Genomic DNA, 143,049 nt, shown 5'->3' on the forward strand with positions numbered 1-143,049 from the left:
CCACTTGATGCACTTCACATACATGCTTGCTTCTGGCGACCCTGAAGTGGCCCCCAAATGGAGCTGGGGGCGGAATGGGACGGGGTGGTCTTATGCATGCTCTGCTGGTGCATGCAGGGGTCAGGAACAGAACCCCTGTGCAAAATGGTTGCTGCCTGAATCCTTCTTAAATTGTGGTGCCCAGAACTGGACACAGTATTCCAGGTGTGGTCTCACCAAGGCAGAAGGGAGTGGCGCCACTTCTTCCTTTGACCTGGACACTCGACATCCATTGATGCAGCCTAGAATGGTGTTTTTTGCTGTTGCATCACACTGTTGACTCATGTTGGGCCTGGGAGTAAAGAGGCAGGGCCCAGGGGTTAAAAACCAGAGCTAGAAATCTGATGCCCCCCCCTAATGTTTGCTGGGTGATGGGAGTTGTAGTTCAGCAGCAACTAGAAGGACAAAAGTTCTCCATATCTGAGCAAAAACAAGGAAACTGGAGGAGGAAACTGTGACTCTCTACAGGTTGGATTGATTGATTGATTTCATAAAATTTATACAACACTTTACAAAGAAAAAATATCACAAATTTGAAACATTCGAAAGTTTAAATACTAAAATAGATTAATGTTACCTCAACTTTCTAAGCACCTGGCTAGGCTTGTCTAAACAGGAAAATAGAATAGTGAAGGCACCTGATCTCAACAGGCCAGGATGTCCAAAGTGTAGGTGCTTCAACACTGGTCCTCCTCTCCTGCTCCTCTCTCTCTCTCTGATTTCTGGCCATTGGCAGAAATCAAGGTTAGGAGGCAAACACAGTTGAAATCAATAGTCCTTGTTAGTTTAGGCTGCAATAAGTGTAAATATTATTACACTTTCTAATCAGGGAACAGATCACTGTTACACACACACACACACACACACACACACACACACACACACGTACCTCAGTTTATGAACTTAATCCCTTCTGGAAGTCCATTCTTAAACCGAAACCGTTCTTAAACCGAGGCGTGGTTTCCCTAATGAGGCCTCCCACTGCCGGTGCCCTTTCACCATTCAGATTCCGTTCTTAGACCGAGGTAAAGTTCACAAACTGGGACACTACTTCCGGTTTTGTGCAGTTCATTTCATAAACCAAATCGTTCTTAAACAGGACTGTTCTTAAGCCAAGGGGTGTGTGTGTGTGTGTGTGTGTGTGTGTGTGAGAGAGAGAGAGAGAGAGAGAGAGAGAGAGAGAGAGAAGATGTTTAGCTTTCCACTGATTGCATTTTTTGGTCAGTAAGTCCACTCTGAAAAGTTCATAGAAAGGGGTGGTGTAATAAATACTGAAAATATTCACGTAATAAATGAAAGGTGCCATCCTATACTTGCGAAACCCTGGTATGCCAGAGGAACTCAGGATACACGGCAGCAGAGTGACAAGGATTGCCAGAAAAAGCCCAGTGAGATGGGGGAGGATCACCCCCAGACTGCACTGGTGTGTGAGGCAGTCAGTTGCAGGTGGAAGTCAAGGAGGGAGAGGACAGATGACGGCCAATGGCTCCTTCTGGGATCTACCCAGCAGGGCAAGCCTCTCTGGCCAAATTGCAGGGAGGGGGATGCTCTGCATGCTGATTTTTGTCCTGGCTCTATTCTTTGGTGACTTGACAAAATGAGTCGCCTCTGACCTTGTGCTCTCCACATGTTATGAGTCTTGAGGCATCACCAAGCTCAGGAGTGGCATGGCAGCTGGATGACATAAGGGGGTGGGGGGAGGCTGAGACTGGAGACCAGAGACTGGAGGAGATGGGCACTTTGCCCCAGGCTGGGGAAGCAGGATGCCCATCTCTCTTCTTTCCTCCTTGGGGATGGGGATGCCACAGAGTCAGAAGGGGAGGGCACAGCCTGGTCACCCAGCACCCGATGGCACTCCCACTGGGGGGAACAGTTGCATCCTCCCCAACTCATGCTCAGGGATCTTGCAAGGCACACGAGTTGTGAGTAGGTCTGCCTTGCTCTATAGCCCTGCTGCTCCTATAGATTTGGAACGGGTGCCGAAGCAGCAAGCAGTCGTCATGACTTGTCTGTGAGGTGCTCATATGATAAACATTACTTATGCACATAGCAAGCTACATAAACTGGCGCCCACAGCCCAGTTAACTCACCCCTGACTTAGAGGCCCTTTCCCAACTCTCATCCATCTCTCAGATAAGGAAGCAGCTGACAGGCAGGCAGCGTGAAAAGACTCTCTTTTCCCAGCTAGCTATTTCCCAGCTAGCTATGAGCTAGTGGAGGTCCCACTGCTGACCTCCGGCCTTATGCCAGCAGAGCAGTGGCATTTCTCCCTTCCAACCAGTGTCCTATGAGCATATGTCTCCTCTGTTGGGAGACATAGTTTCCTGGATGATATGTATTCCTACCTATCGGCTCAAGGGCCAGGCATCCTTTGAAAGTCCTGCCTCAGGCTCAGAGAGCTCCTGACCATCAGCCTCAGGTTCTGCAGGTTCCTGGCCACCAACCCCAGGGCTTAGTGTCAGGAACATGGAAGACCAGTTCCCCAGCTGGTGGTACAGCAGGCCTAGAGCTCAAGGCTAGGGCTAAGCCATACACAGAGTTCAAGACTGTTAGCTGTGGTTTTTTTTAAAGACTTAGGTGTGAGAAGGTCAAGCAGTAATGGGCAGCATCTAATGAAGTTCCAGAGTCCAGAGACAGGCTGAGCTAAATCCCAGTGGTCAAGACAACACTTCCACCCTACCCTAAAGGTTGGTACCATATGGTCAGGGACTGGTCAGATGAGGAGGAGGGGTGGACACCAACCACCACCCCAGGAGGCTTCTGGGCAGGAGGCAGGTGCAGTTAGCATGGACCCAGATGCGTGGTGGTGGCACGCTAGGAAATAATAGAGGAACAGGAGCAAGCTAGCAGGTGCTCCAGTCCTACACAGAGACAGGAGTCTGAAGTGGGAGAAACAGCACAGCAGGCAGTGGACACAATATCAGTTGAAAGCCTGGTAGAACCTCCTCCTCCTCCTCCTCCTTGAACCAGGCATTCTTAGGGCGGAAAGTCAAAGAGAGACAGAAAGAGTCCTTTGCTGGCAGCAGGAGGGGTTGGGAAGCTAGGAAGTACCGCAAGGGGGGGTGGAGCAGGCATTCTGAGCAAAGTCTCAAGATTGGGGGAGCATAATTCATGGCCTCTCTGTGTATTTCTGTTGATTTAAATAAAAGAACTGAAAGAAGCTCTCTGTGTCTCTGATTTCACTAGGCTCCCGGCACATACCTGCTGTGCAAATACGTATCAATATTGGGGGGTATCTTTTATATGAAATTTCATGTGGGTGTTTTCAAAAGGGTCAGTCACTAAAATAACAAAACAACACATGTGGCAGCTGCATTTATATAATACTTTATAGTGTTGAAAGTGCTTTTCTTACATCACCTCAGGAACCCTGTAAGGAAGGACAGAATTATTTCCCACAGTTTGGAAGAAACAATTGCTTAAGAATTTCTATGTCAGCAGTAAATCTGACATTTTCCCCAAATAATTGGGTTTTTAAATGAAATCTTGAAAGTTTGTTTGATATTTTAAAAATAATAATGATAATAATGTTTTCCTGACATTGCTTTTTTTGGAGCTGTCACCAGGTTAGGGTTTGCAGTGGCTCATATTAAGCATGAAGATCAAGGCAGGTGTTCAGGTTCTCTTGGATGCAGGTGTCGGCTTCACTGGTAAGGCTTTCTCACAGACATAGAAGGATTCAGAACTGCAGGTGTAGTCATTCCATTCCCCGCTGATCCAAAGTTGGCCACAGTCCTCATCCTGGTTTTGATAACTGTTGGGTTCTCCTTGCTTCCAGTTCCTGTGATGGAAGCAAGATGTCTGTCTCTCTCTGAGCATCATCAGCATTATCATCACCACCAAAAATTCACTAAACCTATTTATGTTCACCCACTAGGAATTCTAGGCCACTGTTTCCCAAACCTCTAACAGATTAATACTTTCCTCCCTAAATTAAAATTGAAAGCCTATTTACTTTTACAACTAAAAGTATTTATTCCCTGTACACGTCTACTCAGAGATGAGCTTCACACTGTGTCTGTTGGGGCTCAAGTGGGCATAGGATTGCAGCCTATAATATATTATTATTTTTTAATAATATTATTATAGGGTTATTATATTATTGTTCCATAGGGTTGCAGCCTTCCAAACACAGGACCGGTGTGACCAAGTTGCTTCCCATATGAAAAACTGGCAGTGACACTGTCACCCCTTGTGACCTCCAGTCACTGAGAAACAGCCGTGAGGGGGCCGTGGCCTCGGGAGTGGGGGGTGCAGGACTAGGTGGGCCTTTGGCCTAGTCCCACAATGACCCCAGAGGAGTTGCCCAGTGCTTACTTGAAGCCTGTCCTGTAATTGCTGCCGTCCAGCCATTTCCACTCGCCTTCTGAGTGTTGGTCATGGAGTCCAATCCAATAGCGCTCATTCCTGGTCCGTGTCTGTATGAAATTCTGCAAGAGGCAAATCCAAAATACAGAAATATGGGGCTGTGTCAAGCCAAGGCATCCCGTTAACGCAAGCACTTCCATCTTCCTCTCCTTTTCCTCACCCTCCCTCCCAATTTTTTCCTGGGGTTCTCCAATGTCCAGAGCAGACTTGGGGTGTGTGTGTGGGGGGTACAGGGACAGGAATTCCACTGTGTAGGCGGAAGTGCCTGTGTCGATGGGGCCAGTTCTCTTCTTGCAACCATTGCTTCTGTGTTTGCATGAAGATGAAGTTTCTGGGCTGCCTACTTTGCAGAGAAGGAGAAGAGTTGCTCCGCTGCAACCAATGGGCAAGAGCACTTTGCCTGCCTTAGGCAAGTGAGTGAGTGATCAAGGAAAATATGTTTCACATCTTGTTACCTGTTTGGCCAAATTGTTAATGATGACCAGCTGAGAGTGCTGCTGTTCACACTGCGCTTTGGCTATGTGCCAGGACACGGCCTTCAGGGAGAAGTAGTAGCATTTCCCACTGAAATATTCCCATTGTCTGGTGTCGGCACCACACGGAAACACTGAGCAAAGGAAAAAGACGAGAGAGAGAGAGAGAACTTGGCACTAGCCTAGCTAGTGACGCAGCGTTGTGTGTTCAGTGCTGCAGACGTAGTGTTGAACTGTAACCGTAACAAACTACAGCTCCCAGGATTCTTGGGGAGGGGGCAAACCATGTACTTTGAATGTGCTGTGTTCAATGTGCTCTAGATGGTGCATAGGCAGCATAAATTAAATACATCTATCCTTTTTAAACTGACTTATTTATTATTACATTTTTATTCCACCTTTCTTCCAAGGATCTCAAGGTAGCATAGGTGGTTCCCCACTCCCCTGCTTTATCCTCACAACAGTCCTGTGAGGTAGGTTAGGCTGAGAGGCATTGCAGGGCTCAGTGCTTCATGCCTGGTTTCTCAGGTTCAAGTCCAACACTGCAGACACCTCTCCACATGGCTTCCCATCTATAAATTTTAATTTGCACAGTTTATTCTGCAATGTATTTACATGACTAATGTGACTCCAGGTATGGACACGTAACACTAATCTCAAAAAAGAAAACTTTTTAATTTTAAGTCATTAAGTAAATAAGTTACAGGATGCATAGGTCAGAAGTACTGTCTTGCCGATTATGATCACTTCACAAGGAGAGGCTGAAATCAGTTCATTTATAAAAAACAGAAACGGGTAGTTTTTAGAAACAACTCTCTTACTTTGAGCTTCTTGTGGGATCACCTAAAAGGACTTGGAGCAGAATTTGGGTGGAGGCTGGGAAGGCAGCCCCTCCCTGCAAAGGGGAATACAGTGTTATAAGCTTGGGGTTGGTTTGGATGGTGTTTTGGGGTCCCCTCCAAGCCTGTGGTTTTCCATCTGTAAGATGAGATTCTGTAGCAGAAGGAACCATTTTCTTTGTTAATGGCCAAGCTTGTTAAGGGTCAAGAACACTAGCTAACCAAAGAGAGGAGCGGTGGAATCACCTGACCAAGATCTCCCCCAGAAATCCCAGAAGAGGATTTGGATCCTAGATCCTGGTGGTGGACAACCAGGCACACCCCAGAGGAAGGGAAGAGCTTTAATAGAGAGACTGGCGTTTCCCTGTAGTCCTCTGATCTGTGATGGAGCTGTTCTCTTGGTCAGCTCCCTTGACCCAGAGGTGGGGGGAGGTCTGGAAGCCTAATGGGGGAGCAAATCTGTTAATGCTGTGAGTCTTTCCATCTTATGCTCGGGATGTATATATGTGTAAATAGAACCCTATATCAAAACACACCAGTCTCTCCTGTGACCTTCATTTCAGGGAAACTGAACCTGAGGTAAATGCCGACACCCCTGAAGTCTCTCAACACTTGGAGACTGAGGTCTTTGTAGCAACAGAAACTTACAGTGAAAATCATGTCCGTAGGGATCCTTCGCAAGGGCTGTGTGGAGCTTGCTGATTTCTGAGGATGCTAATGCAACTGGCGTGATAAAGAGGGGGAGAAAAATATATGTCAGAATCTTCCTTCATCCTGCTACCCATTTCCAGTTACATAAGAGTAGGAATGCCAAGCCAGCATGAAAAGGTCATCCTTGTTATGGGTGTTTTTTTAACCTTTGAACCTTTTGGCAGCTTTTTTTGTATAACAGGCAAAGGGCAGAATCGACCTTGTGCTCACAGAATGGCTTTGGATCCACCTCTGGTGGCTGAAAAGGAGGGAAGAGGACTTTCCCTCTCACCCATCACACCATCTCCCTCCTAATTCTGAAGGAGCCCCAAATCTGGAGCCCATTGCGAGGAAGGCATTGTAGGGCAGAGTGGGGCTCCAGGGACACCATTTCTCCTCTTCTGGCATGACTGGAGAGGCATCCACAGAATGTGAAATCAAATCATGCGGCTTCCTGCAGAGAATCCTGGAAACTGCAGCTCACCTCTCACAGAGCTACAATTCCCAGCACAGTTAACAAACAACAGTTCCCAGGATTCTTTGGGGGAAAGAAATGTGCTTGAAATTTATGGTATGGATAAGTCACCTCCTGCCATCTCCGACCATGCTGGTTGTGCCCAACAGGAAATCCTGTAGGCAGGGGCAGCAGAGGCACCAGCAGAAGTGCCAGAGAGATCTTGCAAGACTGCTCTGCTGGCTGAGATGGCAGCCTGAGGTGTCCATGGGGATGCTGCTTGTTTGGCTTCTGCCGCCTGAGGCGGCTCTTTCACCCTGCCTCATGGGTGGGCCAGTGCTGTCTGGAGGGCACCAGGCTGAGGAAGGCTGTGCTGGAAAAAAGCGCCTTTGGGAGGTGCAAGGGGACCAATTGGAGTCCACCCAAAATGCTGGACTGGCTGTCAGAATTTGGGGATGTACTGATATATTTAAAAAGTTAAAATCATCAGTATCATTTTCAGTGAGTGTGTATGTTTGAACCTGTAGCCCACACATAAACACTCAAGTGCCATCTTTTTTACCTCTACCGGAGCACGCAAGGCTGTTCTGTATGTTTCCTTGATCGCTGCATCTTCTGCACTCTCAGGGTTGGGAACATAGGAATCTGCCTTATAATGGACCTTCTTGCTTAGTGTGGACTGCACTGGCTGGCAGCAGCTCTCCAAGGTTTCTGACCACGGACATTCTCAGCCATATCTGGAGGTGCTGGGGACTGAACCTGGGACTTTCTGGACACCAAGGAGATGCTCTGACATTGAGCTGCAGAGCTTTCCCAAAGGCATCCTCACTGTAGCAGTTTGGCTGGGTCAGCTTTTATGCCCCAGATTCTGTACAGCTCTTTCCTGCCTCAGAACCAAATCACAGCCTCTGAATCTGCCAGCCAAAGGAGGGTAGGGAGAGTTGTCACAGGAGCCTGCCAGTCAGTATCACACAGCTCAAAGTTGGAGTTAAATCTTAGCAAAACCACAATCTCCACAGACTTAGCTAAATGTCAGGCCTAATGAGCACAGGCCCCTTCATGGATCACTGCCTTGACGTGGCGAAGGGGCTTGAATAACTCAGAGAAGCTATGAGCTATGCCGTGCAGGGCCACCCAAGATGAACAGGTCATAGTGGAGAGTTTTGACCAAACGTGATCCACCTGGAGCAGGAACCGGCAAGCCACTCCAGTATCCCTGCCAAGAAAACTCCATGGACAAAGACAACAGGCATATAAAAGTTATGACGCTGGAAGATGAGCCCCTCAGGTCAGAAGGTGTCCAACATGCTACTGGGGAAGAGCGGAGGAGAAGTACAAGTAGATCCAGAGCTGATGAAGCGGCTGGGCCAAAGCCAAAAGAAGGCTCAGTTGTGGATATGCCTGGAAGCGAAAGGAAAGTCCAATGCTGTAAAGAAAAATATTGCATAGGAACCTGGAATGTAAGAACCATGAACCTGGGTAAGTTGGAGGTGGTCAAAAATGAGATGGCAAGAATAAATATTGACATCCTGGACATCAGTGAACTAAAATGGATGGGAATGGGCGAATTCAGTTCGGATGACCATCATATCTACTACTGTGGGCAAGAATCCCGTAAAAGAAATGGAGTGGCCCTCATAGTCAACAAAAGAGTGGCGAAAGCTGTACTGGGATGCAATCTCAAAAATGATAGAATGATCTCGAGACGAATCCAAGGCAGACCTTTTAACATTACAGTAATCCAAGTTTATGCACCAACCACTGGTGCTTTAGAAACTGAAATTGACCAGTTCTGTGAAGACTTACAACACCTTATAGAAATGACACCAAAGAAGGATGTTCTTCTCATTATAGGGGATTGGAATGCTAAAGTAGGGAGGCAAGAGATAAAAGGAACAACTGGCAAGTTTGGCCTTGGAGATCAAAACGAAGCAGGGCAAAGGCTAATAGAGTTCTGTCAAGAGAACAAGCTGGTCATCACAAACACGCTTTTCCAACAACACAAGAGACGACTCTACACATGGACATCACCAGATGGGCAGCATCGAAATCAGATTGATTATATTCTCTGCAGCCAAAGATGGAGAAGCTCTATACAGTCAGCAAAAACAAGACCTGGAGCTGACTGTGGCTCAGATCGTCAGCTTCTTATAGCAAAATTCAAGTTTAAACTGAAGAAAGTAGGAAAAACCACTGGGCTGGTAAGATACAATCTAAATCAAATCCCTTATGAATACACGGTGGAAATGAGGAACAGGTTTAAGGATTTAGATTTGGTGGACAGAGTGCCTGAAGGACTATGGATGGAGGCTCGTAACATTGTACAGGAGGCAGCAACGAAAACCATCCCAATGAAAAGGAAATGCAAGAAAGCAAAGTGGCTGTCCAACGAGGCCTTACAAATAGCGGGGGAGGGAAGGCAAGCAAAATGCGAGAGAGATAGTGAAAGATACAGGAAAATGAATGCAGATTTCCAAAAAATAGCAAGGAGAGACAAGAAGGCCTTCTTAAATGAGCAATGCAAAAAAATAGAGGAAAACAATAGAATGGGGAAAACCAGAGATCTGTTCAAGAAAATTGGAGATATGAAAGGAACATTTCGTACAAAGATTACCATAATAAAGGACAAAAGTGGTAAGGACCTAACAGAAGCAGAAGACATCAAGAAGAGGTGGCAAGAATACACAGAGGAATTATACCAGAAAGATATGGATGTCTCGTACACCACAGGAAGTGTGGTTGCTGACCTTGAGCCAAACATCCTGGAGAGTGAAGTCAAATGGGCCTTAGGAAGCACTGCTACTAAAAGGCCCATGGAAGTGATGATATTTCAGCTGAACTATTTAAAATTTTAAAAGATGAGATAGGATTCCAGGTGGAAAAATCGAAACTAGAAACAGAACTGTTAGAACCTAAGACTAAGGTGCTTTCAAGAATGTATAACTTGCTGTTGAAATGGAATACACAGGATGAAACAGTCAAATCAGCTATGATAAAATGGGCACAGGACATTGGATATAATATCATGTTTGCTGACTGGGAAAGGTTATGGACCACCGGTGTGAAGTTTACGGCATGTAATGCTTTGAAAGAAAATATTATGAAAATGATATACAGGTGGTACATGACCCCAGTCAAGCTTGCAAAAATATATCATTTGCATGACAATAAATGTTGGAAGTGTAAGGAGACTGAAGGAACATTCTTTCACCTATGGTGGACCTGCCCGAGAGTGAAGGCCTTCTGGGAAATGATCTATAATGAACTAAAAAAGGTATTTAAGTATACCTTTCCTAAGAAACCAGAGGCCTTCCTTCTGGGTATTGTCGACCAGAAGGTGTTAAAGAAGGATAGAACCTTTTTTATGTATGCAACAACAGCAGCAAGAATACTCATCGCAAAGCACTGGAAGACACAAGACTTGCCCACACTGGAAGAATGGCAAACGCAACTGATAGACTATATGGAGCTGGCCGAGATGACTGGCAGAATTCGAGACCTGGGAAAAGAGGAGGTGGAAGAGGACTGGAAGAAGTTTAAAGATTACCTACAAAGACTTTATAAATTGTTTGAATGTTAAGAAAGTGCATGAAAGGAAGGAACTTGGCATCAGTAGCCTAGATGAGAAATGTATGAGAATAAGTTGAACCATAAAGATGAGATTCGAAGTAAGGTTATGTAGTCAAATACTTGATGGAAATATTTAATGCTAGAGGCATAACACATTAGATTTAGAACACAAGATCTGAAATAAGGTAATAAATTGCGGAACATAACTTTTGTTCGGAGAACGCAGGAAAGGGAGACGTGAGGAAGTCCAGAGGATTTTGAAAAAATGTATGAAAGGTTGTGATTTGTTATCTTTCTTCTTCTTTATACTTTCTGTGTTTGTTATATGCTTGGTGATTTTCTTTTCTTAAAAAATGCAATAAAAATATTAAATAAATAAATAAATAAAATTTTAAAAGATGATGCTCATAAGGTGCTACACTCAATATGCCAGCAAATTTGGAAAACTCAGCAGCGGCCAGAGGATTGGAGAAGATCAGTCTACATCCCAATCCCAAAGAAGGGCAGTGCCAAAGAATGCTCCAACTACCGCACAATTGCACTCATTTCACACGCTAGCAAGGTTATGCTTAAAATTCTACAAGACAGGCTTAAGCAGTATGTGGACCGAGAATTCCCAGAAGTACAAGCTGGATTTCAAAGGGGCAGAGGAACCAGAGACCAAATTGCAAACGTGCGCTGGATTATGGAGAAAGCTAGAGAGTTCCAGAAAGACATCTACTTCTCCTTCATTGACTACACAAAAGCCTTTGAAATGGGAGTGCCTGATCACCTCATCTGTCTCCTGAGAAATCTCTGTCTGGGACAAGAAGCTACAGTTAGAACTGGATATGGAACAACTGATTGGTTCAAAATTGGGAAAGGAGTACGACAAGGCTGTATATTGTCTCCCTGCTTATTTAACTTATATGCAGAATTCATCATGCAAAAGGCTGGGCTGGATGAATCCCAAGCCGGAATTAAGATTGCCGGAAGAAATATCAACAATCTCAGATATGCAGATGACACAACCTTGATGGCAGAAAGTGAGGAGGAATTAAAGAACCTTTTAATGAGGGTGAAAGAGGAGAGCGCAACATATGGTCTGAAGCTCAACATCAAAAAAACAAAGATCATGGCCACTGGTCCCATCACCTCCAGGCAAATCGAAGGGGAAGAAATGGAGGCAGTGAGAGATTTTATTTTCTTGGGCTCCATTATCACTGCAGATGGTGACAGCAGTCACAAAATCAAAAGACGCCTGCTTCTTGGGAGAAAAGCGATGACAAACCTAGACAGCATCTTAAAAAGCAGAGACATCACCTTGCCAACAAAGGTCCGTAAAATTAAAGCCACGGATTTCCCAGTAGTGATGTATGGAAGTGAGAGCTGGACCATAAAGAAGGCTGATCGCCGAAGAATTTATGCTTTTGAATTATGGTGCTGGAGGAGACTCTTGAGAGTCCCATGGACTGCAAGAAGATCAAACGTATCCATTCTGAAGGAAATCAGCCCTGAGTGCTCACTGGAAGGACAGATCGTGAAGCTGAGGCTCCAATAATTTGGCCACCTCATGAGAAGAGAAGACTCCCTGGAAAAGACCCTCATGTTGGGAAAGATGGAGGGCAGAAGGAGAAGGGGACGACAGAGGACGAGATGGTTGGACAGTGTTCTCGAAGCTACCAGCATGAGTTTGACCAAACTGCGGGAGGCAGTGAAAGACAGGAGTGCATGGCGTGCTCTGGTCCATGGGGTCACGAAGAGTCGGACACGACTAAACAACAACAACAACGAGCACAGGAGCTCATTCCTGGTGGTCTTACTCCATGAAAACCAGTTGCTGAGACCCTACCCCCTCACAGCCATCTAAAATTCCCTCCTCTCTAGGGCTTTTCCCAAGCAGTCAGAGACTGCACCCACATGCAGCCAACCTCTCCTCTGCCCTTTTCATGCCTTTCTTGCTTCTGGGAGACAGGAGGGAGGGGAGCTTGTCACAACAGGAGGGGGAGATACCTGTGACTCTTCCCCAGTTGGACTCATCTCTACCTTTTGACTTCCCTCCTCTCACTCACCTGCTTCAGCTTCTGATCTTCTCTCTGCCACAGGCTCTCCAGTTCACTATGCCCTATAGCCCCTTCGGTTCCTGACACCTCCTCTACCCAGTCTTCCCCAACTTCTCCCTGCAACCACACATTGTCCCACTGCCACTTCCTAGGCTCTGAGCCTTCTTTCTATGGTGGTTTCCCAGCTGGTTCTTCCCACCGTTCCTCTATGTCCAACCAGTCCGTGACAAGAGTGTTTGCTGCAGGCTCTGCTGCTACCTGAGCCCATAAACTCCACCCAAAACAGTTCTCTGATTTACAGATGACATGATGTAGGCAGTAAAGGAGAAAACGTACCTTTGGAGAGGGCCACCACAAAGCCAATGACAATCAGCAGGTAGGAGACACCCAACAGTGCATAGATCAGGAGAAATGGCCTCTGAATAAGATTTCTCCCTTCATAAGAGGAAAATGAGATGATGGGAACTTGACCCTATGCAGACTTCTCTTTGGTAAAAAGTAAGGTAAAAAGTATTGGCCTTCAAGAAAGGATTATGGCTGGTGCATTTTCCCTTCATAGGAGCTTCTAATCACTTTTACATGCATACAGAGATGGAGGAGAATTTTGTTAGGTCTGCATGTTAAAGCTAACCAACCTAATCTGCACCTATGGGACAAATACCTGGATCCAAACCAGAGATGGATAAATCCACTAAGCTCAGTTTCTCCTGGTTTCTCATTTTTCCATTCTTAAATTCAATTTTCCACATTTCACACTGCATCAGTGTGCAATTTTTTAAAAAGTCCTCACAAAAATTTGTGTGAACTGAACATAATTTCTCCACCATTCCTAATCAGAACATAATTCTTCCCTACACTGAATTTTGAGATAACAGTTCTTGACAATATATATATATATATATATATATATATGCGCGCAAAAGGGAGGTGCCGTGGGTTAAACCACAGAGCCTAGGTACCGCTCTGGCGGGAAGGTAAACGGTGTTTCCGTGCGCTGCTCTGGGTCCCCAGAAGCGGCTTTGTCATGCTGGCCACATGACCTGGAAGCTGTACGCTGGCTCCCTCGGCCAGTAAAACGAGATGAGCGCGGCAACCCCAGAGTCGGTCATGACTGGACCTAACGGTCAGGGGTCCCTTTATGTTTAGAAATGTGTACACTGAGATATGTGTATTTAAATACTATCCTGTGACAAAGTATCTAAATACAATTCTTATTTGATTGATGCACGCATTGTATTTATACCCCATCTTTTTCTTCCAACCAGCTTAAGGTGACATACATGGTTCCCCTCCTCCTTATTCCATTGACACAACAACCGTGTGAGGCAGGTTTGTCTGAGAGGCAGTGATTGGCCCAAGGTCACCCGTCCAATTTTTTGTATGGATTAAAAAAAAAGATGAAAGTGGAAGCTGGATAGAAGGGACTTATGAATGCAGAATTGACAGAGCCTGGAAGTAGACTAATCCATCCCTCGCTCTGTGCATCTGGAGATATACTCCCCCCGCCTCATTTGGACTGAGGTCGGCTCTTCTAATTTATTTTATTGAGAGGGTAAATAGAGAGACTAACCATTTGTGGTTAATGATTTAGAAATGTGGCATTCAACCTTTTTAGGCCATCAAAAAAATTTGCTTCATTAACCACAAATGGCTAGTCACTAATTTTGATGGGCAAAAAATGTAGCAAGCAAATATGTTCTGCGTGTGGCACAGAAGTCGCAGCTCAGTGAGTGGGGACGGAATGAAGTTCTTTTGTGCTCATTGAGGCTGCTTGCCAAAGCAGCGGGCCTAAGACGACCACTTCACCCAGACGTGCAAATCTGCAAAGCCTTGTGGTTTCAGCGTCTGCTCCTTGGCTCTTCAGGCTGGGGTGAGGATTTCCACACACACTCACTGGGGCTGCCAAAATGAATGTATTCTTTAGGGCAAGGAATAATTAGCAAGCCTAACTGCAAGGGTCCACTTAAGTGTTGTAAGGCAACTGACTGCCACCAACACTTCAAATGAAAAAAGAAATAGCAAATCAATATAGTAGTATTCAGTTCAAAATACAAAATCCAAGAAACATTAAAAGCACCCGAAAAAAGCAGCAAACTCAGCAGCATTCCAAGTTAAAAGTGACTTTAAAAACAGGTTAAATTCAAAGATCTTTGCTTGGGGCTGAACAAAGCTCCAAACAAGCATAACTTGGGAGAATGTTCCAGAGATCGTGGGCTCCACCACCATCCCTAGACTTGCTGCACTTCAAGCGGATTTAGTCACCTGGAGAGGATCCTTCCCAAGAGCTGATGGATCTCACTGATTGGCCGATCCTTCAGGAAAAAGCTACAAAACCTTTGGCAAATGCCAAACAAGGGGAACAGGGAGATCATCTTTACCTTTAGAAGTTCGAAAGTTATCTGCATACTTTTCTTCATCCATCTCAGGAAGCTGTGTGAGGGAAAGGTGTTGTTTGCCTTTGGTGTTGTTTTGAAACACTTTTGAAAATAGGGACTTTTGTCATTTTACTGGGGTTGCTCTGCATAGATGGTTAATGATTAATTTAGGAGAAACCCCTGTTCTCCTATCCTCAGACTACCTCTTTCCAGAACATACCTCCCCCTTGAAAGCATGCCCATTGCACACAAATCCAGCAAGGTTCATGGGCAACTACTCGTCTTTTGATGAATCTGTAGCAGAATTTTGCAATTGTACCAGATTAGCAGAAGCCGGGTCATTGTTCCCTGTTCTCAGCTATGTAATTTCGGGAAATGGGATCACCCTAAGGCGGACGCCTGAAGGTGATTTTACTAGCTGCACGGGTTGATATGGGAGAACACAATCCTATCATTTTCCTGGGCTCAAGCTGTGAAGACTCGAATGTTAAAAGCAGTACTTTGAACTGTGTCTGGGAATAAAACTACAACTGGCGTAGTCATGAAAAGATACTCTAATTATTTTGGGGTGTTAATCAGGATGCCAGACCTGGATGCCAATCCCTGGATCTGGCAAGTGCTAGAATTTAATCAAGGCTTCCATTCTTGGAACAGCCAGGCTAGTTTTCTGGGGAGTTGACAGCCTGGGTGATGAGCCATTAAGGGGGATTCAGGGGCAAATGGGTGGGGGCCCCTCTCTCAACAGATAAAAGTCAGAGTTTGGAGCAGTGATGTGACCTAGAAGCAAAGCAGTGAGCTGGAATCAGAGCAATGCAGAAAGCAATGAGTGATTTATGTCTGAATCTAAGGCTGTGGCTGTGGGGGAAGCAAGGCACTTTTGGGGTGCTGTGAACCCCTCCAGCATAGGCTCAGGTTGTATATATGTGTAAATAAACCACACATCATTAATACAGTGGTACCTCAGGTTAAGAACTTAATTCGTTCTGGAGGTCCATTCTTAACCTGAAACTGTTCTTAACCTGAGGTACCACTTTAGCTAATGGGGCCTCCCGCTGCCGGAGCCCGATTTCTGTTCTCATCCTGAAGCAAAGTTCTTAACCTGAGGTTCTATTTCTGCATTAGCGGAGTCTGTAACCTGAAGTGTCTGTAACCCGAGGTACCACTGTGCAACACAGTCTCCACTGTGCCTCAAAAGTAAACACAAACTGGGTGATGTGGCACCCTGAGGACAAAATTTGGCACCCCCTAAATGTTTATTATTTTTTATGGATCTTCTCAGTAGGTATTATTATTATTATTATTATTTTGCACCCCCTCAGCTTGAGGTTCTTTGTGGGGGAACCACCTGTACCTCCCCCAACAAACTGAGGTTGATGTTCAATAGCTTGGGGGAGAAGATGCTTTTCTTGCCTTTATTTCCTTTATTTTGTACACGAGTAATAAGTGCAGGTGGCTAAGACTTTAAGATCAGAAGGACCCTAAATCTCTCTTGTGGCATTCCAGCAGTTAGCAGACAGCAACAGCAGTCTAAATCAATAGCTACTGTTGGTTTAGGCTACTTGTCAATATTATAATGCTTTCTAACCCAGGGAACAGTTAAGGAAGCTGTTTCCTGGATGATACATTATGTGTGCACATAGGATTTTTCAGAGGTGTAGAATCTTATCTATGGCATGGAATTTAGGTTAAAATGCATGTTACACAAGAGCACAGTCTGGAGAAATTATTCGAAGTTGAGCTAATGGGGGGGTGTGTGTGTGTGCTTGGATACAGCACTTCCTTGCTTCTCTGCTAATTTCCCTAATACTTCTTCTTGTGCATAAAAATGTTTTTTGTTTTTTAAGAACCTCTTTCAGTCTTGAATGTTTCCTCTATCTATTCCATCCAGACATTTAGAAGCTTCTGTTACCATCTTTCATTAACACAGCTTGTTGTGTTGGCTGAACTCAGTCTCAACAATCGCCTGTTTAATACAAACCAATGTAAAACCATGGGTTGTGAAGCTGGCTTGTTTCAACAAAGCACAGTTAAGATTAACCAGAGGTGTGGATGTAACCCTAAACTGCAGTTAATAAAAAAATGGAAGCAAATGCTTTCAGTCACCTCATTCACACCATAGGAGAGGAATCCATGAGAGGCTTAATTCTCATAATGGCAAACCACCATTTATGTCTATTATGCCTTCCAGTTGATGAATACCAGATTCCTGCCCTAACCAGGAAGTGAGGGCATCTTCTGAGTGGATTACCACTGGCTTTTCCCTAAAACAACATGAGATCTTTCTTGTGAACTTTCTTGATGTATAAGGCAAATAGGAAGTTAGACTACATTTTACTAAAAGCAGGCCCACTGCAATGAATGGACTCAAGTCTGCTACGCTTTGCTCTGAGTGGGACTTACATTGAAAAGGATGATCAACTGTAAAGCCAATGGACTTCAGTTCAGTATGCTGTGCAATGGATGTTTATTTTTTTAGGTAAATAAACTGATATGATAACACTCTTGAAGTTTAGGCATGTTTCCTTTCAGAGGTGCAATCATCTTGCCAGTTGGATCTACTCTGAGTATAATTAGCACTGGATACAACCCTCAGCTTTTCTGCTGTGACGATGTTCCAGAGCACATGAAGCCACACTTTGAAAGTCATGTTGTCAATGAGTGTGCAGCTCCTTGCCATTTCTCTCTGGGTTGCCATCAACTTAAATGAGATCAAGACTATGCATGTGATGGTTTCATTGCCTCTTGCTCCCCAGAGCTTCTCCACAATGTGCACAGGCTCACGGTGTAGACACCGCACTGGAATCTCCAAGGGAGACAGCACTTGTCACAACACAGCCTGGCAAATCCGCCTGGATTTTGTGGATGACCTGGTCTTGGAACTCTAACCCCCTTATATCAAGATGTCTGAGCCGGGGCAATTTCTGGCAAACGGCCACAATGGCTTCTGAGGAAAGCTTGCAACAGGCCTCCAGGCAGAGGTCCTCCAAGTCTAGCAAGCTGCTTAAACAAGGAAGACCTCTGTTTTCCAGAGAAGGATTGTCCCCGAGGTCCAAACTTTGCAGGTGCCTCATGTGGAACGCAATGACATGTGTGAGTAAATTGCCAATGCTACAGCGACGCAGGGTGAGGTGTTCTAGGCCTCCCAGGTGTGGTGCTGCTGCCTGGAAACCTGCAACAGTTATCCGGTACGCCTCGGACAGGACCAGAGTCTTGAGATTGCCCTGGATGGAGATGTTCAGCAGGTGCTGGCTGGAGAAGGCAGGGACATTCTGGATTACAAGGTGCTGAATCTGTGGAAAGGCAGGGCAGGTCTTCGAGGCTTCAGACACTTTGAACCACAGAGAAGGGATCTCACAGGAGCTCAGTTCCAGGGTCGTGACAGAGGAAGGGATGCAATCATAGGAGAGTGAGCGAAGGTCCGTCTCTGTCAGGCACAGGCGGTGGAGATTGGGGCATTGCCTGCCCAAGGCCTGCATTAGTGCTGGGGTAAAAACTTCTTGCTTGCGAATGGAGTGGAGGCATCCCCGTGCCTTCAGCGCCCGCAGGCTGCCTCGAAGATTGTTCCGCAGCAAGTGCCATAGGGCCTTGGAGGACATCTAAGTACAGGGAAGTGAAGTTTGCATGCATATCAAAAGCCACATGGGCACACGAGGAAGAGAGCACTACAACTGCCAAATCACTGCCAGACCAACTAACGCAAGGCTGCAAGGCTGTCCTCATTTAGCTGGAGACAGGCCCATGCAACTCTGTGGGACTCGCACCTTGGGGGAACATAAAGGGCAACAGATGGCGGAACATGCACAGTTTGCAGCCAATTTCCTAATGTCACATCCACACTGCATATTTAAAGTTTCCCCTACCCCCGAAATCCCAGGAACTAGAGTTTGTTAACGGTGCTTGGAATTATGGTTCTGTGAAGGGTAAACTACAGCTTCCATTGTTCTTTAGGAGGAAGCCATGTGCTTTATAATGTGGATGTCAAATGTACTGGCAAAATGTTGAAGTTTCCAAAATGTTGTTTCATTTGCTGTTTGGGAACTCAGGAAAGGGATGGAAATGTTTCATTTTAATTTAGATGCATGCAGGGAGAAGGGGGTGGGACCTCAGAAGCAAATCTCACTGTGCTCAATGAGGCTGACTTCTTAGAAATTTTAGGATTATAGCCTAAGATTCCAGTGACTAAGGACAAAGCCTGCCCTCATCCTCCCCTGACTAATAAATCTAAAATAAATTGTACAAAATAGTGTATTAAATTTACAGAATTTTGTACATTAAGTACATTACTTTAATTTGCATAATTTATACAGGTTGGCAGAAAGTCTCATGCCTGCTGTCCGCTAGATCATTTTGCTCCAGGATACTGGATATCTGGCTAAAGTCATCCTCTAGCGTTTTCGCACTGACTCTGATCTGGCATAGCCTGCTCCTCACATGGGGGAAGGGCCAGAGGTCAGTGGCAGAACACTTGCTTTGCCTGCAGAAGGTCCCAGTTTCCATTCCTGGCATCTCCAGGTGGAAACCCTGGAAAGCTGCAGCCAATCATTGTACAGTGGTACCTCTGGTTGCGAACAGGATCCGTTCTGGAGGCCCGTTTGCAACATGAAAAGAAGGCAACCCGCGTCTGCGCATGCGCGGGTTGAGATTCACCGCTTCTGCGCATGCACGTGACATCATTTTGCACGTCTGTGCATGTGCGAGCGGCGAAACCCAGAAGTAACCCTTTCCGGTACTTCTGGGTCGCCGTGGGACGTATCCTGAAAGAACATAACATGAAGCGGATGTAACTTGAGGTATGACTGTACATAGTACTTGGCTAGATGGGCCTCTTCTCTAACTTGGTGTAGGGCAGCTCCCTATGCGCCTACCTACCCAGGTCTGTTGCCACAACTACCCAGCAACTAGTTTAAGATGGAGGGCAGGCATTTTTACCTTGTAAGGCGTTAGGTCCAAGTATCTCCACAGCAATTTGTCCCGCACCAAGCGACGCCATCGTCTGCAGACTCTGCAGAAAGACGAGAATAGCTGAGTCATTGTCATGGGCCTGAGATGAAACAGCCAGGTTGATCATCTGGCATCCTGCCATACCTGGGGTTGCTATATTTCAAAAAGTGAAAATTGGGACAGAAAAGTTGTTGGGCTTTTTTGGTTTTGCCCAAATCTCGAACAATTGAACAAACTGTAAGTTTTTGAACTAATTTTAAGGGAAATCACCAAAAACAACACTGCCAACATGGGCTGCCATACACCCATATTGTCCCAGATGTTTCAATGATTTCCACCTGAATGCTGTTTCCAGCTGTTTTTGATTGCCAGCTATATCCAGGAAATTCCGGACATATGGTAAGCCTAGCCAAACGGCACAGAACCAAGGGGGGCAACCATACTGCTTGAATAATTACATTGCCTGAAATTAACTTTCCTGGAATCTGTACAGCAGATGACTGCTGCTTAGACTCCTCTTTGATCTGATGTGGCCGTGAGAGGAGAACAGCTGTGTGATAAGGGAGAAAGGCTGAAGGAGGTTGAGGAGGAGGCTTGGAGCTGAGCAGGCAGAAGGTAAAAAGTGTGTATTAAACTGAAGTTAACAGAGTAATTCCCAGTTGTGATGGATGGAAGTGACAGCTGGACCATAAAGAAGGCTGATCGCCGAAGAATTGATGCTTTTGAATTATGATGCTGGAGGAGACTCTTGAGAGTCCCATGGACTGCAAGAAGATCAAACCTCTCCATTCTGAAGGAAATCAGCCCTGAGTGCTCACTGGAAGGACAGATTCTGAAGCTGAGGCTCCAGTACTTTGGCCACCTCATGAGAAGAGAAGACTCCCTGGAAAAGACCCTGATGTTGGGAAAGATGGAGGGCACAAGGAGAAGGGGACCACAGAGGACGAGATGGTTGGATAGTGTTTTCGAGGTTACCAGCATGAGTTTGACCAAACTGCGGGAGGTAGTGGAGGACAGAGGTGCCTGGCGTGCTCTGGCCCATGGGGTCACGAAGAGTCGGACACGACTAAACGACTAAACAACAACAACAGAGTAATTTAGTTTATAGAGATTTTTTGCACTGATATTTTGGATATGGCTGGGGCTAGAAATGGGATTGATCTTAACGTTGTGTGGTTTTTAGAACCGTTAGCCATTTTGAGTTTCTTTTGCAAAATATGAAGTATATAAACTTTTAAAATAATATGGGGGGGAATAAACACATGAATAACCGCCTCCGATAATTTCACATTCGATAATGATGGCATAATGTGAACAGCTCAGTGGGCAGAGCACGAGGCTTAATCTGCGGGCCGTGGGTTCGATTCCTGCCTTGCAGGGCGTTGGACTAGTCACTAGAGGGCCCTCGCGGCCCCGCCCCGTCCTAGTTCCAGCGTGCCAACCACAACGCCCCTGCAGGCGAGCCTGGGCATTGCAGCCCCGCCCTGGCCAGGAAGCGGCTCGAGAGGACGGAGAGCGGCAGCCGCAGGATGGACCGAACCACTCTGTGGAAGTGGGGGGGGGGAGGAAACCATGAAGCCGGGAGAAGGGAAGGAAACACCCACCGGGCCCCGCCCAGCCGGTCGCGCGGCGGCAGGCACTCCAGAATCCGGAGCAGGAGCGAGTCCGGGAGGGCGCAGAGGCCTGGCCGCTCCATTCCGCCGCCGTTGGTTCCTTCCGCGGGCTGCTCCGGCCTCGCTTCCGCTTCCTCTGGGAGAGAGTCCCCCGGAAGTAGCTCTCGTGGTTCCTCTTCCGGGGCGTCGCTTCCGTTTGCGCCTGGTCTCCGGCTGTCAAGAGTCCGCTGAATTCAGGTAGGTCCGGGGCGGCAAGCGGGGATCCTCCGGGGCCGGAGACGGGGCGGGCCTCCCGTCGCCCCACCCCAGGCCTCTGGCCCTGCTGGCGGGGTCGGGTGGGGGCTGGAGGGCAACCCGCGCGGCCTCTCCCGGGGCCGCCCAGGCGCTGCGCTGAGTTGCTCTGCCCGCGAGTCTCTTGCGTTGAGAGGCAGCCTTTATTTTGTATGCTTCCGGTGCGGTTCATTTCGAGCTCTTTGCTATGTCGCTTTAAATGTGCTTGTGCCTGGTGGGGTTATTGGTTCGTTTCGTTAGTGTGCTTGTTTTTATTGTGTTCTCTGTGGTTTTATTGTGTTCTCTGTGGTGTTCTCAGCCAGTGTGGTGTAGTGGTTAAGAGCGGTAGACTCGTAATCTGGGGAACCGGGTTCGCGTCTCCGCTCCTCCACCTGCAGCTGCTGGGTGACCTTGGGCCAGTCTCCCTTCTCTGAAGTCTCTCAGCCCCACTCACCTCACAGAGTGTTTGTTGTGGGGGAGGAAGGGGAAAGGAGAATGTTAGCCGCTTTGAGACTCCTGAAGGGGAGTGAAAGGCGGGATATCAAATCCAAACTCTTCTTCTTCTTCTTTTATTCTGCATTTTTATGCTGTGAACCACCCTGAGATCTTCAGATGAAGGGCGGTATGCAAATTTAATAAATGATAGTAATAATAATAATAATTGTTTGGAATTTATCTGAGGATAAATGTACAGAATGTGAATCCATCCCTTTGCAGTTGGATTGTTGAAAGAGTGGTTATTGTGTAACTGTAAAATATTGGGGGACAACTAGAAGTGGATTCCTGTGTTTTATCCTAGTTATGTGCCTTTGAGAGTTGTGAATAAAGACAACATTTCCCATGATGTTAACGTTCTGGAGGGAGAAGTTGTACTGGTAACACTTCTCTATCTTAATTTTCTTTAATCATCAGTATTCCCTGTCAGTTGAGAAAGCATCCCCCCATTTTCTTTCGATTCTGCTTTTAAAAACTGTATACCCCAAGTATACAGGACCAAGTGGCATAAGACATACACTTTTAAACAAATGAATCATCCTGTCTTTTCTTCCCAACAGAGCCTCAGAAGGCAGGAGGCCAAAGGTCTCCTTGCTCAGCAGTTTCTTGGGGTTGTTCTGGTACCTGATCGGGATGATTGAAGTGGTTTGCAACGATCGGCTGGGCAAGAAAGTGAGAGTGAAGTGCAAGTATCCAAAGCTCAAAAGAAGTAGCTTCTGCTGGAGGCTCGAATGGCATCTTCCTGCCCTATATGCAGCAATCGTGTTTTATTTGAGGCTCTGGTGTATGAAAAAAGAGGAGGCAAGGTAGTGATCACTTGGGACGTGAACATGGTTTGAATGGAGGTTCCATTTTTTAATTGTGTAGCTGTTGTTTAGTCGTTTAGTCATGTCCGACTCTTCATGACCCCATGGACCAGAGCACGCCAGGCACTCCTGTCTTTCACTGCCTCCTGCAGTTTGGTCAAACTCATGCTGGTAGCTTCGAGAACACTGTCCCACCATCTTGTCCTCTGTCGTCCCCTTCTCCTTTCCCAACATGAGGGTCTTTTCCAGGGAGTCTTCTCTTCTCATGAGGTGGCCAAAGTATTGGAGCCTCAGCTTCAGGATCAGTCCTTCCAGTGAGCGCTCAGGGCTGATTTCCTTCAGAATGCATAGGTTTGATCTTCTTGCAGTCCATGGGACTCTCAAGAGTCTCCTCCAGCACCAAAATTCAAAAGTATCAATTCTTCGGCGATCAGCCTTCTTTATGGTCCAGCTCTCACTTCCATACATCACTCCTGGGAAAACCATAGCTTTAACTATACAGACCTTTGTTGGCAATGTGATGTCTCTGCTTTTTAAGATGTTATCTAGGTTTGTCATCACTTTTCTCCCAAGAAGCAGGCGTCTTTTAATTTGGTGACTGCTGTCACCATCTGCAGTGATCATGGAGCCCAAGAAAGTAATATCTCTCACTGACTCCATTTCTTCCCCTTCGATTTGCCTGGAAGTGATGGGACCAGTGGCCATGATCTTTGTTTTTTTGATGTTGAGCTTCAGACCATATTTTGTGCTATCCTCTTTCACCCTCATTAAAAGGTTCTTTAATTCCTCCTCACTTTCTGCCATCAAGGTTGTGTCATCTGCATATCTGAGGTTGTTGATATTTCTTCCAACGATCTTAATTCTGACTAGGGATTCATCCAGTCCAGCCTTTCGCATGATGAATTCTGCATATAAGTTAAATAAGCAGGGAGACAATATACAGCCTTGTCGTACTCCTTTCCCAATTTTGAACCAATCTGTTGTTCCATATCCAGTTCTAACTGTAGCTTCTTGTCCCACATAGAGATTTCTCAGGAGACAGATGAGGCACTCCCATTTCTTTAAGAACTTGCCATAGTTTGCTGTGGTCGACACAGTCAAAGGCTTTTGCATAGTCAATGAAGGAGAAGTAGATGTTTTTCTGGAACTCTCTAGCTTTCTCCATAATCCAGTGCACGTTTGCAATTTGGTCTCTGGTTCCTCTGCCCCTTTGAAATCCAGCTTGCACTTCTGGGAGTTCTCGGTCCACATACTGCTTAAGCCTGCCTTGTAGAATTTTAAGCATAACCTTGCTAGCATGCGAAATGATTGCAATTGTGCGGTAGTTGGAGCATTCTTTGGCACTGCCCTTCTTTGGGATTGGGATGTAGGATCTTCTCCAATCCTCTGGCCACTGCTGAGTTTTCCAAATTTGCTGGCATATTGAGTGTAGCACCTTAACAGCATCATCTTTTAAAATTTTAAATAGTTCAGCTGGAATGTCATCACTTCCACTGACCTTGTTATTAGCGATGCTTTCTAAGGCCCATTTGACTTCACTCTCCAGGATGTCTGGCTCAAGGTCAGCAACCACACTACCTGGGGTGTACGAGACATCCATATCTTTCTGGTATAATTCCTCTGTGTATTCTTGCCACCTCTTCTTGATGTCTTCTGCTTCTGTTAGGTCCTTACCACTTTTATCCTTCATTATGGTAATTTTTGCATGAAATGTTCCTTTCATATCTCCAATTTTCTTGAATAGATCTCTGGTTTTTCCCATTCTATTGTTTTCCTCTCTTTCTTTGCATTGCTCCTTTAAGAGGGCCCTCTTGTTTCTCCTTGCTATTTTTTGGAAATCTGCATTCAATTTCCTGTATCTTTCACTATCTCCCTCACATTTTGCTTGCCTTCTCTCCCCCGCTATAGCTACAGTCAGCTCCAGATCTTGTTTTTGCTTCTCCATGTTTGGCTGCAGAATTGTGTAGCTAGCAAGAAGATATAATAAGATATCTCTTACTGTGAGTGCAGGGTTTATGGGAGGGGTGGTACCTTTGGTTGGGGAACACGTTGTGCTCCTTCTGGGGTAGTTTATTCACCTTTGGTCCCCACACTGCACTCGGCTCTCGCCTGTGGCTCCTAGAAGCTGTCAGCATGTGGAATCAGCCACACCCCAGGAAACAGCTTAGACTGGCTGGGGAAACCTGGTTAGGGTAGCCAACAGGAGAGGCAATGGGTATGTGAAAATGGAGGTGAAAAAGTGCCCAGGCTTAAGTACCCAGGCTTCAGCTCAGTTGGGATTGAGTATTTAAGATCTCACAGAAGAGCTGGGGAGTAAAGAGAAAGGGAGAACTGGCACTGTTTAGGGAGAAGATTTCAGGTTTAAGGCAGGCATCCCCAAACGTAGCCCTCCAGATGTTTTGGGACACATTTCCCATCATCCTTGACCACTGGTCCTGTTAGCTAGGGATGATGGAAGTTGTAGTCCCAACGCATCTGGAGGGCCAAGTTTGGGGGTGCCTGGTCTAAGGGAATGGGTGGTTTGTGGGTGCAGGAAACCTTTGGGTGACTGAAGCAGCACAATCATGCCTTTTCATAAATTGTGACACACATTTTATGGTTGGAGATGAGGAAAGGGTTCTGTCATAAGTGTATGGATTGTGCATATGTGTATGTTTGGATCGTACATGTCTAACTCAGGAGTGGGAAAGCTGTGGCCCTCCAGGCGGTGCTGGACTGAAATCTTCCTCCTCTCTATTTATTGGCAATTCTGCCTGGGGCTGATGGGAGCTGGAGTCCAAAAACATTTGAAGGGTCAGAGGTTAGTCACCCTTTGTTTATGTGGTATCCACCCTGAGCTTGTAACATCCAAATATGTTTCTTCTCCCATGTATTTGCAAGCATAACTCGAGGCCACTGTGTGTGATATACATGTGTACACAGCCCCAATTGTGTTGGGCATCCAGGTACTAAATTGCTTGGGACTGGTAGATGGTGCACAATCTACACATAGTCTGCTTACTGCTTTTGATTTAAGACATCCTTTCCTTAACTCGTACCACCACTCAGCTCTGACGACACCATTAGGGACTTGAAAAAGCTCATTGCTGCGCAGACTGGCACACGGTGGGACAAGATTGTGTTGAAGAAATGGTGAGTAGAAATGAGCAAAGCATCAGGGCCCCTCAGGCAGTTCCCTCAGCTTGTTCTTAGCACTAACAATGCAATAGCACAGTGCATGCTTTCAGTACAAGAAGCCCAGATCTCCAGGTTTCCACACATGATTACAGACCTGCATGGATGTTATACTGCTTAGTATTGATCTTCGTAAACCACTTACAGTATTTGTATAGTTCCTTTCAACCGTAGTGGTTCTTCAAAGCAATTATCATCAAAAACAGCAATTGATAATATCAATTAAAAGCAATTAATTTTAAAGTATAATGAGCAATACCAAAACAAGGAAAATATGAAAGTGGCACAAAGTTCCAAAATTGCCAGGTAAAAATCAAACAGAAGAGCCGTGATAAAATAAATAAGTCTTTCTTGCCCTCTGAGAGGAATAGAAAGAATGTGCCAACCATACTTGGAGGAAAAGAGAATCTCATAGCTTAGGGGCAGGCCGTTGAAAAGGCCTTACTCTTCATTGATGATAGGCTAAACTCCATAGTTGCAATGTGGAGTGGGCCTGATGGATAGTTTTTAATGTCTAGGGTGGGTGTGCCTCATATAGAAAGAGGCTGGGGAAACCCAGCCACATGAAATTGTTGTTGTTGTTGTTAAGGACCAATTCCATTTAGGACTTTCAAGGCCAAATCCTTCAACCTGAGTTGCAGTAAGAAACAAATCTCTTAAAAATCCATCATGTTAGTTGTCAAAATTTTAACAATGTCATAATTGCTGTATTTTATTGAGCTGTGTAACAAATTACGGTTGACTAACTGCCTTTCTTGTTAATGTTTTAGGTATACAATTTTCAAGGACCATGTTTCATTGGCAGACTGTATCCTTAAAAAATCTTGGTGATTTGCGGTAAATTAATAGGCTGGCCAGGTGGGTCCAGAGGGGGTAGGGGCAGGGAAAGGAAAGAAGGGGGTAATACTCTTCAGCTTGAATTGAGCAGATTTCGATCATGGTTAATTTATTTCTTTTTTACTCCAGTTGAGTGGGGTATAAATAATAACAATAAAAAATAATAAATAATTTACATAAATAAATTTATGTAAACTATTTCTCTACTACTTTATATCTATAAAATAATAATAATCACTTTCCCACCATGCACATAGACAGAAACTTGCTAGATGATCTCTGGAATCATTGTGCTTAATAATTTTCATACGTATCCAAGTGTGTAATGAACAGATGAACAACTTTTAAAGATGTGTAGATTGGTTTCTACTTATGAATGCTTTCCATAAAATATTGAAGTGAATTCACAGTAAAGACAACAATAAAACAATTAAAAACAGTACCATAAGTTTTAAAATATGACTACTCTGTGCAGTTGGGCAGCATTTAGAGCGAATCTGTTGGGATGTATATGTGCTTGGATAATTCATAAATTAAGTATGAATTTCAGCACCTAGGATAAATTTGAAAAGTATCATTATTCTGGCATTGTGGTAGATTTTTCCCATCATATACATCAAGCCCAATTTATAAAAATACAGAAATATTTTTCAGTGGAATTTCACCTTAACTCCTCACTTCCAGATGAAATTCATGATGGCATGAACCTAGAACTATATTATCAGTAGTTTCGTTGTGGCAAGTGCTGCCTTTTCTCTGTCTGTTTTTTTTCATTCTTCGTTTCTCATTTGACAAACTCTTGAGTATTTGGTTGCATGAGGTTTAGTTAAGAGTATTTTATCCCTGAGCGCAATATACCACGAATGAATACCAGGAAACTTGTATTCAGACTGTCTTTTATTGTTTTGGTTTTTAAAAAATCTTTATAATAAACGTGACCCGATATGTGTGACCTGACTCTGTGTGCAGTGTATCTTTAAAACACAGAAACCTTAAGTGAAAACGATATCTATAATACGTGGTGCATGGGTGGGCAGGCCTGAGTGGAGAGAGAGTTGGAAGGGGCCCATAGGGCCATCTAGTCCACCCCTGCAATGCAGGAATCTTTTTGTCCAATGTGGGGCTCGAACCTGCGACCCTGAGATGAAGAGTCTGGACTATCCAGACTCTCATGAGTTATTTAGAAATTAACCCGGGATAGTGGAAGATGGGGGAATCGAGAGTGGGTGTGCAGGCAGCGGGCGCCTGGCAAAAGGAACCAAATATTCTCCACCTTTTTGGTCTCTAGGTATAGCTGCCAACGTTTTCCTTTTTTTAAGGGAAATTCCCTTATTCCTAATAGGATTCCTCGCAAGAAAAGGGAAAAGTTGACAGCTATGTCTCTAGGCCTCAACCTTCTCAACCTCCGCCCTCCAGATGCTTTTGGCCTACAACTCCCATGATCCCTAGCTAGCAGACCCAGTGGTCAGGGATGCTGGGCATTGTAGTCTCAAACCATGTGGCGGGCCGAGGTTGAGGAAGCGTCTAGGCCACCATCCCGACGGGCCGCGGGCGGATTGGGCGCCTCTTTCTCTGGTAGGCGGGGCTTTCTCTCCTCCCTCCCAACTCACTGCGACCAATAGCGGGCGCGGAGCTCTGTGGCCTAGAGGGCGAGCGCGCGTGCGCCGCCGCCGTTGCTAGGCGAAGGTGGGCGTGGCCGGCTCTGCGCTTGTGCTCTGTGAGGCGAGGCAAGATGGCGGAGGAGGAGAAGCTCCCCGCGGGCTGGGAGAAGCGCATGAGCCGCAGCTCCGGTACCGCCGCGGAAGAGGGAAAGGGGCGGCGGGCGGGCGGAGGGCGAGGGCCCGGCAGGAGGGTGGATGGGCCTCGGGGGAGAAGGAGGGCGGAGAGGCGCCCTTCGCGGTCGGGGCCGGTCGCCTCGGAGGCCCTTTCGCGCCCCGGAGGGGAGGCGGGAGAGGGGCTGCGGGGAGGTGTCTCTTTCAGGGGGCGGTGGCGGGGATAACGGGGCCGATGGGGATTGCGGGGGGGGGAGGAGCTTGTGGGACACAAGAATAAGAATAGCAACAGCGACGCAGTCGTAGAACCATAGAAGTATAGCGGTGGAAGTGACCCCCAGGGTCATCTAGTCCAGCCCCCTACAATGCAAGAATCTTCCCCAACGTGGGGCTTGAACCCATGACCCCGGCATTAAAGGTCTCGTGCTCTGCTGACTGAGCTGGCTCAGAGAGAACAATCGTGGTTTCTCACTGCTTTTCATAGAATCGTAGAGTTGGAAGGGATCCCAGGATCATCTAGTCCACCCCCCCCCCCCCCCCGCAATGCAGGAATCTCATCCGAAGCATCCATGACAGATGGCCAGCCAACCTCTGATTAAAAACCTCTAAGGAAGGAGAGTCCACCACCCTCCATCCTGAAGTAAAACAGCTCTTGTCTTCAGAAACTTTTTTCTGATGTTTTGTTGGAATCTCCTTTCTTATAACTTGAAGCCATGGGTTCAAGTCTTACCCTCCAGAGCCGGAGAAAACAAGCTTGCTCCATGTTCCACATGGTAGCCCTTCAGATATTGGAACATGGCTTCTTCCTTCCTACTCCTATTCCCTCCCCCCATTTATTTCTCCCCCTGCCCCTTTTTCATCCACCAAAAAAATATCCTGAGGGCTCAGGACCACTTACACTGTTCTGATAATAATAATAAATAACACAGCCCCATGGAAAAATACAGTGGTGCCCTGCAAGACGAACGCCTCGCAAGACGGAAAACCCGCTAGACGAAAGGGTTTTCCGTTTTGGAGGCGCTTCGCAAAACGAATTTCCCTATGGGCTTCCTTCGCAAGACGAAAGCCCATAGGGAAATCTCCGGGACAGCGGGGAAGCACAGCGCGTCTTCCCCACTGTCCTCGGACCTCCTCCGAAGGCTGGCGGCGGGGCGGAGAGACCTCCTCCCGCCGCCAGCCTTCGTTTCTCCGCTATCCCGGACGGCTTTTGAAGGCAGGCGGGGGGGAGCAAAGACTTTCGCCCCCCGCCGACCTTCAGAAGAGGTCCAGGACCTCTTCTGAAGGCCGGCGGGGGGGGGGGCGAAAGTCTTTGCTCCCCCCTGCCTGCCTTCCCGGGGGCTTTTAAATCGCCCCGGACAGCGGAGAAGTCTCCGCTGTCCCGGGGTTTTTTAAAATGCTGGGGGTGGGAAGAAAACCCCTTGTCCCCCCCCAGCCTTCAGAAGAGGTCGGGGGACAGACTGTCCCCGGACCTGGTCTGAAGTCGGTTTCCATAGGAACACATTGATTGATTTTCAATGCATTCCTATGGGAAACCGTGCTTCGCAAGACGAAAAACTCGCAAGAAGAAAAAACTTGCGGAACGAATTAATTTCGTCTTGCAACGCACCACTGTATGGTGGTTTCTTCCTCCCTACTCCCACATCCCCCCCAATTATTTTTCTTCTCTTTCCCCACCCCACAAAAAAACCATACCCTGAAGGCCAAGGACTGTAATACAGTGCCCCCAGTTCCTGTTCCCTGGAGCCAGTCCAGGAGAGTACCATGGTCAATGGTATCAAATGCCAGTGAGAGATCAAGAATCAGGAGCAAGATCACACTCCCCCTGTACCGCTCTCTGCAAAGGTGACCATCAGGGGGACCAAGGCTGACTCAGTTCTATAGCCAGGCCTGAACCCATATTGGAATGGATCTGAATAATTATGTCATCCAAGAATGCTGCCTCACTACCACCTCTCTCTCCCCCCGCCCCCGTGGGTATGGGCATCTGGGTTGTATTTAAGCATTGGTTTTATCAGCAGCTATCTTTCATGAGTTTATCCAATGCCTTTGGAAAGCCATTCTGAGTCAGTGACCATCAACATCCCATAAGTGAAGCATTGTGCAAAATACTTGCTTCTGTGGTCTTGAATTTCCAGCTAGTCAGTATAACTGGGTCACTGTACATTCTATTCTTATGAGAAACACAATATCTTTTTAAGTTTTCTTAATATTAGCCCTGTTATCACTCCAGTAATTTGTTTTTAAAAGTAAAATAATAATAATACTGTAATAATAATTTTTATTTATACCCCACCCTCTCCAACCGAGACCGGGCTCAGGGTGGCTAACACCAAATAAATAAAGTACATTAAAAACAAAATTAAACACTCAGGTGTAGCCTTTACATATAGAGAAAGTAGTCCAATCACTTCAATGTCTTTCCTACACCTTTTCCAACTACAATATATTTTTTGAGATGTGGGGGATTAGAACTTCATTAGGTGAATATATAGCAGCATTCTCCCAATCTGATGCCCTACAGATGTGCAGAGCGACGAATTTTATAAGCTCCAGCCAATAGTGAGGACATGTGCTGGCTGGGGCTGATTTGAGTTGAAGTCCAAAGTATTTGGAGGGCACCAGGTTTGTGGAAATGTGTACCAAATTGCACATGTCCTCAGTATTGGGGTATATGAAGGGACATAAGAAGAGCCCCCGTTAGACAAGTCCAAAGGCCCACCTAGTCCAACATCTTACTCGTTCAGTGGCCAACTAGATGCATATGAGAAGCCTGCAAGTTTGATGCCAGCTTTCTATGTTCACTTCCTTTCCTAATCCCAACATGAAAGCCACCCTTTTCCCACTGCTGCTGCACATAGAGTTCATTATTTTTTAACCATGTACCATGATGCAACGACATCTTTCCTGGATAGTCACATTGCTGTATGTATGAAAATGGCTTTGTTGTTACTATTGCTCCAGTTTGTTTCATTTTAAAATGACATTAAACCTCATTTGCCGTTTTCTTGCCATTCACCCATTTGTAAAGACTTCCAAAAGGATTGCTCCATTTCGCTCAAGCCTTTGCCATCCTAAATAGTCTGTCTGCAAACTTGGCAAAGTTTGCTCACCTCTGTTTCTGTGTCATGCAGATCCTCCAAGAAGCATCTGTTCCAATACAGATCCTCACTGCTTATTTCCTTCCATTGTGAATATTGGCGTGTTCCTGTCCTCTGTTTCCCATTGTTTTACCAGTTTTTGTTCTGTAAGGGCATTTGCCCTTTCACTCAGTGACTACTAAGGGTTTCTTCACTGGTGTTTTTGTTAAGAGACTTTTTGAAAAGCATTTTGGAACTCTAGGTATGATTATCCCTGGCTGCACATGATTACCAACACTCAGAGAATTCTAAAAGGTTGTTGAGGCAGGACTGCACTGCAGAAGCCATGCTGATTCTTCTTAGTGATGCTTGTTCTATGTTAAATTGTACTTTGAATTGTGTTTTCTACCAGTTTATATAGGACAGAAGCTAGGCCAATAGGGTTGTTAGTTATGGACTCCCCTCTGCTTCTCCTTTCTTCCTTTATTTATTTATTTTCTTGCATGACCTTCACCATAAGGTCTCAGGCAGTTTAGAATATAATAAAACAGTATTAAAATCAATTAAGCAATTTGCAACAGAAGAATAGGGTGGATCCTAAAAATGGATGTTGTATTGGCTACCTCAGAAAGGTGTGCTGATGGTTGTGACAACTTTCCTATTAATCAGTGTGTGTTAACTGACCAGGTAACATCTTAATTTGTCAGATCTAGAACATCATCTCCTGCCACTTCTATTTGACTTAGTTCTTCAGGTGCCTACTCAGGGAAAAAGTGGTGAAGGCACAGTTATCTGCAGCAGGGTCCACAGTGAGAACGAATACAAATAATACATTCAGCTTCTCTCCTCCTCCTTTAGGAATCCTTTTACTCTTCTGTTGTCTAGCTGTTCAGCCATCTCCCTGCTTGTCTTTTCTGCTTCTGATAAATGATATTGGATTGTTATAGGTCATAGAATAATAGAATTGTAGAGTTGGAAGGGCCCCTAAGCATAATCTAGTCCAACCCCCTGCAATGCAGGAATATGCAGCTGTTCCATATGGGGATTGAACCTGCAACCTTGGCATCATCAGCACTATATTTACAGGACCTTTTTACAGTAGGTCCATTGAAATTAATATGCCTAAGTTAGTCATGTTTGCTAATTTCAATGGATGGTATTATTGTGGAAGTGGAATATTTTCTGCTTGTGCAACGGGACTTCTCCCTTCTGGCCCTATGCATGCCTTGAGACCCCCAGAGCAGATTTAGGGGCATGCAAGGGAAGAATGTTTCATTGTGCAAGGGTAAATTCCACCCAGTGGGTCTGCGCTGAGTATTACTAACATTGTTGACTATATTTTTACCAATTTCATTCCATAGTTGAGGGTGCATGCCATGGATTTTTTAGTCAAAGTGAACCAGCCAAGAAGAAGAGGGAAGTATTAGTATGTTTGAGAGATCCCCAAGGTTTGCAGAAATAGAAGAAAAAAAAACCTCCAGGAAATGATACAAAAGAAAACCTGAAGCAAAAAAAAAAAAAAAAAAAATGACAAGACTGCGCATGCATGTAGTCACATTGAGGAAACGAGAGGGAAGAAAAAGCAGAGCTTGGATCCAGAAGTGTGACACTACTAAGCCACACTTACGAGCCGGATTCAAACTGTACAGGGACGTTGATTGTGTTGGCTGATGGCAGAGGAGGAAGGAAAAGGTAGGAGATGGAAGATGGAGGGAGAAAGCTACCCCCACAAAAAAAAAACCACCACCCAGATGGTGGAGAGGGAATGATGAATGGAAACCATGGATGAAGTGAGGGGGTTGTAGGCTGCACAATATCTTAAGAGAGAAATTTAAAAGGTGGCACCCCAGAGAAAAAGCCACGTGAAGACTTGGCATGCTCAAAATGTCAGTTGGAAAAGATAAACAGAAAACTTTGGGGTGAGTTGGGAATGTAGTGTCCTGGAGGAGCACTGGGTGAGTTTGCAAGGAGCTGGCTAGAACCCTGAGCCAGGGATTTTTACAGATAAACATTTTGTTTCAGGTCTGACTTGTGCTCTAAATTCTTCATCATTTTTCTTATTGCCGGTTCATATTTATTTTGTTAGGGTTTATGCTTCTTTTTGTTCTCCTAATTCAGGTTAGACTTCCACTTTTTAAAGGAAACCTTGCATTTGCTTCTGCGACTGCTTGTCAACCGCAGACATCCGCTTGAACTTGTTTGTCCCTTTCGTAATCTGAGTATATTTTATCTGATACTGTATTTAGTAAGTGACCATGTTGCACTTTCAGAGCAACTTCTATCATCTATCTATCTACCTATCTATCTATCCTGCCATCACATGAGAGCCCAGGACAGTTAACAAATACAGTGGTACCTCTGTTTTCTAGCGTCTTGGAAGCTGAATGTTTCAGAACCTGAACGCCAAAAACCCGGAAGTAATTGCTTCTGTTTTCAAACACGTCTTGGAAGTGGCACAGCTTCTGCTGCATTTTTTTCCTTTTTTCTCCATTGACTTTGCCATCTACCCTTTGTGCCTTGGTTGTCGAACATTGAGGAAGTCTAACGTTCTTCCGGAACAGATCACATTCGACAACCGAGGTACATATATATAATTAAAATGAGAGAGACAGAGTTTTCAGCAGGAAAACTCACTAAATACGAAGCTCACAGTTAAAATTATTAACCCCACATTGATAAATGCAACAACACAAGTGATAACAGTTGAGAACATAATTATGTTAAACAGAAACAGTTTGTTTAATCCAAAGATCCTGATTAAAACAGGTGTTTCTTCAAACCTTGCCTTTAAAACTCAGTAGATGGGGTGGAACAACTGCATTTCTGGGGAGAAGGAATTCCACAAACAACCTGCCATGATCAGGAAGGCCCTTCCCCGCATCACTCCCCAATGAGTAATGCTTGTGGGGATCCCAAGAAGGGGATTCCAGCAGATCAGAAAACACCAACATGGAGCATTTTATAGTGGCAACCTCTGTATTCTGCAACCGCGATCTAGGAGTGCAGCTAATAACTGAGTTAAACGTCAGCAGCTTCCATTGTGTCCTTTGCTGGTCTAAGGCACAGTTCCCCTAACATAGCTAGAAATATCTCTTTGCTGTAATCTGAATGTATATGTGCCCAGATAATGGGAGGTTAATTGAAGCCACCCAGCACTTTCTCATTTGGGCTGCCTTCCTGAGTTTTTGCCAGCTTTGAGTTTCATCCCAACCTTCAGTTTGGGTTGTGGACAGTTACAGTACAGGGAACATGAACCTGATATTTCCGCACTCTGTGATTCTGGGGACCTCATCCACACATTGAGACCCTGCAATCCTTCCTGCCTAGCTAGCTCTATGTGAAACAATATCATTTATGAAATTGCCCCCTCAGAGTGCTTGACTTAAGCTTCCTACACAACAACCTACCTCATAACTATTTTTTAATGTTGGTGCTGTTGCCTGTGTGCCTAACAACTTCTCCAGATCTTTCACTTTTACCTCAAGGGAATAGATTTCCAAAGAGCCCCAAACTTGCTGCATGGAGCATGCACTCATAGCTTCTGTGAGCAGGCGGATAAGCAAAGTATTGTGTTATGAGGTTTGTGGGTCAGGTGTGAGGCCTTTTCTTGGCCTTTATTTCATTATTCACTCTCACCTTATTCTTGATAGCTTTTTTGCACTTGCAGAGCTGGGTGTCCTCAGACTTCCCTAAATAAATAAACTCTTCCTGTTTGTTTGTTTGTTTGTTTGTTTGGTGTTTTTTTTTTTTTTTTGGGTGGTGGTTATCTTAAATACGTTGGTGTAGGAATGGGTGAGGTAGTATGGATCTGTTGTCTATACACTCCGTATAGCAAGTGTTTCAGTTTGAGCACCACTTTTCCTATCCCCTTATCTTCTCTTTTACATTTGTGGAGGGACTTTGTGGAAAGTAACCTAATGACCCAATGAACACAAGGAACCCTGTACTCAAAATTTTAAAATAGAATTAACTGCCTTCAACATTTGGATTCATTTTTCCAGTTGCTGCAGGTGGCAGCGAGAGTAGTATGCTTTGTCTGCAGTTCTCAAGTGACTTCCTATGAAGTTGTTGCATGTGTGTAGGTTGTTTGAGGACTGCATACATTCAGGGTGGTCTTTTGCTTCTTGTTTATTTGCTTCTTGGTATGAATGGAGCATGCAATTAAATGTTAGTGGTTGGTATTGCAGGACTCAAACACAGGAAAACGAAGGCTATGTCTCCATTTCCTAGCAAGTGGAATAAGACAGTGGCTGATAATAAAAATCATTATAATACCATCATTAAATCATGCAAGGAGTACATGCTTTTCTGCCTTACGTTAGTGGGCTGTGTCACAGTATGACTGACTGGCTTTTGATTTCATCTCAACATTACAGGATGCAATTAAGTCACAGCGTGGTTCTCATGGTTTATAAGCTTTCCCCAGCCTAATGTACTCCAGATGTTGTTAGGCTAAAGCTCCCATCAGCCCCCACCAGCTTGGCCAAAGGTCACGGGGTGGTGGCAGTTATGGGCAAAACATCTGGAGGGCACCATGTTAGAGAAGGCAGGAATTGGGTGGCCTTCGCTATAATTCTCCCCTATTCTTCTTGCCATGCTCAAATTTTACTTTCTGCAAAAGGGGGCGTCTGTCTGGTTGATGAGAAATGTGAAGCCATCAAGAGAGGTCACTGGGAAGATCTGTGGGTCTTGCATGTTATTGTTAACAGTGGATACCTGGTTGTGACACTTCCACTCTACTTAGCAATCAAACCTAGTTCAGATACTCCAGGCTTCTGGCACCTTTTCTCCTTCAGGTGGCTCATGGCCACTGCATCACTGAAAAGGTTGAAAGGCTCCAGCTGGGGAAGACTTGGTCAGGTCACAGTCTTGAGCAGTGTTAGAAACTCAGATATATAAGCTAATTGCCAAATAGCATCTTAAACCTAGGTTACAGTCGCCACAGTGGAATGGCTAGGTGCCATTTCCCCCCAAATGTGCTTTATTTTTTTCCCCATTTCATTCTATAGCACTTTATATTTTAAAGAAAAAAATCTCAAATTGGTTTACAACCATCAAATAAATTCAAGCTTCAAGAAAAACATTTGGCTTTCCCCATTTCCCCCCTACTTAATTTATAGAGCTGCCCCATAACAGAAGTGCTCTAGGAAGCCAGGATGGTGTAGTGGTGACATTATTGGACTAGGACCTGGGAGATCAGGGTTCAAATCCCCACTCCGCCATGAAGCTCACCGGGTGACCTTGGGCCAGCCACAGGCTCTTCAGCTACCTCACAGGGTCATTGTGGGGATTAACTGAGGGGAGGGAGGTGAACAATGTACTCCTTAGAGAAAAAGATGGGAGATAAAGGCAATAAGTAAGCTCTTCTGCTGACCTGCTTAAGAAGGCTGGAGAGACCACCCGGATGGAGATGTCCGTCACCAACCTGGTGCCCAGAGATTTCCACAGGGTCGCAACTGGATCTGCACCAGTCACAAAATGCTCTGGCACAGGTCCAATTAAAGTGGTATTGAAATGAAATGAAAAGAATAATAATAATAACAAATTCCATTGCAAAAACGGGAAAAAATGGCTCCTAGACATTCTGTTGTGGCAACTGCAACCTAGGTTTAAGGTGCCGTTTGGTGACTAGTTTATGTATCTGGGCTCCAAACGCTGGTGACTATCCCTAAATGAGAGGAGAGAAAGTGTGTCAGGTTGCCATTCTGTGGTTGGTCTTCTCTCCAGTTGTCAGTTGCAGATTACATGACTACCCTACCAGAGGAAGTAGCTTTGCATTTAAGAGGAAACTAGTATTTTGAGATCTTCTGATTCGGTTGAAACTTATTTTTCCCCAACAAAAGCCCTATGAATTTCACAAAAGTTACTCGCTCACAAATTATTAATAGCCGTCTGCCCCCAAACAGTCATTTATAGTACAGTGGTACCTCGGGTTACATACGCTTCATGTTACATACGCTTCAGGTTACAGACTTCTCTAACCCAGAAATAGTACCTCAGGTTAATAACTTTGCCGCAGGATGAGAACAGAAATCGGGCTCCGGCGGCGCGGCAGCATCAGGAGGCCCCATTAGCTAAAGTGGTGCTTCAGGTTATGAACAGTTTCAGGTTAAGAATGGGCCTCCGGAACGAATTAAGTACTTAACCCGAGGCACCACTGTACACTGACATCCCATTAAGGAAATGAACGAGCAAACACTTCAGACTCCGGTTTACAAATCCTTCATTGCCTGAGGACAATTTCTACGGGTCACAAGCAGCCAGGCAAGTTACTGTTTTACAAGCCCAGTTTAATATCTGTCTGGCTTAGACTAAGCAGGTGTGTGGGGTTCTTGCACTTGAGGCAGCAAAGTGTTCAAAACAGCATTTTTCTCCTGCTTCAGGAACAGGAAGTGCTGTAGGAAAGAGATACTATAGGATAGCTGCTACAGACTTGGCAAAGAATTGCAAGTACAGAGCAAGCAAGTTGTTCTGTGGGTTCTGGACTAGGAATGAAGTATAAGTGTCTAAGCAGCCTTTTCACTGGGTGTTGACAGGGCAGCTGTAAATATAAGGGGAAGGAACCCATCTTGGAGCTTTACAAGTTTAGACGGAAGAGAGTGCAAGTGGGGGACTGCACTGTGTGTCTGTGTGATTTTAATAATACACTTAAATCAGATTTCAGCAGGAAATCTTCTGCTAGTAGTGGAAAATTACTTCAAATTCCTCACGAATGGGCTTTAAAGGCTATGGGGCCCAGATACTTAGGACTTCCCTAGCTTCTATCAGGCAACCCAGTCTATTTCTTTTAAGATCTGCAGATGACTGCAATGCGTTTAAAACAGCAGCACCAGACCCTGCAATATCCACGCTTTCCATCCTCCCTTCATGTGGATTTCTTTGTGACTGATTTCTTTGGGCAAAGGGAAATGTAATCTCCCACAGCTCTGTGCCAAGAAGACCCAGCATCATTTTCAGTATAGGCCTAAAACAGTCTTTTCTGAAAAAATGCACACACACTTGTTTTTTCTTGCTGGTCGAGTAGGGACAGGGCTGTTGAATTCAGAAGCTAAAGTGGAGCTAAAGGCTGCTTTTTCCAGCCATCTCTTCTAATAATTCATTAGGACCTTCAAGTACAGCATACCTGCTACAGGACAACATTATGGTTTCTTCTAACAACCAGGTTTGAGTAGCTCATGCTTTGCATGAAGCTGATAATATGTGTGTTAATTTTGTAGCAGCTGACCAGCAATTGGTACTTTGGGCTAAATTAGTGGATTTTAGGCTTTGTTTTGGAGCAAGAAGTAGTTGTGCCCGGGCAGAGGGGTGAAGTATCCTGAGTGCACACATCTGTGTATTTTCTTGTACAGTGAGGGAAAAAAGTATTTGATCCCCTGCTAAATTTGCCCATTTGCCCTCTGACGAAGAAATGACCAGTCCATAATTTTAATGGTAGTTTTATTGTAGCTGTGAGAGACAGAATAACAACAGGAAAATCCCCAGAAACCCAGAAGACAAAAGTCAGAGATTGATGTGCATTATAATGAGTGAAATAAGTATTTGATCCCCTATCAATCAGCCAGATGTCAGGCTACCTGGTATCTTCACTTTGTGTAAAGAGCTGAGATTAGAAGCACCTGCTGTAAGAGAGAGGTCTTGCCTGTAATCCCAGCTCGTTACAGTACCTGTACAAAAGACACTGTCGACAGAAGCAATCAATCCAGCAGATTCCAAAGTAGCCACCATGACCAAGACCAAAGAGCTGTCCAAGGATGTCAGGGACAAGATTGTGGACCTGCACGAGGCTGGACTGGGCTACAAGACTATTGCCAAGCAGCTTGGTGAGAAGGTGACAACAGTTGGTGCAGTAATTTGCAAATGGAAGAAACACAAAATAACTCTCAACCTCCCTCGGTCTGGGGCTCCATTGCAAGATCTCATCTCATGGCGTTGCAGTGATCAGGAGAACTGTGATGAAGCAGCCTAGAACTACAGGGGGGAACTTGTCAATGATCTCAGGGCAGCTGGGACCATAGTCACCATGAAAACACACTACGCAGTGAAGGACTGAGATCTTGCAGTGTCTGCAAGGTCCCCTTGCTCAAGACAGCACATGTACAGGCCCGTCTGTAGTTTGCCAATGCACATCTGAATGACCAGAGGAGAAGTGGGTGGAAGTGTTGTGGTCAGATGAGACCAAAATCAAGCTCTTTGGCATCAACTCAACTCGCCATGTTTGGAGGAGGAGGAATGCTGCCTACGACCCCAAGAATGCCATCCCCACCGTCAAACATGGAGGGGGACATATTATGCTTTGGGGGTGTTTTTCTGCTAAGGGGACAGGACACCTTCACTGCATCGAAGGGATGATGGACGGGACCATGTATCGTCAAATCTTGGGTGAGCACCTCTTTCCCTCAGCCAGGGCATTGAAAATGGGTCGAGGATGGGTATTCCAGCATGACAATGACCCAAAACACATGGCCAAGGCAACAAAGGAGTGGCTCAAAAAGAAGCACATTAAGGTCCTGGAGTGGCCTAGCCAGTCTCCAGACCTTAATCCCATCGAAAATCTGGAGGGAGCTAAAGGTTCAAGTAGCTACACATCAGCCTTGAAATCTTACTGACTTGGAGAGGATCTGCAAAGAGGAGTGGGACAAAATACCTCCTGAGATGAGTGCAAACCTGGTGGCCACCCTTTGACTCATGTATGCATATTTGTGCAGGAAATATAAGCTGATGCAAGCATTAAACATACGTTTGCAGCTAAAACTTTATTGGTCATTTTGACACTTCGATGATTTTGCCATTTTGCATTCTAGAATTGTATCTTATTTTGTAATATGTGGGAACATTGTGAAACTGTTGAGTTACTCTTTGGCCTCCTCTATCCCTATGCAACGATAATCTGCAAGATCACTTTCCTGAAAGAAAGTTACCCAGAACCTTTCAGAGATGAGGGTCTGTATTTTTTGGCAGAACAGTGTGTTTCTATGAGATGTAAAGTTAATGCATGTAGTTTGCTTGGCAGAGTCCTGAATATTTGAGAATGGAACATGCTGCACAGCTTGGGCAGTTAAGAGAAAGTGATAAATTACTGTCATGTGGGGTTGCTTTAAATACAATTTCGAAACATCAGTTGTTCCAGAATATGGCAGCAGTGCTAGCTGTGCAGAGCATATCACCTAATACTGCAAGAACTTTGTTGGATAAATGCAAGGTGTTGAGGGAATTTGAGGGAACACTTTCTCCTTTACATACCTCCATACATGGAGGACTAGTGATGAGATCTCCTTGTAGGTATTTTGAGAGAATAAAATTGGATTTCTTGTTTTAGTGTTGTGTTCTCTCTCCCCATTTTTATCTGGTGAATTTAAAAATTTCTGTATTTTTATATTTCTGATGCAGTGGAAGGTCACACGCCCCACCAGTTTTCCACACCAATTATTTGAGAAATTTCAAATCAAGTGATTTATTCATTTGGCCATGACAATAGTTGAAATAAGTTTAGTGCCTTTCCCACCCAGTCACTACAAAGTTGACTGATTGGTACTGGACGTTCAAATTGCAGAGAGTGGATAGGATCTCATCTTGGAGACCATGTACCGGTATTTTTATGAATTGTGTTGTTACCTGATGCTTGAAGAGCTGTAGCAATTGAAAAGCAGGTGATACATTTGCATTTGAAACAGAAAATAAAAACCCTTGCCCAGTCCTAAATGTGTTTACTTTGAAGTAAGTCCTACACAGTTCAGTTGGGCTTAAGTCCTGGGAAAGTATGCTTAGCAGTTGCAATTTGGCTTATATCTATGCTTCGTCACAATCAGTTTCATCCTTTGGTGGCTCTTTTGCATATGAAAATTAGGCTTTTAACTGTGCCTTACAAACATGAGTTTACTTTTAGGAGATTGCAAATGTAAGCTTAATAGGTTTCACATTTTCTTTTTAAACCAGGCTTTTTTTAAACAGTCATGTTAAATTAAAAGTTGGTTTAATGTCTGTGTCTCTCTGTGTAATGCCTATTTGATTATAGTAATTCAAAGGTAAGGGAGAAAATCAAAGCAATTATCTTTTTTAAAATGGACTTTTATGCACCCTGATGGTTTATATTGTTGTTGGGGTGTATTTTTAAGTGTGTTAAGGTGGGGGGACGGAGGCTGAATCTTCCTGATTTACTGGCAGTCACTCTAAAGCTGCCAGAGATTACATTTAGCATTGCTTATAATCATGGCTGAGCTTACCAAAGCCAAAAAATACTCTGAGCTTTTTTACCCGTGTAGTGTTTCATAACACGTGTGTTTTGGCTCTTTCCAAAGAGTGACCATGCAGTTGGGCTTTCCCCCGAGAAACTGGTATCAATTTGGCAGGGCTCTTCTGATTCTTGCTTGGAGTTCCTGTCGCTGCGACCCTGCAGTGAAATGTACACAGGAAGGTTTGCCATCAGATCTATATTGTTCTTTCATAGTCATTTTCATCTTGTGCATGTTACTGACATCACAAAGGAGCTATAATAGTGCTTTGCCTGAGTTGGTATCACATAGTCCTGCCCTTAGCTTGGTTGCCGCAGTTGGGGATTGAGCAGAAACACTACAAACTGGTAATTTTGAAGGAGGTAAGTGAGAGGGAATGGGCTGAATTTCAGGTAGGTAGGCTGTAAGCTAAAATAATTGGGTGGGATGGGTCATAGGAGAATGCTTCTTAGAAAGAAGCTGATATGTTGTGCCCTACAACTAAAGTCTTTTTCTCCTGTTTTATCTCACAGGGCGTGTGTATTATTTCAACCATATTACAAATGCCAGCCAATGGGAACGCCCCACTGGAAACAGCAAGAATGGACAGGGAGAGCCGACTAAAGTGCGATGCTCACATCTCTTGGTGAAACATAACCAGTCTAGGAGACCTTCATCATGGAGGGAGGATAAGATCACCCGGAGCAAGGAGGAGGCCCTGGAGCTAATTAATGGCAAGTAAAAGTAAAGGAAAGTGAGAGCTCAATGTACTGAAGCCCTGCTTTCCACACCAGACAGTCCAGCCCCCAATGCAGTGCTTTCCTTTCAAAATTGTGATGAAGCCAGCAGCCTCTGGACAATAGGAACCTGTTGACTCACTTCACTCCTCTTGATTGGGGCATTTCAGTTGCCTGTTAGGGCCATTTTTTCTACAAATTGTCTGTGCACCATATAAATTAAATTTATATGCCTCCCTTCATCTGTGTATCACAGGGCAGTTTACAGTATAAAAACACAAAAGTACGTAACATAGTAACAAACAAAAACAATACTCCCCGCTCTCCCAGTTTAAAAGGCCAGAGATTGCTTCAGTAGCCAAAGGTCTAGGTAGAAGAGCCAAGTTTTTACCTGGCGCCTAAAGATATGTAATGATGGTGCCAGGTGAGCTTCCTTGGGGAGAAGATTGCACAAGCACAGGGCCGCCACAGAAAAGGCCCTCTGTCATGTGCAAATGAGGCACACAAAGAAGGGCCTTAGATGGTGATTGCATGGTCTGGGTCAGTTCATATGGTTCACATATAAAGTCTCCAGCTCTTAAGATTGTAGAGAAACATGTGGAAGTGGGAACTGCCTCTGAAAGGCTGCCCTTTTCAAACCCTGCATGGCTAAGTGTCCTTCCTTCATTGCCATCTGTAGCAGCCTAGTCCATAGAAGCTGGCTGCCTCATCCATCCCACCTTGCCAAGAATTTCCAGTGCTGCAAAACATTCCTCAGTTATCATGTTCAGTATAAAGTAGGCGGACGGAGTGCGATAATGCAAAATTAATTTGCATAAGGTGGGGTTGGTGGCATGCGGTGTAGATAGCTTTTTGTCTGATGTATGAACAGCATAATCAGAAGAGGGTTCAGTTGGGCTTTATATCTAGAGCCTTAGGACCTATTTCATACAAACAGCTGATGAGGTGACAAAATTTGCTCCTGGACTTTCATCCTGCGATGGAGAAGTTTATAATAGTTTTATTCTGTCCTGTAATATGTGAGTATATATATCTATGTCTGTCTAAATATATAGAATCATAGAATTGTAGTGTTGGACCTTCTACCATTATTAATGAAATGTATCTACTACTTGCCAGGGCTGAAATCACTGCCAAGACTCAAATTTGACTCAGCCACTCCTGTTTTCTTCTGCATGTGGAACAGAGTTTTGCAGGGCTGCAATAGAATCTTAGAATTCGAAGGGACCCCAAGGGTCATCTAGTCCAACCTCCTGCTACGCAGGAATCTTAGCTAAATCATCCCTGACAGATGGCTATCCAACCTCTGCTTAAAAACTTCCAAAGAAGGAGAGTCTACCACCTCCCAAGGGAGTCCCTTCCACTGTCTAGCAGCCCCTACTGTCAGAAAGTTCTTCATGAAGTTTAATCGGAATCTCCTTTCTTGTAACATGCCCCCCCGCCCCGCAGAGAATGAGCAAACAAGTTTGCTCCATCCATCATGTGACAGCCCTTAAGATGGCTATCATATCTCCTCTGTCTCCTCTTTTCTAGGCTAAACATACCCAGCTCTTTCAACTGCTCCTCATAAGGCTTAGTTTCCAGACTCTTGATCATCTTGGTCACCCTATTCTGCACACCTTCCAGCTTGTCAACATCCCTCTTAAATTGTGGTGCCCAGAATTGGACACAGTATTCCAGGTGTGGTCTGACCATGGCAGAAGAGAGTGGGACTATGACTTCCCTTGATCTGGACACTAGATGTCTGTTGATGCAGCCTAGAACTTCATTGGCTTTTTTCTGCTTCTGCTTCACACTGTTGACTCATGCTAAGCTTGTGGTCCACCAAGTCCCCTAGATCCCTTTCAAATGTACTGCTAGCAAGTCAGGTGTCCCCCATCCTATATTTGTGCATCTGGATCTTTTTGCCTAAGTGCAGAACCTTACATTTGTCCCGACTGAAATGCATTTTGTTAGCTTAGGTCCAGTTCTCTAATCTGTTAAGGTAATTTTAAACTCTGATTCTGTCTTCTGTGACATTAGCTACCCCTCCCAGTTTGGTGTTGTCTGCAAATTTGCATCCCCTCAGTTCCTTCATCCAAATCGTTTATAAAGACATTGAACAACAGTGGGCCCAGGACAGAACCCTGTGGCACCCAACTTGTCACTTCTCCCCAGGATGACAAGGAACCATTTGGGTTTGGTCAGTCAACCAGCTGCAAATCCACTTAGCAGTTACTTTGTTCAGCCCACATTTTACCAGTTTCCTCGCGAGAATATCATGGAGGACTTCGTCAAAAGCCTTTCTGAAATCAAGATACACTATGTCCACAGCATTCCCCTGATTCACCAAGTGTGTGTGTGTATATATATCTATATAATCTTTGCATGTACAAATGTGTGTAAAGCCTTGGTGACAAGCTCTTTTTAAAATGTGCAACAAGGTATATGGAGGAGTGTTCAGTCCTGTCAACATTCCCCTTCCCAGTCTGCAGTCTGAAATTCTACTGTCTACAAACCCGTGACCATCTCATCTGGTGTATGTGCGATATATGCCCCAAAGGGCAAAATAGAGTTGGAGGTGCTGCCCAGCACACCCTGTTCTGAGAACACAGTGCCAGATTGTGGTCATAGTAATGCATTGCGGGTGGAATGAGCAGAAAATAGGTGGAGCTGTATCAAACTTTGGCAAACCTCTGGACAAGGTAAGATGCTTGGTAGGAGAAGGAAGAATGTCTGCCAGTTTGCATCGTTTGTCCTTGTTCTAGAGTCTGTAGAGCTCCAGGAAAGGACCAGCATTCTCAAAGTTGCCAGACTTCTTTTTAGCTCAGTTCATCAAACCAGAACCGGGGCAACCCTGACTTGCTAGTATTTTGAATCATTTTGGAGCTGAGGGTTTCAAATGCATTTCTCATGTAGCACACACACTTGGGGGAAAGGTCTAAAATCGCTCTTGTATGATTTGGTGCCTCAAATACCAGTTGCCACAATTTTGAGCTTGTTCCTTATCTATTTTCCCATTTAGCACTTTCTTTTGTAAAGCCACCTGAGAGGTTTGCTTGTATTTTCTTTGTAAAAATGTGTATTTTTATATTGAAAATAAAATTTGTATTTTAAGCCAAAACCAATGTTCTTTAACACATTTTCATGTATGTTGAATGTTCATTTCACTGGTGGGAGGGAGGCAAGAGGGCAGCATAACTGTGGGTGGGAGAATAAGATACCACCTGCATATCTCCCACATGAAATCTGGTGCAGTGCTTGTTCGTTGGCCACCCTTGGCTTCAGCTGAATTGGATTAAGCTAATTTAAAAATACTAACATGTTCTTCTGGAAACACCAGACTCCTGATTTTTTTTGTCCTTGACAGTAATAAAAGTTCAGCTCCTAGCAGGGTGGGAAGAACCTTAGGTGCCAGTATGGGTAAGTAGAAATAAAAAATTAAAAAAATCCTTCCAGTAGCTCCTTAGAGACCAACTAATTTGTTATTGGTATCTGAAGAAGTGTGCATGCACATGAAAGCTCATACCAATAACAAACTTAGTTGGTCTCTAAGGTGCTACTGGAAGGAATTTTTTATTTTGTTTCGACTGCGGCAGACCAACACGGCTACCTACCTGTAACGAGAAAGAAAAATGTTAGGGTCTAGGAATCCTTTGGCATCTGAGCTCCATGTTTCTGGCATCCATGAAGCCATCTGTTGTGGCAGGCACAGAACAGTGATTCCTACTTAGACATTCTTCAGTGTTTGCTATTGTAAGCAATGAGTAGAGCGTGAAGAGTGGGTTCCTTCGATTGCTCCGTGGCTCCTCTCTTTTTGAGCCGCAGGGGTGGCAACAACAGAACCTTTCTCTGCGAGGGTTTGAGTTATTTGTTTCCAGGCATGGCCTCCTCACGCAGCAGCATTTTGTATTTGTGATCTGGAGACCCATTCTGTGGTTTGCATGCACGTTGCTAGGAAATGAACCCTTCCACATGCTTTCCTACCCAAATTGTGCAGCAGGAGAACTGGCCTGCCTGGGTTTAGAAGAGGGATGGGGAGAACTATGCTTTCATGGAATCTCATCTTTTTTAGTGCCTTTGGGGAGTTCTCTCTTTTTGGAATTGTAGCTTCTGGTTCAGTCAAGGAATGAGGCTATGCAGTATTGGCAGCCATGGCCTCTGGTATTTCTAGCAGAATTTCCCTCCAGGTTTCAGGTTGTTAGAGAAGCGCAAGAGGAACTTGATGCTGGAACTGTGGATTAGCAACATAGGTGGTACAACCGGTGTAGTTTCCATGCTAACAGCAGTTGAGTCGCCCTCCCCACACTAGCCCACAAGTGTCAGGTGGGATTTGGACATAACCCAGCAGAAGAAAATCTGATCGCAGTTGGGGAAAGTTTGAATGGGTGCTTAATTCCCCCATTGAAATCAAGACACAAACTTCAGATAGACCGTACCTTTATTCCTCTCCTCCCTTGCTTTTAAGGACGGGTTCTCTTATGAGACCTTGAATTCATTCAATCTGGGATTAAAGCAATGTACTGTATACACTTCTTGTTTTGAGTAGAATCTTTTTTTAAACACTTTCCCATCCTAGAAAACATAACCTTAAAATAAAATAAAATAAGAAAAGAAAAGAAGGATGCATATTTCTTGCCACTTAAAAGAATTCTTATGTCTACCCAGGGGTCCACAAAATGTATTTGCCAGATCACTGGAGGGAGTCATATATTTTTGCCCAGCAAACATATCTTGTTCTTGATTCTGTGCTGGACTTCAGAAATCCAACATGATGCCCAAAATGAGATCCTATCCGTTCTTCCAATACCAGTCAGTATTTGTAGAGCCTGTGGTAGAAAAGGCACTAGACTTATTTCAGCTGTTGTCAGTGACCAAATAAATAAATCACTTGGTTTGGAATTGCCCAGATAATTGGAGGGAATATTTATTGGACTGTATGACTTTCCATCCTTAGGACTGAATTAGAAATATAAGATGGGTTGAAAAACTGCAGTGAACCTGTATTTAGTCAAAGCCATTTGCACTCTTTTAATAAGTGCAGAACATGGCTCTCCTCAGCTGGATGCATTGTGCATTGCTATTCTTAGATTGGAGGGAAAAACCCTTCAAGTGTGTAGTTATGAGAGTGGGAAAAGAAATTAACTTCTAAAAAAATGGCTTTTTGTTTTTGGCATTGACTGCACACAGACACAGACACAGACACACAGACACAGTTTCAGCTGAGCAGTTTTTCACTTCATCTTGTGGGATGGTGCTCTGTGGGTTAGATATACTTGCATGTGAAAAGTCTGCATGTTAAGGAGAAAGGCAGACTTGACACCTGCCTGGTGCTTTCTGTGTGTGGTTTGGGGACAGCCATCCTACATGCAATTGCCCCTCCTGCAGTCTGACTTGGTGTCCTCGCTGCCTATTTGGAGCAGTCTTACAATTGTTAAAAGGGAGAACATCATACCTGTAATTAACTGAGGATGTTACCAACATTTTACAAGACATGTTCCGTCAGGTGGCAAAGCTGCTAATAAGGGGAGTAGAAAAATTGATGACAAAATATAGCTTAAAAATAAATAAATTGAACCTAGATATTTTTAAAAAACTGGGAGCATGTATGTTAATCATAAAGTGCTTAAAATCTGATTTTAATGCAAATGTATTAAAAGTCCATCTCTAGTTGAATCCATTTGCCTATAAAATGCAGCACTGAAGAAGGCTTTTAAAATAGCAAATAGGGGTGAGGAAATTTTCTTTTGAGGTTAGCATTGTAGATCAGATGTTACAGGCTTTGAGGGGGTTAGAATCCATGAGATGTCATCCATGCCAGGTTCATCTACTGAACCCACCTGGATAACTTTGTAATTCTTATGCCTTCTAAATTTGTTGTAGTAGCATACATGGGGTAGATAGAAATTGGTATTGTGAAGGTATTGTTTTGTAAATATACGACAAAATACCTCCTACTGATACATCCCACTTCTATCTTCAAATAACACCCTCCATGGGTACAAAAATCAGGACTGTTCTTTATTTAAGGTTCACAGCATGCAGTGGAGTCAGGCCCCCATGCAATCAGGTTTTGGGATCTACTAGTTCTCAGTCCAAGAGAATCGGAGGTAAATACAGTGGTACCTCAGGTTACAGACGCTTCAGGTTACAGACCCCGCTAACCCAGAAATAGAAGCTTAGGTTAAGAACTATGCTTCAGGATGAGAACAGATTGTGCAGTGGCAGTGGGAGGCCCCATTAGCTTAAGTGGTGCTTCAGGTTAAGAACAGTTTCAGGTTAAGAACGGACCTCCGGAACGAATTAAGTTCTTATCCCGAGTTACCAACGTAGTGTGGTTGAGGACAGTTTTGGGTCTAAATTCCAGAAGCAGCAGCTAATGTTCAGAGCATTTTCTGGCAACTAATGTAGTCTAGGACAGGCAATGAAGACAGTCCCACAGGCAGCAGCAAAAGCCAAGAGGTAGGTAGCATAACCCGAGAGGCAGAGGCAAGGGATCAGGTTCTGGAAAAGGAGTTGGATCTTAGCCAGGCAAAGTCTTCTCGGGTGAGCTTTCTCTGACAAGTGAGCAGATCCCAGGGTTAGGACTTTCTGGGCTGGGATGGTTGGTTGATGGCACACTAAACTGATTGCTGGGGCCAGTGCAGCAGCCGGGATGGTGCTTTTAACCCTCTTCAAGGTTTGTGTTCAGCACACAGCATGGGTGGCAAAGGTGAGCTCTGGTTTGATACCTCTTTCTACGCCCACCCCTCCAGGGAAAAATATTTCAGATTGTTTGTCTTATTCCCTTCTCTTCCTCATTGGTCACGTAAATGCTGGCCTGTTAAGTTGGTTCTAGGTGAAGTACTAGAATTGCAGAGTTGGAAGAGACCATGAGGGTCATCTGGGCCAACCTCCTGCAGTGCAGGAATCTTCCCCTCAACTTGGGACTGTAACCCATGACCCAACATGATCAAGTGTCTCATGTTCTATCAACTGAGCTATTCCAGACATCCCTTGTGCCCCTAGACACGCCTTCCCAGGTACAATTAAAAATTATTTAAGTAAATAATATTTCCCATTCTAGAACCCTCCATCACTCTAATATGCAACATTCCCTCCGCTCCCTGTTCTAGGTGATAATAACTCACCTTAATTGCTTCTAGGAAACTCGTTAGCCTTCTGTGAAACAAAATACTGCCAATTGATAGTATGTGAGCAAAATCAACATTTAATAGGAATTGGGCCATTTCATTAGAAAATAAAACCAAGAAATTATTTCTCAATGTTTTTCTTATGCCCTGTATACAAGCCATACTTCCATTATGTGTTTCTGAAGAGACCAGATTTATTTCCAAATTTGGGTCCAAGGAGATGGCTGTCTTCATTGTCCCCATGAACATCACCATCAGAGAAGCATGTGAAACAGGAAAACTGGAATCTTATTTTCACTTAAAAAATCTTCCACACCTCAGTAGGTTGAGAAAAAGACTGCCACCCACCCTTTATGGCATGGGGCCAAGAATGCCTTATAAGTCATATTAGCTGCAAGAAGCAGAGCTCATGAAAAACCTGTTTGGAAAGCGAGTTTTAGGATGAATTCTTCCACGCTAATGATTCACTATCCTGATGATCCAAACAGCCCTTAAAATAGTTCTAAAGGGTAAGTGTTAGCAGTTGGCTGTTTGATGTAACCAGGATGGTTAAGGCAGAAATCTGTTTTGCTTTCCAAGTGAGAGTTGTAATTCTCTCCTCATCCCCTCTTAAACAAAGGAAAGGAAACTGAACTTTTAAAGTTACACCAAGCAACCATGCCCAACAGATTGTATCCAACAAAGTTGTTCTGTTGGTGCAAGGACTTCCCACAACTTTCCCTGCCTCTCCAACAGTCTGGAGCAGATTTGTGGGGGAGCCTGGGGTGTGCGCAAGGAGAGGAGAGGGAGCACAAGAGCCCTCCTGTTGTGCAAGCAGCGCAATTGTGTGAAATGCAACCCGGTGTGTGTGAAGATTCACCACAGCTCCCAAAAGCTGGGGCAACCTTCCTTCTAGTCGGGCTGCTACTCAGCTTGGCTTTTCTTGAACTCCTAGAGCATACAAGATGGTATGCTGTTGTAGAGGAGGAACACATTGCCGTTGTTTCCTTTACCTTGAGCAAACTGTGGCATCTTGGGATTGTTGAGAAGTTCCGTTTGGATGCAGACCATGAGAGGCTTATCGGCCAAGCGCTGTCCCAGAACCACATCTTTCATTAGAGGTTCCGATAACCAGCTTTTTCTGTGCATGTTATCTTTCTTGGATAAAAGGCTAAGCTAATGAAAATTTGTTGCTGGGTGCAGCAGCAGAAGGCTTCCATCATCTGATAACATTATGGAGAGAGACATTTTAATCTTGTTTTGTATGGGATTCTGATGTAATTCTTATATTCAAGTGATGTTTAAAATATATTAAAGTACCGGTTTGATAGCCCCAGAGACGGGAGTCCTTTTCCTATCAGATAATTTTTGTGTTAGAGCAATCTTCTGTGTCACCTTAAGGACAGAGGGAAAGGCGTGATTAAAACTTATTTCATCTAGCTCTCCTGCTGTGAGGTTGATAAAACCCATTAGGAATTCATTCATTTGTCTCTTTTATTATCATTGTTTCTTTTTTTATATGAAATGCCATGATCAGGAGAGCTGGGCATGGGGAGAATCTATTTTCTGTCAACAGCTGCATCTGTCCTTGATAAACACCATTTGTGGTAAAGGTCATAGGAGCTTGCATATAATTGTTTAAAAATGGCGGTGTGCATTTTGGCTTGATAACGGTATAAAGGGAGATTGATACTGTTGACTTGGCAAGAGCAGTCTGTTATTATCTTCCTAAAAATGAGCAGGTGAAATTATGAACAACAACAAATATCTCACTAAAGAATTTATTGCATGAATGCCCACCTTAGCCGCAATCAAACAGCTGAGCCTCATTGAATTTCTCTGAACAAGCTTACCATACCTGATGAACATAATTATAGCCTAGAATTGTTAAAATAGATCCCCTGGGAAGCATCAGTTTGACAGGCATATCATCGTCGCCTTTGATGTTATTGTTTAGAGAATTTTAACTCTGATATTGCCATGTTTTTCTTAAACACTGTGGAGGTTGAGAGTTGTCAAAGGGCTTGTGAGTGTGTGTTAGATTTTTGTTGTGTTTAAATCTGGGCTTGTAAATAGCCTCTTACCTGATCTCCTACGGCGAGTAAAAATCTGGTGGAGGTGACCACACACAGGTGTGTGTCCCCCCCCCCCCATATATGTGAGCAGGAGGCTGGTGCAGAAAATGTTTGTGGGCTACTGATTTTTCTTTGGTGGACTTCTTTCCAAAACTGTATCACTGGGCAGATTAGTCTTAATGTGTTGTTCCCCGGGGGTCCTGTTGAAAAAATTTGACTGCTTTCCTGCATACTCCTTCAGAACTCCAGCAAGAGTGACCTGCTCTGCCTTAGCAGCTGGGGCAGGGGGCAGGGAGAGAGCGATGGGGAAGAAAGCCTGGGTCCTTCTCACCACCAGCATGCAGACTTCAACCACTGATGCCGAGGGAAGTTGGACCTCAACAGAAGAATGAGGTCTTCAGCACCTCTGTTTATAGGCGGCATCTCATAGAAGGACTTCTGTGGGTGGTTTTGTTTGGTTTTGTTTTAGTATATAGAATTAAACAAATAATGAGAGAATACTAGATAACACACTGAAATAATGTAGCATCTATTGGATGCATAGTATTGGATGTACAATTAGAAAAAATGCCTCAGAGATATTGAAGAGTTGCTGATAGCTGTGCTAGATCTACAAACACCCTGGCTTGGTAGTAGCTTCCTCTTCTGCTCATGTTTCAGAAGGGATATTTTGGACTGTTAGCAGTGTTTGCTTTGGCCCAAACATCCCATTGGGTGGGAATTCTGTGTGCCAGAAAAACCAGAATTGTCCACAGGAAGGCAGTCAGGTGAGAGTTGAACTGCTCCTCCTTAGATAGCAGGGTTGGCAAACACGACTCCTTTCTCAAAGATGACCTGCGCTTCCAGATGGCAGCAGGGTTCTAGAGTGGTTCCTGCTGAACGGTGCTGCACGGCAACCAGCTTGGCTGCCTCGAGACAAACCAAGAAGTCATTAGCCCCGGTAACAGCTGCCCTTTTCCTGAGTTTGCTGCATTGCTTGCTCTTGCAAGTGTTTCCTCCTCTCCTCTTACTCTCCTGCTATGTTAAGTGGGAGGCAAATCAAACCACATGGCTCAGCTGTGAACTAGGGACTCAACATTATCTCTTCTGCCTTCTTCCCTGCCCAAGTATAGAGGGGTGATGCTTCTGAGAGGCCGCAACCCTGCGTTCCTCATTTGCTGTGCTACATAAAATCAGCATCCTGTGTCCAGGCCCATGAAGTCACCGGGCTGGAAGGCAACAGGGCAGATTGCCTGTGAAGCAAAGTGCTTGGCATCTAGGTTGTTGCAGCTGACATCTTAGTGCTGGGCACGGCCTTCCCCAAACCATGGTGGGAGGTGGCCCTGCTGGAACTGTATAATGGAACAAGTGAAAACTGGCAAGAGGGAATGAGCATGAGCAAAGGAGCCTTCTGACTTCCTGTTACTGAATGGGACAGGGAGCAGGGGAAGAGAATTCATCCAGTATCTTGGTCAAGGCAGGGCTAGGTGAGGCAAGGCGAGGCAACTGCCTCAGGTGGCAGGATCCACAGGGGCAGCAGATTCGGCCTCCAAGGAATACATTGCCCACTGCTGCTACTGTTTCTGAGGTGGCAGCCATGGCTGTGGCACATCCTTGGAGGCTTGGTCTGCTGCCTCCTTGGGAGCCCCCCCCCCCCAGCCCTGGGGGTGGGTGGAGACCAGCAGTGCGTCCGATTTGCCCAGAGGCTGCTGTGCAGTGTCTTCTCCACAGCTGTCTCTAGCTGAGTAAGAGGCTCTGGTCTCCTTCCACCCCTAGGGAGGAAATGGCCGGGGCTGCCCTGGGAGGTCTCCAGGGCCCTGCAGTTGCCTGGCATGATTCTCAGTGGGCCTCTTTTCTCCCCATGGCTGCCTTTGATTTCTACTTTGACCAATGGGTAATGTTGATTTGACACCCCTGCTCCCCCATTTCCGATGTAGATCTTCTTCCTTGCTTGTTTCTGATAAGATCTTCATTCACCCCTTTTTCCCTGGCAGGAAGAGGGTGCCATTTGGTGGTTCAACTCAGGTGTCCAAATGTCTTGGGCTGACGCTGGGTAAAGGCTAATGGGAGAACAGGGAGGCAAGGGAGGAAGACTGATCATTCTGATCATTCCCCAGGGACTCTTGCTTCTTCTGCCCTTCCCTTCCCATTCTGCCTTCTGCTTTAAGGCAGCTGCGGGCGAGGCCAGCGCTGGAGCTGAAGATGTCCAGAATCCTAGAATTGTAGAAGAGTAGAGATGGGACCCCGAGAGTCCACCCCCCTTCAATGCAGGAACCAAGGACAGGTCACAAGTTAGAACTGAAGGTCATCTCAGGAGAGCTTGGGACATGGATGGCTCTGGGTGAAACACTCATAATTTCTGCAACCCATGGCAGGCTGCACCACAGTAGCCTGCCAGCCCCAGGCCCTCTGCAGCTTGGTGCAAGGGGGAATCAAACCCAGGGACCTGGCTCTGCCCTGGCTGGGTTAATCTGGTTCTCTCTTAAGCTTCTCTTGTGTGAAAAATCTATCCAACATGTAATTCAAATTTGCTGCAGTGAAGAAGCAGGTGGCTCCTCAGTCCTTGCTCACGTGAGCTGCCTGAATTGGCATATAGCTACTAAGTGTCTCCCCTCTCCCGCCTTCAAAATAACTGTTTTTAGTCAACCCAAAATATCACAGAGGCATTTGGCTTCTACGCAGGTGCTGCTGATCTGCATAAACAGTTTTCACTGTAGGAAAGCAAACAGGGAGTGATTCCAGACTCCACTTCTAGAATAGATGGTTGTAAAATCCAACTCAGAAACCTCCGTTCATCTTTTGGGACAGTAGCATGTTTTGTATTTTCAGTCTTCTGCATATTATTCCACTTCTACAGCTTATGCTCTAGTAACATCATCTCAACTCCCTTGCAGGTCACAAGCAGCAGGGTGAAATTTTTAGATGGCCCGGGAGGAGAAATTGGAGGCCCCGTGGTGTTCTGATCCTCCTGTGCTGTGATTCCCCTTTTGAGGATTGCATACAATGTTGGGCAGATGATAAAACACAGTTCTGTCCACTTTTGTAGCTAGCCCTGTCTGTGGTTTATAAAAGGCTGGCAAGAGTGAGCAGGGCTACAGCTGTTTGCTGTAGTGATTTCCCTGTTTCTGAAAGGAATCTTCTACAGCACAATCCTGGGCATCTCTACACGAAAGCCAGTCCCCTTAAATTCAGTGGGGCTTCCTGCCAGCTAACTGTATAGCAGACTTTGCCAACTGAGTGTCCTGCACTAGAAGTTTCATCAGCCCCAGTGAGCGCTACCCTCACCCCAGGAGCTCCTCACGTGGAGGTGGCTTGGATCTGTTCCTCTCAGTCCCGCAGCTGGGTGGTTCTATCCAGGCACAGAGCCCCTGCGGAATCTGCTCATGGCTCCTCTTAGCCACACATTGCATAGATGTGCAGTGGCAGAGCACATCCTGTGCATGGCAGAGGTCCCAGATTCAACCTTTGGAGAGCAACTGCCAATCAGTGTGGTCTTCCCTAGCTTGGTGCCCTCCAGATGTTGGAGTACAGCTGCTCTGGTGGGTGAAGTTAGGAGCAGAAGTCCAGAACACCAACCAGGTCGAAGAAGGCTGGTGTATAGGATTGCAGTCCTAAGTCTATGTAGAGGCAGTGTAGTGCACTGGTTGGAGTGTTGGGCTCGAAGCTGGGAAATCTGTGTTCAAATCCCCAGGGCTGGGCCACCCATGAGGCAAGGTGAGGCTACTGCCTCAGGCAGCAGGATCCACCAGGGCAGCAGATCTGAATGTTGTTCTTCCTTCCCTCTGGTTCCTGATGTAGATCTTCCCTCATCCCTTCTTCCCTGGCACCATTTTGGGGTCTGCCTCAAAATCCCTACAAAAGCCCTTCAAATCCCTACTCTTTGGGTGACCATGGGCCAGTTACCCTCTCTCAGGCTATAATCCAACTCCACAGGCTTGCTGTGAGAATAACCTTCTGCACTGTCCTGAGCTCCTTGAAGGAGCAGAAGGATACAAATGTGAACCAGGTTTCTACAGCTAACACAGTGACAGTGTAGTAATTTTAATGTGGTTTAAAAAACTGACTTATGGTCTAATGTTTTACAATTTTTTATGTGCTGTAAGCAGCCCAGAGTGGCTGGGGAAGCCCAGCCAGATGGGCGGGGTATAAATATCATCATCATCATCAAGGTATACTTAGAAAAATGCAGAAGCCAGTATCCAAACCCCCCTGCACCATTGCTTTTGTGCTCCCAAGAAAAGTAGAGTTTCTTGAGAAGTTTTGCCATTTGCACAGTGGATTGCTTTTGAAACATACAGTGAAACAGGTATGTGTCTCTGCTGTTCAAAAGGAGGGAGCATCTCCAAGGGTGGAATGAAGCCTTTGGGCATGCCTGAAGTAGCTCTTTCAGTCTCGCTTTTGTATCTTCGTCATATCTGCTAACAAAGGTTGAACACCATTGGGTGGAAAGACAAAAGCAAATCAACACAAACTAGGGATGTCATCAGGACAAGACGATTTGTGCTTACGTGTAAACTATGTGCAAACTTTAAAAACACAAAAAATTGTCAGAACTCAGCAACTTCGGCAGAACTTGATCAGTTGCTGTCCTTTTGGATATACATTAAATGATGATGATGATATAGTTAAATTGTACCGTTATTAACTGGACACAGGAACCTTGTACACTAACACTGTTGTAATACACACTGAGATGGTAAACCACTTCTCTGGGCTTTACCCCTTTTGGACAGCAGGTGGGAGCTTTCATGACTCTCTGTTGCCTTGCCTTAGTCTCAAATTGCTCTCTTGTCCACAGGCTACATCCAGAAGATTAAATCTGGGGAAGACTTTGAATCCTTAGCATCACAATTCAGTGACTGCAGCTCAGCCAAGGCAGGAGGAGACCTGGGTGCTTTTGGAAGGGGTGAGTAGAGCAAGAGTTTCACATGGTGCATTGTGTGAACTGCCCTGAGATGCCTTGGAATACAGTGAATCATGAAGTCAGTGATGGTGCTTCAAATCACTCACGTTGTACGCAAGCACTGGGTTATTGGCTCTCCGGTTTGAAGAGGCACACTGATTGAAAATAGCTCTGTGCTGAGCCTCAGCCGCCTTGGCTAATAACAGTGCAGACCTTGCTGGACAGATGGTGCATTAGGAAGCAGGTTCCCCAGCACAATTGATGTGGCCTTGATAATAGCACTGTAGAGAGAAAGGCCTGCTTCCCCCCCCCCCCCCTGTATGAAATGTGAGGGCCCCTCTCCATTCTCTTGTCGTCAGCCACCGTGGAGGAGGCAGCCTCAGTCCTGGGTGTCCTGAGAGTCCTGGCACGCTGACAGGGAGAGACTTTCCTCAGCACCAGCCGCAACTCTTTTATATCCTTCAGGGCTGCTGCTGTTGAGGGCCACATGCCCATGGCAGGGACTGCATACAGGTGTTGTGCAGAGCTGATGATGAGCAGAGACAAAAGTGTTCTGGATTAACGCATCTGGAATAAAGATTGCCCTCTTTCAACGGTCAACTTAGATTAGAATTCCCAATCCTATGCTGGCCTACTTGGGTTTGATGGGACTACTTTCAAACAAGCATACAGGGGCTTTTATATTTTTCCTACGACAGACGAATACATCCATTGCCATGGAATACAAGTGAAAGTAATTCCTAAGTGAGAGTAATTCCGACCCTCGTGTGCTGCCCCCACACAAAAGCACATGGCAGAAGTCTCTCAAGTTGTTCTTAAAATTACTGGGGGACAATGATATACTGCCTCTTCCAATTGTTCTGAAGTTGTAATGCTGGGGGCACATTTTAATAGCCACACCTTGGCCCATAGCTGTCTGTTTTTCCACTGCTGTGGTTGCCCTGCGCCATGGCTGGCCTTGCCTTCTTAGGCTCTCCAGTCTGACTTACTAAGGGTTCCCCCTTATCTTGGAGGACATGCTGCCACTCTCTTTGGCTTGAGCGTCCTCAGAGTAGTTAGCTCTGCATGCCTGCTGGAAGCCAACCTTGGACACGGTGAGGCTGTTTACATCCTCCTCTTGCCTGTGCTTGACTTGCTGTGACTATAACAAAGAGAAATGCGCAGAGAGGGCACTGTGGTGCTGTGTGCTCATGCTGCTCCAAGTCTCTTATCTGGACTGTGTTGTGGTCATGCTGTGTTGCTGTGCTCTTGAAAGGAATTTGGAGCAGTTTCAGAAGAGAAGGATCCTGGTTAAGTGAACTGGGGTCTCTGGCCTCAAACAAGCCGCTCACAGAAGTTCTTTTGCTATTATTGTGGTGTTCCAGGGCATTGTAGGCTGAGCACTGCATCGTCTGCCCTCTTGCTCCCCAAAGGATCACAGGGAATTGACTGGCCTTTCCCATCTGTTACAACTTAAGGCCTTTCTCTACTTTGTTCCATATGATTAAGCTTTCTGTCTACAGCATCACACCAGCTGAGGCATGGCTTCTTTCCTTCAGCAGGCTTCCGCTGTGTGTTTTGTATTAAAGGATACCTGCTCTTTAACGATTTTGCCACGTGGAGGTTGTTCCTCCTCTGTATCGCACCCCCCCCCCTGCTGTGTTATACATTTCATTGATCATCTGCCTTTGGCCCAGCATCATAGAGCTGGAAGGGATACGATGGGCTATCTAACTTTGCCCCTAGGCATGTGGCCTAAGGCTGGTGGGTCCTGCATTTCTGCGGTTTCATCCTGAAACTGAAGAAATGAGATATCCTCGGTGAGCTGCTTCTGCTATTTCCCCAAATTCTTCAAGTTTGCCAAAAGAAGCTTGGGGGAAACGAAGTAGTGTTCAGAGGTGACTGGGCAGCTTCTGTTGCTCAGAGGTAGATCTTCAATGCCTTGCACAGCTCTCCTGTCTTTCACGTTTAATATTGCTTATTTTCAGACCTGAGTATGCCATGGATTGTATCCCGTGGTGCTGACAAAAGGCACTTTAATTCACTGGAGCAGGAAGACTGGCTGTTTTTTTAATTCCCCTGACCCCACCCCCACCCCCTGGAGCCCTCCAAAGAGCCCCACAGGTCTCTTAACCATCAATGTGCCTCCAGTCCGCGGATGCAGCTCCCCTTAGGCTTCACACTAAAAGGGGCTGTAGCTCAGGAAGAGGGTACGTTGTTTCTATGGGGACGTCCCTCCCCCACCCCCGCAACCTGCAGCATCTTCCATGAGAAAGGACCACAGGGAGCAGGCAATGGGATGTACAGGGCCAGGTAGACCAAGAGTTGCCCCTTCAGCACCTGCATCTTCATGTATGCACCAGGAGCAAGGGAAGCGGGTGCATAGACGTTTGCTTCTTGTAAATGGTACGTTCTGCTTCTGCTCATGATGGGGAAGAGGAGAGACCAATCCTGAGTGCCGGAGCCCTCCAGTTTGCCAGTTCTGTTGCAGCCTGAGCTTCTGAAGTCATGCCTGCAGGCTTAAAGGCCTGAAATTGGCTTTAAAAAATGGGTGTTGTGACTGGTGCCATTTTCTGTCTTGCATTGGCACAGTTTCTGGATATTGGGTGGGGAATGACATTGGATTACACCGGACAAGTGAGAGGGATTTAGGATTAAAGAGCAACACCGGGGACTATTGAAAGTGATGTAGACAGTGGACCTCATCTATCTATCTATCTATCTATCTATCTATCTATCTATCTATCTATCTATCTATCTATGGTGCTTTTGAGTTCGTATCTTGAAACTGTCCTGCTACTTTTTAAACTTGAAAGATAAGGCTCTAAGAGTATCAGTGAGCAAGACGATACTGTCCGTAGGGTTGCTTGTCCTCAAGGGGCAACTGAACCACCAACACAATAAAATAAATTGTATGAAATTTGTTTTGTGTGTCTGTGCATTATTCTGGGGAGTGAGTCCCCAGATTTCAGCAGATTCTCCAAGGGGTCCAGGACCCCCACTGATTTCAGAACAGTGAGTCAGTAGACCTTGGCATTCTCCCAGTGATAGCTTTTCAGGAGCACAGCAGGGTGTAAAAGCGTCTCCACAGCAAGTGGCCAAGTGACCTCAGAGCGGGAGGGTGGGTTTCTGTCGGGAGCCTGATGGGAGATGGGTGGCAAGTTATGAGGTCCCTCTGGCCCTGTGTGTTGCCAGTGTCATTTGTGGAAGCACTTCAAGGCCAAGAGGCTGTTTCAGACTCTCTCAGCCCCATTTTGGGAACTGTAACTTTGATGAAGTGGGGGAAGCGTTCTCTGGCTTTTGACAAAGTTGAAAGAAAAATGCCCAGGTCCAAGACTTTGGTGGCCATGGAAAGGAGTCCATCTTTGAATAGTTCCAATTTACAGGACAGTGGGGGCGGGGGGAGCCCCTGGCTTCACCCAGGATACATTTACATAGCCAAAGCTCTTGTGGGCATCTCCCAGTGCCATAATCCCTAATAGGGTTGAAAAATGCCTTGGAAAATCTGGATGTATGGCAGCCCACATTGCTAAAAAACAGCATTTTTTGTGATTTTTGTATAACAAGCTCAACAACTTCTTTTCGGCCTTGCCTGTCTAGCATTGGTTTGTGTTTGTTTAGCTGCTAGCCAAGGCACTGCTAACTTTATCTAGCCAAAACTTATTGTCAGGAATCCAAAGTCTTGATTTGCATGGAGACACTGCTTTATGTGCTCTTCATCTTCATTTCCATGCAGGGCGCTGTTTTGACGACAAATGGCAAGAATTTCTTCCTCAGTCAAATATTTCCTGTTTTTTTAAAAAAGAAAAAGAAAAAAGGATGGTTACTAATATTGGCACATTATTGATTGGGAAGTAATGAAGCAGCCATTAATCTTGGGCTGCTGGTGACGGGTTGTTTGGTCTCATTTAGGAACTGTCAGCTCAGGCATAATCCTGGGTGACTTACAGAGGAAGATGCTTTTAGATATGCAGCAAAGCTGCTGGAGTCCCTTTTGTCCACTGGGTGGCACTAGTGGCACAAGCAGCTGGTCTGCTCTTCCCAGGCAACACTGCCAGTCTCCTTCTCCTTATTCATTTTGGGGGGGCTGCAAACCATAATTTATGAGAGCTATGAATTCTGGTTACGTTTAGAGATGGAACGGCTCAAGCATTCCCATTTATCTTCTTCAAAAAATATTCCAGGTAATTGACGTTTCCTCTTTTGGCTTTATTGAAGCCCAGGCTGGGAGGCTAAACCTGTTTTTCCTCATTCTGAAATGAAGATTTCTTGGCTTGAGAGTGAAATTGGCTTTTAAAAAGATCAAGTTGGGGAAGGGTTGGAATGGGGCAGAGGAATGTGCATTCTTAGAGGCAAAAGGAATCTCTCTCTCTCTCTCTCTCTCTCTCTCTCTCTCACACTCTCTCTCTCTCTCTCTCTCTCACACACACACACACACACACACACACACACACACACACACCAGACTTGTTTGTCCATGGGTATGCAGCACCCTGGAAGCATTCCAAGGACCACCTCCTTGCCAGCCAACCATGATCCCCCATGTCTTGCACTTGGGCTCCACCCTCCCCACCTGTTAGAGGAGCACCACTTCTTCCTGACAATTCTGTTGCATCCTCTGGCTATGCTACTTCATTTCTCGGTGCCACCAGCAGTCTGAGACCCCAGCCTGGCACCATAGCTTTTCCATAAGCCTTTTCCATAAGCCTTTTGCTGGTAAAACATCTTCTAACTGCATTAACCCAACTCTTGTGATATCCTAGGCCCCATCTATCCCCAACCCACCCCTGCAAATGTTGGATTTTTATTGTGTGAAATTTCATCTTAGCTCTGTGGGTCCTCTTTCTATTGTGTTGTTGAGGGCTTCTTGGTTGTGGTTGCTGCTTACAGTGTTGGGCTGTGATCTTGGAGACCAGGGTTCAAATCTCCGCTCACCTGGTAGCCTTGGGCCAGTCACTGGCTCTCAGCCTAACCCACCTCACAGGGCTGTTGTGGGTATTAAATGGGGAGGGGGAGAACCATGAACCTTGAGCTCCTTGGAAGAAAAGGCAGTCTAAAAGTGCAATAAATAATCCCTATCTTTCTTCTGCCCACCTGCTCTATATTACTGTTTTGGGGGTGGGATCACCTTTTTGGAGGTGGCCCATCCTGTGTACCCATTTTTAAATACCCATGCAACTATGTACCTCTGATTTTTAGTGTCTTGGATAGATTGCTGTCTCTCTCTCTCCACACCACCCCAGCCCTCTCATGAATGACACTTGTGGAAGACAATGGGCCGAAGTTGTAATGACTAATCCTGGAAGAGGAAGTTCGGAGCTGCAGCTGGAAGAAAAGGCTGTGGATTTAAAGCCTAAAGTAAAATATATAAATTGCACCCAGCCACCTCAGAGGCGTGATGCGTCCGCAATGCATGGCCCTGTGCAGAGCCTGCAAAGACATTAGTATATCACCAAGATGTCTTCCATCTCAAAAAAAGAAAAAAAAAAGGACAAACAAGAAAAAAGCCCTTCAAAGATTCATCTGTCAGATGGTCATTAAGCTTTCTGTGCCCATCTCATTCCTTCTGCAGTGGACTTACAAGGGTCGTAAACTTACATGAGATTTACTTGGCCTTTTCTGACCTGATCCCTGTCACGTTGGGCATCTCAAAACAGCAAGTGTTCGTGAAGGCTGTCGGTGCTGAGATCAGGCAACAGAACATCCTCCTCCCTGCCCTCTCCTTCTTCTTGACTCTGGGCATGCAAGTCTGCTGTGAGTGGTGCCCTTTTCTGTAGTTAAAAGCCTCGTTGTTTTGAGCTGGGAGCCGCAGACTTCTGGACCACCTTAAATTGGATGCAGGAAACGCTTGCTCTTCTGGTCTGCTGCATCAGCTTGGGAGCTGGCTTTCTTACCCAAGCATTTCTTGAGCTGTTGCTGTAAAATGAACCCCGTGGCATCTGGGTTGTTGCAGGGCAGCATTTGCAGAATTTGGGTCCAAAAAGCAGGCCTGGTGCCTGATCTGGGACTGTTCACAGAGAGGCCTACAAAAGAAATTGGACAGAGAGGAGCAGTTGTCAAGGAAGGTGGAAGCACAGAGCAAGAGCCATTTGAGGGAATGGTTAGTTCTGCGACCAGTCTTGGCCCTCCTTCCTTTTTTCTGCTGTCAAATGGGGACCAATGGGGGTCTGGGCAAGCGGGAGAATCTCAAGTAAGATCATTTCTCCCTGGAATCCATTGAACAGCTGTCATGGCTACGTCCAGGGCATCCAGTTTCCAAGGGCACTTGAGCAGAGTGGCATTCTGACTCAAATGCTCCATCTGTACAGCAGAGGGGCACCCTCTTCCAGGCTGCTGTTGCAACCTAGCAGTTTGAGTCAACCCTGTACAAGGAGCTGTACAGGGTTAAGAGTCCTTTGTCTAGAGGACTTGTTGCACAACGCAGGGGTGTGTGAGAGGGAGGAGGGGGGGAGGCATGGCCTACAAGAGGTACATCTGGCACCTTAATTCTCCAGGTTTTGTCATATGTTGACGACTCACCTCTTTACCCTTTCCTTCGATGCTTGAGAGAAGTATTTTTTTTTTTTTTATAAAATTTTTTATTGCGTTTCTTTCCATAGTTTTGTACATTGCAAACACATACAATAGATACAAGAAACATTTTTTCTTTTTTAACAATACAGAAAACGCAGAAAAAGAAGAAAAAAAAAGAAAAAAAAAAAAAGAAAGAATTAGATATATTTGGACTTCCCCACCCCTTCCGGATCTGCGTTCTTTAAATTAACCATGTCAGCAATTTGTTACCTTATTTCATACTTCAGTGTACCTTTCAATTGTTATGTATCCAAAATCAATATATTATATCTCAGTTTTAATACCTTTAAAATAAACATAACATATTCAATTCAATTTGTCTCCTTCTCTCTTTTATCACTTATTTTACCATTTACTTAATCATAATTGCTAAAGCGTAACATTTCCTGATCGTGCACTATCTTAAGATTCGTACAGTTTGTAATATTTTTGCAAATAGTCTTTAAATTTTTTCCAGTCCCCCTCAATTGTTTCCTGATCCAAATCTCGGATTCTGCCGGTCAGTTCAGCTATCTCCATGTAGTTCATCAACTGCGTCTGCCATTCCTCCAGCGTGGGCAAATCTTGTGTCTTCCAACTCTTTGCGATGAGTATTCTTGCTGCTGTGCTGGCGTACATAAACAAAGTTCTGTCCTTCTTTGACATTTTCTGGTCCACCATACCCAGCAGGAAGGCCTCTGGTTTCTTGGGAAAGGTATACCTAAATACCTTTTTCAATTCATTATAAATCATTTCCCAGAAGGCCTTCACTTTTGGGCAGGTCCACCAGAGATGAAAAAAAGTCCCCTCTGCCTCCTTACACTTCCAACATTTGTTGTCAGACAGGTGGTGAATCTTAGCTAACTTGACTGGGGTCATGTACCACCGGTATATCATTTTCATAATGTTTTCCTTCAGGGCACTACATGCCGTGAATTGAGAGAAGTATTTTTGAGACCCACCCTGTTCTTGTGGTTGCAGTTTGTTTCCAACTGTTAGTAATGTTTTATATGGTTGCGACCCTCCTGGGACGTTATGGTGAAGGGCTGGTAATAAATCAAATGGTTGATTTTTATATATAAATATTGCTGAATGAGGTGGTAGGATAAACTGTGGAAGGGGAGGGGGTAAATCAATTTTTAAGATCCTCTCCTATTAAAACAAAAACAAAAAACCACACCTCTGCAGCTAATTGGCACAACAGGAAGAAGATGAGATTAGAAGCTTCTTACCTGATGTTTTCTACTTGTAGGAAGCCTTGTTCATTGGCAAGTTTTTATGAAGGGAGAGCATTCAAACATAGAATTGCCCACCTGCCATCCTATTTGGTGCACTCCATTCTGACCCATTATCTCCCCCTCATATTGCTCTCTTTGTGGACCAACCTGACTGTGAGTAACAAGGAGAGATTGGGTAGCAAAGGAGGTGCAAATAAAGGAGGACAGGAGCAACTCGCGACTCTAGTTTTAAATGACTTGGAGTGCTTGATTTAGAAGTTGTTTGCTCATATCTCTCAGATATTTGAGTCTTGGCTGAGGATGCACATAGCCCTATACTTTCCCCCCCTTTTTGCCGCTGAGCTCATTTAAGGCTGGCCTGTTCAGTGTGTGTGCATTTATGTATCACCCACCATGTCAATTTGGTACAACTCAAACGTTGGACCGTTTTTGCAGAGTGGAGTGTGTGTGTGTGTGTGTGCCTAGTATCAGAGACATGGCAAGCTGGAGACTTGCCAAGAGAGAGAACATGCATATGTATCCAATAATGAAGAATTAATTATTTTATGTTAGCCCTGATGAAGATCTTTTAGATTATCCCCAAACTTTCAGGCCCGTTCATAAGATCAGAGCAAAGGTCACATCCAAATCCTAGACTAGGGACCTGTTGTCACTGGCACACTGGCCACCCAAATACTTGAGCTCATGTAATTGCTTGTCTGCTTTATTTTCTTACCTCGTTCTGGTCTCTTGAGGAGCCAACAATGACAAAATTTGCTATCCCTTATATGCGTTCTTGTGGCTTGTTTCAAGGTAACACTTGATCTGATGTCTTTTGTCCTCTTCCAGTGTTTAATTGAAATCTCTTTTCCATCTGACAGGTCAAATGCAGAAACCTTTTGAAGATGCCTCGTTTGCGCTGAGGCCTGGCGAGATGAGCGGACCAGTATTCACAGATTCAGGGATCCATATCATCCTGCGTACAGAGTGAAAGTGCCTTGGCGCGACACACTTGGAAAGGAAAGGGTGGTGGGGAAAAGGAAGAAGAGAACCTTTATTCCAACCCCTCTGTGCGCTCTCTATCCCCGAACAAACTCCATATCTAGCTTTTCAATTTTTTTTATTTTATATATGGAAAAACACACCCTTTGTTTTCATATCTCAGTGCCTCCTTTGGCACCTCAATGCAATGTCTTTCCCCACCTGTAGAGATGCATGGTTAGCCGAGGCAGAAAATGCATTTGAAATTAAGAGACAGCAGCATCTTTCCTAGGCACAGTGAGGAGGATGTTTTAAAGGAAATAAATAAATAAACCCACAGCCACTTGAGTCTGATATTGACGATTTCTCCAGTTCAGGAGACGCGCCTGTGCTGCAGGGTCATACTTCAACGCTTTCTCTCCACATCCAACTTGTAATAGTTATTTATTACAGGGCTCCACTGATGGTGGCAAAACTTAGCTCTTGGTGTTTTAGATAGAAAGAAAATATATTCCACTAGTGTCCACCCTTGTTTAGGTTAAAACGTAATGCCTCCCCCCCCACCCCTATCCTCTTCTCTCGCTTGGAATTCAGGGCATTGAGTTTTCCAGTTGACCAATCATTGCTAAATTGCTCTTGGATCCGTAATGAAAGCCATTATTCTGCAGTATGGCCTGGCAGATTCCCTTTGAATTGTGAATTCAAATAATATATATAGTGCCCTAACTGAGCAATGATAACCCATGCATGGAGCCCACCAGGCTTCTTCATTCACTTCCATAGGGGGGAATTTTCCATGTGTGCAAAGGGATGTGCAGGCGGCATTGCCCCCTCCATGGAAGTGCATGGAAGAGAACTGCTTGTGGGGGAATTTGGAGCGGGTATCTGAGCATGCCCAGGGCTCTGGATCCGGAGGCCCGGCTTTTAACCTGTTGTGTTGGCTTCCAGTATGTTTTCATGTTGACTTAAAACTTGAAGATGCCTTTTAAGGACAAGCAAAGACTTTAGCCATTGATGCCCTTCCCATTCAGCTCTTCCCCCTCCCCAAATTTATACCTGTGTAAAATTATATTACAATTAATTGTATGTTAACCATTCCTGTGTGCAGTTCTTGCTGTTGAAATGCCACCCCAAAGGAAGACCGTTAGACATAGACTTCCAGGTCCCCCCCCCCTTTCCTTTTTTTCAAAGAGGCAGGTCATGATCCATTTGTGGTTTAAGAATACTGTAAAGTCACCCTTTCAGTTATGCTACGTTGCTTTCTGTTTACTAAGATCAGTAGGATTCCTACCAATTTCCTCGCTTTTGGTCTGATGCAAGCAAGCTTTGTGTGTGTATATAGCTGTATAGAGAGTGTGTGTTCAAGTTCTCTTATGCAAGAAGAATTAAAAAAAACCCTCACCTGTTAAAACATCATAGGTTTGACCTTGTCCCTTTCTTTCTTGACATCTCCTTGTATGTATCTCATTTTGTTGTTTCTCTTGCAAGGTTTGATCATAAGCTGGAATTCTTCAGGTATAAATAAATAAAGTTTTTAGTGCAGGCCCCTGCAGCTTGTGAACCACCAATCCCAAATGCCGTTTGCCTAGCCATTCATGGCGACTCCTTTATTACTTGCCAATCTTGTGTGCATGGTGTATGTTGGATTTGCAGTGCTGAGCAACCTGGGGGCGGAGAAGGCTGGTGGGCGGCTGCATATATCTGCTGTGTGGTGTTTGGTTTGGTCACACGCTGGATGGGCAGGCTTGCACTAAAAACCAGATTTGAAGTGTTTATTGGAACAAAACCTTTCTGAGTTGGAAGAGTCCGTGGAAAAGATCAGGTGTTTGTTCCAGGTGTCAAGGAGCCAGTTCACCCAAGGCTGCATGTTGGTAGAGCTGGAGAGGGCTGCTGAGCGGGAGACAGGGTGAGTGGCAAGGGAAAGCTCATGTTTTCCAAGGTGGCCAAATGCCTTCGACTATTATTATTATTAGAATTTGAATTTATATACCACCCTATACCTGGAGGTCTCAGGGCGGTTCACAGAACAATAATAATAATAATAATAATAATAATAAATTTTATTTATATCCCGCCCTCCCCAGCCTTAGCCGGGCTCAGGGCGGCTAACAACAATAAAACACTACAAAAGTACAGCATAAACAACACTCTAAAATCATTCATTCTAAAATTAATTAATTATAGCCACTGGCAGCCATTGGGCCAGAGCTCCGCGAAAATTGCCGAAGGAGGGAGTCAGGCTGTGCCCTAGCCAAAGGCCTGGTGGAACAGCTCTGTCTTGCAGGCCCTGCGGAAAGATGTCAAGTCCCGCAGGGCCCTGGTCTCTTGTGACAGAGTGTTCCACCAGATCGGAGCCACAGCCGAAAAGGCCCTGGCTCTCATTGAGGCCAGCCTAACTTCTCTGTGGCCTGGGACCTTCAAGATGTTTTTATTTGAAGACCGTAAGTTTCTCTGTGGGGCATACCAGGAGAGGCGGTCCCATAGGTACGAGGGTCCTAAGCCGTATAGGGCTTTAAAGGTTAAAACCAGCACCTTAAACCTGATCCTGTACTCCACCGGGAGCCAGTGCAGCTGGTATAGCACCGGGTGAATGTGATCTCGCAGCGAAGACCTCGTAAGGAGTCTCGCTGCAGCATTCTGCACCTGCTGGAGTTTCTGGGTCAGTCTCAAGGGCAGCCCCACGTAGAGCGAGTTACAATAATCCAGTCTGGAGGTGACCGTCGCCTGGATTACAGTGGCTAGGTCAGGGCGAGAGAGGTAAGGAGCCAACTGCTTAGCTTGGCGGAGATGGAAAAATGCCGCCTTTGTTATAGCTGCAATCTGCGCCTCCATGGAAAGGGAGGTGTCGAAGATTACACCCAAACTCTTAACAGACGGTGCTGGCACTAATTGCGCCCCCGCAAGAGATGGGAGTTGCCCCCCCAATCCCATATCGCCCCGTCCCAGCCACAGGACCTCTGTCTTCGAAGGATTTAGCTTCAACCGGCTCCCACGTAACCATCCAGCCACAGCTTCCAAACATCTGGTCAGTGTGTCTGGGGCCGAGTCAGGATGGCCATCCATCAACAGATAGAGTTGGGTGTCATCAGCATACTGATGGCAACCCAGCCCAAAACTCCGAACAAGCTGGGCGAGGGGGCGCATAAAGATGTTGAAAAGCATCGGGGAGAGTATCGCACCCTGAGGTACTCCACATACCAAGGAGTGGCACGATGACAATTCCCCCCCAAGCGCCACCCTCTGTCCCCGACCAGAGAGAAACGAGCGCAGCCATTGAAGGACTGTGCCCTGGATCCCCACGTCGGCAAGGCGGTGGTCCAGAAGTTCATGATCGACCATGTCGAAAGCTGCTGACAGATCTAGAAGAATCAGCAGCCCCGACCCACCCCGATCCAGCTGTCTACGAAGATCATCTGTTAGGGCAACCAGAGCCATCTCAGTCCCATGACCAGCGCGGAAGCCGGACTGGAATGGATCCAGAGCTGATGTTTCATCCAGAAACCCACCAAGCTGTTCAGCAACCGCTCTCTCAATCACCTTACCCAGGAACGGAAGATTCGAAACCGGGCGGTAATTGGATAGATCTAAAGGATCTAATGATGTTTTCTTTAAGAGCGGGCGCACCACTGCCTCCTTCAGTTCCCCTGGGAATGTCCCCGTGCCAAGGGACAAATTGATGATATCCCCCAGGAGGGCCTGCACCTCGTCTGGACACGCTCTAATCAGCCAAGACGGGCACAGGTCAAGAGGACAGGTGGTGGGCTTTCCAGCTCGGAGGAGTCTGTCCACATCGGCTGGGGATATCCGGTCGAAGTGGTCCAATACTGGACCCGAGGACAGTCGAGGGGCCTCCAGTTCCTTTATTGTATCCAAATTGGCAGGGAGGTCATGGCGGAGCAACAAGACCTTCTCCGCAAAAAAGCTCGCAAATGCCTCACAGCTGTGTGTCGAATTGTTATTTAAATTTGGCTGTCCCTCAAGGGACGTTAAAGACCTGATTATACTAAATAATTGCGCTGGGCGAGAGCTAGCGGATGCAATGGAGGCCGAGAAGTATGACTTCTTAGCAGCCTTCACCGCCATCTCGTAGGTTTTCATAAAAGCCCTATAAGATGTTCTTGAGGCTCCGTCACGGGCACCCTGCCATACTCGCTCTAGCCGTCTGAGGTCCCGCTTCATTTTCCGGAGCTCCTCGGTAAACCATGGAGCCCGGTTTCTGCGGGGTCGCAGAGGGCGTTTAGGTGCGATCTCATTGATGGCTGCCAGGAGCTGGGTATTCCAGCCCTCAACAAGCTCAGTCAATGAGTCGCCAGGGGGAGCAAGGTCCCGCAAGGCCTGACGGAATCTATCAGGGTCCATCAGCCTCTGCGGGCGAGCCCAAATTGGCTCGCCACCTAAGCAGGGTGGGGGTGGCAAGTCAATCCTGGCTTTCAGAGCGTAGTGATCAGACCATGGCACCTTCATTGAAGGAGACATGATCACATCTATACCTACGCCAAAGATCAAATCCAGCGTGTGGCCTGCTTGATGTGTGGGGCCCAAAACAAACTGGGAGAGCCCTAGTGTCGCCATGGAAGACACCAGATCCAGAGCCTGTGAGGAGGGAGTGGCATCAGCATGGATGTTAAAGTCCCCCAATACCAATAGGTTAGGGAACTCCAAGGCCCAGCCGGCCACCGCCTCCAATAGGCCTGACAGGGTGGCTGCTGGTGCGCTAGGTGGCCGGTACACCAGCCAGACAGCCAAGCTCTCCTCGGAGCCCCACACTAGGCCAACACATTCAATGCCGGGGATCGATGGCGGTGGTAGAGCCCTGAAAGGACAATTTTCCCGGATTAATAATGCCACTCCTCCCCCCCGACCCACAGTCCGCAACTGGTGGAGGACGGAGAAACCCGGGGGCGCCATCTCTCGTAAGGTAACAGTTTCCCCTTTGCGCACCCAGGTCTCCGTCACACAAGCCAGGTCGACCCCCTGCGAGATAAAGAAATCTCGCAGGGTGGCGGTTTTATTGCCTATAGACCTGGCATTGCACAGCACCAGTGACGGAGGTGAGTAATCCTTGCTCACCCTACCCTCGCCCCTCGGGATGGGGCGCAGATTGGAAGGGGTACGAGCGTATCCATATCTCGATCCCCTTCGCCTATAACATCTGCCCCCATCTCTTGCCCCCAATCTCTTGGACTTGTTCACATTTAGTGGGATTTTTCTCCAAGTCCATTTTAAACAGGAGGCCCTGCCTTCAGCTGCGTGACTAATTTGGTTTGTGTGTGAGAGAGATACATACCAATTCCAATTTGGCAAATTGGGATCTAAGTTTTAATCTTGCTTTGACACCTTCTAAATGTTCCATATTGGAGGTTGGGTGTACATTTAACCTTGAGAGCACCAATTTTTGAAACAAAACTTGGTCTTTTTGATCTTGCATAAATTAGGAATAATTAAATAGGACAATTATGTGCTCCAGACAGAATATATTACCCCCAACGCCCCAAAAACCCCCACACAATTTAGGCAGTGGGATGCCATAAACAGCACAAGCAGCGCATTGGATCTGGCTGGGTCCCAAACCAAACTGGTTAGTTTAGGGTTGACCTGGGATGTGTCTCTTGGCTGAGGCAGCCCTGGGTCACCTGGGTTTGGGTTGAGAGGGGTGGTGTGGTGGCTTGAAAGGGTGACAGGAAATGTGCAGGAAGCCTGTGTAATCTTCCCCCACCCCCAGGGCCACATGCTTAATTTGATTTTAAAACTGTAATTAAACATTGCAAGGCCTCCAGATCAGATCAGGTCCTGGGTTGGAGCAGGGCTGCTCTGAAGCACTGGATCAGGCCTCAAATTGGATTGGGGGAACAGTGTACAGCCCTAACATGGACCCATTACACCAGTGTCAGCAGCACCCAAGATTTGACACTGGCTGTTAACCAAACAACAACAAGAAGAAATTGAATTTTGGGCAATTGACCATTTTAAAGTTGTACACCTTTCTATTTCAATTCAAGTGAAGAAAGACAATTTTTGTGTGCGCTGTGATTTCTGTGAACCCTGGTTCTGAAGCAGCCTGGTGTTTACCAGTAATCCAATGATAGGATTAAATAGAAACATTCATCGGGCCCTTGTCTTCAGTTTAAGAAGCTTCTGCAGAACTGAAACTCATGGAAATAAGTCTCCTGAAATCGTACTCAGTTTCTAACTTGTGCCAGTTGGCTGAAGTCCTGCACTATAATGGAATTTACGGTATGTTTGCAAGGCAGTGTCAGCGGGGATTTGGTGGACCAGATGCAGGCCAGTTGCCATGCAGGGGCTTGCTGTGTAGCAACCTTTCCCATCCTGGTACCCTCCAGAAGTTTGGGATTTCACCTCCCATCTCCCCTACCATTGGTCATTCTGGCTGGGGCTGATGAGAGGTCAACAGCATCTGGGGGGCAGCAGGTTGGGGAAAGTTGTGGGGAGGAAGTTGCCCGAACCATCCCACCCCACGGGCACTCAGTGAGATCATTATTGCATGGTCCCTAGCATTCACTTGGCTGCCTGCATTGGGGGGGTCTTAAATCAAGTCTTTCTGAAAACTTATCTCTTTCCTGTGGCATTCTCGGGAATGCTTGGAGACTCCTCTCTGCAGTGTGGTTGGTGGGAACGAGATAGCATCTCCTTTCCCTGCTCCCACCAGACTCTATAAATTTTAAAACTAGCCCAATTGATTCGTGGCCAGATCCAGGTCAGGTGTTCCTTGGGTTGGCCTGATGTGCGGGGTTGATGTGCTCAGCTAACAAATGACCTTATCGCCTTTTAAATCTTAAATCTCTTAGAATTTCTGAACAACAGGTGCTTCCTGCTAGTAAATAGAGAGTAGCTGTTCTTGTTTTACAGGAGCAACTGAGCCTATGTGTGTCTTGCCAAAGGGCCCACTGAGTTTTTTACAGGTTTTTTACAAGGGGAGATGTACCTTGCCCAATATCACCACCGCAATTTCCCTCACCATCTAAATTTCTTGTGGCGAGGATATTGGAGCATTGGATGGAAGTTTGTATCCATGGCAACTCATTGATTTCTTTATTTTTCTGTATAAATCTCCCAGTAGCAGAGTGACAGGCAGGTGAAATTAGAGGAGTGGAAGCAAATTTACCCCAAATGACCATGATGAGCCCAGGATGAAAGGAGGAGAAAGGGAAATGTGGGTAGCATCATTGATAAAAAGTTGGTAAAATGGCCAGGATTAAATATTGGCAAATGGGTAACTCCTGAAGCAGAGCTTGAGCATGACCTTCTTTTCTGCAACACAGTGCAGTCTTCAACTAATTCTACCCTGTGGGCTGACTAATCAGGATTAACCTCAGTCAAAGATAGCTGTTTAAGCCTTTCTCAGTCTCAAATAGGGAGCACAATCCCCACTGAAATAGAGGGAGAGCTGTGCTTTTTGCATAGCTCATTGATTTCCATGTAGGTTGGGTAGGAGAAGATCCCCTCTGGTTTGCATCCTAGATGGCCGCTGTTGTCTCTCAAACAGGAACAAAACATCTCCAAAGTATTGCCCACAGTGCCTGCAGTGTCCACATTGACACACAATGCTAAACCAAATAATGGCTCAGAGTAAACTCTGCTCCTTCCCGGTGCTTTTGCTCCTGCCCTGCCCTGAGTTAAGCTGTGTTTTGGCTTAGTGTGGCATCCTAGCCCAGGCTTGTAATTTAGTGTGTCCAAACAAGCCACAAGTTGTGAACCATACAACAAATCGTAGCAATTCGCAAGCGAAACCATGAGCCTGGGTTTGTACAGCACGCTAAGCCCAACCATTGCTTGGCATGGAACAGCTGGAGAAGGAGCATCAAAGTACTGTAGTGGCAACCTCTCTAGGAGGTTTGGCTTAGCTTTCCTTGTGATCTGGTCTGGTATGTTAGCAGTGTCTCATCTGGGCAGCAGACAGGCCTAGACTTGCTGAGCTTCAGTCAGATTTGCATCATCTAGCAGGGCCAAATACTATGGAAGTCTTTATAGGAAACTGCTGCAGTCAGAGCAGCCAATATTGGGGCTAGATCAACTCATGTCCTATGTAAAATAATAATAATAAGCATCCTACTCTGTTCACTGTTCTCTGGGCCCTTCTGTCTTTTAAGTATTGAAGAGCTTTCTAAAGATGAGAATTCTGACACATGTTCAGAATTTAAAAGGTATCAGTGAATGAGCTTATCCCTGCTCTATTTGGCTTGAGCCTAGGTAAAAATTTGGAACTGAGTGTTTTAGGGAGCTCTGTGCAAATTTTATATCTGGCTTGTGAGTGAAAACATTTGGCCCCCAATGCTTTTGCCTCCAGCAGGTGTCTAGTTTCTAGGCCTAATTTTAACTGCAGGACAGGATGAAAGCATTTGCTATCTGTTTCGTCCAATAATGTTTCTGACTCTTCCGAAGACTGTTGGGCAGCTTTCTGGCAACTGTTCGTAATTTATTGTTGGGGAGTTCCTGTTCCTGCATCAAGACTGTAGGAAGGTCATCTGGAAATCAGCAGAGGAATTCTCTGTTTCTTTATAGTCACCGTCTTCCAATACCTGTCAAGAGGCATTGACCAGTGGCAGGATTATTTCTGTGTTTGAAGCAGAATTGCAGTTAGGGGAATAGTACAGTTTCCTGCACAACTATTTTCTGGGTCACTTCCATCCAAAGCATGGGTTGGCATACTAAGGCCCGTGGGCCGGATCAGGCCCAATTGCCTTCTAAATCCGGCCTGCGGGCGGTCCGGGAATCGCCGCATGGATCGCCAGCTCGTGGATTGCCAGTGTGTGCGTTCTTTCCCCCTCTCTCTCCCTCACACGGTGGCGGCGGCTCCTCCTCTCTCCCTCCTCCTGGCTTCTCCCCGCCTGCCTAGAGGAGGAAGGGGGCTGGGCTTTGTTGGTGCCAGCCCCTCTCTAGAGCCCTTTCACACACCGCTCATCGTCCCTCCGCCACCATCAGCAACCCCTGCCGCTTGCAAGACAGAGGAGCCGCAGTTGGCTGAGCGCCCCTCTCGAGCAACCACCATCTAAAGCAGCCCCTTTCCGGAGCCCTTTCACGCACCGCTCATCCCGCTGCCACCAGCCTCTGCCGCTCACAAGACACAGGAGCAGTGGTTGGCTGAGCGCCCTCTCGAGTCGCCATTTAAAGCAGCCCCTCTCCGGAGCCCTTTCATGTACTGCTCATCGTCCCTCGTTCTCCCCCCCAAATAGATAGATAGATAGATAGATAGATATAGATATATAGATATATAGATATATATAGATATAGATATTTATTCAAGTTTTACAAAAAGAAAACATAGGTTTACAGAATAGAGAAAATTATAACAAAGATTAACAAACTAAAAAACACACATAAAAAAAGAATAAAAAAGATACAAAATACAAAAAGCAAATAGCTGAAAAGAAGAAATTTAAAAAGAAAATATATCCATTTTTCAATATCTTTGGGCTCATTTACTTGTTTCCTTGACCTCCTCACACCTCCCTTTTTGTATTCCTATTTACAAAAACATTTCAGCAAATCCTTACCCTCTTTCATTTATCTTTACTCTATATCTTAGCTTATTATAACTGTATATTTTCATCCATTATCCATCCATATTTGCATGTTCTTATTAAACTTGTAGCCAATACCACTTATTTTCAATCCAACATCATTTTAACATTCATTAATTTTACAGTATTTCTGCAAGTAGTCTTTAAATTTCTTCCAATCTTCTTCCACCGACTCTTCTCCCTGGTCTCGGATTTTGCCAGTCATTTCTGCCAATTCCATATAGTCTATCACCTTCGTCTGCCATTCTTCCAGTGTGGGTAAATCTTGTGTCTTCCAATACTTTGCAATCAGTATTCTTGCTGCTGTTGTTGCATACATAAAAAAAGTTCTATCCTTCTTTGGCACCAATTGGCCGACTATGCCCAAGAGAAAGGCCTCTGGTTTCTTCAGGAAGGTATATTTAAATACCTTTTTCATTTCATTATAGATCATCTCCCAGAAAGCCTTAATCTTTGGGCACGTCCACCAAAGGTGAAAGAATGTACCTTCAGTTTCTTTACATTTCCAACATTTATTATCGGGCAAATGATAGATTTTTGCAAGCTTGACTGGTGTCATGTACCACCTGTAAATCATTTTCATAATATTCTCTCTTAAGGCATTACATGCCGTAAATTTCATACCTGTGGTCCACAACTGTTCCCAGTCAGCAAACATAATGTTATGTCCAACATCTTGTGCCCATTTAATCATAGCAGATTTCACCGTTTCATCCTGAGTGTTCCATTTTAACAGCAAGTTATACATTCTTTTTTTTTATTTTTTTATTTTTTATAAATATTTTTTATTGAGTTTCTTTTCTTAGGTTCATAAACACAAGATTACAATAAGAAAGTGCAAGAAACAAATACAAAAAAAGTAATAAAAAACAAAAAAAAGGTTATTTCTGTTCAACTTTCAATAGTTTTTTCAGTATTCCAGGTGGACTTCCCCACATCCTCCCGACCCTGCGTTCTTTGCAATAAAAGTTTCAGCAATTTGTTACCTTGTTTCTTAACTTACTGTATCTTTCAGTTATTATGTTTCCGAATTCACAATCTCATATCCCAATCTTTGTACATTTAAGATTAACATAATAAAGTTGATTCATGTTACCACCTCTTTTTTCTTGTCTTAATTTTCAGTTTACCTAATCAAGTTGCTAAAGCAAAAATTTCCTAATCGTGCATATTTCTTAACATTCATACAACTTATAATGTTTTTGCAAGTAGTCCTTAAATTTTTTCCAGTCCTCTTCCATTGTTTCCTCTCCCAGATCTCGGATTCTGCCAGTCATTTCAGCTAGTTGCATATAGTCCATCAACTGCGTCTGCCACTCCTCCAGCGTGGGTAGATCTTGAGTCTTCCAGTGCTTTGCAAGAAGAATTCTTGCTGCTGTGACAGCGTACATAAACAAAGTTCTGTCCTTCTTTGACACCCTCTGGTCCACCATGCCCAATAGGAAGGCCTCTGGTTTCTTAGGGAAGGTATACCTAAATACCTTTTTTAACTCATTGTGGATCATTTCCCAGTAGGCTTTCACTCTTGGGCAGGTCCACCAAAGGTGAAAGAATGTCCCTTCTGCCTCCTTACATTTCCAACATTTATTATCAGACATATGGTATATCTTAGCTAGCTTGACTGGGGTCATGTACCACCGGTATATCATTTTCATAATGTTTTCTTTCAAGGCATTACATGCCGTAAACTTCATACCGGTGTTCCATAACCTTTCCCAGTCTTCAAACATAATGTTGTGTCCAATATCCTGTGCCCATTTTATCATGGCAGATTTAACTGTCTCATCCTGTGTATTCCACTTAAGCAGCAAATTATACATTTTCGATAATATCTTAGTTTTTGGTTCTAACAATTCTGTCTCTAATTTCGATTTTTCCACTTGGAAACCAACTTTTTTATCTATTTTAAACACCTCTTGGATTTGAGCATAGTGTAACCAGTCCCACACCTTATCTTTTAACTTGTCTTGGCTCTGCAGCCTCCAATTGTCTCCAGTTTTTTCAATTATTTCCCAATATTTTGGCCAGTAGGCCTCCATATTGGGTCTTTTTCTAGCCTTGGCCTCTACCGGTGATAGCCACCTCGGGTTCTTGCTCTCCAGTAAGTCTTTCTATTTTAACCAGACCGCGAAAATTGCTCTTCTGACAATATGGTTTTTAAAGAGTTTATGAGCTTTAACCTTGTCGTACCACAAATATGCATGCCAACCAAAAGCATTATCAAACCCTTCCAGATCCAGGACATCAGTGTTCTCCAGCAAAAACCAATCCTTCAACCAGCAGAAGGCTGCAGATTCATAGTACAACCTCATGTCCGGCAGGGCAAACCCCCCTCTTTCTTTCGAATCAGTTAGTATTTTAAACTTTATTCGGGGCTTTTTGCCCTGCCAGACAAACTTAGATATATCCCTATGCCACTTTCCAAAACATTCCACTCTGTCCACGATCTGTAGGGCCTGAAACAGAAATAGCATTTTCGGCAATACATTCATCTTTATAGCTGCAATTCTACCCAACAAGGAAAGTTTCAATCTTGACCAAATTTCCAAATCCTTCTTAATTTCTGACCAACATTTTTCGTAATTGTCCTTGAATAAATTCAAGTTTTTAGCAGTCAAATGAACCCCTAGGTACTTCACTTTTTAAACAACACTTAGTTCTGTTTCTTTCTGGAACCCATCTGTTTCTGTGTGTGTCAAATTTTTAGCCAAAACCTTGGTCTTTTGCTTGTTTAACTTAAATCCCGCCACCCGACCAAATTCATGAATCAGTTCTAGAACTCTTTTTGTACTAGATACTGGCTCCTGTAATGTTAAAACCAAGTCATCTGCAAATGCTTTCAATTTATATTGTTTCACTCCGACCAGCAAGTTATACATTCTTGAAAGTATCTTAGTTTTGGGATCTAACAGTTCTGTTTCCAATTTTGATTTTTCCACCTGGAAGCCAATTTTTTTATCCAGATTATAAGCCTCTCTTATTTGATAATAATGAAGCCAGTCTCGCACTTTGTCTTTTAATTTCTCAAAACTCTGCAGTTTCAATTTGTCTCCTCCTTGCTCCAAAATTTCCCAATATTTCGGCCACTTGGCCTCCATATTGAGCTTTTTCTGAGCCTTTGCTTCCATCGGTGACAACCACCTTGGGGTTTTATTCTCAAATAAGTCTTTATCTCTTGTCCAGACATTAAACAATGCTTTCCTGACAATATAGTTTTTAAATGCTTTATGTGCTTTAACCTTGTCGTACCACAAGTATGCATGCCACCCAAAAACATTATTAAAACCTTCTAAATCCAAAATGTCTGTGTTCTCAAGAAGCAGCCATTCTTTTAAACAGCAGAATGCTGCTGATTCATAATAAAGTTTAAAGTCTTGCAGGGCAAATCCACCTCTTTCCTTTGCATCAGTTAATATTTTAAATTTTATTCTGGGCTTCTTGCCCTGCCAGACAAATCTAGAAATATCTCTCTGCCACTTCTTGAAACAGTCCATTTTGTCCAAAACTTGTAGTGATTGAAACAGAAATAACATTCTTGGCAATACATTCATCGTTATAGCCGCAATTCGCCCCAACAAGGAAAGCTTCAAATTTGACCATATTTCTAGGTCCTTTTTCACTTCTGACCAGCATTTTTCATGTTGTTGTTGTTTAGTCGTTTAGTCGTGTCCGACTCTTCGTGACCCCATGGACCAGAGCACGCCAGGCACCTCTGTCCTCCACTACCTCCCGCAGTTTGGTCAAACTCATGCTGGTAACCTCAAAAATGCTATCCAACCATCCCCTTCATGGATCACTGCCTTGCCGTGGCGAAGGGGCTTGAAGAACTCAGAGAAGCTATGAACTATGCCGAGCAGGGCACACAAGATGAACAGGTCATAGTGGAGAGTTTTGACCAAACGTGATCCACCTGGAGGAGGAACCGGCAAGCCACTCCAGTATCCTTGCCAAGAAAACTCCATGGACAAAGACAACAGGCATTTTTCATAGTTGTCTTTAAATAAATTCCCATTTTTAGCTGTCATGTTAATCCCCAGGTATTTTACTTTCTTAACCAATGTTAAACCTGTCTCATTCTGAAACCTCTCTTTCTCAATTGGTGTTAAATTTTTCTCAAGAACTTTAGTTTTTGATTTGTTCAACTTAAATCCTGCCACATGACCAAATTCTTCAATCATTTCTAATACTCTTTTAGTACTAGATTCTGGCTCCTGTAATGTCAATACTAAATCATCTGCAAAAGCTTTCAGTTTATATTGTTTAGCTCCGACCTTTATACCTTTGATCAGATGGTCCCTTCTGATCATATTTAGTAAAACCTCCAGGACCGAAATAAAGAGTAATGGGGACATTGGGCAACCTTGTCGTGTCCCTTTCTCTATCTTAAATTCCTCTGTCACCACATTGTTAACTATAAGTTTGGCCTTTTGTTCTGAGTAAATTGCACTTATACCATTTTCAAACCCTTGACCAACCCCCATCCCCTGAAGATTTTTCTTCATGAAACTCCAAGAAATATTGTCAAAGGCTTTCTCTGCATCCACAAAAATTAAAACTGCTTTAGTGTTGATGTCCACTTGCAACTTCTCCAAAATGTTAATTATGTTCCTCGTATTATCATACAAGTGTCTGCCTGGGAGAAAACCAGCTTGGTCCTTGTGAATCTCTTCCACTAATACTCTTTTTAATCTTTTGGCCAAAATGTCAGCAAAAATTTTGTAATCCACATTAAGCAGGGATATGGGGCGGTAGTTCTTAAGTTGTGTCTTTTCAGACTCAGTTTTCGGTATAAGTGTAATATATGCTTCTTTCCACGACTCTGGCGCTTTTCACCCCTCCAAAATTTCATTACAAACCTCCTTTAGTGGTTTAATTATCCAGTCCTTCAAAGTTCTGTAGTATTTTGAGGTTAAACCATCCGGCCCTGGAGATTTGCCCAACTGCATATTCTGAATAGAATTTTCTCCAGGGAAGATTCTGGAGCAGATCATTAAGCAAACAGTCTGTGAGCACCTAGAAAGGAATGCTGTGATCACCAATAGTCAGCATGGATTTCTGAAAAATAAGTCATGTCAGACTAACCTGATCTCGTTTTTTGACAGAATTACAAGCCTGGTAGATGAAGGGAACGCAGTGGATGTAGCCTACCTTGATTTCAGCAAGGCATTTGACAAGGTGCCCCATGATATTCTTGTAAAGAAGCTGGTAAAATGCGGTCTTGACTATGCTACCACTCAGTGGATTTGTAACTGGCTGACTGACCGAACCCAAAGGGTGCTCATCAATGGTTCCTCCTCATCCTGGAGAAGAATGACTAATGGGGTGCCACAGGGTTCTGTCTTGGGCCCGGTCTTATTCAACATCTTTATCAACGACTTGGATGATGGACTCAAGGGCATCCTGATCAAATTTGCAGATGACACCAAACTGGGAGGGGTGGCTAACACCCCAGAGGACAGGATCACACTTCAAAACGACCTTGACAGATTAGAGAACTGGGCCAAAACAAACAAGATGAACTTTAACAGGGAGAAATGTAAAGTATTGCACTTGGGCAAAAAAAAAAAATGAGAGGCACAAATACAAGATGGGGGACACCTGGCTTGAGAGCAGTACATGTGAAAAGGATCTAGGAGTCTTAGTTGACCACAAACTTGACATGAGCCAACAGTGTGACGCGGCAGCTAAAAAAGCCAATGCAATTCTGGGCTGCATCAATAGGAGTATAGCATCTAGATCAAGGGAAGTAATAGTGCCACTGTATTCTGCTCTGGTCAGACCTCACCTGGAGTACTGTGTCCAGTTCTGGGCACCACAGTTCAAGAAGGACACTGACAAACTGGAACGTTTGTCCCTCATTACAGTCTGGAACGTTTTCCCCTGGAAAACTGGAACGTTTTTCCCTCATTACAGTCGATCAGGTATATGAAGACGAGCAGCAAAGTCAGTCCTCAGGGAATGTGCAGGCGACCTTGGAACTGTGTCCAGTTCTGGGCACCACAGTTCAAGAAGGACACTGACAAACTGGAACGTGTCCAGAGGAGGGCAACCAAAATGGTCAAAGGCCTGGAAACGATGCCTTATGAGGAACGGCTAAGGGAGCTGGGCATGTTTAGCCTGGAGAAGAGGAGGTTAAGGGGTGATATGATAGCCATGTTCAAATATATAAAAGGATGTCACATAGAGGAGGGAGAAAGGTTGTTTTCTGCTGCTCCAGAGAAGCGGACACGGAGCAATGGATTCAAACTACAAGAAAGAAGATTCCACCTAAACATTAGGAAGAACTTCCTGACAGTAAGAGCTGTTCGACAGTGGAATTTGCTGCCAAGGAGTGTGGTGGAGTCTCCTTCTTTGGAGGTCTTTAAGCAGAGGCTTGACATCCATATGTCAGGAGTGCTCTGACGGTGTTTCCTGCTTGGCAGGGGGTTGGACTCGATGGCCCTTGTGGTCTCTTCCAACTCTATGATTCTATGATTCTATGTGTCCAAAGGAGGGCAACCAAAATGGTCAAAGGCCTGGAAACGATGCCTTATGAGGAACGGCTAAGGGAGCTGGGCATGTTTAGCCTGTAGAAGAGGAGGTTAAGGGGTGATATGATAGCCATGTTCAAATATATAAAAGGATGTCACATAGAGGAGGGAGAAAGGTTGTTTTCTGCTGCTCCAGAGAAGCGGACACGGAGCAATGGATCCAAACTACAAGAAAGAAGAGTCCACCTAAACATTAGGAAGAACTTCCTGACAGTAAGAGCTGTTCGACAGTGGAATTTGCTACCAAGGAGTGTGGTGGAGTCTCCTTCTTTGGAGGTCTTTAAGCAGAGGCTTGACAACCATATGGCAGGAGTGCTCTGATGGTGTTTCCTGCTTGGCAGGGGGTTGGACTCGATGGCCCTTGTGGTCTCTTCCAACTCTATGATTCTATAATGGCACCTTCTACCTCCTGTTCTGTAATTTTATAATTCAGCATTGTCTTGTTTTCTTGAGAGATTTTTTGTAATCCATTTGTTTTTAAGAATTGGTCTATATCAAACTCTTTCTGTGGCCCTTGTGTATATAACTGTTTGAAGTACCTCTGGAAACATTTTCTAATTTCCACTGGATTCTGAATGTTCTTTCCTTCCACTTCCAGATTGGTAATAGTGTTAAGCTTTTGTCTTTTTTTCATTTGCCAAGCTAACAGTTTCCCACATTTATTAGCCGATTCAAAAGTCCTTTGTCTCATTTGTTTAATTTTCCATTCAATTTCCTGATTCGTCATCTTCATATATTGCACTTGATATAACTTTATATCTCTCAGAATCTCTTGTGAATTTGGTTTCACTCTCAATTTCTTCTCACCCTCTTTTATTTTTTCCTATTTTTTTTCTTTTTTCTCATTTTGAGCTCTCTTTTTTATTGAATTCTGTTGAATCAGAAACCCCCTCATAACTGCTTTACTTGCGTCCCAGATTACTCTTTTTTCAATGGTGGTGTTCAAATTTATCTCAAAATAGTCTCTCAAAGTTTTTTGGGCCTTCTTAATAACCTCTTGATCTCTAAACAAGGTGTCATTCATCCTCCATCTGAAGGAACCGGTTGGTGTTAATTTCATCTCCATTTTCACGGCATTATGGTCGGAGCACGTTTTAGGGCAGATCTCTACTTTTCGAATCTTAGGTGCCAGTCCTCTAGTTATCCAGATTTGGTCAATTCTTGTCCATGTCATTTTGGCTTCAGAAAAGAAGGTTCCCTCTCTACCCAAGGGATTCCTAGTTCTCCAAGTGTCAATCAAGTCCATATTGTCAGTCAGTTCAAAAAAAGTTTTTGGTAGTCTGCCATCTTTAGTAACTACCTGTCTCTGCGACTTGTCCATGTTTGTGGATACCACTCCATTCATATCTCCCATCAAAATAATGTTATAGTCCATGTAATCCAGCAAAGTCTCATGCAACTTCTTAAAGAATTCAGATTTCCCCTCGTTCGGTGCATATACTCCTACTATCAAAAAATTTTCTCCTTGTGTTTGAATTTCAATTGCTACAAATCTTCCTTGATCATCTTTAAAAACAAATTTCGGTGATAGGCTCTCTTTTGCATAAATAACTACTCCTTGCTTTTTAACCTTGTCCGATGAAATAAACTCTTGGCCCAGTCTTTTATTAATCAGAATTTTCCTATGTAGCCTTATCACATGTGTTTCCTGTAAACAAATCAGGTCCAATTGTTCTCTTTTCAATAAATGGAAGACTTTTTTCCTTTTCTCCGGGGAATTCAGTCTATGAATGTTCCAGCTAAATAGTTGCAGAGACATGATGTATTTAAATCACTTCTCCTCCAACTGCTCCCAATAGATCCTCTTGTTCTGACGGTGGTATCACTTTCTCTAACAGTCCCAAAGGTAGTGGTGCTTTGTCTAGTATTCCTGGTCTTAGGGCTCTTAGCTCTTCTTCACCTTCTTTTTGCAAGTCTTCTCCGTGGTCTCTCAGAAATTTTTCTTTATCCTCCACTGATCTTATTTTAAACTTTTTACCTTTATAGGTAAAAGATAGTCCTTGGGGGAATATAGTCTGGCCCCCCACAAGGTCTGAGGGACAGTGGACCAGCCCCCTGCTGAAAAAGTTTGAGGACCCCTGATCCAAAGGGTTCTCCGAATCCACACTGAAAAAGGCTAGAAGATGAAGATCATAGAATCATAGAGTTGGAATAGACCACAAGGGCCATCGAGTCCAACCCCCTGCCAAGCAGGAAACACCATCAGAGCACTCCTGACATATGGTTGTCAAGCCTCTGATGTTGAATCCACACTGAAAAAGGCTAGAAGATATAGAACCACCACCTGGGAGTTCTTACAGGATTGTGACCTCTTTCCACAGGATTAAGGTGAAACATCATTTGTGCTTTCATTTTCCTTATGATGATCTATAAAAGGGCTGTGCTTTGAGAAAATGGCAAACTCTGAGTGTAAGATTCATCCTGGAACTCTGGATTTCGTTTTAGTTGTACTAAAGTACTGGGGCTTTCTTAGTTCATGTAGATTTAGGCTGGGAGATGTAACAGCAGTAAATGATAGGTGTTAGGTCAAAGGAGAAGGGGTGGTAGCTCAGTAGCAGAACACATGTTTTCCATATAGATCACAGATTTTATCTGTGATACCTCTGAATTTTTATTTTTTTATGGACCGAAGAGCAAATAATGTGAAAGTGGGTTGGAACAGGTGTAGAGAACTGTTGAACTACAACTCCCATCAGTCCAGCCATCATGGTCAATGACCAGGGATGATGGGAATTATCAGTCAACAACATCTGATGGGCCAAAGGTTCCCCATACCTGGGCCAGAATCTAGACCCTAGAGGAGGGGTGGGGGACCTACAGAGCCCATCATCCCTGGCCTTGCTGGAGTCCAGCCATATCTGGAGGGCCACAGGTTCCCGATACCTGTGCTAGATGGATAAATAGTCTGACCTGAAATAAGGCAGCTCCTTCGTATGTCCCCTGATATGTGACCGTGTTGCAAGCACCACTCTCAGTCTTTGCAATTGTTTGCTTGGTTTCTTCTAATCCAGTGTTTTCTGGCTGCTTGACTTCACAGCCTTCACGGATTTCCCCTGCACTTGTCTGTGTGCAACATGCAAAGTAGAGTTGCCAACTGATTGGGAGGAAACTGGCCTGGCCTGCTTTTAAGCCTCTAACAACCTCTTGACCTGCAGAAATATACAGGTGAGGCTATTCAGAGCATGGAAATGAGCTATGTGCCATCCTGCTAATATCAGCACATCATGCTGCCATCAAGGCCTCTTGAGGGCAGTTACTGGTAACGAGGTTGGTAAGCTCAGCAGCAAGGCTTCCAAGTGGGAGGAAGATTAAGATGGTGAGCTTTAATTTTAAAGGAGTCTGCCTGAGAGAGAGAAGGCAGAGACTCTTAAAGACTTACATATCTTTAGAAGACAAGCCAATGTTTAGGTTATACGTTAAAAGGCTATATATACAATCTGTGTTTCTGCTAGGCTACGAGAGACAAATTGAACTAGCTTTCTGGGAGAACAGCAATTAAACACAAATGAAAAATACTCTCCTTGCTCAAGCTAACTCCCAGAAAACTATCTTTAAAGAATGGAAAGAGCTGCTTTAGAAGAGCAATGTGATTTCACATGGTTTTGTGGCAAATAGGTTGGTGGCTGGCCTAAGGCAGAAATTCCCAAACTCTTTTCTCCCAAGCAGACTTTTAGTGCCTTTTAAAATAATCCAAGTCTCCTGTGAGCCCAAAGTCTCCCCTCACAGAGAAGGCAGCCATTTGTGGCTCCAAGTAATGGGCTGCTCCTGCCCTGATTCCTACCAGTTGGTGTCTTAGCTGGTAGAAGGCAACTGTGCTGTGGCTCCGCATTGGGCGTCCATCACCTCAGCGACTCCTGAAGTGGAGAAAAGCAGCAGGACGAGCAGTTCTCCAAGGAAGTTCCCCATCTAGTCTGCTTTCAGATGGTTAAAGGGTGGGGGTGGAGGTGACCCCGTCACTCCGGGCAAATCTAGCTCATCCATCAGTGTTGACACAGCCTAAAAGAGCAGTCCTTTGGGGAGTGTAAGAAATGAATGTTCCCCCAAACAATTTTAATAAAAGAAAAAAGTGCTCCAGGTATCAGAAGTCACCACTCCAAGGAAACATTTTGGATTTTTTTCACAACAGTAGCTTTTTCAAGAGCAGGTGGGATAAGCTCCCTTTAGCAAATTGTATCCCCATCTCAAGTTACTTTTGGTTAGGCAAGATATTAGAACCTTGTTTTCTTGAAAAAAAACTTCAAATTTCTTGAAAACTGTTCCACAAAACCCAGTAACTTCTGGCTTTTGGTGTCTGAAAAAGTGTGCATGCACACGAAAGCTTATACCCAGAACAAACTTAGTTGGTCTCTAAGGTGCTATTGGACAATTTTTTTAATATTCTGGCTTTTAGTCTGTTTTAGGTCATAGGCATTGATATCAATCATAATAGGATAATCATAACCCCAAAGGTTAGTATTTACCCAAAGGTGAAATGTCATCTGCATTTTTAAAGCTGTATTTAGGCAAAACACAACAACCAGCTAGAATCTGAAGAACAGAAAATAAAGTAAAAGTTAGAACTTGAATAATGGAGGCTGTGCTTGATTCACTGCCTTCCGGCTTACCGCCACCTTGTGCAGGATTCATGGCTCACAAGTACAGCAGGAAAGGCATCAGTGTGTTGCTATCACACCCGCAGGCCTTCTGCTCTCAGGAAAACAGTCCATTTGTTCCCCGTGAAGGGCACTTGGGTTCAAATCTCTGCTATGAACTTCCTGGATGATTTCTCAGCCACAAAACCCATTCTTAAATATGCAATAGAGAGACAATAATGCTCGCCTACCTCAGAGAGCTGTGACAACTGGGGATGGACGGCTGTGTCAATTTCAGTTCCCTCAGTATCTCATTTTTGCCAATTTTAAATACAGTTCATATTTCTGCAGCAATTCACTTTTTAAAAAGAAGAAGAAGAAGAAGAAGAGTTTGGATTTGATATCCCGCCTTTCACTCCCCTTCAGGAGTCTCAAAGCGGCTAACAATCTCCTTTCCCTTCCTCCCCCACAACAAACACTCTGTGAGGTGAGTGGGGCTGAGAGACTTCAGAGAAGGGAGACTGGCCCAAGGTCACCCAGCAGCTGCAGGTGGAGGAGCGGAGACGCGAACCCGGTTCCCCAGATTACGTGATTACCGCTCTTAACCACTACACCACACTGGCTCTCTGTACAAGTTCACGAAAATGTACAGTGGTACCTTGGTTTACGAACTTAAGCCGTTCTGGAAGTCCGTTCTTAAACCGAAACCATTCTTAAACCAAGGCATGCTTTCCCTAATGAGGCCTCCCGCAGCCGGTGCCCTTCCACCGTTCGGTTTCTGTTTACCTCGGATTAGTCCGAGGTAAAGTTTGCAAACCAGGACACTACTTCCGGTTTTGTGGAGTTCGTAAACTGAATAGTTTGTAAACAGGGCTGTTCTTAAACCAAGGTACCACTGTACCAGCATTTTAGTAAGTTTCTCCTAATAAATAGATGTTTATATGCAGTTTTGACTAATGTGCACATTTTGTGAGCAATTTCCCCTAATATACAATGCATTCTTGTAAGTTATTTTCACCATTATATTATTATTTATTAAATTTCTATACTGCCCTTCATCTTAGGATCATATATCTTCATTTTTATTCCCACTTTTTGTAAACACTGGAGAACTGCATCACACAAATTGGATGTGCGAAATTCAAAGGATTCAGTTTGCATTTTGATTCAGAAAACTTGAATTTAATAGATTCACCTTTAAATGCAAGCTGAATTGAATTTATTCCCCATCCTTAGTGGCAACATAATGTAAGCAAGTCACCTTCAAAACTCTAAAGTAAATGCTGCCTGATGTTCTTGAGTTTCTTATTATAGGATCTTTCCTATATAATGAGATGTAAAATAAGTTTTTAGACTAACACAACAAGAAGGATCCAAACAGCCACTTTAGGTGCATCCAAGATCTTGGTTGCATTCTGTGGCATATTGAAAATTCCTTTCCTGATTTGCCTCATTTAAATTTTACTGTAGTTATCCTTCATTTCATTCTACACCATTTGACTATTGATATTCAGTCTGTCTTGGCAACACTAAGGATATGACATCCCCCCACCCCAATACTCTTTAAAACCTCATACATCTGAAAAGAAAATTATTTTGTTTGTACGGTCACATCCATTCTTGAGAAACAGCTTTTGCTTCTTTGAGGTTTCAATAATCTTTGTTATGAAACTCACTGAGGCATGGGTTGGAATACTAAGGCCCGTGGGCTGGATCCGGCCCAATTGCCTTCTAAATCCAGCCCGCGGACGGTTTGGGAATTGCCGTGTGGATTGCCAGCGCGTGGATCACCACACACATGTTCTTTCCCTCTCCCTCCCTCTCCCTCACAGGGCGACAGCAGTGGTGCCTCCTCCCTCCCTCCTCCCGGCTTCTCCTTGCCCTGCCTAGAGGAAGAAGGGGGCCGGGCTTTGTTGGTGCCAGCCCCTCTCCGGAGCCCTTTTGTGCACCGCTCATCATCCCTTGTTCATCCCCCCCCAAGGTCTGAGGAACAGTGGACTGGCCCCCTGCTGAAAAAGTTTGAGGACCCTGGCGAGGGATGGATGCTAGACACCTTCCAGCTCAGTGCAGGGCTGCTTCTTTGGGGGGGGGGGGAGTTGTATGTGTGTGAAATGGAGTGTCTTTCTCAGTTCACCCTTTATTAGCTCAAATTTAAAGATAGCTCTGGTGCTTCATTGGAGACTTGTCCATTAGGGCAAATAGGGGTCCTGCCCAACCAACCCCAATCTGCCCTCAGTCAGCTCCTGCCTGCCTGCCCTCTTCCAAGTGTGTTCCTTTATCCTCCTTTGTCCTCTGAGACTGAGTTGATATTTTAGAACTCAGCAGGGAGAAGGATGGAGATGTTGCACATGTGTGTCATCATGCACCTGGCATGTGTTGTGTGCACGATGTTGTATTGTTGAGAGGAGGCAGAGCGTGGAGCCCAGTGCAACACAACTTCAGTGGCCGGCGGCTCCTCTCTTAAACTCAGGAGGAGCCAGCCATTGAAGCAATGCTCTACTTCATGCTCAGCCTCCTCCACCCCTTCCCAACAGATATTGAGGCCCCCAAAGACACATCGTCCCCATAGAGTTGGTGCCCCTAGTTGGCGCCCCTATGGAGCTCTGGATGTGTCCTGTGCTGCGTGGCATAGTCATGACCATACACATTTCTGGAACCACCACCCGCAGCTCTGGAATTAATGTTAAATGATAGCTATATTGGATGGCATTCAATTAATGCAGATGTCCACATTTCTGGGATGTATGCCCACCTTTTCACAAATGTGTGCGAGCCAAGGTCTTGCTCTTCACCAATTGAGAGTTTTCTTTCCTAATGGCTTGTGACCAGCCACAGTCCAGTGATTGATCTCTCTGGATGTGACAGTCTGTTCCTTGGGGGGTAGGGGCTTGGATGAAAACCAGAAGAAATTCTGTAAATGATCTTTCCAGGGAAGTGAATGCTGCAGATCTGATGTGGTCAGAAAGTGTTATGGTGGCTGTCAACCAAATGACTTTCAAGGGCTTTCTGTGATCTCTGCACTGCAGAGCCCATAGCTCAGCGAAGCTGGACTGTGGCCCTGGGAAGAAGGCCAGAAAACAGCTGAGAGGAAGTGATGTCATATCAACCCAGCATGCTGGAGAGGGAGGAGTGGGCAGGCTTGTGCAATGAACCCCAATTTGTTTTTGTTTTTGTTTTGCTGCTTGCTCTGGGTACAAATTTTAATCAGAGTGGGCATGACTCTCCATTACCCCAAACAGAAGTTGCTGCAGAAACTTGGAACTGGTGGGTTTTGTTTTGGCTTCAGCCTGTTTTCCAAAATTGTTACCCTGATAAACACCATGAAAGTTTTTTGTTTTGCTTCCCAGAGCACAGGAGATCCCCCAAAGTAAATTTTTATTTTCAATTTCAATTTATTTCTTAGAAGATGAGTCCATCTGGGCTATAGAAGAATATACATGTTACACAAGTCGGGGAGAAACTAATGAGGAATTCGATAAAACAAACACTGATTAAAATAATTTTGGCAACCCACCTTACCCTAAAATGCCCCTTCCCGGCATAGAGCCTCCCTAATTTTCTTTACAATAAAAATTAGCAGCCATCACCAGTAATAGCCTTGTTTCCCAACCGTTAATATCAATCTGCTCAGCAGGGTGACTTGGGTTCTTATCCTGGAGAAACCAGAAAAAATACTTTTCTGGAGCTCTCATATGGGAGTGCGGGCAGTAGAGTTGAAGCTGACAGACATCAGCTGGGGATCCCTGCCCACCTGCACACATGCGTTTCTCATAGGTACTGCTATTATATTGTCCCACAAAAGAGTTTGAAGCCTAGGAGCTGTAAAGGCCCTTCTGTGATGTAGGATTATTTTAAGATCAAAGAGCCTGAAGTCAAGATCTTGAGGCCCTTCTTCATATGTCCAGATGGTGGCAACACGAGAATGGGCCTTTTCTGTAGTGGCTCCCTGCTTGTGAAAAGCTTTCCCAGGCTCACCTGGTACCTTCATTACACTGAGGGGCGATTCTGCAACCCATGAAGACTAACCCAGAACTAGAAGAATCATTCCAAAAGGCAAAAGCATGACAAAGTTTATTTTTGTGTGTGCAATCCCACTACCAAACACACACACACAAGATAAGAACCTCTGCTCACTTGATTTTAGGTCCCACGAAAGTGGTGGTGGTGGGTGTCCAACCCAGACTTACCTGACTCCTTTGTTTAAAAATGAACTTGGCCTGCAAAAACCTTAGACTTAATTAATAGAAATTCCACACTGATGAACTGTTTCCCGTACCATGTGCTGGGCCGGCGCTATCATTACATCAAGTAGGGCGGCCATCTGAAGTGGGAAATGCAGCTGGGAGGAGAATGGAAGCAAGGTGGTAGAGGACACACAACCCCCTCCTGTACCCCCTAAGCTAGTCATCTGCTCTCTAGTGCAGCAGAGGATGCTGTTCCATTGCCGGAGTGGAAATGAGACTCAGCAGCCAGTTCATCCAGAATCTGTACCAGGAATGAGGGAGATGCCAGCTTGTCCTTTGCAGAATGCATTGAGCCATCCCTAATCCTGTGGAGCCAAGAATTTATCTGTTATGGATGGAATTCCCTAAGCAGTCCTGCACAATGGGGCTTCCCTCATCTCTTCTCCACACACCCTCTGAAACTGGCTTTGGGAACGGGTCAAGAGAATCCCCAGAGCATTGTGGAGTGGGAGGAGAGGGAGTATTGTTCCCTCTGGCAATGGCTACCATCCCCAATGGCTTCCTCTGAATCCCAGTTGCTGAGAATCCCAAGTTGCGCTCAGGTCCTCCTTGCAGGATCACTAGAGACACCTGGATGGCCACTGTGAGAGCAGGGCCATTGTCCTGATCCAGCAGAGCTCTTCTTATGCTCTTAATTCTTGGAGGAAAAAAATGATATTACTGGATATTGTTCTCATGTTAGTCTCCAGTCTCATCCAAGTGCTTGGAGTTGAAGGAAAGGCAGCTAAAAGTGAAGTCTATGGGGCCATCAATTGCAATGGGGCATCGCATCCTGATGTCTCTTCCTCCTCCACATCATCATGTCACATTGTGTCATAGAAATTTGATAGATTCCACAATATCTGCATGACTGGGCTGGAACTCACTGGGAGTAATTTGCGAATGAGAATATTCTGGCTCTCAAATATATATACCATCTGGGTTCCTGATAAGGCAACACTTTCTTCTTTGGATGACACCTGGGATCCTGCCTTTTGCCAGGTCAGACTATCTGTCTTTGTACTTCAGGGAGTGGAGTTTGGGACCCTTTGGAAGCCCACTGTGAGGGGAATGTCGCTATTTTGACATGACATTTACTGCAGTTTCCATTGAAGTGCCCAGTGAAATGTCCGCTGTGACATCAGTTTCACTTGATGCAAGAAGGTGATGTGGACAATATGCTTTCAGTGATGCTCCCAACCATGCTATTCTTCTAGAAAAAGAGGCGACAGAACTCAGCGTGAATGCCTTCCTTGTTCTCTTATAGGGTAATGGCACCCACCTGAGAGGGGCCGGAACAGAGTTCCACTGATTTCTGGCTGAAAAAAGGCTCTGCTCCGAAGCACATGTTCTCTAGCTCCCTGCCCCTCTTGGCTCATTAATGCATGCTTGACCAGGTGAATCCAAGGTGTGGTCAATGCATCCTTGAGGGAGGGAGTGGTTCTGGCCATCTTGAAAGAGGTGGGGATTTGACCACTCCAGACAAAGTTCGCCCTGGGCCCACCGGTTTGTGACAACTACACACACGGAAGGTTCTTGAGAGGGTCATGGTGGGACAGTTGCAAGCACTCTTGGATGGAACCAATTATTTTGACCCATTTCAGTCCAGGTTCAGTCCTGCCTATTAAACTGAATCAGCTTTGTTCTCCCTTTATTTAAAGGTGAATGAGACTCTGCTACTCTTATTTGATCTCTCAGCGGCTTTTGATACCATTAACCATGGTATCATCCTGCTACCTGACACTTTAAAGCAAAACAAAACTAGAGAGGAGGAATGGGCAAGTCTGTTCATTAAACACACACACACACACACACACACACACACACACACACACACACTTAAATTCAGTTCTCCACATTTCCATGTCAGTTTGCGATTAAAAAAAAACTCCTGATGAAAATTTTGCTGTGAAGTGCTCCTAATCTATACATTTTTGCAAAGCAACATCCCCTAACCTCATCTACATTTTAGTATGCTATTTTCACTATTATATTCATTTATATGCCTACATTAGCCCAATATATGCATTGTCTGTACACATAACTCGGCTGGAGAACTGCATTGCAAAATTCAGAGAAGTGTGAATTCTGAAGGCTGGCTGCTTTTTGATCTCCGTATTCTTTCGAAAGGTGTGCGTCACATTGTGCTTCCTTTACATGTGCCTTGAATTGAATCCTCCCCCTTCCCTGTCAGAGATGGGGACGGTTGCATCGGAGGCGTAACATTCTTTCCTGCTGTCATAGACCTCTGCTCAATAGCCGCCCCACAAAATGAAAGCCTTTCTTCAGTTTATTGAGGTTGGGTTTGGGGCGGCGGCGGAGGGAGTTTATTTTTGCTCCTCTTCTTTCTGCTTTGCACTGCAGCAGCTGTTGTGATGCTGCCATTTAACCCAATGCAAACCTTTGGAAACTGTTCGCAGCTCGCTGGCCCTGTCAGCACAACCACCCAGTAACCTCCCTCCAAATGTGTTGTTAGTTAATGGAGCCATCTTGGGAGCTTAAATGAACAACATTAAGATGTACTTAGGGGTTATTATTTCTTTAACTGTTGGTCAGCAGAGCCATCACCAGTGGAGGGATTTATGACATCCAATTAATCCCTTTTGAGTTCAGATTCGGAGACAGGAGCAATCAAAACTGAGGCTGAGTATAGAACAGAATGTATTAGACTGGTATAAAAGGGAAAGGAAACAAGCACATTTGTAAAAACACCTCTCTTTTTGAAGAAGTGCAGAACAAGGAGGAAAGAGCTGCCAATGGGCAGGAAACAGAGATGTGTAACCTGACTTTCGTAATATCAAGATAGGGGATTCAAAAATGAATTTATGTGCAACCACAGTTGTGAGAATGTTATTTGCCCCAAATTGGAAAGTTGAAGGAATCCTGATGAAAGAAGAATGGATACAAAAACTTATGGACTATACAGAAATGGTGAAACTTACTGGAAGAATAAGAATTCAGGATAACAAACTTTTTATAAAGGAATAGAAATGGTATATTGAATATTTACAAACAAATTGCAAACAGATAAAAACATTGGCAGGGCTATTGTAATAACCTGCAGTTTTCAAAATATAGATATATGAAAATAGATGAATAAAAGAATGATTTAATATAATTTAATATACGCAGGGAATGATGATAAAAAAATAACGAACCGCAGAAAAAGGAGGAAGAGAGCCAAGTTTTGAAATGTTTGCTTTACTGTTAAACTACTATTGAAATGTATATAAATGAAAACCATAAATAAAATTATTTTTTAAAAGTTAAATAAATGAAGGGGATTAGTACGTGGGGTTCCTGCTCTCTTTGCCTGGAGCACCATTTGATCTAGTGCCAGCCCTGAGGGTGGATCTCAACCATGGTACTAGGCACCCTCCTATGACAACCACCAAAAGATCCATTGTGAGATCAAATTGTGAGATAAAGAGCTCATTCTCTGAGTGTGGAACCTTATGCGCTCAAAACTCCACCATCTGCATGCATAAGGCAGGTATCAGCAGGCTGGGGATATCTTGGGGGAGGAAAACAGCCCCAAAGAGCCCGATGCGTGAGGGTGATGCCTGTGAAACGGGCAGAGAACGCTGGAGAAAGAGAATGGAGGCTCCTGGCAGGAGACATGGCTGGCTCCAAAGAAGAGGATTCCACACAACCACCTCTTGCTACAGGTCCTGCTTGCATTCTAGAGGGTTCATTTTTAATTTCTTTATTTCACAACATTTATATACCACTTCATTGTGATAAAAACCCAAAACACCTCACCCCTTCCCACATTTTTTAAAAAAACACAAAATGTTTCTAAGCTTGTAAATTCTTTTTCCCCCTTCAAATTTTTATTGATTTTCACAAAATTATAAACAAACAAACAAACAAACAAACAAACAAAAATCATAACCTTAATAACATTATATTTATTAACATTGTTAAGTGACTTCCTCGCTTCCCCTTGGTTGAATTTCAATGTATATCCTTTTAATGGTTTTCCAAATCAGAGTTCTTATAAACTTAACTTAATCGTTTAATATCCTTATATCTTTTCATTTTGAAATTAAACATATTAATTCAACACTTAACTTATATAAAATTCTAAGCCAATCTAATACCTGCAAGCTGTTTCCAATTAATTTAACTTAACAAATTTAACAAAATAATCATTAAATAAGCTTGTAAATTCTTGTCAGCTCCGTTCCTTCACTGACAGGGAACGAGAAGGCAGGCCAAGAGAGAGAACAGGCAAGAGTGGGATGCAGAGGGAGGGGAAGCAGCCGGGAGCAGCCGGAACTGGGTCTCTGGACACAGGGAGAACGAGAGGGCAGCTTGTCAGGTCAGACAGGGACAGGGGTGCAGGGAGTGCCCTCTCCAAAATCTTGTAGACTCACGAGACTGCCTGAGAAGCGCAAACAGGACAGGAAGAGAAGGTGGGGGTTTTCCTGTCGGGGGAAAAGGGGGCAACTGTGCTTTCTGAGGATGACGGAGATTAGTGGAGCTCCGAATGGGACCTTTCAATTTGACTAATAAATCTGGAATAATTAACTGCCGGAGTCGTCTCGCGTGTGTGGGAGAGACCCAAGCCATTACGATTCAGCTGAGGGCTGATTGCAAAGTACTGGAAGACACAAGATCTACCCACCCGGGAAGAATGGCAGATGAAGCTGATGGACTATATGGAGTTGGCGGAAATGACTGGCAGAATCCGAGACCAGGGAGAAGAGTCGGTGGAAGAAGATTGGAAAAAATTTAAAAATTATTTACAGAAATATTGTAAAATTAATGAATGTTAGAAGGATGCTGGAATGAAGTTATATGGCTTTAGCAGAAATGTTATAAAGAACTAAGTAAAAATAGATTGTCAATGGGTCAAAGTGGAAATTTAAGGTTAGATTGTGTTAAGATGAATTATAGAACAAAAATTAAGAAAGATGGAAAGGATTTGCTGAAATAGCTAATTGAACAGGAATACAAAAAAGGGAGGTGTGAGGAGGTCGATGATACAAGTAAATGAAAGGTAAAGATATTGAATGTGTTTTTAAATGTTTTCGCTTTTGTTGTTGTTTTGCTGTATTGTTTTTTGTTTTTTGTTTTTATTTTTGATGTATTGTGAACTTTTTATTGTTTTCTTCTTTTCCCCCCCTGTAACTATTAAACCTTTAATAAATATCTTTTTTTAAAAAACAAAAAACGATTCAGCTGAGGGCTGAATTCTCTTTGGAATAATCTGTCAGGGACATTGCTGGCAGCGGGTGAGGAGAAGCTACTGCAGCGGGGGGGGGGGGGCCCAAGCCAACCGTTCTCCTTCTCCCTCTGTCCCTTTCTGGCACCCTTTTCTTCCCTCCTCCTCCTCCTCCTCCTCTACTTCCCTCTTCCTCTGCACCCAGCAGGCTGCTCAGTGTGGCTTGGATTCCTCTTGCCTGCATCTGAATGGATTCCTTGCATCCATAGGAGGTGATGCCGAGGTCCCTCTGTGGCCCCCAGGCTGCCCATTCCTGCTAAAGAGGTCGAAAGAGCTGGGCTATTCAGTCTAACAGCAAAGAAGTAAACAAGCAGGCTGGGTGTGAAAAGCCAGTTTCCCATCACACCAGCTTCAGAAGATAGTCAGGACATGCTAAATTCCTATGCGAATTTTGTACAGCAGCTGGTGAAGCACCTCTGGCAATATGTAGTGGTGGAGCTGGCAGCGATCCTGGGGGGGTGAAGCTCAGGGTACAACATTCACAGAGGTCAAGTGCGCCTTTTTCCATCTGTGAAATTCTGGGAGCTATTCCTGCATGTCTGGGTGGTTGTGTAGCTTAGCCATGCCTGCCCTTGAATGAAACCTTGCCTTGGGCCAGGATGGGGAAAGGTTTGGCCCCCTCAGGCAGGGGAACAGATGGGTCAGCCAGAGAGGGTGAGCGCCCAGCCATGGCCAGCCCTCTCCTTGGCTCTTCCTTCATTAGGTGGGCACTCGCTGCTTGCCTCCTCGGCTCTAAGCTATGTTTTCTAGAGGGAGGCTGGATTTGCACAGTCATGCTGTGGTTTGGGGAAGGTAATTGCAGACTTATAATGAAAAGAAAGTCTCTTTCAGCCCTGCTGCTTCCTACCAGGGTGGGAAGCCTGCATAGTAAACACAGCAGGGAGGGCTCAAGGCTTAAGTCATCGCGGCAGGTGGAGTGTTGCTATTGCAAGCAAATGGGACTCCCGAGGGTATAAACACCAGGCTAAGTCACCTCTACGCCATCCATGCAAACAGTTTTCTATGTCTCGCAGGATGTTCATCTCTCTCTCTCTCTCTCTCTCTCTCTCTCTCTCTCTCTCCTTCCTGCCCATCATTTCTCCAAGTTCCCAGGGAGCTTTTGGAGATTTCAAACAGGGAAGAGAAGGGTGGAGTGTGTGTGTATCTGAAATCATAGCCTTACTGCTGCAGATATTTTCTCACAGTCTTTCAAAGTATCTGATGCTTCTGCAGGTGACACTGCAGCCAAACTGCTGTGACAGGCAATTAAAAGAGTTTGCTTTGCTCTGGGTTGAAACATCTTTCTCTGAGTAGCAACAGGGACATGCTGCCTTGAAGATCAGCGAAAGGCACGCATGATGCCTATCCAACCTTCCATGAGCTCCATTCAGCCAAAATGCTGTACTTGCAAGCAGGGTGGTCAAAGGCCCTTGTGCCCTGGGACCTCGGCAAAGGATTTTTCAAAAAAACAACAACACTACAAATCTAAGCCAAACCACGGCTCAGAGTGCATGTGGGTTCCTGGAGCAAAGGTCACCCCCTGTGCACTTCTCCTTATGCTGATGACTAAGATGGCTTAAGCCATTATTTGGCTTAGCATTACGTCCAGACCAGGGCTTGCAATTTGTCTTGCTCTAGACAAACCACAGACATAAGAATATAAGAAGATCCTGCTGGATCCGGCCAATAGCCCATTTAGTCTAGCATCCTGTTCCACAAGCAGGATTCGAGCACAAGAGCCCTGTCCTGTGGTTTCCAGCAACTGGTAACAAGGCCTCCTATTCCTGATTTGTCTCTGAGGAACAAATGCCATTGACACTATTCACCCCACTCTGGTTTCATCGTGGAGGAGTGTGTGTGTGGGGGGGGCGGGGGGATCTACACATCCTATAGCTAAAGCCCCCCCCCCCTGCCTCTGAGCTCCAGCTCACAGCCCTCTTAACAAACTTCCCAGCATTATCAGGGGACAGGAAATGGACTTTGAATGTATGGCGTGTGCCTCAGTCTTAGGCAGAGTGCAAATCTCACAAGATGGATGGGAGCACATTTTACCTTTGGGAGGTGCATACAGCATGCACACACAGACTAGCAGAAACTGGAGGTGAAAGAGTGTCTTGTTCTCTTGCCATCTATAGGAGGGGTTTTGTAGCATGGAGGCTGCCGTTCTCCATGCCATTGGTGGGTTTCGGTGCCTCTGCAAGTGCAGATATAATTGGATCATCAGCCAGGTCTAATTTACCAAGCTGGCTTCTCCCTGTGTGGTTCATTAAGGATGGAGCCTAGATCAGCCAGCTGGACTGCAGAGCACCAGCTCATCTGTAATGAACTTGGATGCTAATTATTTTGTATCGACTCTCCTTCCAGGCAGGAGGGGAAGGAGGCCAGAGTTCGGTGGTAGAGCATCTTCTTCTCATGCACAAGGTCTCAGGTTCAACCCCTGCCGTCTTCAGGGAGGATTTGGAGAGACCCTGCCTGAAACCCCAGAGAGCTGCTGCCACTGCATGCAGACAGTGTGGAGTCTGATGGGTCTGACACAACATAAGGCAGCTTCCTTTCTTCCAGTCAAGATGCAGGCTCAGGAGAATGTCTCCTGCAGGGCCAAAGTGGGCTGACTGCCTCCAGCTGAGGGTCCTTCCTACTTTTTCAATACTCTAAAAGTAGCTGCTTTTAGATTGCAACCTAATTGCAACCTCTCCACTGAACCTACCTCACAGGGTTGTTGTAACGGAAAATGTGTGAGGGAAGGAATCATGTACAACACCTTCAATAGATAAATGGAATGAAATAAAATTTTGCTGTCAGCTGCCTTGAGTCCCCACGAAGGAAAAAGGTGGTCTCAAAGAACAACAGTAACAGAAACTGTAAGAATAATCAGGAACATGCGAGGAAGAAAATCCCATTGAACTCAGTGGGACTTACTTCTGAGTAAAAATGCTTAGAAATGCAGTGTAAGGCTGCCCAATCTTTACCCAGTTACCTGGGACTAAGCTCCATTGAACACACTGGGACATACTTCTCAGTAGGGAGTGTAAGGCACCATTTACGATAAACACTACACGCGTTTCCTAAAAAATGGCTGGCTGGCTACTGAAGCATTGCAATTAAAGGATTTAAAGTGGATTGGTGACATTTACCTTCTAAATTCTAGGAAGGGCTTTGTAGGCCAGCTTCACCATTTTCTTCATTTGGTGCAGGAATTTCATTTTCAGTATAAAGAGGACTCTGGTTTTGCACAGCACTTTTAATTGTTCTCTGAGACATAAAATGGGGAGAAAAGCAAAACCGGGACATTCTGAGACAAATCAGAAACTAGGACAGCTTCTGTAATTCTGGGACTGTCCCTGGAAAATAGGGACACTTGGAAGGGTATGTCACAGAAGCCTTTAATTATTTATTTAATCAATGTATTTGTGGCACCCCACTAGTAGCACCCTGGTGGTGCAGTCTTGTCACCCAATGCACAGTTTGGGAATGGCTGAGAGAGAAGAGCCACAATTAAGTCTGCAATCCTAAGCATATTTACTCGGAGAGATGTGGTACCTCCTGAGTAAACCGGCACAGGAGGTGGGGCCAGAAATCTCTGATCTGTATGGTAATGAAGAATTTGCCTGAATGAAGTAATGCCTTGAGTGCTGAGAAGGAGGAGAGTGTTAAACACCCCACAAACTGGCTTGCACCAGGATGTTCTGCTCAGTGACCCATGGATTAGGGACATCAGTGCCCACAACTGAAGGTCGCCTTCTCATCTCCAGCTTCTCTCCTCTCCTCCCAAGGATCCCTGGCTGTGCCTGGCTTGAATGTGCTGCTGCTCAGTCTCCATGGACCTGCGTGGCTCCATTGATCATGGCAGAGGCGCATCAGCAGCGGGAAGAGGCAGACTGCCAGTACGTTGTGTCTGTGGGATCATGTTGCCTTTCATGCTCAGGAGGGGCAGGCAGAGCATTTTATTTATATACTTATCTTTTCCTTTTCTACCAGGAGCAGCATCTGTGGCCACCGCATCAGAACAGGCCTCAAACATGACTCTCGGGGGGCAATGTTTGCTTTGTAAGGTACAACAACCTAGAGAGGACATTGAAGTCCCCCCCCCCCGCCACAGTTCTCACACGTTTTGCACACGCATGCCTCCAAGACCCCCCCCCCCGAGGCTTGGGGACATATGGAGATAGGAACCTACTTTGGGCTGTAAAATATACTCGGCCCGCCATCTGGAAATGGTGCAGGACAATGCGGAGGCGGTCCTTGAACTCCTCTGGCGTGGGCCCAGTGATCAACACATCATCGAAGAAGGGGGTGATGCCAGGAATCCCTTTAAGGAGAGAGTCCATTAGATTCTGGAATATGCCTGGCGCCACACTGACGCCGAATTGCAGCCGCTTTACCCTGAACGCTCCTCTGTGCATCACAATTGTCTGTGCCTCTGCTGTTGCCTCCACCGGCAACTGCTGATAGGCTTGGGCCAAGTCCAGCTTGCCAAAAAGAATTGACCCAGCCAGGGTGGTGAGGACATGGCTGACCACTGGCACTGCGTATGCATGGGCCATGAGGGCCTTGTTTATGGTACATCTGTAGTCTGTGCAGATGCGGACCGAACCATTAGACTTGATGGGTGTGACAATCAGGGTTTCCCGGGGGCATTAGTCGCTGACTCCAGCACTCCTTGCTCCACGAGCCAGTGCAATTCCTCTTTTATGCGGGGTTTCAGGGCGAACGGGTCCCGGCGGGCCTTGAGCCTGACGGGTTGTATGGTGGGGTCTAGCTGTAGGGCAATGGGGGAGGCGTATATCGTCCCAATGCCCCATCGAAAACCCCCAGAAACTCTTTGCATATGGCGTCCATGTCCACTAGTAAGATAGTGCGGTTCACCCCGATAACGGCTAGCCCCAGTGGTCCAAACCATGCCAACCCCAGTAAGCTAATGTAGGGGCCCTTGACCACAAGCAAGTCCAATTGCCGCTTCCACCCTCAATATTGCACCCTGAAGGTTCCCATCCCCGTTGTGGGGACCTTATGTTTCTGGAAGTCCCGAAGGGTGAATGGGGCTAGCCTGAGTTTGGGAACCCCACTAGGGCACAGTTTCCTTAAGGTCCTTGCCGAGATTATGGATAGAGTTGAACCCGTGTCAAGCTCCATGTGGCATGGGCCCCCCTCTATCTGTAAAAAGGTAAAGGGACCCCTGACCATTAGGTCCAGTCGTGGCTGACTCTGGGGTTGCGGCGCTCATCTCGCTTTATTGGCCAAGGGAGCCGGTGTACAGCTTCTGGGTCATGTGGCCAGCATGACTAAGTTCTGGCGAACCAGAGCACTATCTGTACCTCTGTAAATTTTCTCTGTGTTGGAATGGGCAAGTGGTATACCTGGCAGTCCGTGATCTCTGTTGAGTTGCCTTGGTGTGTTGGGCCCCGGGCCCTGGGGCTCTTGGGTCGGTCATCTGATGCCTGCCGTAGGGCGGGCTGAGCCAGACACACCCAGGCGATGTGTCCCGATTTTCTGCACTGCCTGCACTCTGCATTGTGGAAACGGCAGGTCCTCCTCTTGTGGCTCTCCCCGCAGCTTGTGCAGTTCCCTCCTTCTGGCCGAGGCAGAAGTGGTGTGTGTGCTGCTTGAGTGCGCTGCTGTACTCAGTGCACCTCCTCCCTGTCAGATTCTGAGTTGTCAGTGAGGTCTTTGTGGTGGACCCTCAGTTGGGATGGCAGGCTCGGCCGTGCCTCTTGCACCGACCTCTCAGCAGCTTCGGTTGCCAGGGCCTCCTCCAGAGCAACCTGGAATGTTAGGTCCTTCTTGGTGTAGAGGCATTGTTGCAGCTTCTTGTCCTTCAGGCCACCGATGAGGTGGTCACAAAGCATGTTCTCCAACTCTGAGAAGTTGCAGAGCCGGGCGGCTTGGCGGAGGGAGGTCACAAACCCAGTTATGGTTTCCCTGGGGGCTTGCCGCTTTGCATAGAAGGCATTTCGGCAAGCTAACACTCAGGGCTGCGGCAAGAAGTGCCCTTTTGTAAGAAACAGTAGTGACGTTTTCAGATGCAAGGAGAGCCCGGGCGATTTTGAACATCTCCTCTCCGCAGACGCTGAAGAATGTCGCCCTCTTCTTGGCATCGTTGGTGACCTCTTTAGCTTCTAGGAGGAAGGTGAAACAGGAGACGTACCCTTCCCAGTCTCCTGATGCTGGGTTGAATGGTGAGAAGCTGCTGTCAGTTGCCATTCTGACTTCCTAGGGTCCCAGAGCTGAAGCCTGGATGCACAGTGTGATGTAGCAGTATGGCAGGCGGTGCTGTGCGTGGCAGTCAGCTCAGCGGGATCCCACCTTCGTCACCAGTGAAATATACTTGGAGTCAAGTGTATTTCATGCACTTTATTCAGCTCATAGCAGCAATGAATGAAACTTTCCCCAAAACGTCTATTTACACAATGGGTCCCGTGTGATTGGTTAATTCCGGGCTGCTCCTGTAGGCCAATCAGGTTGCGGATTCACCTCCTCCAGAAACCTGATTGGCTGCTCCTGCAGGCCAATCAGGCCACTGATTCACTTCCACCTGGAGCTGGATTGGGTGGCTCCTGCGGACCAATCAAACTCCTGCATTCTGGATCCTATTGTTCTAGGATTCAGCTCAGTACATAACAGGCTGAGTCTGGTCATGGGCCTTTTAAAGCTCAGAACTGCCTAACCAGCCTTTCCCCTACTTGGTGCCTTCCAGATGTTGTTGGACTCCAGCTTCCATTAGCCCCGGCCAGTAAGCTCTTACAGTGGCCAACCAGATGCCAAGGGGAATCCCACAAGCAGAACCTGAGTGTAAGAGCTCTTCCTGTCACCTGATTCCAAAGCACATGGCCTCTGTCAGTGGAGGTAGAGCCTAGCTGTTGTAGCGAGTGACCACTGATGATGCCCTGCTTGTGGGCTTCCTCCCACCATCTGGTTGGCCACTGTGAGAAGAAGATGCTTCACTAGATGAGCCTTTGGCCTGAACCAGAAGAGCTCTTCTTGTGAACTTATGACAAAGGGAAGAGTAGCGGGGTCCTCGGCATTAGGTCAAGTTTGAAATTCACTAAGGTAAATCTGCATTTTCCCACCATCAGATGATGGGACACCATGAGAAGAGGACTACAGGGTGGGTGGTGGATTTGGAAGCCCTCTCCCCTCTCCCCTGGCCTCACCCAATGCATGTGCCAGAGTGGGTGCCTGGAGTTTCCTTCTCTTGGAATATGAAGCCACGCTCGGAAGAGAGCTCAGCATCCCCCTTCCATGGAGGAGGCTGCTTTCTAAATTCTCCAGATTCAGCCTAAGAAGGAGAATCATCATCTCCCATGTCTGCTTGAAAAGGTGGCAGGTAGGTGACAGCAGAATCCAAACGGCTGTGGTTCATGCCTCACGTGAGACGGACTCAGTGACAGCCGCACTGCTGAACTGATGCTGAACTCCATCTTTTAAATGTCAGGAGAATCAAGTCTGAGTTTGGAAGTGTCAGAAGAATATCGAGGTGACATTCCCGCCCACCCCCATCAGTGAGCAGGAGCGGTCTATATGGGCTGCACAGCACCTCCAAAGCCCAGCTCCTCAATGAGAGAGTTTGTGCCACCAAGACTGCCATCGTGGGACCAGCATAGGGTTGCCATATTTCAAAAAGTAAAATTGGTGAGCACCCTGCACCCTTCGTATTGGCACCATAAACAGAGGGTGTCTTTGAGTCCAGTCACTGTTTCTCAGTCCAAACAAGGTTGTTGTGGAGATGAAATGATGGGGAGGAAGAACTAGATCACTGTCTTGAGATGCTTGGAGGAAAGGTGGTGTGTGTGTGTAATGAAATAATGATGTCTCCTAAAAATGCATTTGGATTAAATTTTGGAGAGATGTCTGAAAGCCACGAGGGAAACCTAGAATATAATGGAGAGCTGGAACCATTATGGAGAAAAGCAGTGTCAGCCATGGGGTGGGGGACTGTCTCTCTCCATAGCTACCAGTCATTTTTCTGTCACTCCTTTAGATGCAGGGCCAAGGGAAGGGGAATGGGTCGCCAGTCACAGGGTCTTGAGACAATAAACAGGCAGCAGCTTTGAAAAGGATGCATTCAAGAGGTTTTCCACACACTTGACAATTTGTCTTTGTTGAGATAGATGTTCACGCTGTGAATATACAGCTCAGGTGGTACCTGTTGCATGCATATAAAGTTGCCTCATGCTGTGCAAGACCATTGAACTATTTATCCTGACAGGCAATGGCTCTTCAGGGTCTAAGGCAAACAATCTTTTTCAGTCCAGCAATCTGGAATCCTTTTAATTGGAGAGCCTGTGCAGCAGCCTGTGGAACTTTCTGCATTCAAAGCATATGCTCTAGCCTTGATCAAGGTATAGACTAAGGTTACCAGATTTTTTTCAATGAATCCGGGGACACTTTCCAACTTCCTATTAAATAGATGGATTTTGTCAGGGGACTGATTCGTAAATCCGGGGACTGTCCCTGGGAAATGGGGATGTCTGGTAACCTTAGTGTAGACCCCATATCCGCCTGGGCAAGGCTAGTCTAGAATTTGAACCCAGGACACAAGAGGAGCCTGCTGGATCAAACCAAGGGCACATCCAATCCAGCATCCTGTTCTTTCAGCAGACAGACAGATACCGGTGGGAAACGCACAAGCACTAGAGCCCCCCCCCCCCCGTGGTTTGGACATCACAGCTGCTTTTTCTTCAAAATAAAAGCTTTAGAAACACCGTTTGGGCTTCAGATGTCAGGATTCGGGGGCTTGGCCTCTCCCCCTCCCCACCATAAGGAGCACAAAGTCTCTTACCAGTAACAAAAATGTTTAATGAACGCAGCAAAAGAACAAGTGAGCCTTCTTGAAGTGCAGGTGCTCCCAGTTAAGGTTTCTCCCGCTTCCCTCCAGTCACTTCTGTCCTCTTGTCTCCTAGCCACCTGATCTCTCAACCACTGAGCCTTTTACGTGCACAGTCCGTAAGGACATTGCGTGTGCGCCACCAGGCGGTTTGCCCCACCCCTTGGCATCCTGCCCCGGGTGCTGGAGAGGGTTCCTCCTGGCCTTGGGACTGAGAGGCTGCACATCTTCCAGTGAGAGAGAGTTGGCCAGCTTACTCTCTTCCCTTTCTTCTTCTTGCTGTTCACCTCCCAGTTCTGCCCAACTATTATCTTCCAAACTGGGAGGGGTAGGCTCCCACCATTCCTCATGAGAGTTGCACTCCTCAGTCTGTTTAAAAACCTCCAAGGAAGGAGAGTCCACCACCTTTCATGGGAGTCCCTTCCACTGCTGAACAGCTCTTACTGTCAGAAAGTTTTTCCGAATATTTAGTTGGAATCTCCTTTTTTGCAACTTGAAGCCAGTGGTTTGAGTCCTACCTTCCAGAGCAGGAGAAAACAAGCATGCTCCCAGCTCCATGTGACAGCCCTTAAGATATCTCCTCTCAGTCCCTTCTTTTCCAGGCTAAACAAATCCAGCTACTTCAAGGGCTACTCATAAGGCTTAGTTTCCAGACCCTTGATCATCTTGGTTGCCCTCCTCTGCACACATTTCAGCTTGTCAACATCCATCTTAAATTGTGGTGCCCAGAATTGGACACAGTATTCCAGGTGTGGTCTATGGCAGAAGAGAGTGGGACTATGACTTCCCTTGATCTGGACACTAGACTTCTGTTGATGCAGCCAAGAATAGCATTAGCATTAGCATGCTGTTGACTCATGCTAATAGCATTAGCATTAGCATGCTGTTGACTCATGTTAAGCTTGTAGTCCACCAAGACCCCTAGATCCTTTTCACATGGACTGCTAGCAAGTCAGGTGTCCCCCATCTTATATTGTGCATCTGGTTCTTCCTGCCTAAGTACAGAACCTTACATTTGTCCCTATTAAAATGCATTTTGTTAGCTTGTGCCCAGTTCTCCAGTCTGTTTAGGTCATTTTGAATTCTGATTCTGTCTTCTGCAGCATTAGCCACTGATCCTGGTGTCATCTGCAAATTTGACAAGCATCCCCTCAATTACTTCACCCAAGTCACTTATAAAGATGATGAACAACAACGGGCCCAGGACAGAACCCTGTGGCACCCCACTTGTCACTTTTTTCCAGGATGACAAAGAACCATTCATGAGTCCTCTTTGGGTTTGGTCAGGCAACCAGCTACAAATCCACCTAACAGTTACCTTGTTCAACCCACATTTTACCAGCTTCCTCACAAGAATATAATGGGGGAATTTATCAAAAGCCTTACTGAAGTCAAGATACGCTATATCCACAGCATTTCCCTGATCCACCAAGCTTGTAATTCCATCAAAAAAAGAAATCAGATTGGTCTGGCATGACTTTTGAGAAACCCATGCTGGGTCTTAGCAATCACAGTATTATTTTCTAAATGCTCACAGACCGACTGTTGAATTATCTTAACCTTTAGCTCAGACAGCAAATTGTCTTTGGCCCTGGAAGAAAGAGGAGGCCACAGTGGTTGCTTAGCAGCCACAGGTCATCAAACCTTCTCTTCCAGCTGCTTCGTAACTACAAAGATCTCCACATCTCCCTCTCAGAGCTGAAGTCAACCACAGGCCTTAGACTGAGTCAGACCATATTGTCCATCTAGCTCAGCCTTGTCTACACTGACTGGCAGCAGCTGTCAAGGATTTCAGACAGGGAGCCTCTCCTAGAGACTCTGGGGGTTGAAACTTGGACCTTCTGCAGATGCTCTACCACTGCTCTATGGCTTCTCCTCCAATGCTGGATTCCTCTGGGTAAGGCAAGAGAATTGCAGGACCTTCTCACAGAGAGCTCATTTATCCTCCCTGACCTGGTGGATAATGGGGACAGCTCATTCTGCTTGGCTGCTAGGGCTGAAAGAGATGAGAAAGCAAGGAGGTACTTCATCATGTTGTCATGCAGCCAGTCAATGGAAGGTGGGCATTGAAGGCTGGAAGACTTACCTACCTCTCTTAGCAACCCTCACTCCCACTCCCCAGTTATTGAACTGTGAGATTAGCCAGCCCCCCCCCCCCCAGCGTAACAGCAAGCATTTTCATGCCCACTCTGCATTGCACTCTTGGGGAGGGGCTTTGTGCTTTGGATTTGGTTGCCTGTTAACCCATCTGAAATACCATCTCTGTAGGACAAAGCTTGTGATCCATTAAGGTAGATTGGTGAGCACCCCAAAGCACCACGGCGAGGGGGAAGAGATCTTCCCAAGAATGGGGTCTCAGGGTCTACTTATTTGCCTTGAGGGAATGGGGGGCAAGATTCACCTAACACCAGGGCAAGCCCTGTATGTGAGCTTCTGCAACAGGCAGGGGCATAGCATGGGGGGTGCTAGGGGGCCCTGGCACCAGGTGAACCAGGTGCCCTCCACAGGCGCTGGCTTCCATGGGGATCCCCGTCCCATCCAGGCGTTTCCTGGCGGGCCCCATCCCTGGCTCCCTGTCCTTCCCTGTCTGCTGCTGCAGGTCTCTGGGCCCTGGAGCCCTTCACTGCACTGCCTCACTGCCATGCCCCCGCACTGAATGGCTGCCTGGCCAACGCTTCCCAGACAGAGAGCAGGTGTAGACAGAGGGAGGCGGGCACAGGGCAACCCCAGCATAGCCCAGGTACTTGCAAACCATGCTACGCCACTGACAACAGGGCTTTCTTCTCCTCTGCCTGTGCCCCCCCCCCAATTTGTTCTGATGGTTCTTTCAACCACCCCCAGAACAGCACGCAGGGGGGTTGCTTTGTCTGGCAAGTAGCAATGCTTGTGCTGCTGGGACATTCACCACAGTTCAGCATTAAATTCTACTCTAGGATGAAGTCCCCTAGCCCTGCCCAGCTCACCTACCCAAGGCATTTCAGCTCAGGGATGGTGGGGAGTCAGGCAGACTTTCCTCTGCACATCTGTGATGATGCACATCTGGGATATGTGAGCCACGAGGAGCCACGTAGCTCAGGGGTAGAGCAGCTGCTTTGTATGCAGAGGGTCCCAGGTTTACCCCCTGGGATCTCCAGGCAGGGCTGGAAACGCCCCCTGCCTGAAACCCTGGAGTCAGTGTAGACCAGTGTTTCTCTAACTCGGGTCTGCAGCTGTTATTGGACTACAATGCCCATCACCCCTGACCACTGGTCCTGCTAGCTAGGGATGATGGGAGTTGTAATCCAACAACAGCTGGGGATCTGAGTTTGAGAAGCACTGGTGTAGACAATACTGAGGTAGATGAACCAATGGTCTGATTCGTTTTAAGGGGGCTTCCTGTGCTGGGCCACCTAGATAAGGGATGGAGATGGGCAGAGACTAAGTTGCTGTCTTATCAGGAGCTGCTGGGTTAGAACTGGGAATGCTGAGCGACCAGTACTTTAGCTGAGTCCGTAAAGGGCTTCAAGCTGCTTGAGAGGCTTCACTCAAGCTGGCCATTGCCTCTCCTGAACAGGAAGGAAGAGACACATCCTGTCTAGGCTGAGCCACTGACATGGCAGCAATAAGATTTTTGATCAGGAAGTGTCGATTTCCACACACCCAAACTGATGAGAAAAAAAGATCCATTAGTTATAGAATTTGAAGGAGAGATTGGGCAATGAATGCTGAACAAACGTATTTAGAAGCCTGCCAAGGCAAATTGAACTGTGCAAACATTCCAGGTGGGTTTGTTTAAGTTTAAATTTATTTTTGAGAACAGGGACTACTTGTGTGTCCTCCCCCCCCCCCGCTGGAGCGTGAACAGCATTTCCATTTCAGAACTGTTTGAGGTTCCTCTGTGCCTCTCTTGACAACTTCTCTGACGTTTTCCTTTCTTTTGCTGACCCTGATTCATCTCTGGAAAAAAATGCTATTTGCCTTCACGTGAGATGGCAAAGTATTAATGTAACAACCAATGGAAAGCTCTACTTCATTGTGTTTGGTGTGCTTCCCTCACCTATTTGCTTGGCAAGATTGTTCAGGAATTTTGGCAAGCTTATGCAGGCAGTGTTCCCCTCAAAAAACTCATTATCCTTGAAAATGCTGCTTATGACATGTGCTGTGAAGTGGCGATTGTCCTTGCATTGTGGGTCTTTGACTCCCATTCAGCAACATCACACAAATGGAGCCAACGTCCTGCATGGATCCTGCATTTCTGCCAAGCTCCAATCCTTTTGCATTCTAAGTAGTGATGGACAAATCTGTCAATTTCAGTTTTTTTCTGCTTTTCATTTTTTCCAGACTCAAGTTCACATTGCCAGACCAGTTCTTAATTTTTTTAGCTGAAGTCCTCATTCACCAGCATTTTAGTCTGAAGACTTACCTACCTCTCTTAGCAACCCTCACCCCCACTCCCCAGTTATTTCACTGGGAGATTAGCCTGAATCTTCTTTTAGTATGGAATTTTGCCCAATGTACATGTCTGTGCAAGCCATTTTCCCTAATATTGGCTAAACTTATGCACTTTTTGGATGTTATTTTTAACAACATATGTGTTTTATGTACTCTAGCCTAATACACAGTGTGCATACATTTTTGTGCACAGCGTTTGCAAAATTCAGCTAAGTGCAAATTTTGCAGGCCTGCATTTCAGATTATTTGAGCAAGGGCAATTTAGATAGGTTTAAATCCAAACAGAACTGGATTCCGCCCCCCCCATCCCTTATTATAACATGAATTAGTGAAGTCAGTGGACTCTTATGTATTAAACAGGAGGTTAGAGGCCATGATTTATCATCTGCCGTCTGTTTTCTTTTTATATCACTGAAACCATGTTCCACTTACCAAATATATCACAATTTTGTTTAATCAATACCTTATTTTGCCCTGGCTATTTTGCCCTGCTAAGGCCAGTTCTGCATGTTGCTCTTGATATTGTAAGAAGAGGGTTAAGGGAGCCTGAGATACAGGGACTGTATCTGAGCCAAAGTAATAGTCCAGGAAGGAGAGCTAAAAGGATACGATGCAGCCCTGATTTCTAGTGAAGGATGCCCAGTGGTGCAGGTTGGATAATATTCCACTCTGGACTTAATGGGCACCCACCATATATGGTAAAGTCATGTATATGATGTAACTTACTTTAGATAGTAATTTGTAAGTCATTCACCAGTGTGGTGTAGTGGTTAGAGTGTTGGACTAGGACATCAGAGACCAGGGCTCAAGTCCCCACTTGGCCAGCAATCTCACTGGGTAACTTACTGTGTTGTCCCCCCCACTCCCGCTAATAAAGAGTGAATTGCATCCCATGCCTTCAGTGTGTGTGCCTGCTCTGTAGCTGACCTGGCTCCCTGACAGCTCCTTGACACTATCTAGCTCAGCATTGTCTACCTTGAGTGGCAGTGGCTCTCCAGGATTTTAGACAGGCGGACTCTCCCAGCCCTACCAGGAGATGCTCTGCCTCTGAGCTATGTGCCTCCTCCCATAAATTCAGCTAGAGCTAGCCCTGCTGTGCTTGGGGGCCACTCCTGCTTATTCTGCTAAGTGAAGCCCTGGACTCCTGCTGTAAATTCCCACCCTGCTGGCACTGGTGAGAATGCCTAAATGGTCCATTCCCTAGGAGGACCTATTTGACTCCTGCTCCTTCCTCCCATGTTTCTGTCAACAGAGCAGTATCAGCAGCAGATGAACCGAGAACATTCATGTGCCAGGAAAAAAAGGACTCTAGCCCCTGGCCCCTCCCTGCACTTCCGCAGGTGAGGATAGACGCCACCTTCACCGACAGAGAAATAAGTCATAACGTTTCTCGCTTTCCTGCAGATCCTTCTGATGGGCCCTTCCTGGCATTTGTGAATTCAGCAAGCGCTATGATTAATAGCCATCCGTGCCTCAAATCATCCTTTGCTGTCAGCTCCAGCAAATTGATAAGAATGATGGGGCCCAGTACTGAAAACCCTGCCTGGGTTTTTGCTTTCCGCTAAGCCAATTAGCGCCTCTTCTTATAAGTTTTCAATTGGCCCATTAAACTTGGGCAGCCTTCAAACAAATAATTCAGCATTGCATATGATGGAGGCTGATCGAGGAAAGGGGGCCATGCCCCTCTAGGCTGGCTGCAAATAAATATGCATGATTAGAGATCAGGGGAAAATATCATCAGAGGGGAAGGCTGGAACACATTTACTTACTGACGTGATTACTAAGATAGCGGCGTGTTTCAAGGAAAACACGCCTGATGGGATTGTTAGACTTCAAGCATGAAGACTGATCCCTTGGATGGTGGAGGGCGATTTGTGAGAAATGATCTATGCTTTCAGAATAAGCTTGTGACTTCCCCGCTCCTCTCATTAGCAACTTAGAGCATAATAGAAGAATACGCCTAAGTTCTTGCTCACTGGTTCTGTGTATGTGTTTTGTTTCTGCTCGATTCCCTTTTGGCCTGTAAATTAAAAGAGCTGCTTGTGCATTGTTTTTAACATTGATATTATGAATATTTTAAAGTGGCAAATCATTAACTTATACATCTTAAACAAATGATGTGCATGCCCACTGTCACAGATTTCCTTTGATCACACAAACACACAGCCTGGCTGGATCACGCCAATGCTTCATTTAGTCGAGCAACCTGTTCTTAGGGTGGCCAACCGGATGCTTGTGAGATGCAGGTAGTAGATATGTTTTTTAATTAATTAATTAATTAATTAAAATAAACAAGCAGTAGAAGGAGTTCAGCTATGCTTCCAGCTCCTTCTGGAATCCAAGAACAAAGCCGTGACTTTGCATGTCCACTCAGTCATGTCCAGGATGGAGGCGATGTGGGCTGTGACTGTTTTGAGGATCAGCTGCACAGTGTGAAAAGGGCCCTGTCCAAGTGTGTGACTGGTTGTGGATCAGACGACCTGCACTGTGAAGGGGGGAATGTGGCTTGGATATGTGTGTGTGTGTGTGTGTGTGTGTGTGTGTGTGTGTGTGTGAGAGAGAGAGAGAGAGAGAGAGAGAGAGAGAATTACAGCAAGGCATTTGACAAGGTGCCCCATGATATTCTTGTAAAGAAGCTGGTAAAATGCGGTCTTGACTATGCTACCACTCAGTGGATTTGTAACTGGTTGACTGACTGAACCCAAAGGGTGCTCATCAATGGTTCCTCTTCATCCTGGAGAAGAGTGACTAGTGGGGTGCCACAGGGTTCTGTCTTGGGCCCGGTCTTATTCAACATCTTTATCAACGACTTGGATGATGGATTCAAGGGCATCCTGATCAAATCTGCAGATGACACCAAACTGGGAGGGGTGGCTAACACCCCAGAGGACAGGATCACACTTCAAAACGACCTTGACAGATTAGAGAACTGGGCCAAAACAAACAAGATGAACTTTAACAGGGAGAAATGTAAAGTATTGCACTTGGGCAAAAAAATAAGGAGAGGCACAAATACAAGATGGGTGACACCTGGCTTGAGAGCAGTACATGTGAAAAGGATCTAGGAGTCTTAGTTGACCACAAACTTGACATGAGCCAACAGTGTGACGCGGCAGCTAAAAAAGCCAATGCAATTCTGGGCTGCATCAATAGGAGTATAGCATCTAGATCAAGGGAAGTAATGGTGCCACTGTATTCTGCTCTGGTCAGACCTCACCTGGAGTACTGTGTCCAGTTCTGGGCACCACAGTTCAAGAAGGACACTGACAAACTGGAACGTGTCCAGAGGAGGGCAACCAAAATGGTCAAAGGCCTGGAAACAATGCCTTATGAGGAACGGCTAAGGGAGCTGGGCACGTTTAGCCTGGAGAAGAGGAGGTTAAGGGGTGATATGATAGCCATGTTCAAATATATAAAAGCATGTCATATAGAGGAGGGAGAAAGGTTGTTTTCTGCTGCTCCAGAGAAGCGGACGCGGAGCAATGGATCCAAACTACAAGAAAGAAGATTCCACCTAAACATTAGGAGGAACTTCCTGACAGTAAGAGCTGTTCGACAGTGGAATTTGCTGCCAAGGAGTGTGGTGGAGTCTCCTTCTTTGGAGGTCTTTAAGCAGAGGCTTGACAACCATATGTCAGGAGTGCTCTGATGGTGTTTCCTGCTTGGCAGGGGGTTGGACTCGATGGCCCTTGTGGTCTCTTCCAACTCTATGATTCTATGATTCTAAGTTGAAAAAGACGAAAACCAAGGTTCTGGCTCTACCGATCATTGGAATAGAGCCCCCAAAATGTTGACCATATTCAGATCTGGCCCTCAGGAGAAAAGTAGTTCCTCAATTCTTGTTTAAGAAATCTGAGTAAAAGTCTAAAATAAACTACCAGGCAGCCAGTCCCACGATGCCCTTCATAAGCAGAGCACCCTGGATGAAAATGGGTTTAGACTAGGACTGGCATGCACAAACACAGATACAAGCAGCACACTGTTCCCTTTAGTCTTTACTTATGCAATTTTAGTTTTCAGTTTCAATGTTTAGGTTTTGGTGCTAACTTAATCAAAGCTGGCAAGACTTGTGGTGCCACGTCCAATGTAAAGGAGACCAAATCAAATTAATGTCTTATCTTGCATTTCATCATAACTGCCTGAACTAAGCGACCCCTGAGTAGTGGAGCAAGCAATTAAATTTAAACAATGTTCCAAGTTGCTAACACCACCAATTAAAAAGTCACTCTTTTAACACCAACTAAATCCATGCTCAGAAGTATCCTAACAGCATAAAAAAGCACAAAGTGATGTCTTTGCTTTAAAATGATATGGAGGGTATTTGATTCATAGTATTCGGGGCTTTTGCCATCATGAAATCTGCAAAATTAAGACCATCTTATTAGGATCAAATTGTAGGATCAATTGCAGGATCCAGTTGGCCTACTAAAAATGCCAGAAGAAAGTATCAGAGGGGGGAAAGAGAGTTGGGTTGCATTATCAACAACTATATGAAACATATAAAGAAGACAGTAAGAAAGGATTTAGTTATACTAGATCTAGGTTTCAAACGGAAGTGATTGAAGGGAAAGTGAAACTACTGAAGGCCGCATACAGCATACTATTCGAATGGGAGACAAAAGATGAAGAGGTAAAATCAGTTATGATTAAATGGGCACAAGATGTAGGTCACAACATTATGATGGAAGATTGGGTTAAATTATGGAAAACTGACTTAAAATTTACAGATTGTTCCGTATTGAAGGAGAATTACATGAAGATGATGTACAGATGGTACACAACACCAGTGCAGTTAGGGAAAATGTACAAAACTAGTTCAAATATATGTTGGAAGTGTAAGGAAAAGGAGGGAACATTTTATCATATGTGGTGGGATTGTAAGGTAATTAAATTTTTTGGGGAAATGATATACAATGAATTGAAGAAAATGTTCCATTTAACATTTGTTAAAAACCCCAGGCATTTTTGTTGGGGATTGTAGGGAAAGACCTGCCAAAAAAGTTGAAAAACATCTTCATGTATGCGACAATGGCTGTGAGAGTTCTGGTAGCACAAGGATGGAAGACTGAAGAAACACCAACTAAAGAATCATGGCAAGAAAAACTGATGGATTATGCAGAACTGGCAAAATTGACATATAAGCTACGGGACAAGGATAACTGTGACTTTAAGGATAATAGAATCATAGAATCATAGAATCATAGAGTTGGAATAGACCACAAGGGCCATCGAGTCCAACCCCCTGCCAAGCAGGAAACACCATCAGAGCACTCCTGACATATGGTTGTCAAGCCTCTGCTTAAAGACCTCCAAAGAAGGAGACTCCACCACACTCCTTGGCAGCAAATTCCACTGTCGAACAGCTCTTACTGTCAGGAGAGATCAGGTTAGTCTGACATGACTTATTTTTCAGAAATCTATGCTGACTATTGGTGATCACAGCATTCCTTTCTAGGTGCTCACAGACTGTTTGTTTAATGATCTGCTCCAGAATCTTCCCTGGTATTGATGTCAGACTGACTGGGTGATAATTATTTGGGTCCTCTCTTTTCCCCCTTTTGAAAATAGGGACAACATTTGCCCTCCTCCAGTCTGCCGGGACTTCGCCTGTTCTCCAGGAATTCTCAAAGATGACTGCCAGTGGTTCTGAGATCACATCTGCCAGTTCTTTTAATACTCTTGGATGCAGTTCATCTGGCCCTGGAGACTTGAATACATCTAAACTAGCCAAGTATTCTTGTACTATCTCCTTAGTTATTCTGGGCTGTGTTTCCTCTGCTGAATCATTTGCTCCAAATTCTTCATGTCGGGCATTGTTTTCTTTATCGGAGAAGACTGAGGCAAAGAAGGCATTGAGGAGTTCAGCCCTTTCTGTGTCCCCTGTTTGCATTTCACCATCTTCTCCTCTGAGTGACCCCACTGTTTCTTTGTTCTTCCTTTTGCTACGGACATACCCATAAAAGCCTTTTTTTGTTGCTTTTAACCTCTCTAGCAAGCCTGAGTTCATTCTGTGCTTTAGCTTTTCTGACTTTGTGTCTACACGTGCTGGCTATTTGTTTGAATTCCTCTTTGGTGGTTCCCCCCCTTTTCCATTTTTTGTACACATCCTTTTTTAATCTTAACTCAGTTAAAAGTTCTTTAGATAGCCACCCTGGCTTCTTTAGGCACCTTCCATGTTTCCGTCTCATTGGTATTGCCTGAAGTTGTGCTTTTACTATCTCCCTCTTAACAAACTCCCAGCCATCATGAACTTCCTTTCCTTTTAGTATTACTGTCCATGGGATCTCACCCAGCACTTCCCTAAGTTTTATGAAGTCGACTTTCTTAAAGTCAAGAAATTGAGTCCTAGTATGCTTGGCTGCTCCTTTCCGCTGTATAGTAAACTTCAGAAGAGCATGATCACTCGCGCCTAATGATCCTTCCACTTCTACCCCACTAACCAGGTCATCAACATTGGTTAGGACCAGATCTAAAATGGCTGTTCCTCTTGTTGCTTCTCCCACTTTCTGGACAATGAAGTTGTCTGCAAGGCCAGTGAGGAATCTGTTTGACCTTATGCTCTTGGCTGAGTTTGACATCCAACAAATATCCGGGTAATTGAAGTCCCCCATTACTACTATCTCCCTTCCTTTTGCATGCTTGGCCATCTGTTCCAGGAAGGCATCATCTATGTCCTCCGTTTGGCTTGGGGATCTATAGTAAACTCCCACATTGAGGTCTCTGTTATTCTTCTCTCCCTTAATTTTGACCCAAATGCTCTCACTTTGGCTTTGAGGCTCTAAATCTTGGATCTCTTCACAGGTATACACATCCCTGACATATAACGCCACTCCTCCTCCTTTCTTGTCTGGTCTGTTTCTCTGAAATAGATTGTATCCCTCCATTATTACATCCCAATCGTGGGACTTATCCCACCAGGTTTCAGTGATGCCTATTATGTCATATTTAGTTTGCTGTACCAAGAATGGGATGAATGGGAAGCTTTCACAAAGTATCTGAAGACGCAACAAAGCGAACTGGACTCCTTGGCAGGTTTTGAATAAACATTCACATTATTTTTTTTTACTGATAATAATTAGCTAAACAGTTTGAGGATCTATACAACTTTGTAACATGCAGAAAATAGCATTATTGGAGAAACCAAAGACTGGAACTGAGGGAAGTCGGGGGGTGGGGGGATGGGTTTTGTGGGGGGGAGGGGGAGGGAGGAAAAATGGGGGGGGAATAAGGATATGTTTTTGGATAATATGTTTTGTTATAACTTTGAATAATTTTTTTTTAAAGGATCAAAGCTTAGTACATAATAAGAACCTTACCAGTCTTAAATTTTAACTTTCTACTACAAATCCCTAATCCCCTTTCCCACCCTTAACTGGACCTCACTTCCCCCCAGTGTGTGCATGAGCCTGTAGGTGTGTGTGCACAGGGATACCCACAAATAACCCCCCATCTTCCCCTGGCCCCACTTCACCAGTCTCTTACATCTCAGCCTGTTACCCCTCTATGTCAACTGTTTGTCTGTTGGTCTACTTGTCTGTCTGCTTGTCTATTCCCTGCTTGTCTATTCCCTGCTTCGCCAACACCACTGAGGCATCTATGGAAACCCCAGAGAAGCCCTTGAAACGCAGCCCAGACGTGACAAAAATGACTGCCTAATCGCAACACTCTGTAAAAGCCACCAGTCAACAACGCCTGCCCAGCTCAGCAACCCAACAACACCCAGGAACCATCATCACCACAACTCCCAATCATAACACACCCCACTCCAAGAGGACGCCAAGCAGATCTCAAACCAAAACCACTAGGGAGATTGAGATGACACCAACCAGGGAGATGGCAAGCAGTGCTGAGACCGCAGCACCCCTTCAAGATGACGACCACCCAACAATGAAATGAGATCTGAGGGAAATGGAAATGAGATTAGCAGAAATGCTGAAGGTCACAGTGGCTCCCCTCTAGAGAACAAGAACCAAATGCAAGAAAGAATAATAGAGCAATACCGAGAGGAGAACACACATGTGAATAAGAAATTGGCTGAACTGGTAAACCACCTGGAAACAGAAAGCACAGAAATGAGAATCAAATAAGTGGACCTTGAAGATCGCAGTAGACATAGCAACATCCGCTTCCGCAACTTTCCCAAAAAAGTGGAGGAGAAAAGCCCAGCAGACCTCATTGTACGCTGGCTAAAAACCATGATCCCAAACCTGACACTCGAGGTAGACGACCTGGAGAGGGCTCACAGAGCTCTAAAACCTATGCCAAAATCCAACGCCCCCCCCAAAATCATTGTGTGCTTCGCCCATTACAAAAAGAAAGAAGAAGTATGGAACAACCTCAAACTGGAGGAGAAGCCTACGCCCATGCACCCAACGTCTCCAACAAAAAGGGATCAAATACTGATGGGGCTTCTCTTTCCGCTTCATTGCAACAACCAGCACAACACAACACAACACAACACAACACAACACAACACACGGCTACCAACATACCTGAAGCCCTGCAACTACTGAAGAACCTCGGACTTGACCCTCCACCAGAATGGCAGACCAACCAAGTGAAAGCCAAGATCATGATGAAACAACAACAAGTGATTGGATGATAGTAAAGAGGAAAAAGAAATCACAGAAGCGACACAACAATGCAAACCAATACAGTCAAGCACCACACACAGAATCGTTCCACCGAACATACAGCACAAGACACCAAACCAACCTCAACCAGATCAACCAAACCAACACATCATAGAATGACAACCCTGAAACAACAACCACAGCTGAACAAAGCAACCGGAAATCACCTCCAACTGAGGGACTAGTGAACCCCTCCCCCTTTTCCTCTCCCCCTATGCCATAAATATAGCTAAGACCATCAATTCCCCCCCAACCCTACAACTCCACAGAGATCCCCACCCCAACACCAGTCCAGATGACATCAAATCACATTACCCATTACCCAACAACCCACAACTCACACTTCCAGCACCCCCCTACACCATACTAAAATAGCTCCCCCAACCTCAAGAAAACAACCCACAAACAGGCCAAAATCTGACACTCCACCGGCACAATGGTGGTGCCAGAGCGTACCAACACCCACATCCCCACCCCAACGCACCAATGATGTTGTAAATAACACTGAAAACATTGCTTATGCCTATACACTACATTGGTGTCCCAAAGATGCTTAACACCATCTCACTGACTACTCCCTATTGCAAACAACAGGAAGGATGGCCTGTCCTTGAACAAGGCCCTCCACGCCAGCTGAGACCTAGGACCAACCGGCTAAATGCCAGATGGCCCATGATACCCCAATTAAACACCTATATGACTACATATAGGATACTTTCTGCAATCTACACTCCACTCTTTAACCCAAACCTAATTCTAACCCCCTACTCCCCCACCCACTACACTCTAGGTCAGTGCAACTTCATTGGTTCGATAGACAACCCAAGGTGAGAGAGACAGGGCAACCCAGAAGGGTTGGCAGGGAATCACCCTATATAATAGATAAGCAAGATGGCTAGCTTAAAAGCAATTACATTAAATGTTAGGGAGTTGGGAAACCCCATCAAAAGAAAACACATCACCTTGTATATCAACACCATAAAACCACACATCACCTTCCTACAGGAAATACACAACCCACCCAAAGGGAGCAAACTCTTAAGTGACCCTCGCTTCAGTCAACAATGGGTTGCAACTGGCTCAGGGAAGGCACGCGAAGAAGCCATAATACTTAGTAGAGACCTGAACTTCAAAGCCACGACAGTCTTAAAAGATATTCACATTGATCTTGGCTATCGCCTTAAAAAATTCCTACACAAGTTAATAGCCCCAGACCAGACTGGCTTTGTCCCCGGCCGCAATATAACAGACCCCGTCAGGAAACTACTGAACCTGATCGAACACAGCAAGGCAACTAAACTCCCATTGACAATTATGTCCCTAGACATCCTCAAAGCCCTTGATTGCTTAGAGTGGAAATACATATTTGCAGTACTAACTAACATGAAATTTGGCCCCAACTTCCTACACATCCTCAAACAAATATACTCCCAAGCCTCAGCAAAATGCAGAACTAACAATATGGATTCTAATACTATAGCTATCCAAAGAGGCACGAAACAATGATGCCCACTGTCTCCCTTCTTATTTAACCTGGCTCTGGAACCCCTAGCAATCCGCATCCGAGCGGCCACAGACATCAAGGGAGTGGAAATAAAAGGCAGAACCTATAAATTAGGGCTTTTTGCATACGACCTAATGGTCACAACACCAGACCCCATAAGCACAGCAACCTCCCTAATCAGAGAACTCAACGCATTTGCAATGGTGTCGGGCCTACAGGTAAATTTTACAAAGTCAGAAGCTATGTGCTTCAACACCCCTCCTCACACCCAAAAAGAACTCACGAAGGTCACCAAAATAAAACTTTGCCACACCAAGTTCAGATACCTAGGGGTACAAATAACCAGAAACCTCAATAAATTGTACTTCCACAACTACAAGCCCCTGTGGCGACAAATTAACAAAGACCTAAAGAGATGGAACAACATGAATTTCACTCTTTCAGACAAAATAGCCATGATCAAAATGATCACCTTCCCAAAACTAACCTACCTATTCCAAACCCTTCCAATCTGGATCCCCCCAACCCAACTCCGCAGTTGGCAGAGAAAACTACACTCTTTTATCTTCTCACATAAAAAACCAAGAATAAGCCCCAAATACGAGCACCTCCTCACCTCAGAAGGAGGATGGGGAATCCCCAACATAGAAGCATATTACATTGCCAACCAAATACGCCATATAATCCCATATATACTAGAAGATGAGACAAAACATATGAGGTTTGGAACTTAACAGGTTAAGTTGTTCCCATGATGCCTCACATTCTGACGTCAGCTGTAGAAGCTGGGAGGAGCTGGGAGGAGTTTCTGTCTGTTCCCCTCTGGTCTTTGAGGGAGAAAGTCGCAGCTTCGTAATGGCTGCAAGGAGCCCAGGAGATCCCTGGGGGAATGTCGGAATAAAGAACTGAAATTGGACAAACTTGGACTCTGCGTGTGTTTGTAAAAGGACGTGACAGTTTCATCACCGCTGTGTTTATCTCTGCTAAGGCGTGACTGAAGAGCTGCTGGAGACGGAGCAGAGTCTCGCAGGGAAGTGTGCCGGGCGGCCATGAATAGCTAATTGAGGGCCAATAAATCAATTAGCGGGGGTCGCGCCAGATCAATAAATCAATTTTGCAACAAAACAATGGGTACATCTAGAGAGGGACACAATTGAAAATACCTGCACCACAGCATACCCACTCCTCCCAGACAAACTAAAGAAAATTCCCACAGCACTTAACAGGTACACACAGAAAACAGAAATAGGCAAACTATCCCCAACCCCATCCCCACTAATCCCCCTGGCGTACCACCCATTATTCCACCATGCAACACAAAACCTCCAGATAAAAACCTGGCAAACCAAAGGCTTATCGCCTAATAGACTTCTATAAAAACAACAAACCTTTGTCAACACAAGAAATACAAGACAAACTAGAAGACACCCAAATGCCCTGGTTAACACAACACCAATTACATGCCCTCTTAAACAACCCAACAGTAAAATCAGCAGCAACTAGGCCCTTGACAACCTTCGAAAACCTCCTCCTAACAACAAAGGGACACGGTAAAGGGATGGTATCCGCAATATACAAAATACTACTCCGAAATCCCACAAACCCCCTAGACTCAATCAAAAAACAATGGGAGAATGACATAGGCTATGAGATTAACCCCACTCAATGGACCAGAATGTGGTCTAAACTCCCCTTTAAATCCATATCAACAAAAAGAAAAGAACTCACTCTGAAACACCTACAAGTGGTACCTAACACCAAGGAAACTAGCGCTAATACGCCCAGGAACCTCACCAAAATGCTGGAGAGGGTGCACCTCCACAGGCACATACCTCCACATGTGGTGGGAGTGTCCCCAAATCCAACTATTCTGGACGACAGCCATACAAGAAATATGTACAATAACTAAGCAAGTAATAGACATCACCCCAGAATTGGCCCTACTAAACATCTTCCAAGACAACAATGCCCATTTACACCACAAAGAACTCATAACCCACCTACTTTCAGCAGCCAGAAGCACCATAACCAGACACTGGAAAGACCTGTCAGGAGTAAGCATGGACCAATGGTACCAAATAGTATGGGAAACAGCCTTACTAGAAAAATTAACCAATAAACTGAAACTGACACGGGGACAAACAGAAGAAGACGCCTTTACCCCGGTATGGCTCCCTTTATCACATACACAGCCCAACAAGACAATGACAAGAATCCACCAACAGCATACAAATCAATATGGCTAACCTGATCCAAAACACCCACCCACCCCACTCACACACAAAAACAAAGATCACCACAGCCAATCACAAACAAACTACCACACCCTAGGCCAACCCCCACCTCTCTCACCACCAAAGGAACACAAATGAACAGCAAAGAACCGGCATGAGCAACGCTGACATCAAACCTATATACATTAAGCAAAATAGAAACATCGCCACCTGACTCCCCCCCCATCTCCCCCCCCCCAATGTCTCAACAAATGAAACTGATTTGTAAAAATGTTACATGGAAAAAATACAAGAGACATTACACATATTTCTGTAAAACAAGAAAATATTTTTTTAAAAAAATACTAGAGAAATTAACCAATAAACTGAAACTGACACGGGGACAAATAGAAGAAGATATCTTCATCCTGGTATGGCTCCCCTTTATCACATACACAGCCCAACAAAACAATGACAAGAATCCACCAAAAGCATATGAATCAATATGGCTAACCTGATTCAAAACACCCACCAACCCCACTCACACATGAAAACAAAGTTCATCACAGCCAAACAAGCAATCACACCCTAGGCCAGGGGTCTGCAAGGCGCATGTGGCTCTTTTACACCTTTGCTGCGGCTCTGGGGTGGATACTAGCGAGGGGAGGAGGCGCATTGTGCGCCCCGACACTCCCCACTGTGGCGGGTGCTGTACTGGCTGTGACGTCGCATGGGGGCGGGGCGGGCGTTAGTCACGCACTGTCCCGACGTCGCCTTCCCGCCCGCTGTCAGATCGCGGCTCCGGAGATATATTTGTTTTAAATGTCGCAATGGTTTTGCGGCTTCCAGTTTTTTCCCCTTCGGAAACGGGTCCAAGTGGCTCTTTTTGTCTTAAAGGTTGCAGACCCCTGACCTAGGCCAACCCCGACTTCTCTCACCACCAAGGAACACAAGCAAATAGCAAAGAGAACGACGCTGACACAAAACCCCACACATACCGGTACATTAAGTAAAATAGAAGCATTGCCACCTGACCCCACCCCCACTCGCCTTTCCCCCTCCACCTCTTCCCCCCCTTTCTTCCTAATGTAACACTAATGTCTCAACAAATGAAACTGATCTGTAGAAAATGTAGCTTGAAAAAAGAGACATTGCACATACTTTTGTAAACCAAGAAATCTTTAATAAAAAATACTTTTTTAAAAAAATAATCAGCTCCATTTCTGTTCTGCAATCATTTGTCTTTTGCTTAAACCTATTTCTCTGGCTCTCTGCTATGGCTGAGATTTACATAATTAATTAAATCATTAATTTCAATGGAAGGGAAACACTGAAAATAATGTGAAAAAGAAAGTAATTATTTATGTAGTTTGTGGACTAAAAAAGAAGAAGCAAATACTTGTTAGTCTTTGCTTGCATGTTTTCTGTCACAGTGGTAACCCGAGGGGGTTAAGAACTTAATTCGTTCTGGTGGTCCGTTCTTAACCTGAGGTACCACTTTAGCTAATGGGGCCTCCCGCTGCCTCCGTGCCACCGCTGTGCGATTTCTGTTCTCATCCTGAAGCAAAGTTCTTAACCCGAGGTGCTATTTCTGAATTAGTGGAGTCTGTTACCTGAAGCGTCTGTAACCTGAAGCGTCTGTAACCCGAGGTACCACTGTACTGAACTTTAAGGAACATGTGAATTGTGGGAATTTCTGCTCCTGTTTCCATTTCTGGCAAACTTTCCCAATATCCCTAATGACAACAGCGGCATTCCCTTGCTACCCATCTGGTATTCAGTGGAACAGAAGAACAGTAACCAGCATTTATAGAGCACATTGCATATGTTCTATTCTCAGGAAGGGTTACAGCAACATTATCACCCATATACTGCACATGGGGCAGAGGTCGAAAGAAAGTGCCTTGACCAAGGCTACTGAGAGAGTTTCTTACTACAATCAGATTTGATCTGTGAACAGCATCTGTGAGCCACGAGCCCTCGAGCCTGCCCCCCACTACAAAAAAGGAGAAATTTGGGGAATTTAGATCAAAACCTGGATACCAGATGCTCCAGCTATTCACTTGCTAACCCTCCTGTTTTGTCATTCCATATTCTGCCAAACAATGCTATTCAAATTCCTCAAAATCTCTGAAGGCTAGAAAAATAATGTTGGAGCCCTTAGCTCAAGTGTGGGGAACCTTCAGCCCTCCAGATGTTGCCAAATTATAACTTTCATCATCCCTGGCCATGAGCCATTCAGGCTGCAGCTGACTGGAGCTGGAACCTAGCAACATCTGGAGGGTCACATGTACCTGAAGGAGTGTCTCCACCCCCATTGTTCAGCCAGGACACTGAGGTCCAGCTCTGAGGGCCTTTTGGCAGTTCCGTCACTGCAAGAAGTAAGGTTACAGGGAACCAGGCAGAGGGCCTTCTTGGTGGTGGCGCCCACCCTGTGGAACGCCCTCCCATCAGATGTGAAGGAAATAAACAACTATCTGACTTTTAGAAGACATCTGAAGGCAGCCCTGTTTAGGGAAGTTTTTAATGTTTAATGTTTTATTGTGTTTTTAATATAGTGTTGGGAGCCGCCCAGAGTGCCTGGGGAATGAATGAATGAATGAATGAAGATTCCTCATGCCTCAGCTAACCCTATATGAGCTTCACTGCAGCCTCCAACATAAGAATGCTTCAGAATGGATTGAGCCTTTGCTCTGGTGACTCCTTCTGTGGGGAGGAGTTCTCTAAGCAAGGGTTACCCACTGAGGACACCTCTACATACATCCTGCATGGGCAAAAGGGCCAAATATGTACCACCCTGATCACCAGCCTCTAAATCTGTGATTTCCTACGTCTGGATCACTCTGCATTTTCCCACTGTGCAGATGGGCTTTCTTCTGATGCCTCATGAAGCCTGCTGCCTGACTCTTCAGTTTCCTGAAGGACAATTGCTGCCTCTGCCTCCCTGTCCAACAGCATCTCTCTGTTTCCTCCCTAATTGGTGAGGATGAATGATCCGGAACCACCAGCTAGAAGAAAATAGCATGCAATTAGCTCCTGCAGATGAAGAGCCGGTGTCCTTTGTTGTACGCTGTGAGCTGGCAGCTAGGGACTTGGAGGCAGCCACCTGGCTTCTCCTAGCAGCACATTCTGAGCCTCCTTTCTGCCTGATTAGACCTCAAAGGCAAATGAGGAGCCCTCTCTGGCTTGGTGTTGGCAAACAGTGTGGTTCAGAGCCCTGTCAGGTACAAACATGATTAATCAGGGCCTATTTGTGGCAGCTTATTCATCAGAAAGGAAGGAAGTCTCTGCGGTGCAATGGCCTTAGATAGTGAAGGGAGGATCAGAAGCAGAGTGAGGCACTCCTGAATCTGTTGACCTTGTTGTGTTGGCTTCCTTGTTGGCTGCTCCACATGGCAGGGCAATGCTGGGCCCAGCTCAGGCAGGCCACCAGGGGTGGACTTTGGTCTTTCAAATCTCAGCGGTGCCCTGTGCGAGGCCAAACTTCAGCACCCCCTGCCCCTCACCTTCCGTTCTGCTCAGTTCACTGCATCATAGTTGCAACGGCTGTGGCACCTCCTAGACTTGGCACTTTGTGCAGCAGAACCAGTCTCATTGCCCTAAATCTGCCTCCAAGGCCTTGCTGATGATGAGCAGCTGCCCTGTGGGATGAGCTGTTCAGGGGCAGAAGGCAGCCTTCTCTATGAAGTACCTTCAATCCAGCCTGGATTGACTTCACCCACCCCCAGGCTGTCCTTTGGTTTCTCCTGGACAGGAAGAAATACAGTCGTACCTTGGAAGTTGAACAGAATCCATTCTCGAAGTCCGTTTGACTTCCAAAGCCTTCGAAAACCAAAGCTCAGCTTCTGATTGGCTGCAGGAAGCTCCTGCAGCCAATCGGAAGCTGCAGAAGTCCCGTCAGTTGTTCGGCTTCCAAAAGAACGTTCGATAACTGGAACAGTCACTTCTGGGGTTTGATTGTTCAGGAGCCAAAAAGTTTGAGAACTAGGCTGTTCGAAAACTAAGGTACGACTGTATAAAGAGCTTCCTATTACAGATTAGATTTGCTGGAAAAATATGGTCTTTCCAAGACCAACTGTTCTAGTGCACAGTCATTTAGTGTATCTAGAAATGTAACCTCTTTGTCATGACTGGAACACATATGTCTACATGAGGGTAGTGAGGTTTTTTTAATAAACTGTATTACAAAAGTAACTATAAACATAGATTACTCCCTCCCCCCATGAACAGTGTTTCAGGATTCAAATTACATTTTAAAAATTATAATACATTCCACAAGTAGAATAGCAGATCATAGAATTGTAGAGTTGAAAAGGACCAGAAGGGTGATCTGATCCAATCCCCTGCAAGGAAGGAATATTTTTGCCAAATGTGGGGCTCAGACCCACGGCCCTGAGAAGAGAGTCTCATGCTTTACTGATGGAACTATGCAGGTTTAAGAATTTTCTATTCAACGTAATATTCAGTCTATTGCAATGCATAATAATAAATTTTCATTTAAAGCTTTCATTTACAATGAGGGTAGTTGAAGTCACCCATTAATACAACATCTCCTCTTTGGGAAATTCTTCATTAATTTACAGAGGCTGATTTTCCGTCCTTGGCTACTTCAGGGTTTAAGTTGACTCCAAGATGGAGAAGCAGACTCATGGTAGGTGGTGGAGCCTCTGGCTTGAGTGGAAGCAAAAGCAATAATACATAATGCAAACATGGAACCAGAAGCTGTTTTCTGATGAGAAAGCACAGAGTTAAGCCCAAATCCTCAGAAACATAATTTAAATATTTATTATTATTATTGTTAATAATACCTCGCCCATCTGGCTGGGTTTTCCCAGCCACTCTGGGCAGCTTCCAACAAAGACCCAAAAATACACTAAAATGTCACACATTAAGAACTTCCCTGAACAGGGCTACCTTCAGATGTCTTCTGAATGTCAGGTAGTTGTTTATCGTTTTGACATCTGATGGGAGGGCGTTCCACAGGGCGGGCGCCACTACCAAGAAGGCCCTCTGCCTGGTTCCCTGTAGCTTTGCTTCTCGCAACAAGGGAACTGCCAGAAGGCCCTCAACACTGGTCCTCAGTGTCTGGGCAGAACGATGGGGGTGGAGATGCTCCTTCAGGTATACTGGGCCCAGGCTATTTAGGGCTTTAAAGGTCAACACCAACACTTTGAATTGTGCTTGGAAACGTACTGGGAGCCAATGTAGGTCTTTCAAGACCGGTGTTATGTGGTCTCGGTGGCTGCCCCCAGTCACCAGTCTAGCTACCGCATTCTGTATTAGTTGTAGTTTCCGGTCACCTTCAAAGTTAGCCCCACACAGAGCGCATTGCAGTAGTCCAAGCGGGAGATAACTAGAGCATGCGCCACTCTGGTGAGACAGTCTGCGGGCAGGTAGGGTCTCAGACTGCGTACCAGGTGGAGCTGGTAGACAGCTGCCCTGGATACAGAATTGACCTGCGCCTCCATGGACAGCTGTGAGTCCAAAATGATTCCCAGGCTGCGCACCTGGTCCTTCAGGGGCACAGTTACCCCATTCAGGATCAGGGAGTCCTCCACACCAGCCTGCCCTCTGTCCCCCAAGAACAGTACTTCTGTCTTGTCAGGATTCAACCTCAATCCATTAGCCGCCATCCATCCTCCAACTGCCTCCAGTCACTCACACAGGACATTCACCACCTTCACTGGTTCTGATTTAAAAGAGAGATAGAGCTGGGTGTCATCTGCATACTGATGAACACCCAGCCCAAACCCTCTGATGATCTCTCCCAGCGGCTTCATATAGGTGTTAAAAAGCATGGGGGAGAGGACAGAACCCTGAGGCACCCCACAATTGAGAGCCCAGGGGTCTGAACACTCATCTCCCAACACCACTTTCTGGACACAGCCGAGGAGGAAGGAGCGGAACCACTGTATAACAGTGCCCCCAGCTCCCAGCCCCTCTAGACAGTCCAGAAGGATGCTATGGTCAATTGTATCAAAGGCTGCTGGGAGATCCAGCAGAACTAGGAAATAACTCTCACCTTTGTCCCTAGCCCGCCGGAGATCATCAACCAGCGCAACAAGGCAGTTTCAGTCCCATGATGAGGCCTGAATCCTGATTGGAAGGGATCCAAATTGGAGTTGTTCAGCAACCACCCGCTCAATCACCTTGCCCAAGAATGGTAGATTTGAGACTGGACGATAGTTGGCCATATTGGCCGGGTCTAAAGATGTTTTTTAAGAAGCTGTTTAATGACCGCCTCTTTCAGCGGGTCTGGGAAGGCTCCCTCGCAGAGAGAAGCATTCACCACCCCGCAGAGCCCATCACTCAGCCCTTCCCGGCTTGCTTTTATCAGCCAGGATGGGCAAGGATCAAGGAGACAAGTGGTTGGTTTCACGCATCCAAGCCGCCTGTCCACATCCTCGGGGGTAATGGATTGAAATTGATTCCATGCAACTTGAGCAGACAGGGCTCTAGCACTCTCCCGCCCCAGCCCTGCTCCCACGGTGGTGTCTAGCTCCTTCCGAATATGAGTGACTTTATCTGCAAAAAACTTTGCAATAGAGGTGGTGAAGAAAGTCTTATTTGCCGTCTCTATTGCCACTTGGTAGGCTCGATGTTTAACTGTAACCCGTGTCCGGTCCAATTCAGTTTTCTGCCACCGACGCTCTAGCAATCTCAGCGATTGTTTCCTCACCCTCAGCTCTGAAGAAAACCACGATGCAATCAGAGAGGGTGCTTCAGAGCCAGACAGTCGATAGCCCTGGTTAACTCTGCATTCCAGTGGGCCACCAGGGAATCAGCTGAAAGGCCATCAACATGGGATAAAGCATCCCCTACCACTCTCTGGTATCTTGGCAAACTTTCCAACAACCTTGAAAGGTAGGGAGGTGGTTTAATGAGGGTTTGAGAGAGCAAGAGAGAGAGAGAGAGAGAGAGAGAGAGAGAGAGAGAGAGAGAGAGCGAGAACACAGCGAGTTTAACCCTGTTGTGAGTTCATAGCAGAGGCAAGTTTTGAAGTGGGGACTGGGTCACAGTGGTCAGTATGGCCCTCATGGTGAGATGGAGGTGCCCTCCTGGCTGCTGCGTTTCTGACGCTTACTTGGGCAGGGAAGGGCAGGGGGTGGTGAGGTGGGGACTGTGTGGATACAGGGGCAAGAGCACCTGATGGACTTCACCTGTGCACCCAAATGGCCCCAATCTTGCTGTGGCCTTGCCCTGCTCCCTGTCATGGGTTTTGTGGTGGTGTCTTGGAGGGGGTGGTCTGATCCAGGGGAAGAATGGGAGGAGCTGGGAGGAGGGGGAGTTTGACAATCTGGCAGAGGGTCCCAGCAGGTTGCAGGGGGTGAAATCAGGCCACCAAGGAATGTTGGCCACAAGCAGAGGACTGGTGAGTTGGAGAGTGTGCAGTTTTTATATATGAAGATTGCTTATGAGACTTATATCCTGCACTGCCTTCCCAGGAAGAAGAAGAAGAAGAAGAGTTTGGATTTGATATCCCGCCTTTCACTCCCTTTAAGGAGTCTCAAAGCGGCTAACATTCTCCTTTCCCTTCCTCCCCCACAACAAACACTCTGTGAGGTGAGTGAGGCTGAGAGAAGTGTGACTGGCCCAAGGTCACCCAGCAGTTGCATGTGGAGGAGCGGAGACGCAAAACCGGTTCCCCAGATAACGAGACTACCGCTCTTAACCACTACACCATACTGGCTCAACCAACCAACCAACCAACCAACCAACCAACCAACCAACCAACCAATAAAAAGATTGACTAGAAACTGTGATGTCATGAGTCCATTTCTCCATCTGTGGGGAAGTTTTGCAACTCTCAAAAAAAATTTCTGTTTTTAAAATAAGCCTGATTCTTCCAGAGCATCATAACAAAAAGGCCTTTTGGCTGAACATCTCCTCTTGACATGGCTTCAGATGGCTGCTTTGGAATTGTGGAGGTGAATTTGGATAGGTTTTTAAAAATGTTATTTCATAACCCCAGAGTCTAGCCCTGACGTGGGCACTGAATCAGATGTTACAATGTCACTAGGAAAGGAACTGAGCCAGGTTCCTGGTTTTGAGCCTGATTCTAGTGATTGGGGAGGCGGGGGGCAGGAATAGTGAATCTGAGGTTGACAAGCTGGAAGGAACCTGTGGAACCTGATCCCCCACCCCCATGGCACTGTAGCAGCACCGGTGTCTTTAAAAAACACAAAAGTCCTAGACTTGTAGAATCTGGAATGCTGTAAAGTTCTAGCTCTTGCATTTCATCCATTTTCCTGTGACTCAGTAAAAGGCAGCTTCCTGTGTCCTTGGCTCATGTTGCCCAGCAGCCCCATCTGGGCCAGGAGGCAAGACTGGGGATGAGCAGCATCAAACAGGGGGGCTCTTGGTGGGGCAAGGGACTCTCCTTCCAGAGCACGGGCCTCAGCTATTGCCCACCCATCCCTGTCTGTGTCATCAGTGCTGCTGGGTTCCGCTTTGCTGACCTGATTCCGGTGCCAGGAGCATAGCAAGTGCAAATATAATGATATATTAATGACCAATATAATTTCAAATTAATTAAGAAGCTACTAATTTTCTCAGCAGGGGAGCCTCCTGGAAGAGATTGCTGTTTTAGTAATGGCACCAGTGAATCCTTTTTCATTACATTATCCTTTTTCCAGACAGCATGATATTGTTCCATTAATCTGTTTGCCCAAAGTGGAATGATGGGAGGTGTGTGTGTGTGTGAGAGAGAGAGAGAGAGAGAGAAAGGGCAGGCACAGGACTGCGAGATGAGAGCAGACTGTGAACAAGGGGAGGAGGACTGCTGTCGCACCGCAGCAGAGCATCAGCTTTGCCTGCAGAGGGCAAACCCCAGACTCCCTGCCTGAAACTTTGAAGAGCTGCTCCCAGCCAAGGACCAAAGGCTGTTCCCTAGATGCTGTTGCCTAGTGCTGCTGTGTGCATGAAGGCACAAGACTGGGATTGTGTAAGAAAGGGCAGAGTGTGCCAGTTTGTGACACGTGCGCCTCAGGGTAGCCAAGGTGCTACTGCATGTTGAAAAGCTGTGAAAAGGGAGAAGGGATTTCAGCTGGAGTGGCACAGCTGCAGGTAGAGCAATCATTAAAGATGGAGGACCAGCCTAATAAGCCTCTGTGTGCAGATGTTTCTTTTTTTTAAAAGACATTTATTACTTTTTTCAACACAACACTACAAACAAAAAAAAAGAAAAGAAAAAGAACAATACAAATACAATACAAAAACACTACATAACACCAACACATTAAACTAACAAAACAAAGCAAAAACAAACAAAAACAGTTTAAAAACACCTCAAACATTTTCAATATCTTATCTTTCATTCACTTATTTCCAACGACCTCCTCACACCTCCCTTTTTGTATTCCACTTCTATTAATTGTTTAAGCAATTCCTTTCCATCTTCCTCTGTTTTCTATCCTATAATTATCTTAACACATTCTTGCCTTATTTTTTCCTTTAATTTTCTATTAACCTATTTATACTTAATTCCTTATAACATTTCTACTAAAGCCATATAACTTCATTCCAACATTCTTCTAACATTCATTAATTTTACAATATTTCTATAAATAGTCTTTAAACTTTTTCCAGTCTTCTTCCCCCGACTCTTCTCCCTGGTCTCGGATCTTGCCAGTCTTTTCCGCCAATTCCATATAGTCCATCAACTTCGTCTGCCATTATCCAACACTTCAGTGCTTTCAAGAAGCAGCCATTCTCTCAGCCAGCAAAAAGCAGATGGTTCACAACAAAGTTTAGGGGTCTGGCAGGGCAAGTCCACCTCCTTCTTTGGCATCCGTCAATATCTTAAATTTTACTCGAGGCTTCCTGCCCTGCCAAACAAATCTAGAAACATCCCTCTGCCACCTCCTGAGACAATCTATCCCATCCAAAGCTTGCAATGTTTGAAACAAAAGCAACATCCCCAGCAACACAGCAGCCCTCATCCCCACCACAGCAGCTCGGCCCAACAATAACAACTTCAGATTTGTCCATATTTCCAAATCCCCCTTCTCTTCAATCCAACATCCTTCACAGTTATCCTTAAATAGATTCACATTTTTGGCGGTCAAACTAACCCCCAAATACCTCTCTTTCTCAACCAATGTTAGTCCTGTCTCCTCCTTAAACTCTGTCAAGCTATCCTTTCCCAATTCAGGTAGGGCTCTGGTCCTCAAATTCGTCTGTTTTTCTTTAAGTTCAATCATAACGAATGTCAGCTTATGTTCATCAAGTTGTCTTTGTATGGATGGGACTCTATCTCTCTCCAATTGTATTGCTTTACATTCAGCAGCAAGGGTTTTCTCCCTGACTTCATCTGCAGTTTGCCGTATCAGAGTAGATTCCTGTATCAATTTCTGGGTGGTTTCTGTATTGGTATTCACCTTTTGTCCCAGATTATTTAAACTTTCTACAATTAAGTCAATTATAATATTTGCAGCATCCACTTTCACATTTATCACGTCTGTTTTCTTGTGAAGTTGTTCCAGCGAATTGTTTATTTTCACTAATGCGTCCACTAAGGCCTCTTCTGTCGACATTCCGTCTGTTTTTTCCTTTCCATTTGCCATAACACTTAAGAGATTCAAGGTCAATTCCAGAGTCTCACAATTTTTTATCTTGCAGCTGGAAATTCCCCTAGCCCAGCTCCTATAGAGCAACCAATTTCAAAAGCTTCCACTAGGGGAAAACAGTTTCTATTTGTATTAGTCAGTATGTCCTCTTTTAAACACAGTTCCAATAATCCAAAGTTAGTTTCAATTTTCAGTTACTTTTACTCCTTTTTTTTGAAAACAACCGGAGACAGTAGAAACAATGTATTCTCTTGTTTAGCTACCTGTCAATGAACGTTCTAAACGCTGTCAATGCAGCAGCCTAGCTGCCCCTAGCATGCCAGGGGCACCCCACGGGTGGCTCAGTCACAGCAGCAGTGAGAAAGGGTCTGTAGCTGGATGTTTGGGAGCTGCTGGCATGATCACCTTGCCCAAGGGGGTTGAGGTGGTGGTGCTGGTTCGGCTTGCCCGCTGGGTACATGGCGGCAGGCACCTCCTCGTCTTGCCAGGGCGGGCTGCAGCCGCTCAGGGCCACTGCCCTCTTCCAGCTGCAGCATTGTCAGGGCAGAGATGGGGGCCGGGCAGGTAATGGGGTATGGGTGCAGGAAAGAGTTTAAACAAGAGCTGGATAGCGAGGGAAGGAAACTGCGAGGAAGGGGAAGAAAACCCTCTGTGGTAAGTTCGAGGTCATGGGGGGAGAAAGGTAGCCGTGTCTCACTACATGTTTCTAGGGGCTGTTGGGGGCCTGTGTAGCTGGGTGGGGTATAGTAGAGAGGAAAGTAAGGTGGGGGGCCATGTGGGAGAAAGGGGTGCATTAGGGTCTGGCTGGCTTTTCTAGGGGGGTTCCAGGTCCCCCCAGGCTTTTGTAGCAGCTGTGGTCCAGGTCCAAATGGAGCAGCCATCCTGGTATTTGCAAAAAGTTGGGGTGGGTGGGAAGCAGGTTTGTTGCACAGAAATGCCAGAATTGGTTTTAACCGTGGAACCTGAATTTGTGGGTATGTGATTGAACCCTACCCCCAAACTGCCAGAATCTGAAAGCGTCCCAGGTCTCCAGCTATGCCAGCCTGCAGGCGGGGAAGGAGAACAGATGGCAAGACAGGGAAGGAAAGAGGAGGCACAGCTGTCTTTCCTCCTGCGTCATTGTGAGAGTCTTGGCAGAAGGGGGTGTCCCATTTCCTACGCATGACACATGCTAAAAACACGTGATTGGCAGTTCTGTTCGCCCAAAGTCATTGGCTGCACTGCTGTGATGTCATGGAATGTTCAGGGCAATTCTAACTGATCCGAGGGAAAACCTTCGGTATAACAGCATGTTGACAAAAGTACAATTACTGCAAGGGAAGAAAGCAGTAATTCGCCTTACAAATTTCAAGACCAGAAGCAACCAAGTCAAAATGACCTAGTACTCTCGCCTGGAGCTTTGCTGTTAAAATGCCAAACATGCGGAGCAATTAGAGGCAGGAAAATATAAGGCCTCCTTCTCCCGCAGTCACTGCCTGAAGATGCTGCTTAACATTGAACTGAACTGAACTCAGCTGCTCCGCATTACTTCATCATAAAGCCAGCAGTGAAGGCCAGGTTTGACTAGGAAAAACTCTTAAATGAATAAGCGATGACCAAGAGGACTGCAAGAGATTGCAAGCTGAAAGATGCAGGAGACAAAAAGAGGTACTGGAGGCAGCCTAGGGGAAGAGGGAAGAGCATTGTGCTGTTGGCCGGAGGGCAGCAGATAGGGAAAGGAGGTTGGTGGGCTGGCTGTGTGCTTGTGGGTCAGGGAGCACCAAAGCAGCAGTGAGCCTGAATTTCCCATACTGGATTGAACTAGCCAGCTGCTTCTTGGCCTTTAGTCCTTGCTTTATCAGAGCTGCAATGGTATAGAGGCCCCCAAACAGTAACACAGGGTGATGGCTGGGCCCCTTAGGAATCTGCTAATGGAAGTCAGATCAGGATAGGAAGGAAATAATTCCGGGAAGTTCAGACACTTTTCTCAGAAAATACAAGGGCTGCCTCATGCAGTCCCTGTTCCAGCTTTCCTGCCCATCACTTGCCTGCCTAATTCAAAACCCAGGATTTTTAATACTGCCACAGAGGCTTAGGGGGGGTTTATCTGATGCGAACACAGCAGAGCCTTTTGTACTTGGGCAATGACAGCCCCGTAGAGCTCGTTATCTGCAGATCTGGAGTTAATTGCCTGGTGGGAGTGGGGAGGAAGGTGACTCATCCCAAAGCTGTTTATTAATACTCATTCGACCAGCACTGAGCAGAAATCCCGTGAGAGGGAGGTGGGCCATAGAATGTCAGCATCAGGGGAACTGGAGGAGGGGCTGGTGGGGATCCATATGCTTAGAAAATGAGGACAGGGAACGTGCAGTACAGCTTGCCCATGGGGCAGGTGGGATATTTGTCCCAAGTACCAAACATGACAAAAGGGATGCGGGTGGCACTGTGGGTAAAAGCCTCAGCGCCTAGGGCTTGCCAATCGAAAGGTCGGCGGTTCGAATCCCCGCGGCAGGGTGAGCTCCCGTTGCTCGGTCCCTGCTCCTGCCAACCTAGCAGTTCAAAAGCACCCCCGGGTGCAAGTAGATAAATAGGGACCGCTTACCAGCGGGAAGGTAAACGGCGTTCTGTGTGCTGCGCTGGCTCGCCAGATGCAGCTTTGTCACGCTGGCGACGTGACCCGGAAGTGTCTCCGGACAGCGCTGGCCCCCGGCCTCTTGAGTGAGATGGGCGCACAACCCCAGAGTCTGTCAAGACTGGCCCGTACGGGCAGGGGTACCTTTACCTTTACCAAACATGAAGGGGATGCTGTGTAGGCATCCCTACTGATGTGACTACAAACCTTTGCAGCTGCATCCCCTGGCAAAGGTGCTGATATGTGCAGTAGGTGTAAAGGCTTTTGGAGGAGTTGCAGTGCAGATGAAACATTGGAGTGTGGGGGTGTGAAACATGGCATATTAAGTTCCAACTTTAGGTTTTCAGAAAAGGACTACCCCCTCCCCTGGTGTGTTAATGAGGTGGAACAAGGGCAGGTTGAGCAAGAATAATTATTTGCTGAGTGAGGGGTGGAGGCAGGGCATCTCACCCAGTGGATTATCATGGTTAGGACCTGGCAGAAGTGTGGTGTAGTGGTTAAGAGCGGTGGACTCGTAATCTGGGGAACCGGGTTCGATTCCTCGCTCCTTCACATGCAGCTGCTGGGTGACCTTGGGCCAGTCACACGTCTTTGATTTCTCTCAGCCCCACTCACCTCACAGAGTGTTTGATGTGGGGGAGGAAGGGAAAGGAGATTGTTAGCCGCTTTGAGACTCCTTTGGGTAGTGATAAAGCGGGATATCAAATCCAAACTACTCCTCCTCCTCCTCCTCCTCCTCCTCCTCCTCCTCCTCCTCTTCTTCTTCCATAGGTTTCACTCTGGGTCCTCCCCGCCCCCCGTAAAGTCCAGCAAATCCCTGTAAGTTGCCCATTGTCTATCCAAATCTACTCTCTTGATTGTAATTGTGCTTCAATGGGAGATAGTCATAAGGGTGTTTTCTTTTCTAACAGATTTTTTTATTTCTCCGAGACTCTGTACAAATTCTTCCTAATAATGTGGTTCATAAAACGCATACCAAAGGCATGCATGCCAGCCAAATTTTAAATCTTGGCCTTCCAGATCTAATATGTCTGCATTTTTATTTATTTATTGGGTTTTATAAACAAGAATAATGTTATACAAATAAGTATACCAAGTTTTCTCATATCATATGTACATCACAAAAATAGCATAATAAATGTGGAAAAATATCTACAATATATATTTCATTATTAGTGGTCAATGTATAAGTTATTGGTTCATGAATTGGTTTAAACAATTAGGAAGAAGAAGAAGAAAGGGAGGAGGGGAGGGGGAGGGTGGAGGGTAGTTATGCTTCTATTATTCCTTTGGGGGGGGTGTTGTGTCAGCATCACTTGTATGGGTTCTCTTACTATTCACTTGTTGTATTTCCTTGGTGGTGAGAGAGGTTCGGGGTGGTGTGGTTGGTTGTCTTTGGTTGGCTGTAGTGAGAATTGTTTTTGTGTGTGAGTGGGGTGTGAATGTGTATTTTTTAATCAGGCTAGCCAGATTGATTTGTATGCTGTTGATGGATTCTTGTTGTCGTCTTGTTGGGCTGCGTATGTAATAAAGGGGAGCCATACGGGGGTGAAGGCGTCTTCTATTTGTCCCCCTGTCAATTTCAGTTTGTTGGTTGGTTTTTCTAGTAGGGCTGTTTCCCATACTATTTGATACCTTTGGTCTATGCTTACTCCTGACAGGTCTCTCCAGTGTCTGGCTATGGTGCTTCTGGCTGCTGAGAGTAGGTGGATTATGAGCTCTTTGTGTTGTGAGTGGGCATTATTGTCTTGGAAGATGTTTAGGAGGGCCAGTTCTGGGGTGACTTCTAATACTTGCTTAATTATTTTGCATATTTCTTGTATTATTGCTGTCCAGAAGAAATATATGCATTTTCATGCACACTCCCTCCAAATTTATGTATTTTTGTACCATCTAGCTGTAGAACGACATTGCAAAATTCAAAGAGATGCAAATTTCAAAAAAGATGTGGTTTAGTTTGCATATTGGTTTGAGAAGTGTGAATTAGGTAGCTTTTTGCTACAATGCAAGCAAAAATCAACTTCCTCCATCCACTCACATAGTCCATCATCATCTTATGTACATTTGATCTCACACGGGTGCCTGCTTTTGGCCCACTGAATTTTCTAAAGCACTCTCTGGATGTTGGCTGCCCCAGTGACCTTCCATTCTTCACTGTAGGATGCTGCAGAGTGTCAGCCATGGGGCACCCCAGTTTGCACAGAGATTCAGCATTCATTCACGGGTCACAGCAGGAGATGTGCCCCAGAAAGTTCACCTTAATGAGTATTGTAAACCACAAAAAGTTCTTTTTTAGTTTATTACTCATCTGCATTTTTTAAAAAAGAATTGGTTAATTAATCCATTACATTTAAATAAGTTTGCAGAACATCAATAGTGTTTGCCTGTATTGGAGTAAGAGAGAACTTTATATTTCATAGACAAAAAGCCCTCATCCTTTGTTACATGGAAAGGCCATCTGGAATTTTTTCTTTTCCCCCCTCTGTTATTCGACATGTCAGAACCCAAATAGCTTCAAAAATACTTTAAAATAGTCCTCACTGATTAAAATTGCAACCTGGCCAATCCATCAGTGAAAGCTTTTAGTTCATTAATCTACCAATTAAAGTGATTAAAATCTGCAGTGCCACATTTAAAACAGGCATGAGAATAGGGACACTCAAGCTTCTGTTGCCAGTTGAGAAAGGACCATACTCTCCCTTGGAGTCTGGTTTCAATGCCTGGCTGAGTGCCTAGAAAGAGATAAATGCTCCCTGGGATCAGGGCTGGATCACCCGTGAGACAAGGTGAGGCGTCTGCCTTGGGTGGCAAGATCCACAGGGGCAGCAGATCCCAACATAGATCTTTCTTTCCCCCCTCTCTGATGTAGATCTTCACTCACCTTTTATTCTCTGGTGATGAGGGGGTACCATTTTGTGGTTTTCCCAGGCACCAAAATGTCTTGAGTTGGCCCTGTCTGGGATCCTGAAGCAAAGTACATGCAAACTTACATACCAATGAGGGTTGGGGGCTCATGGAGCAAATCAACTCTCCCATCCATGTCTCCTGCACCCACCAACCCTGGTGCATCTTCAAGAAAACAGGCTGGATTGCAAGGCAACTAATATTTCATCCCTTCATTTAGACTCTTCTTGACTAGCTCAGTAGCAGGTTCTTACAGTGGCTTCTAGTGTAAGATCAATATCATAACAAAAAACCCCATGAAATTAGACCATAAACTTCTTGCTAAACTCCAGTGGCCAAGGGGAACAGTCAAGGCTGCAGGAGAAGCAGGGCTCCCTAAAGTTCTGTTAAAAAGATGGCTTCTACAAGTCTTTTATAAACCTGGTAGGAAGGGAGCCAGGCAGACTTCCTGAGTTGCTCCTTCATACATCTGGACCCAAGTCATTTGGGGATTTAAAGAAAAACCAAACCAAAACTCTACACAAATAATTGAAAACTGCCACCAATGTCATAAGATGCATCAAACAGTATATTCAAATGCCCTAACTGGGTGCTGCATGGAGGTTGGGGGGGGGGGGCAGGGAAGAACTTCATATCCTGTTGCCACTGGATTCCTTACTGGTCACTTCTTGCAACAGGGAGTTTCTGACACATTGCTTGACCTCTCCTCTGTGAAGCACTAGACCAGCCATCCTTCACCTGTCCCTTCCTGTGGTTCTTGACCTGAAGAAGCTCAGTGAAAGCTGTTAGACTCAAACTTTTCTCTCCCAACTGCCTTTACTTCCAGAGGAGGGTTAGGATCAGAGTTTTCCTTCTCCTGGATGGGCTCCCTTCCCAGGGGACAAGCCTTACCTGCCCCTCATTTCCATCTTCAGCACATGCAGAAACCACTTGCTGGACCCACTCTTGGTCTCCAGTGCCTAATTAAACCCTGCGGAGGCCCCTAGGCAATCAAAATATGAGGGGGGGGGGCGTTCGCAAATTATGTCCGAATAAGTTTTTGTAATTTGCTGTCAAGATTATGTCAATCAATAGATTTTATTGCGTTAGCCGTGTGGCCATAGCATGATATACATAGAAATAACAACATAAAATGGGGGTGGGGAGATAAAGGTAGATATCGTCCTGGGCGAGTACTTAAAGAAAGCGGGGGAAAAGGGGGGGATAACAAAAGGGACAGGGGATTTAAAACATCGAGTGACAGATAGTACAAAAACAGAAAGACAAAAAACTGCTGAGGCTGGCGGAGGATCATTAAAGGGTCCTTCGGCTCCTCAGATTTGTCCTAGCTCCATTGTCCTTGTATAATAAGGCTACTCGGAACTTCGTTCGGTTGTGCGGCATATCGACTGCAGCTGTGGTGTTAAAGAAGAAGTTAGTGCCGCTTTCCTCTTCATCACACTGAGCAGGAAGTTAGCTGTCATCTCGGTAATCCAACAATCAGAATCCTGCAAAAAAAGGGACACTATCCAGGGCTGGATTGGGAGATGAAGCTTGTTCACGAGAGGAGTTAAAAACCAAGATCTTTCATCTGTCCAGTTGGGACAGAAGAGCATTACATGTTCCATAGTCTCCAGAGCCGTGTCGTTACAGGTGCATGTTCTATTTGCGATGGGAACTCTGGAATAACGACCCGACAGAACTGCTGTAGGAAAACAGTTGAGACGGGCACAGGTAAAGGCCCTTCGCTTAGCCTCCGAAGAAATTGTGAAGCAGTATAGAGGGATCCCTTCAGGGGGTGGAATAGCTAGGGCTAGGCCTGAACACGGCCCTCTTGCATGGGAAGCTGTGTTAGAGAAGTCAAGTTGCTGTAGCTTCTTTTTAATTGGAGGTAGGGCCGCCGGACTGATACACTCTAAGTTAAGAACAGTTTTGCAATTCAGATTGAGAAAAGAGCGGAGTTTGAGGTTAATTGTAGTTTTCCAGGGGGAATTATGAATATCTCTTAGGATCAGATTGGAAAAACCACCTCTAATTCGAGCATCCGATGCTAGTAGGTGGGAGCTATAGGAAATGGCTCGACTCCATGCTCGTTTTACAATTGAGGGCTGGGCGAACTCAAGTCGTAGGGCTGCACCTGAGACACATCTCGGGACGCCGGAAAGAGATCTCAGAAACATATGAAGTGGGCGATCCAAGTTACCTGATATTGCTGTAGTCCATACTTCACAGCCATATAATAATTTAGGGACAACTTTGGCATTAAATATTTGAATTGCTGCTGGAAGGTGTTTGCCGCCCTTCTGGTGGTAAAATCGGACAATGGCATTAGAGGTCGTGGTTGCAGCGAGAAAGGCAGATTGTAGATGGGTGGTTCAGGAGAGATTATAGGTGAATATTAAGCCTAGATATTTAAAGGCTTTTACCTTTTCTAAGTAGCCACCTGTGATCTTAAGCGGCTCCAGCTTGAGTTTGCGGGAACGAGTGAAGTGGAGGACTTTCGATTTTTTATAATTAATATTAAGAGCTTCCGTCTTACAATAGGCGATAAATGCATTAACTGTATTTGCTAGGTCCGCAGCTGTTCTGGATAAGATGACGGCGTCATCTGCATAGAAAAGGGAAACAATGGGGTGGCCTGCTAAGTGAGGAGGATACTTAGATGCTAGCTTCAAAGGGGTAATTGCATCATGAAGATAGAGATTAAACAGTAAAGGGGCCAAGAGACAACCTTGTCGGACGCCCTTGGCTGTTGGGAATGGAGTGGTAAGGGAGCCGTTGGGATCACTTCGGATGCAAGCTGTGGTGTTTGAATAAAGGGAAATAATTAGGGAGAGGAGGTGCGGATCAATTCCCAGATGGGCAAGTTTGGACCATAATCTCTGCCTAGGAATGGAATCAAAGGCGGCCTCCAGGTCCATGAAAGCGGCAAATAGGTGGCCTTGCCTTGGTGCAGTGTATTTACTGGCAAGGTGATAGAGAGTTAGACAGTGGTCCATGGTTGATGCTGACTTTCGAAAGCCAATCTGTTCTAGCGGTAGAATGTTCCTCTCCTGGACCCATGAAAGAAGTTCTTCCAGTAAAACAGCGGCAAATATTTTCCCCGGAATAGATAATAAACTGATGGGGCGATAGTTCCTAGGGATGTTTGGCTGGCCGCCTTTGAAGATCGGAACTATTATAGCTTCTCTCCAGGAGTCGGGGATGTCTAGGGCGGAGGAGATAGCGGTGAATACAGGAGTCAGCTGTTCGCTCCACCAAAGAGGATCAGTCAGGAAAAGGTCCAACGGGACCATGTCTGGGCCGGGGGCCTTATTCCTTCGCATGGACATTATGATGTTGAAGATGCGAGTTGAGGTAAAGTTTATTGAGGAAGTGGGACTAAGAGAACAGGAACAGAGGTCCGATGGGGATTGAAGGAGATCTGTAAGATGATTTGGAGAAGCGAAGCTGGTTGAATAATAGGCAATCCATTCATCAGCGGAAATCTGGGTAGCTGAGTTGAGTGGTGCCGAAGGTCTAACTAAGCGCCAGAAGGAGCGGGAGTCATGCCTCTCTACAGCCGAGCGAAGAGTGGACCAAGCCTCAAGGATGTGCTGCTGTTTCTTGCAATGGATCATGTTTCTGTATGTCCTTAAAAATAAGATTATGTCAATATTATTTTGAATTGTTGTTGCGGGGTAATCTGGCACTGCTGGTCTTATCCACTCCATCTGCCAGGGCTTGTCTTCACATGCAGGGGAAGTCTCTAAGTCACTGGTGGTTTGAGGCCCACTGGCTATCCCCACCTGGTTTAGCCAGCCAGTCAAAGCCATTCCTGGCTTGCGACTGCTGTACCATGCCGTCAGCTTCTAGGAGCCACAGGTGAGGGCTCAGTGTTGTGTGGGAACCAAAGGTGGGCCAACTACTTCAGAAGGAGCATGACATGCCTGTCACCAGAGGTATTCCTCCTCCCCTAACACTCCATACACCACAAAGTTCAGCATACCCACTTAATTCTCACAACAGCCTTGCAAGATAGGCTAAGCCAAGAGAATGTGACTATGGCCCTAGATAACCCAGTGAGCTGCAGAGCTCTGCAAAGACCTCAACTTCGGGCTTCCTGGTTCTAGTCTCCAGCCCAGCCTATCCTGATCTGCTGGCCTCCTGAATTTCCCTGACCACTGGCCATGTTGGTGTTGATTGGAGTTGGAATCCAAAAGAACTGGAGGGCCCTAACCATGCACCACACTGGGCCTCTTCTACATCACACAACAACTTATTGCACGCCTTTTTGCTTTGCTTGCAGCATGCAGGAGGGCAGCAGGGGCAGGTCATTTGGTACCCACAGCTCTGTTCTACAACAATTGGTCAAAGGGCTCGGGATGAATGGCAGGTGTTGCTGTCACTCCTTCCCAGTACCATCCAGTGTCTGTGACTTGAGGCAATTGCCTCACTCTGAGTAATGGTAGGGCCAGCCTTTAAATCATCCTTAGCATGAGTATCGGACTCCCTGATGTTCTAAGCACTTCACATGCATTACCTAGCTGTAATCCATTAAAACAGCCCTGTAAGGTACATCAGCACTATTCTCCCCATATCACAGGGTAGGGGTGAGGCAAAGAAAGAGGTGGTGACCTGCCTAAGATCACCTAGTTAGTTTACGGCAAAGCTAAGATTTAAAACGGGGACATCCTGATTTGTGGGCCAGTCGTTTAGCTGCTATACTAAACTAGCTCAGGTAAAAATTTAGCTGTTCTGTGATGTCTGAGTCCTTTCCTTAATTCTCAGTAACTGACCAGGTAACATGTCCCAGACTAAAGCTTGGCGCATTAATTTTTTTTTAAAATGATATTTATTGGGAATTTAAAGTTACAGGGGAAAAAAAGAAAAATGAGAAAAAAGAGATTAAACAGTACAAATCAATAAAAAGAAAAAAAAAAATACAAAACATACAATACATCAAAATCAAAAACAAGAGCAAAAGAATAAATTTAAAAACAAATCCAATATTCCCATATCCTTATCTTCATTAACTTGTTTCATCGACCTCCTCACACCTCCCTTTTTTGTATTCTAATTATTAATTATCTCAGCAAATCCTTTCCATCTTTCACTGTATTCTGTCCTTTAGTTGTCTTAATTTATTTTAGCCTTATCTTACCATAAAAAGCCCTAGAACTTAAAAACTTATTTATACATAACTCCTTATAACATTTCTACTAAAGCCTAATAGTTTCATTCCAAGATTTTTCTAGCACTCATTAATTTTGCAATATTTCTCTAAATGAATTTTTAAACTTTCTTCCAATCTTCATCCACCGTCTCTTCTTCCTGGTCTCGGGTTCTGTCAGTCCTTTCTGTCTATTCCATCTAGTCCATCAACCTGGTGATCTTATGTCCGAGGCTCTTAACTCTTTTCTATGTCCCTTCTGCAGATCTTCTTCATATTTGTACCTGAACTTTACTTTGTCTTCTGCTGGTCTTGTTCTTAATTTCCTTCCTTTGTCACTGAGGAGTAGATCTCGGGGAAACAACCTAAGAATGTCTTTATCCCTTCTCGACAGCCCGTTCTCCATGGTCAGCACTAAAATCCAAAAAATATTCCAAAGCATACTTCAATGTCCCTCCAAAGTTAAGGGCCTCGACAACTCCAGTCTCCCCCTGGCCCAAAACCAGATCCCAAAAGCCAGGACATCCCTGCATAGGGGGATCTGACCAACTTGCCATCTCCAGTCCCGACAGGACTCCATCTCTCCAAGTCTGACTCACTC

The 143,049-nt window shown here is 45.4% G+C and overlaps 4 protein-coding genes and 1 pseudogene across 6 annotated transcripts; 2 read left to right on the plus strand and 3 right to left on the minus strand.

Annotated features, from left to right (window-relative positions):
- Window positions 1-3,350: 3,350 nt before the first annotated feature.
- On the minus strand, window positions 3,351-15,009 carry LOC114592881 (hepatic lectin). Its single transcript, XM_028721172.2, has 6 exons — window positions 14,854-15,009; window positions 12,812-12,910; window positions 6,368-6,442; window positions 4,863-5,014; window positions 4,357-4,469; window positions 3,351-3,820 (listed from the first exon to the last, which is right to left on the minus strand). The coding sequence occupies exons 1-6, from the start codon at window positions 14,894-14,896 to the stop codon at window positions 3,655-3,657; spliced, it is 648 nt and encodes a 215-aa protein (XP_028577005.2). The 5' UTR covers window positions 14,897-15,009; the 3' UTR covers window positions 3,351-3,654.
- Window positions 15,010-17,297: 2,288 nt separating this feature from the next.
- On the minus strand, window positions 17,298-21,529 carry FBXL12 (F-box and leucine rich repeat protein 12). The gene is made up of 3 exons (XM_028721171.2): window positions 21,396-21,529; window positions 19,780-19,852; window positions 17,298-18,446 (listed from the first exon to the last, which is right to left on the minus strand). The coding sequence occupies exons 1-3, from the start codon at window positions 21,485-21,487 to the stop codon at window positions 17,628-17,630; spliced, it is 984 nt and encodes a 327-aa protein (XP_028577004.1). The 5' UTR covers window positions 21,488-21,529; the 3' UTR covers window positions 17,298-17,627.
- UBL5 (ubiquitin like 5) lies at window positions 21,510-27,943 on the plus strand. Of its 3 annotated transcripts, none has more exons than XM_077923721.1 (5): window positions 21,510-21,641; window positions 22,730-22,975; window positions 26,024-26,107; window positions 26,920-26,957; window positions 27,671-27,943. In XM_077923721.1, the coding sequence occupies exons 2-5, from the start codon at window positions 22,803-22,805 to the stop codon at window positions 27,712-27,714; spliced, it is 339 nt and encodes a 112-aa protein (XP_077779847.1). In that variant the 5' UTR covers window positions 21,510-21,641; window positions 22,730-22,802; the 3' UTR covers window positions 27,715-27,943. The 3 variants fall into 3 exon arrangements, with proteins under 3 accessions (XP_077779847.1, XP_077779848.1, XP_028577008.1); XM_077923722.1 differs by having other exon boundaries at window positions 22,730-22,858; XM_028721175.2 differs by lacking the exon at window positions 21,510-21,641 and adding an exon at window positions 21,718-21,856 and having other exon boundaries at window positions 22,730-22,858.
- A 689-nt stretch (window positions 27,944-28,632) lies between these two features.
- PIN1 (peptidylprolyl cis/trans isomerase, NIMA-interacting 1) lies at window positions 28,633-66,973 on the plus strand. The gene is made up of 4 exons (XM_028721173.2): window positions 28,633-28,776; window positions 42,577-42,777; window positions 56,724-56,831; window positions 65,458-66,973. Exons 1-4 carry the CDS (start codon window positions 28,719-28,721, stop codon window positions 65,565-65,567), a joined length of 477 nt encoding a protein of 158 aa, XP_028577006.1. The 5' UTR covers window positions 28,633-28,718; the 3' UTR covers window positions 65,568-66,973.
- Window positions 66,974-99,899: 32,926 nt separating this feature from the next.
- Window positions 99,900-101,830, minus strand: LOC144327087 (uncharacterized; annotated as a pseudogene).
- Between the last annotated feature and the right edge of the window lie 41,219 nt (window positions 101,831-143,049).

The sequence above is a fragment of the Podarcis muralis genome, chromosome 2 (assembly GCF_964188315.1).
Source record: "Podarcis muralis chromosome 2, rPodMur119.hap1.1, whole genome shotgun sequence".
In the NCBI taxonomy this organism is placed as follows: domain Eukaryota; kingdom Metazoa; phylum Chordata; class Lepidosauria; order Squamata; family Lacertidae; genus Podarcis; species Podarcis muralis.

Excerpts from the sequence above, each read along its gene's own strand:
- FBXL12 (XM_028721171.2), bottom strand. The coding sequence starts at position 21,487 with ATGGAGCGGCCAGGCCTCTGCGCCCTCCCGGACTCGCTCCTGCTCCGG. Across the intron at positions 19,853-21,395 it reads GACCGGCTGGGCGGGGCCCG|AGTCTGCAGACGATGGCGTC; the intron begins GTGGGTGTTTCC and ends GTCTTTCTGCAG. Across the intron at positions 18,447-19,779 it reads TGGACCTAACGCCTTACAAG|ATGTCCTCCAAGGCCCTATG; the intron begins GTAAAAATGCCT and ends CCCTGTACTTAG.
- UBL5 (XM_077923721.1), top strand. The coding sequence starts at position 22,803 with ATGATTGAAGTGGTTTGCAACGATCGGCTGGGCAAGAAAGTGAGAGTG. Across the intron at positions 22,976-26,023 it reads ATGAAAAAAGAGGAGGCAAG|CTCTGACGACACCATTAGGG; the intron begins GTAGTGATCACT and ends ACCACCACTCAG. Across the intron at positions 26,108-26,919 it reads AAGATTGTGTTGAAGAAATG|GTATACAATTTTCAAGGACC; the intron begins GTGAGTAGAAAT and ends TTAATGTTTTAG.
- PIN1 (XM_028721173.2), top strand. The coding sequence starts at position 28,719 with ATGGCGGAGGAGGAGAAGCTCCCCGCGGGCTGGGAGAAGCGCATGAGC. Across the intron at positions 28,777-42,576 it reads GCGCATGAGCCGCAGCTCCG|GGCGTGTGTATTATTTCAAC; the intron begins GTACCGCCGCGG and ends TTTATCTCACAG. Across the intron at positions 56,832-65,457 it reads CCTGGGTGCTTTTGGAAGGG|GTCAAATGCAGAAACCTTTT; the intron begins GTGAGTAGAGCA and ends TCCATCTGACAG.
- LOC114592881 (XM_028721172.2), bottom strand. The coding sequence starts at position 14,896 with ATGGATGAAGAAAAGTATGCAGATAACTTTCGAACTTCTAAAG. Across the intron at positions 5,015-6,367 it reads CTACGGACATGATTTTCACT|TGTTTCCGTGTGGTGCCGAC; the intron begins GTAAGTTTCTGT and ends TCCTTTGCTCAG. Across the intron at positions 4,470-4,862 it reads TTAACAATTTGGCCAAACAG|AATTTCATACAGACACGGAC; the intron begins GTAACAAGATGT and ends TGCCTCTTGCAG.